General features: G+C 45.3%; 1 protein-coding gene and 1 long non-coding RNA gene across 4 annotated transcripts; both read right to left on the bottom strand.

Annotated features, from left to right (window-relative positions):
• Positions 1 to 83,027: 83,027 nt before the first annotated feature.
• On the bottom strand, positions 83,028 to 113,436 carry LOC142911119 (uncharacterized; the record flags this gene model as incomplete). Its single annotated transcript, XM_076060187.1, has 10 exons — positions 113,036 to 113,436; positions 110,719 to 110,759; positions 108,773 to 108,947; positions 105,287 to 105,503; positions 100,181 to 100,412; positions 96,279 to 96,367; positions 95,457 to 95,522; positions 89,260 to 89,719; positions 83,323 to 83,473; positions 83,028 to 83,149 (listed from the first exon to the last, which is right to left on the bottom strand). Coding segments are annotated over exons 3-10 (1,501 nt in total), but the record flags the coding sequence as incomplete, so codon positions are not given.
• Positions 113,437 to 118,094: 4,658 nt separating this feature from the next.
• LOC142911118 (uncharacterized) lies at positions 118,095 to 126,708 on the bottom strand. Of its 3 annotated transcripts, none has more exons than XR_012933323.1 (6): positions 126,485 to 126,708; positions 126,064 to 126,110; positions 124,137 to 124,276; positions 123,916 to 123,993; positions 123,438 to 123,530; positions 118,095 to 122,410 (listed from the first exon to the last, which is right to left on the bottom strand). It is a non-coding gene; the product is annotated as an uncharacterized LOC142911118 (long non-coding RNA). The 3 variants fall into 3 exon arrangements; XR_012933322.1 differs by lacking the exon at positions 118,095 to 122,410 and adding an exon at positions 122,418 to 122,759; XR_012933324.1 differs by lacking the exons at positions 118,095 to 122,410; positions 126,064 to 126,110 and adding an exon at positions 122,418 to 122,759 and having other exon boundaries at positions 126,485 to 126,707.
• Positions 126,709 to 144,179: the final 17,471 nt, after the last annotated feature.

Raw genomic sequence — 144,179 nt, 5'->3', positions numbered from 1 at the left:
TCTATAATGTAGACTGTAGTAATGGTTATTAAGTATGGTGAGTGTACTGACAGTCTATAATGTAGACAGTCTATAATGTAGACTGTAGTAATGGTTATTAAGTATGGTGAGTGTACTGACAGTCTATAATGTAGACTGTAGTAATGGTTATTAAGTATGGTGAGTCTACTGACAGTCTATAATGTAGACTGTAGTAATGGTTATTAAGTATGGTGAGTGTACTGGCAGTCTATAATGTAGACTGTAGTAATGGTTATTAACCTGAGTGAGTGTACTGACAGTCTATAATGTAGACTGTAGTAATGGTTATTAAGTATGGTGAGTGTACTGACAGTCTATAATGTAGACTGTAGTAATGGTTATTAAGTATGGTGAGTGTACTGACAGTCTATAATGTAGACTGTAGTAATGGTTATTAAGTATGGTGAGTGTACTGACAGTCTATAATGTAGACTGTAGTAATGGTTATTAAGTTTGGTGAGTGTACTGACAGTCTATAATGTAGACTGTAGTAATGGTTATTAAGTATGGTGAGTGTACTGACAGTCTATAATGTAGACTGTAGTAATGGTTATTAAGTATGGTGAGTGTACTACAGTCTATAATGTAGACTGTAGCCTGGTTATTAAGTATGGTGAGTGTACTGACAGTCTATAATGTTGACTGTAGTAATGGTTATTAAGTATGGTGAGTTTACTGACAGTCTATAATGTTGACTGTAGTAATGGTTATTAAGTATGGTGAGTGTACTGGCAGTCTATAATGTAGACTGTAGTAATGGTTATTAAGCTGAGTGAGTGTACTGACAGTCTATAATGTAGACTGTAGTAATGGTTATTAACCTGAGTGAGTGTACTGACAGTCTATAATGTATACTGTAGTAATGGTTATTAACCTGAGTGAGTCTACTGACAGTCTATAATGTAGACTGTAGTAACGGTTATTAAGTATGGTGAGTGTACTGGCAGTCAATAATGTAGACTGTAGTAATAGTTATTGAGCTGAGTGAGTGTACTGACAGTCTATAATGTAGACTGTAGTAATGGTTAATAACCTGAGTGAGTGTACTGACAGTCTATAATGTATACTGTAGTAATGGTTATTAACCTGAGTGAGTGTACTGACAGTCTATAATGTAGACTGTAGTAATGGTTATTAAGTATGGTGAGTGTACTGACAGTCTATAATGTAGACTGTAGCCTGGTTATTAAGTATGGTGAGTGTACTGACAGTCTATAATGTAGACTGTAGCCTGGTTATTAAGTATGGTGAGTGTACTGACAGTCTATAATGTTGACTGTAGTAATGGTTATTAAGCATGGTGAGTTTACTGACAGTCTATAATGTTGACTGTAGTAATGGTTATTAAGTATGGTGAGTTTACTGACAGTCTATAATGTAGACTAGTAATGGTTATTAAGTATGGTGAGTGTACTGACAGTCTAGAATGTAGACTGTAGTAATGGTTATTAAGTATGGTGAGTGTACTGACAGTCTATAATGTATACTGTAGTAATGGTTATTAAGTATGGTGAGTCTACTGACAGTCTATAATGTAGACTGTAGTAATGGTTATTAAGTATGGTGAGTGTACTGACAGTCTATAATGTAGACTGTAGCCTGGTTATTAAGTATGGTGAGTGTACTGACAGTCTATAATGTAGACTGTAGCCTGGTTATTAAGTATGGTGAGTGTACTGACAGTCTATAATGTAGACTGTAGTAATGGTTATTAAGTATGGTGAGTGTACTGACAGTCTATAATGTAGACTGTAGTAATGGTTATTAAGTATGGTGAGTGTACTGACAGTCTATAATGTAGACTGTAGTAATGGTTATTAAGTATGGTGAGTGTACTGACAGTCTATAATGTAGACTGTAGTAATGGTTATTAAGTATGTTGAGTCTACTGACAGTCTATAATGTAGACTGTAGTAATGGTTATTAAGTATGGTGAGTGTACTGGCAGTCTATAATGTAGACTGTAGTAATGGTTATTAACCTGAGTGAGTGTACTGACAGTCTATAATGTAGACTGTAGTAATGGTTATTAAGTATGGTGAGTGTACTGACAGTCTATAATGTAGACTGTAGTAATGGTTATTAAGTATGGTGAGTGTACTGACAGTCTATAATGTAGACTGTAGTAATGGTTATTAAGTATGGTGAGTGTACTGACAGTCTATAATGTAGACTGTAGTAATGGTTATTAAGTATAGTGAGTGTGCTGACAGTCTATAATGTAGACTGTAGTAATGGTTATTAAGTTTGGTGAGTGTACTGACAGTCTATAATGTTGACTGTAGTAATGGTTATTAAGTATGGTGAGTTTACTGACAGTCTATAATGTTGACTGTAGTAATGGTTATTAAGTATGGTGAGTGTACTGGCAGTCTATAATGTAGACTGTAGTAATGGTTATTAAGCTGAGTGAGTGTACTGACAGTCTATAATGTAGACTGTAGTAATGGTTATTAACCTGAGTGAGTGTACTGACAGTCTATAATGTATACTGTAGTAATGGTTATTAACCTAAGTGAGTCTACTGACAGTCTGTAATGTAGACTGTAGTAACGGTTATTAAGTATGGTGAGTGTACTGGCAGTCAATAATGTAGACTGTAGTAATAGTTATTGAGCTGAGTGAGTGTACTGACAGTCTATAATGTAGACTGTAGTAATGGTTAATAACCTGAGTGAGTGTACTGACAGTCTATAATGTATACTGTAGTAATGGTTATTAACCTGAGTGAGTGTACTGACAGTCTATAATGTAGACTGTAGTAATGGTTATTAAGTATGGTGAGTGTACTGACAGTCTATAATGTAGACTGTAGCCTGGTTATTAAGTATGGTGAGTGTACTGACAGTCTATAATGTAGACTGTAGCCTGGTTATTAAGTATGGTGAGTGTACTGACAGTCTATAATGTTGACTGTAGTAATGGTTATTAAGCATGGTGAGTTTACTGACAGTCTATAATGTTGACTGTAGTAATGGTTATTAAGTATGGTGAGTTTACTGACAGTCTATAATGTAGACTAGTAATGGTTATTAAGTATGGTGAGTGTACTGACAGTCTAGAATGTAGACTGTAGTAATGGTTATTAAGTATGGTGAGTGTACTGACAGTCTATAATGTATACTGTAGTAATGGTTATTAAGTATGGTGAGTCTACTGACAGTCTATAATGTATACTGTAGTAATGGTTATTAAGTATGGTGAGTGTACTGACAGTCTATAATGTAGACTGTAGCCTGGTTATTAAGTATGGTGAGTGTACTGACAGTCTATAATGTAGACTGTAGCCTGGTTATTAAGTATGGTGAGTGTACTGACAGTCTATAATGTAGACTGTAGTAATGGTTATTAAGTATGGTGAGTGTACTGACAGTCTATAATGTAGACTGTAGTAATGGTTATTAAGTATGGTGAGTGTACTGACAGTCTATAATGTAGACTGTAGTAATGGTTATTAAGTATGGTGAGTGTACTGACAGTCTATAATGTAGACTGTAGTAATGGTTATTAAGTATGTTGAGTCTACTGACAGTCTATAATGTAGACTGTAGTAATGGTTATTAAGTATGGTGAGTGTACTGGCAGTCTATAATGTAGACTGTAGTAATGGTTATTAACCTGAGTGAGTGTACTGACAGTCTATAATGTAGACTGTAGTAATGGTTATTAAGTATGGTGAGTGTACTGACAGTCTATAATGTAGACTGTAGTAATGGTTATTAAGTATGGTGAGTGTACTGACAGTCTATAATGTAGACTGTAGTAATGGTTATTAAGTATGGTGAGTGTACTGACAGTCTATAATGTAGACTGTAGTAATGGTTATTAAGTATAGTGAGTGTGCTGACAGTCTATAATGTAGACTGTAGTAATGGTTATTAAGTTTGGTGAGTGTACTGACAGTCTATAATGTAGACTGTAGTAATGGTTATTAAGTTTGGTGAGTGTACTGACAGTCTATAATGTAGACTGTAGTAATGGTTATTAAGTATGGTGAGTGTACTGACAGTCTATAATGTAGACTGTAGTAATGGTTATTAAGTATGGTGAGTGTACTACAGTCTATAATGTAGACTGTAGCCTGGTTATTAAGTATGGTGAGTGTACTGACAGTCTATAATGTTGACTGTAGTAATGGTTATTAAGTATGGTGAGTGTACTGGCAGTCTATAATGTAGACTGTAGTAATGGTTATTAACCTGAGTGAGTGTACTGACAGTCTATAATGTAGACTGTAGTAATGGTTATTAAGTATGGTGAGTGTACTGACAGTCTATAATGTAGAATGTAGTAATGGTTATTAAGTATGGTGAGTGTACTGACAGTCTATAATGTAGACTGTAGTAATGGTTATTAAGTATGGTGAGTGTACTGACAGTCTATAATGTAGACTGTAGTAATGGTTATTAAGTATGGTGAGTGTACTGACAGTCTATAATGTAGACTGTAGTAATGGTTATTAACCTGAGTGAGTGTACTGACAGTCTATAATGTATACTGTAGTAATGGTTATTAACCTGAGTGAGTCTACTGACAGTCTATAATGTAGACTGTAGTAATGGTTATTAAGTATGGTGAGTGTACTGACAGTCTATAATGTTGACTGTAGTAATGGTTATTAAGTATGGTGAGTGTACTGGCAGTCTATAATGTAGACTGTAGTAATGGTTATTAAGCTGAGTGAGTGTACTGACAGTCTATAATGTAGACTGTAGTAATGGTTATTAACCTGAGTGAGTGTACTGACAGTCTATAATGTATACTGTAGTAATGGTTATTAACCTGAGTGAGTCTACTGACAGTCTATAATGTAGACTGTAGTAATGGTTATTAAGTATGGTGAGTGTACTGGCAGTCTATAATGTAGACTGTAGTAATGGTTATTAAGCTGAGTGAGTGTACTGACAGTCTATAATGTAGACTGTAGTAATGGTTAATAACCTGAGTGAGTGTACTGACAGTCTATAATGTATACTGTAGTAATGGTTATTAACCTGAGTGAGTGTACTGACAGTCTATAATGTAGACTGTAGTAATGGTTATTAAGTATGGTGAGTGTACTGACAGTCTATAATGTAGACTGTAGCCTGGTTATTAAGTATGGTGAGTGTACTGACAGTCTATAATGTATACTGTAGTAATGGTTATTAAGTATGGTGAGTCTACTGACAGTCTATAATGTAGACTGTAGTAATGGTTATTAAGTATGGTGAGTGTACTGACAGTCTATAATGTAGACTGTAGCCTGGTTATTAAGTATGGTGAGTGTACTGACAGTCTATAATGTAGACTGTAGCCTGGTTATTAAGTATGGTGAGTGTACTGACAGTCTATAATGTAGACTGTAGTAATGGTTATTAAGTATGGTGAGTGTACTGACAGTCTATAATGTATACTGTAGTAATGGTTATTAAGTATGGTGAGTCTACTGACAGTCTATAATGTAGACTGTAGTAATGGTTATTAAGTATGGTGAGTGTACTGACAGTCTATAATGTAGACTGTAGCCTGGTTATTAAGTATGGTGAGTGTACTGACAGTCTATAATGTAGACTGTAGCCTGGTTATTAAGTATGGTGAGTGTACTGACAGTCTATAATGTAGACTGTAGTAATGGTTATTAAGTATGGTGAGTGTACTGACAGTCTATAATGTAGAATGTAGTAATGGTTATTAAGTATGGTGAGTGTACTGACAGTCTATAATGTAGACTGTAGTAATGGTTATTAAGTATGGTGAGTGTACTGACAGTCTATAATGTAGACTGTAGTAATGGTTATTAAGTATGGTGAGTGTACTGACAGTCTATAATGTAGACAGTCTATAATGTAGACTGTAGTAATGGTTATTAAGTATGGTGAGTGTACTGACAGTCTATAATGTAGACTGTAGTAATGGTTATTAAGTATGGTGAGTCTACTGACAGTCTATAATGTAGACTGTAGTAATGGTTATTAAGTATGGTGAGTGTACTGGCAGTCTATAATGTAGACTGTAGTAATGGTTATTAACCTGAGTGAGTGTACTGACAGTCTATAATGTAGACTGTAGTAATGGTTATTAAGTATGGTGAGTGTACTGACAGTCTATAATGTAGACTGTAGTAATGGTTATTAAGTATGGTGAGTGTACTGACAGTCTATAATGTAGACTGTAGTAATGGTTATTAAGTATGGTGAGTGTACTGACAGTCTATAATGTAGACTGTAGTAATGGTTATTAAGTATAGTGAGTGTGCTGGCAGTCTATAATGTAGACTGTAGTAATGGTTATTAAGTATGGTGAGTGTACTGACAGTCTATAATGTAGACTGTAGTAATGGTTATTAAGTTTGGTGAGTGTACTGACAGTCTATAATGTAGACTGTAGTAATGGTTATTAAGTATGGTGAGTGTACTGACAGTCTATAATGTAGACTGTAGTAATGGTTATTAAGTATGGTGAGTGTACTACAGTCTATAATGTAGACTGTAGCCTGGTTATTAAGTATGGTGAGTGTACTGACAGTCTATAATGTTGACTGTAGTAATGGTTATTAAGTATGGTGAGTGTTCTGGCAGTCTATAATGTTGACTGTAGTAATGGTTATTAAGTATGGTGAGTGTACTGGCAGTCTATAATGTAGACTGTAGTAATGGTTATTAACCTGAGTGAGTGTACTGACAGTCTATAATGTAGACTGTAGTAATGGTTATTAAGTATGGTGAGTGTACTGACAGTCTATAATGTAGACTGTAGTAATGGTTATTAAGTATGGTGAGTGTACTGACAGTCTATAATGTAGACTGTAGTAATGGTTATTAAGTATGGTGAGTGTACTGACAGTCTATAATGTAGACTGTAGTAATGGTTATTAAGTATGGTGAGTGTACTGGCAGTCTATAATGTAGACTGTAGTAATGGTTATTAACCTGAGTGAGTGTACTGACAGTCTATAATGTAGACTGTAGTAATGGTTATTAAGTATGGTGAGTGTACTGACAGTCTATAATGTAGACTGTAGTAATGGTTATTAAGTATGGTGAGTGTACTGACAGTCTATAATGTAGACTGTAGTAATGGTTATTAAGTATGGTGAGTGTACTGACAGTCTATAATGTAGACTGTAGTAATGGTTATTAAGTATGGTGAGTCTACTGACAGTCTATAATGTAGACTGTAGTAATGGTTATTAAGTATGGTGAGTGTACTGGCAGTCTATAATGTAGACTGTAGTAATGGTTATTAACCTGAGTGAGTGTACTGACAGTCTATAATGTAGACTGTAGTAATGGTTATTAAGTATGGTGAGTGTACTGACAGTCTATAATGTAGACTGTAGTAATGGTTATTAAGTATGGTGAGTGTACTGACAGTCTATAATGTAGACTGTAGTAATGGTTATTAAGTATGGTGAGTGTACTGACAGTCTATAATGTAGACTGTAGTAATGGTTATTAACCTGAGTGAGTGTACTGACAGTCTATAATGTAGACTGTAGTAATGGTTATTAAGTATGGTGAGTGTACTGACAGTCTATAATGTAGACTGTAGTAATGGTTATTAAGTATGGTGAGTGTACTGACAGTCTATAATGTAGACTGTAGTAATGGTTATTAAGTATGGTGAGTGTACTGACAGTCTATAATGTAGACTGTAGTAATGGTTATTAACCTGAGTGAGTGTACTGACAGTCTATAATGTAGACTGTAGTAATGGTTATTAAGTATGGTGAGTGTACTGACAGTCTATAATGTAGACTGTAGTAATGGTTATTAAGTATGGTGAGTTTACTGACAGTCTATAATGTTGACTGTAGTAATGGTTATTAAGTATGGTGAGTGTACTGGCAGTCTATAATGTAGACTGTAGTAATGGTTATTAAGTATGGTGAGTGTACTGACAGTCTATAATGTAGACTGTAGTAATGGTTAATAACCTGAGTGAGTGTACTGACAGTCTATAATGTATACTGTAGTAATGGTTATTAACCTGAGTGAGTGTACTGACAGTCTATAATGTAGACTGTAGCCTGGTTATTAAGTATGGTGAGTGTACTGACAGTCTATAATGTAGACTGTAGCCTGGTTATTAAGTATGGTGAGTGTACTGACAGTCTATAATGTTGACTGTAGTAATGGTTATTAAGTATGGTGAGTTTACTGACAGTCTATAATGTTGACTGTAGTAATGGTTATTAAGTATGGTGAGTTTACTGACAGTCTATAATGTAGACTAGTAATGGTTATTAAGTATGGTGAGTGTACTGGCAGTCTATAATGTAGACTGTAGTAATGGTTATTAAGTATGGTGAGTGTACTGACAGTCTATAATGTAGACTGTAGCCTGGTTATTAAGTATGGTGAGTGTACTGACAGTCTATAATGTTGACTGTAGTAATGGTTATTAAGTATGGTGAGTTTACTGACAGTCTATAATGTTGACTGTAGTAATGGTTATTAAGTATGGTGAGTTTACTGACAGTCTATAATGTAGACTAGTAATGGTTATTAAGTATGGTGAGTGTACTGGCAGTCTATAATGTAGACTGTAGTAATGGTTATTAAGTATGGTGAGTGTACTGGCAGTCTATAATGTAGACTGTAGTAATGGTTATTAAGCTGAGTGAGTGTACTGACAGTCTATAATGTAGACTGTAGTAATGGTTATTAACCTGAGTGAGTGTACTGACAGTCTATAATGTAGACTGTAGTAATGGTTATTAAGTATGGTGAGTGTACTGACAGTCTATAATGTAGACTGTAGTAATGGTTATTAAGTATGGTGAGTGTACTGACAGTCTATAATGTAGACTGTAGTAATGGTTATTAAGTATGGTGAGTGTACTGACAGTCTATAATGTAGACTGTAGTAATGGTTATTAAGTATGGTGAGTCTACTGACAGTCTATAATGTAGACTGTAGTAATGGTTATTAAGTATGGTGAGTGTACTGGCAGTCTATAATGTAGACTGTAGTAATGGTTATTAACCTGAGTGAGTGTACTGACAGTCTATAATGTAGACTGTAGTAATGGTTATTAAGTATGGTGAGTGTACTGACAGTCTATAATGTAGACTGTAGTAATGGTTATTAAGTATGGTGAGTGTACTGACAGTCTATAATGTAGACTGTAGTAATGGTTATTAAGTATGGTGAGTGTACTGACAGTCTATAATGTAGACTGTAGTAATGGTTATTAACCTGAGTGAGTGTACTGACAGTCTATAATGTAGACTGTAGTAATGGTTATTAAGTATGGTGAGTGTACTGACAGTCTATAATGTAGACTGTGGTAATGGTTATTAAGTATGGTGAGTGTACTGACAGTCTATAATGTAGACTGTAGTAATGGTTATTAAGTATGGTGAGTGTACTGACAGTCTATAATGTAGACTGTAGTAATGGTTATTAACCTGAGTGAGTGTACTGACAGTCTATAATGTAGACTGTAGTAATGGTTATTAAGTATGGTGAGTGTACTGACAGTCTATAATGTAGACTGTAGTAATGGTTATTAAGTATGGTGAGTGTACTGACAGTCTATAATGTAGACTGTAGTAATGGTTATTAAGTATGGTGAGTGTACTGACAGTCTATAATGTAGACTGTAGTAATGGTTATTAAGTATGGTGAGTGTACTGACAGTCTATAATGTAGACTGTAGTAATGGTTATTAAGTATGGTGAGTGTACTGACAGTCTATAATGTAGACTGTAGTAATGGTTATTAAGTATAGTGAGTGTGCTGACAGTCTATAATGTAGACTGTAGTAATGGTTATTAAGTTTGGTGAGTGTACTGACAGTCTATAATGTAGACTGTAGTAATGGTTATTAAGTTTGGTGAGTGTACTGACAGTCTATAATGTAGACTGTAGTAATGGTTATTAAGTATGGTGAGTGTACTACAGTCTATAATGTAGACTGTAGCCTGGTTATTAAGTATGGTGAGTGTACTGACAGTCTATAATGTTGACTGTAGTAATGGTTATTAAGTATGGTGAGTTTACTGACAGTCTATAATGTTGACTGTAGTAATGGTTATTAAGTATGGTGAGTGTACTGGCAGTCTATAATGTAGACTGTAGTAATGGTTATTAAGCTGAGTGAGTGTACTGACAGTCTATAATGTAGACTGTAGTAATGGTTAATAACCTGAGTGAGTGTACTGACAGTCTATAATGTATACTGTAGCCTGGTTATTAAGTATGGTGAGTGTACTGACAGTCTATAATGTAGACTGTAGCCTGGTTATTAAGTATGGTGAGTGTACTGACAGTCTATAATGTTGACTGTAGTAATGGTTATTAAGTATGGTGAGTTTACTGACAGTCTATAATGTTGACTGTAGTAATGGTTATTAAGTATGGTGAGTTTACTGACAGTCTATAATGTAGACTAGTAATGGTTATTAAGTATGGTGAGTGTACTGGCAGTCTATAATGTAGACTGTAGTAATGGTTATTAAGTATGGTGAGTGTACTGACAGTCTATAATGTAGACTGTAGCCTGGTTATTAAGTATGGTGAGTGTACTGACAGTCTATAATGTTGACTGTAGTAATGGTTATTAAGTATGGTGAGTGTACTGACAGTTGTTAGGGTCGCCGGCCCCCGGGACCTCCCCTGCCTGCGACCCTGTCCGCGAAGTCCCGACGCTCCCAGACTCTCCACTAGTGTGGGAGCTGCCGCCGCCGCACTCCTCCCCGGGCGGGGAAAGGTCGTCGCGCTCCTGTTCCCCCCCCTGTGCCGTCCCCCTCCGAGTCCGGGTCTCCTGCCGGTGGGGCATCCCACTCGACCTCCCTGGGACCCGCTAGCGCTTCGCCGGCACCCAAACGCGACGCTCCCCGCCCGCGCAGTCCCACGCCCCAATCACACGCGGGTAACAGGGGGGTTAAAGGTCGGAGGGTAAGCGACGTCATTCGTGCTCACTCCGACGATTGGGGGGATTGGATTAAACGGGTTTAAAGGGCTATGCGATGGGCATGCGTGCGAGATGGGTATCCGCTCGCAACGTGGGAGTCCCCAGCCGACGGTTGGTAGCGCACACACTCCACGCGGCGCCGCTCCACACACGCGGCGACCGCCGCAAACAGCAAGCTCACCCACGCTTCCACTCTCTTTCCACACCCGCGCAAAAAACCACACCAGTCTGTTATGTAACGACCACCGCGACAGTAAGCGCACCCACGCTTCCGCAAAAACCACACCAGTCCGTTATGTAACCGCCGACGATTTATTCCACCGCGCCGGCGAGCCCTTATTTAACCGAGTCAGTCGGGATCAGCGGGGCAGGACCAATCTATCTCTCGATAGTCGGCACTACACTCTACCTGTCCTCCCCTTTACCCTCTCCTGTTTTGCTCTTAAGCGAAGTCCCAACTCCCTCTCTCTCTCTTACTCACGGTTCGTCGTCACTGCCGTCTGGTCCTCGCGGCGCGTCGATACGTCCCACGGACGTTCGCGCGGCTGGACTCGGGAGTTGACGGACCTGGGGTCGACTCGAGTAGCCAGAGAGCCTTTTTCCTTCGCCCTGACCCGCTTTATTCTTTCTACATCAAAGGGGCTACCTGGTGCCGACTCGCGGGCCAATCAGCTCGCTGGGATCACCCGCCAATCGGTAGGCCCATCTGTATCCCAGCATCCCCCGGGCCGTTGCTTTCAGCGACGTCCGCATCTAAATTTACCTGCTCAGCGACCCTCCAGCCAGAGGGCGACCCTGCTTTCCCGCCGCTCGTGGCTCTGCCCTCCTACCTGCCTGCTGACCCGTGTGTGTTGTGTGTGCTGTCTACCTGCGGTGGCTCGGCAGCCCCGTCGTGACCATGTAATTACAACCAAAGTCACGGCGCCGCGGTGGGTGTTAGCGTCGGGGGAGACCGTCCAATTCCCTGGCTGCAGGAAACCGTGAAGATTATCCCTTTACGAGGGCTTCTGGGTGAAAACCTGTCGGCCAGGGTGTCTCCCCACGCGCTCTAATGGTGGGGGGGAGTGCGTGCGTGTGTGTTCCGGTGGGGGGGGGGGCAATGTCGGCCTCGCCGCTCGGAGCGGCGAGATCGCAGGTGGGCCACCCGCCGATCGGCTCCGTGGCGGCGGCATCACACATTGACCAGCGTGGTGAAGTATGGTCAGTACACATTGACCAGCGTGGTGAAGTATGGTCAGGTCACATTGACCAGCGTGGTGAAGTATGGTCAGTACACATTGACCAGCGTGGTGAAGTATGGTCAGTACACATTGACCAGCGTGGTGAAGTATGGTCAGTCCACATTGACCAGCGTGGTGAAGTATGGTCAGTCCACATTGACCAGCGTGGTGAAGTATGGTCAGTACACATTGACCAGCGTGGTGAAGTATGGTCAGTCCACATTGACCAGAGTGGTGAAGTATGGTCAGGTCACATTGACCAGCGTGGTGAAGTATGGTCAGGTCACATTGACCAGGGTGGTGAAGTATGGTCAGTACACATTGACCAGAGTGGTGAAGTATGGTCAGGTCACATTGACCAGGGTGGTGAAGTATGGTCAGTACACATTGACCAGGGTGGTGAAGTATGGTCAGTACACATTGACCAGAGTGGTGAAGTATGGTCAGGTCACATTGACCAGGGTGGTGAAGTATGGTCAGTACACATTGACCAGCGTGGTGAAGTATGGTCAGTACACATTGACCAGGGTGGTGAAGTATGGTCAGGTCACATTGACCAGCGTGGTGAATAATGGTCAGTACACATTGACCAGCGTGGTGAAGTATGGTCAGGTCACATTGACCAGCGTGGTGAAGTATGGTCAGTACACATTGACCAGCGTGGTGAAGTATGGTCAGTACACATTGACCAGCGTGGTGAAGTATGGTCAGTACACATTGACCAGAGTGGTGAAGTATGGTCAGTACACATTAACCAGGGTGGTGAAGTATGGTCAGTACACATTGACCAGGGTGGTGAAGTATGGTCAGTACACATTGACCAGGGTGGTGAAGTATGGTCAGTACACATTGACCAGGGTGGTGAAGTATGGTCAGTACACATTGACCAGCGTGGTGAAGTATGGTCAGTACACATTGACCAGAGTGGTGAAGTATGGTCAGGTCACATTGACCAGCGTGGTGAAGTATGGTCAGGTCACATTGACCAGGGTGGTGAAGTATGGTCAGTACACATTGACCAGAGTGGTGAAGTATGGTCAGGTCACATTGACCAGGGTGGTGAAGTAGGGTCAATACACATTGACCAGCGTGGTGAAGTATGGTCAGTACACATTGACCAGGGTGGTGAAGTATGGTCAGTACACATTGACCAGGGTGGTGAAGTATGGTCAGGTCACATTGACCAGGGTGGTGAAGTATGGTCAGTACACATTGACCAGAGTGGTGAAGTATGGTCAGGTCACATTGACCAGGGTGGTGAAGTATGGTCAGTACACATTGACCAGCGTGGTGAAGTATGGTCAGTACACATTGACCAGGGTGGTGAAGTATGGTCAGTACACATTGACCAGGGTGGTGAAGTATGGTCAGTACACATTGACTAGGGTGGTGAAGTATGGTCAGGTCACATTGACCAGCGTGGTGAAGTATGGTCAGTACACATTGACCAGCGTGGTGAAGTATGGTCAGTACACATTGACCAGCGTGGTGAAGTATGGTCAGGTCACATTGACCAGAGTGGTGAAGTATGGTCAGTACACATTGACCAGCGTGGTGAAGTATGGTCAGTACACATTGACCAGCGTGGTGAAGTATGGTCAGTACACATTGACCAGCGTGGTGAAGTATGGTCAGGTCACATTGACCAGCGTGGTGAAGTATGGTCAGTACACATTGACCAGCTTGGTGAAGTATGGTCAGTACACATTGACCAGCGTGGTGAAGTATGGTCAGTACACATTGACCAGCGTGGTGAAGTATGGTCAGGTCACATTGACCAGCGTGGTGAAGTATGGTCAGGTCACATTGACCAGGGTGGTGAAGTAGGGTCAATACACATTGACCAGCGTGGTGAAGTATGGTCAGTACACATTGACCAGGGTGGTGAAGTATGGTCAGTACACATTGACCAGGGTGGTGAAGTATGGTCAGGTCACATTGACCAGGGTGGTGAAGTATGGTCAGTACACATTGACCAGAGTGGTGAAGTATGGTCAGGTCACATTGACCAGGGTGGTGAAGTATGGTCAGTACACATTGACCAGCGTGGTGAAGTATGGTCAGTACACATTGACCAGGGTGGTGAAGTATGGTCAGTACACATTGACCAGGGTGGTGAAGTATGGTCAGTACACATTGACCAGGGTGGTGAAGTATGGTCAGGTCACATTGACCAGCGTGGTGAAGTATGGTCAGTACACATTGACCAGCGTGGTGAAGTATGGTCAGTACACATTGACCAGCGTGGTGAAGTATGGTCAGGTCACATTGACCAGCGTGGTGAAGTATGGTCAGTACACATTGACCAGCTTGGTGAAGTATGGTCAGTACACATTGACCAGCGTGGTGAAGTATGGTCAGTACACATTGACCAGCGTGGTGAAGTATGGTCAGGTCACATTGACCAGCGTGGTGAAGTATGGTCAGGTCACATTGACCAGGGTGGTGAAGTAGGGTCAATACACATTGACCAGCGTGGTGAAGTATGGTCAGTACACATTGACCAGGGTGGTGAAGTATGGTCAGTACACATTGACCAGGGTGGTGAAGTATGGTCAGGTCACATTGACCAGGGTGGTGAAGTATGGTCAGTACACATTGACCAGAGTGGTGAAGTATGGTCAGGTCACATTGACCAGGGTGGTGAAGTATGGTCAGTACACATTGACCAGCGTGGTGAAGTATGGTCAGTACACATTGACCAGGGTGGTGAAGTATGGTCAGTACACATTGACCAGGGTGGTGAAGTATGGTCAGTACACATTGACCAGGGTGGTGAAGTATGGTCAGGTCACATTGACCAGCGTGGTGAAGTATGGTCAGTACACATTGACCAGCGTGGTGAAGTATGGTCAGTACACATTGACCAGCGTGGTGAAATATGGTCAGGTCACATTGACCAGAGTGGTGAAGTATGGTCAGTACACATTGACCAGCGTGGTGAAGTATGGTCAGTACACATTGACCAGCGTGGTGAAGTATGGTCAGTACACATTGACCAGCGTGGTGAAGTATGGTCAGGTCACATTGACCAGCGTGGTGAAGTATGGTCAGTACACATTGACCAGCTTGGTGAAGTATGGTCAGTACACATTGACCAGCGTGGTGAAGTATGGTCAGTACACATTGACCAGCGTGGTGAAGTATGGTCAGGTCACATTGACCAGCGTGGTGAAGTATGGTCAGGTCACATTGACCAGAGTGGTGAAGTATGGTCAGTACACATTGACCAGCGTGGTGAATTATGGTCAGTACACATTGACCAGCGTGGTGAAGTATGGTCAGGTCACATTGACCAGCGTGGTGAAGTATGGTCAGTACACATTGACCAGCGTGGTGAAGTATGGTCAGTACACATTGACCAGCGTGGTGAAGTATGGTCAGTACACATTGACCAGCGTGGTGAAGTATGGTCAGTACACATTGACCAGCGTGGTGAAGTATGGTCAGTACACATTGACCAGCGTGGTGAAGTATGGTCAGTCCACATTGACCAGCGTGGTGAAGTATGGTCAGTCCACATTGACCAGCGTGGTGAAGTATGGTCAGTCCACATTAACCAGAGTGGTGAAGTATAGTCAGGTCACATTGACCAGCGTGGTGAAGTATGGTCAGTCCACATTGACCAGCGTGGTGAAGTATGGTCAGTACACATTGACCAGCGTGGTGAAGTATGGTCAGTACACATTGACCAGCGTGGTGAAGTATGGTCAGTACACATTGACCAGCGTGGTGAAGTATGGTCAGGTCACATTGACCAGCGTGGTGAAGTATGGTCAGTACACATTGACCAGCGTGGTGAAGTATGGTCAGTACACATTGACCAGAGTGGTGAAGTGTGGTCAGTACACATTGACCAGGGTGGTGAAGTATGGTCAGTACACATTGACCAGGGTGGTGAAGTATGGTCAGTACACATTGACCAGGGTGGTGAAGTATGGTCAGTACACATTGACCAGGGTGGTGAAGTATGGTCAGTACACATTGACCAGGGTGGTGAAGTATGGTCAGTCCACATTGACCAGGGTGGTGAAGTATGGTCAGGTCACATTGACCAGCGTGGTGAAGTATGGTCAGGTCACATTGACCAGGGTGGTGAAGTATGGTCAGTACACATTGACCAGAGTGGTGAAGTATGGTCAGGTCACATTGACCAGGGTGGTGAAGTATGGTCAGTACACATTGACCAGCGTGGTGAAGTATGGTCAGTACACATTGACCAGGGTGGTGAAGTATGGTCAGTACACATTGACCAGGGTGGTGAAGTATGGTCAGTACACATTGACCAGAGTGGTGAAGTATGGTCAGGTCACATTGACCAGGGTGGTGAAGTATGGTCAGTACACATTGACCAGGGTGGTGAAGTATGGTCAGTACACATTGACCAGGGTGGTGAAGTATGGTCAGTACACATTGACCAGGGTGGTGAAGTATGGTCAGTACACATTGACCAGCGTGGTGAAGTATGGTCAGTCCACATTGACCAGCGTGGTGAAGTATGGTCAGTCCACATTGACCAGAGTGGTGAAGTATGGTCAGTACACATTGACCAGCGTGGTGAAGTATGGTCAGTACACATTGACCAGCGTGGTGAAGTATGGTCAGGTCACATTGACCAGAGTGGTGAAGTATGGTCAGTACACATTGACCAGCGTGGTGAAGTATGGTCAGTACACATTGACCAGCGTGGTGAAGTATGGTCAGTACACATTGACCAGCGTGGTGAAGTATGGTCAGGTCACATTGACCAGCGTGGTGAAGTATGGTCAGTACACATTGACCAGCATGGTGAAGTATGGTCAGTACACATTGACCATCGTGGTGAAGTATGGTCAGTACACATTGACCAGCGTGGTGAAGTATGGTCAGGTCACATTGACCAGCGTGGTGAAGTATGGTCAGGTCACATTGACCAGAGTGGTGAAGTATGGTCAGTACACATTGACCAGCGTGGTGAAGTATGGTCAGTACACATTGACCAGCGTGGTGAAGTATGGTCAGTACACATTGACCAGCGTGGTGAAGTATGGTCAGGTCACATTGACCAGCGTGGTGAAGTATGGTCAGGTCACATTGACCAGAGTGGTGAAGTATGGTCAGTACACATTGACCAGCGTGGTGAAGTATGGTCAGTACACATTGACCAGCGTGGTGAATTATGGTCAGTACACATTGACCAGCGTGGTGAAGTATGGTCAGGTCACATTGACCAGCGTGGTGAAGTATGGTCAGTCCACATTGACCAGCGTGGTGAAGTATGGTCAGTACACATTGACCAGCGTGGTGAAATATGGTCAGTACACATTGACCAGCGTGGTGAAGTATGGTCAGTACACATTGACCAGCGTGGTGAAGAATGGTCAGTACACATTGACCAGCGTGGTGAAGTATGGTCAGTACACATTGACCAGCGTGGTGAAGTATGGTCAGGTCACATTGACCAGCGTGGTGAAGTATGGTCAGTACACATTGACCAGCGTGGTGAAGTATGGTCAGTACACATTGACCAGAGTGGTGAAGTGTGGTCAGTACACATTGACCAGGGTGGTGAAGTATGGTCAGTACACATTGACCAGGGTGGTGAAGTATGGTCAGTACACATTGACCAGGGTGGTGAAGTATGGTCAGTACACATTGACCAGGGTGGTGAGGTATGGTCAGTACACATTGACCAGGGTGGTGAAGTATGGTCAGTCCACATTGACCAGAGTGGTGAAGTATGGTCAGGTCACATTGACCAGCGTGGTGAAGTATGGTCAGGTCACATTGACCAGGGTGGTGAAGTATGGTCAGTACACATTGACCAGAGTGGTGAAGTATGGTCAGGTCACATTGACCAGGGTGGTGAAGTATGGTCAGTACACATTGACCAGCGTGGTGAAGTATGGTCAGTACACATTGACCAGGGTGGTGAAGTATGGTCAGTACACATTGACCAGGGTGGTGAAGTATGGTCAGTACACATTGACCAGAGTGGTGAAGTATGGTCAGGTCACATTGACCAGGGTGGTGAAGTATGGTCAGTACACATTGACCAGGGTGGTGAAGTATGGTCAGTACACATTGACCAGGGTGGTGAAGTATGGTCAGCACACATTGACCAGCGTGGTGAAGTATGGTCAGGTCACATTGACCAGAGTGGTAAAGTATGGTCAGTACACATTGACCAGCGTGGTGAAGTATGGTCAGTACACATTGACCAGCGTGGTGAAGTATGGTCAGTACACATTGACCAGCGTGGTGAAGTATGGTCAGGTCACATTGACCAGCGTGGTGAAGTATGGTCAGTACACATTGACCAGCGTGGTGAAGTATGGTCAGTACACATTGACCATCGTGGTGAAGTATGGTCAGTACACATTGACCAGCGTGGTGAAGTATGGTCAGGTCACATTGACCTGCGTGGTGAAGTATGGTCAGGTCACATTGACCAGAGTGGTGAAGTATGGTCAGTACACATTGACCAGGGTGGTGAAGTATGGTCAGTACACATTGACCAGCGTGGTGAAGTATGGTCAGTACACATTGACCAGGGTGGTGAGGTATGGTCAGTACACATTGACCAGAGTGGTGAAGTATGGTCAGGTCACATTGACCAGGGTGGTGAAGTATGGTCAGTACACATTGACCAGCGTGGTGAAGTATGGTCAGTACACATTGACCAGGGTGGTGAAGTATGGTCAGTACACATTGACCAGGGTGGTGAAGTATGGTCAGTACACATTGACCAGGGTGGTGAAGTATGGTCAGTACACATTGACCAGGGTGGTGAAGTATGGTCAGTACACATTGACCAGCGTGGTGAAGTATGGTCAGTCCACATTGACCAGAGTGGTGAAGTATGGTCAGGTCACATTGACCAGCGTGGTGAAGTATGGTCAGGTCACATTGACCAGGGTGGTGAAGTATGGTCAGTACACATTGACCAGGGTGGTGAAGTATGGTCAGTACACATTGACCAGGGTGGTGAAGTATGGTCAGTACACATTGACCAGGGTGGTGAAGTATGGTCAGTACACATTGACCAGCGTGGTGAAGTATGGTCAGTCCACATTGACCAGCGTGGTGAAGTATGGTCAGTACACATTGACCAGAGTGGTGAAGTATGGTCAGTACACATTGACCAGCGTGGTGAAGTATGGTCAGTACACATTGACCAGCGTGGTGAAGTATGGTCAGTACACATTGACCAGCGTGGTGAAGTATGGTCAGGTCACATTGATCAGCGTGGTGAAGTATGGTCAGTACACATTGACCAGCTTGGTGAAGTATGGTCAGTACACATTGACCAGCGTGGTGAAGTATGGTCAGTACACATTGACCAGCGTGGTGAAGTATGGTCAGGTCACATTGACCAGCGTGGTGAAGTATGGTCAGGTCACATTGACCAGAGTGGTGAAGTATGGTCAGTACACATTGACCAGCGTGGTGAATAATGGTCAGTACACATTGACCAGCGTGGTGAAGTATGGTCAGGTCACATTGACCAGCGTGGTGAAGTATGGTCAGTACACATTGACCAGAGTGGTGAAGTATGGTCAGGTCACATTGACCAGCGTGGTGAAGTATGGTCAGGTCACATTGACCAGGGTGGTGAAGTATGGTCAGTACACATTGACCAGAGTGGTGAAGTATGGTCAGGTCACATTGACCAGGGTGGTGAAGTATGGTCAGTACACATTGACCAGCGTGGTGAAGTATGGTCAGTACACATTGACCAGGGTGGTGAAGTATGGTCAGTACACATTGACCAGGGTGGTGAAGTATGGTCAGTACACATTGACCAGCGTGGTGAAGTATGGTCAGTCCACATTGACCAGAGTGGTGAAGTATGGTCAGGTCACATTGACCAGCGTGGTGAAGTATGGTCAGGTCACATTGACCAGGGTGGTGAAGTATGGTCAGTACACATTGACCAGGGTGGTGAAGTATGGTCAGTACACATTGACCAGGGTGGTGAAGTATGGTCAGTACACATTGACCAGGGTGGTGAAGTATGGTCAGTACACATTGACCAGCGTGGTGAAGTATGGTCAGTCCACATTGACCAGCGTGGTGAAGTATGGTCAGTACACATTGACCAGAGTGGTGAAGTATGGTCAGTACACATTGACCAGCGTGGTGAAGTATGGTCAGTACACATTGACCAGCGTGGTGAAGTATGGTCAGTACACATTGACCAGCGTGGTGAAGTATGGTCAGGTCACATTGATCAGCGTGGTGAAGTATGGTCAGTACACATTGACCAGCTTGGTGAAGTATGGTCAGTACACATTGACCAGCGTGGTGAAGTATGGTCAGTACACATTGACCAGCGTGGTGAAGTATGGTCAGGTCACATTGACCAGCGTGGTGAAGTATGGTCAGGTCACATTGACCAGAGTGGTGAAGTATGGTCAGTACACATTGACCAGCGTGGTGAATAATGGTCAGTACACATTGACCAGCGTGGTGAAGTATGGTCAGGTCACATTGACCAGCGTGGTGAAGTATGGTCAGTACACATTGACCAGAGTGGTGAAGTATGGTCAGGTCACATTGACCAGCGTGGTGAAGTATGGTCAGGTCACATTGACCAGGGTGGTGAAGTATGGTCAGTACACATTGACCAGAGTGGTGAAGTATGGTCAGGTCACATTGACCAGGGTGGTGAAGTATGGTCAGTACACATTGACCAGCGTGGTGAAGTATGGTCAGTACACATTGACCAGGGTGGTGAAGTATGGTCAGTACACATTGACCAGGGTGGTGAAGTATGGTCAGTACACATTGACCAGGGTGGTGAAGTATGGTCAGTACACATTGACCAGCGTGGTGAAGTATGGTCAGTCCACATTGACCAGCGTGGTGAAGTATGGTCAGTACACATTGACCAGCGTGGTGAAGTATGGTCAGTACACATTGACCAGAGTGGTGAAGTATGGTCAGGTCACATTGACCAGCGTGGTGAAGTATGGTCAGGTCACATTGACCAGGGTGGTGAAGTATGGTCAGTACACATTGACCAGAGTGGTGAAGTATGGTCAGGTCACATTGACCAGGGTGGTGAAGTATGGTCAGTACACATTGACCAGCGTGGTGAAGTATGGTCAGTACACATTGACCAGGGTGGTGAAGTATGGTCAGTACACATTGACCAGGGTGGTGAAGTATGGTCAGTACACATTGACCAGGGTGGTGAAGTATGGTCAGTACACATTGACCAGCGTGGTGAAGTATGGTCAGTCCACATTGACCAGCGTGGTGAAGTATGGTCAGTACACATTGACCAGAGTGGTGAAGTATGGTCAGTACACATTGACCAGCGTGGTGAAGTATGGTCAGTACACATTGACCAGCGTGGTGAAGTATGGTCAGTCCACATTGACCAGCGTGGTGAAGTATGGTCAGTACACATTGACCAGAGTGGTGAAGTATGGTCAGTACACATTGACCAGCGTGGTGAAGTATGGTCAGTACACATTGACCAGCGTGGTGAAGTATGGTCAGTACACATTGACCAGCGTGGTGAAGTATGGTCAGTACACATTGACCAGCGTGGTGAAGTATGGTCAGTACACATTGACCAGCGTGGTGAAGTATGGTCAGGTCACATTGACCAGCGTGGTGAAGTATGGTCAGTACACATTGACCAGCGTGGTGAAGTATGGTCAGTACACATTGACCATCGTGGTGAAGTATGGTCAGTACACATTGACCAGCGTGGTGAAGTATGGTCAGGTCACATTGACCTGCGTGGTGAAGTATGGTCAGGTCACATTGACCAGAGTGGTGAAGTATGGTCAGTACACATTGACCAGGGTGGTGAAGTATGGTCAGTACACATTGACCAGCGTGGTGAAGTATGGTCAGTACACATTGACCAGGGTGGTGAGGTATGGTCAGTACACATTGACCAGAGTGGTGAAGTATGGTCAGGTCACATTGACCAGGGTGGTGAAGTATGGTCAGTACACATTGACCAGCGTGGTGAAGTATGGTCAGTACACATTGACCAGGGTGGTGAAGTATGGTCAGTACACATTGACCAGGGTGGTGAAGTATGGTCAGTACACATTGACCAGGGTGGTGAAGTATGGTCAGTACACATTGACCAGGGTGGTGAAGTATGGTCAGTACACATTGACCAGCGTGGTGAAGTATGGTCAGTCCACATTGACCAGAGTGGTGAAGTATGGTCAGGTCACATTGACCAGCGTGGTGAAGTATGGTCAGGTCACATTGACCAGGGTGGTGAAGTATGGTCAGTACACATTGACCAGGGTGGTGAAGTATGGTCAGTACACATTGACCAGGGTGGTGAAGTATGGTCAGTACACATTGACCAGGGTGGTGAAGTATGGTCAGTACACATTGACCAGCGTGGTGAAGTATGGTCAGTCCACATTGACCAGCGTGGTGAAGTATGGTCAGTACACATTGACCAGAGTGGTGAAGTATGGTCAGTACACATTGACCAGCGTGGTGAAGTATGGTCAGTACACATTGACCAGCGTGGTGAAGTATGGTCAGTACACATTGACCAGCGTGGTGAAGTATGGTCAGGTCACATTGATCAGCGTGGTGAAGTATGGTCAGTACACATTGACCAGCTTGGTGAAGTATGGTCAGTACACATTGACCAGCGTGGTGAAGTATGGTCAGTACACATTGACCAGCGTGGTGAAGTATGGTCAGGTCACATTGACCAGCGTGGTGAAGTATGGTCAGGTCACATTGACCAGAGTGGTGAAGTATGGTCAGTACACATTGACCAGCGTGGTGAATAATGGTCAGTACACATTGACCAGCGTGGTGAAGTATGGTCAGGTCACATTGACCAGCGTGGTGAAGTATGGTCAGTACACATTGACCAGAGTGGTGAAGTATGGTCAGGTCACATTGACCAGCGTGGTGAAGTATGGTCAGGTCACATTGACCAGGGTGGTGAAGTATGGTCAGTACACATTGACCAGAGTGGTGAAGTATGGTCAGGTCACATTGACCAGGGTGGTGAAGTATGGTCAGTACACATTGACCAGCGTGGTGAAGTATGGTCAGTACACATTGACCAGGGTGGTGAAGTATGGTCAGTACACATTGACCAGGGTGGTGAAGTATGGTCAGTACACATTGACCAGCGTGGTGAAGTATGGTCAGTCCACATTGACCAGAGTGGTGAAGTATGGTCAGGTCACATTGACCAGCGTGGTGAAGTATGGTCAGGTCACATTGACCAGGGTGGTGAAGTATGGTCAGTACACATTGACCAGGGTGGTGAAGTATGGTCAGTACACATTGACCAGGGTGGTGAAGTATGGTCAGTACACATTGACCAGGGTGGTGAAGTATGGTCAGTACACATTGACCAGCGTGGTGAAGTATGGTCAGGTCACATTGACCTGCGTGGTGAAGTATGGTCAGGTCACATTGACCAGAGTGGTGAAGTATGGTCAGTACACATTGACCAGCGTGGTGAAGTATGGTCAGTACACATTGACCAGCGTGGTGAAGTATGGTCAGTACACATTGACCAGCGTGGTGAAGTATGGTCAGGTCACATTGACCTGCGTGGTGAAGTATGGTCAGGTCACATTGACCAGAGTGGTGAAGTATGGTCAGTACACATTGACCAGGGTGGTGAAGTATGGTCAGTACACATTGACCAGCGTGGTGAAGTATGGTCAGTACACATTGACCAGGGTGGTGAGGTATGGTCAGTACACATTGACCAGAGTGGTGAAGTATGGTCAGGTCACATTGACCAGGGTGGTGAAGTATGGTCAGTACACATTGACCAGCGTGGTGAAGTATGGTCAGTACACATTGACCAGGGTGGTGAAGTATGGTCAGTACACATTGACCAGGGTGGTGAAGTATGGTCAGTACACATTGACCAGGGTGGTGAAGTATGGTCAGTACACATTGACCAGGGTGGTGAAGTATGGTCAGTACACATTGACCAGCGTGGTGAAGTATGGTCAGTCCACATTGACCAGAGTGGTGAAGTATGGTCAGGTCACATTGACCAGCGTGGTGAAGTATGGTCAGGTCACATTGACCAGGGTGGTGAAGTATGGTCAGTACACATTGACCAGGGTGGTGAAGTATGGTCAGTACACATTGACCAGGGTGGTGAAGTATGGTCAGTACACATTGACCAGGGTGGTGAAGTATGGTCAGTACACATTGACCAGCGTGGTGAAGTATGGTCAGTCCACATTGACCAGCGTGGTGAAGTATGGTCAGTACACATTGACCAGAGTGGTGAAGTATGGTCAGTACACATTGACCAGCGTGGTGAAGTATGGTCAGTACACATTGACCAGCGTGGTGAAGTATGGTCAGTACACATTGACCAGCGTGGTGAAGTATGGTCAGGTCACATTGATCAGCGTGGTGAAGTATGGTCAGTACACATTGACCAGCTTGGTGAAGTATGGTCAGTACACATTGACCAGCGTGGTGAAGTATGGTCAGTACACATTGACCAGCGTGGTGAAGTATGGTCAGGTCACATTGACCAGCGTGGTGAAGTATGGTCAGGTCACATTGACCAGAGTGGTGAAGTATGGTCAGTACACATTGACCAGCGTGGTGAATAATGGTCAGTACACATTGACCAGCGTGGTGAAGTATGGTCAGGTCACATTGACCAGCGTGGTGAAGTATGGTCAGTACACATTGACCAGAGTGGTGAAGTATGGTCAGGTCACATTGACCAGCGTGGTGAAGTATGGTCAGGTCACATTGACCAGGGTGGTGAAGTATGGTCAGTACACATTGACCAGAGTGGTGAAGTATGGTCAGTACACATTGACCAGGGTGGTGAGGTATGGTCAGTACACATTGACCAGAGTGGTGAAGTATGGTCAGGTCACATTGACCAGGGTGGTGAAGTATGGTCAGTACACATTGACCAGCGTGGTGAAGTATGGTCAGTACACATTGACCAGGGTGGTGAAGTATGGTCAGTACACATTGACCAGGGTGGTGAAGTATGGTCAGTACACATTGACCAGGGTGGTGAAGTATGGTCAGGTCACATTGACCAGCGTGGTGAAGTATGGTCAGTACACATTGACCAGAGTGGTGAAGTATGGTCAGGTCACATTGACCAGCGTGGTGAAGTATGGTCAGGTCACATTGACCAGGGTGGTGAAGTATGGTCAGTACACATTGACCAGAGTGGTGAAGTATGGTCAGGTCACATTGACCAGGGTGGTGAAGTATGGTCAGTACACATTGACCAGCGTGGTGAAGTATGGTCAGTACACATTGACCAGGGTGGTGAAGTATGGTCAGTACACATTGACCAGGGTGGTGAAGTATGGTCAGTACACATTGACCAGCGTGGTGAAGTATGGTCAGTCCACATTGACCAGAGTGGTGAAGTATGGTCAGGTCACATTGACCAGCGTGGTGAAGTATGGTCAGGTCACATTGACCAGGGTGGTGAAGTATGGTCAGTACACATTGACCAGGGTGGTGAAGTATGGTCAGTACACATTGACCAGGGTGGTGAAGTATGGTCAGTACACATTGACCAGGGTGGTGAAGTATGGTCAGTACACATTGACCAGCGTGGTGAAGTATGGTCAGGTCACATTGACCTGCGTGGTGAAGTATGGTCAGGTCACATTGACCAGAGTGGTGAAGTATGGTCAGTACACATTGACCAGCGTGGTGAAGTATGGTCAGTACACATTGACCAGCGTGGTGAAGTATGGTCAGTACACATTGACCAGCGTGGTGAAGTATGGTCAGGTCACATTGACCTGCGTGGTGAAGTATGGTCAGGTCACATTGACCAGAGTGGTGAAGTATGGTCAGTACACATTGACCAGGGTGGTGAAGTATGGTCAGTACACATTGACCAGCGTGGTGAAGTATGGTCAGTACACATTGACCAGGGTGGTGAGGTATGGTCAGTACACATTGACCAGAGTGGTGAAGTATGGTCAGGTCACATTGACCAGGGTGGTGAAGTATGGTCAGTACACATTGACCAGCGTGGTGAAGTATGGTCAGTACACATTGACCAGGGTGGTGAAGTATGGTCAGTACACATTGACCAGGGTGGTGAAGTATGGTCAGTACACATTGACCAGGGTGGTGAAGTATGGTCAGTACACATTGACCAGCGTGGTGAAGTATGGTCAGTCCACATTGACCAGCGTGGTGAAGTATGGTCAGTACACATTGACCAGAGTGGTGAAGTATGGTCAGTACACATTGACCAGCGTGGTGAAGTATGGTCAGTACACATTGACCAGCGTGGTGAAGTATGGTCAGTACACATTGACCAGCGTGGTGAAGTATGGTCAGGTCACATTGATCAGCGTGGTGAAGTATGGTCAGTACACATTGACCAGCTTGGTGAAGTATGGTCAGTACACATTGACCAGCGTGGTGAAGTATGGTCAGGTCACATTGACCTGCGTGGTGAAGTATGGTCAGGTCACATTGACCAGAGTGGTGAAGTATGGTCAGTACACATTGACCAGCGTGGTGAAGTATGGTCAGTACACATTGACCAGCGTGGTGAAGTATGGTCAGTACACATTGACCAGCGTGGTGAAGTATGGTCAGGTCACATTGACCTGCGTGGTGAAGTATGGTCAGGTCACATTGACCAGAGTGGTGAAGTATGGTCAGTACACATTGACCAGGGTGGTGAAGTATGGTCAGTACACATTGACCAGCGTGGTGAAGTATGGTCAGTACACATTGACCAGGGTGGTGAGGTATGGTCAGTACACATTGACCAGAGTGGTGAAGTATGGTCAGGTCACATTGACCAGGGTGGTGAAGTATGGTCAGTACACATTGACCAGCGTGGTGAAGTATGGTCAGTACACATTGACCAGGGTGGTGAAGTATGGTCAGTACACATTGACCAGGGTGGTGAAGTATGGTCAGTACACATTGACCAGGGTGGTGAAGTATGGTCAGTACACATTGACCAGCGTGGTGAAGTATGGTCAGTCCACATTGACCAGCGTGGTGAAGTATGGTCAGTACACATTGACCAGGGTGGTGAAGTATGGTCAGTACACATTGACCAGGGTGGTGAAGTATGGTCAGTACACATTGACCAGGGTGGTGAAGTATGGTCAGTACACATTGACCAGGGTGGTGAAGTATGGTCAGTACACATTGACCAGCGTGGTGAAGTATGGTCAGGTCACATTGACCAGGGTGGTGAAGTATGGTCAGTACACATTGACCAGAGTGGTGAAGTATGGTCAGGTCACATTGACCAGAGTGGTGAAGTATGGTCAGTACACATTGACCAGCGTGGTGAAGTATGGTCAGTACACATTGACCAGCGTGGTGAAGTATGGTCAGTACACATTGACCAGCGTGGTGAAGTATGGTCAGTACACATTGACCAGCGTGGTGAAGTATGGTCAGTCCACATTGACCAGCCTGGTGAAGTATGGTCAGTCCACATTGACCAGCGTGGTGAAGTATGGTCAGTCCACATTAACCAGAGTGGTGAAGTATGGTCAGGTCACATTGACCAGCGTGGTGAAGTATGGTCAGTACACATTGACCAGCGTGGTGAAGTATGGTCAGTACACATTGACCAGAGTGGTGAAGTATGGTCAGTACACATTGACCAGGGTGGTGAAGTATGGTCAGTACACATTGACCAGGGTGGTGAAGTATGGTCAGTACACATTGACCAGGGTGGTGAAGTATGGTCAGTACACATTGACCAGGGTGGTGAAGTATGGTCAGTACACATTGACCAGAGTGGTGAAGTATGGTCAGGTCACATTGATCAGGGTGGTGAAGTATGGTCAGTACACATTGACCAGCATGGTGAAGTATGGTCAGTACACATTGACCAGGGTGGTGAAGTATGGTCAGTACACATTGACCAGGGTGGTGAAGTATGGTCCGGTCACATTGACCAGCGTGGTGAAGTATGGTCAGTCCACATTGACCAGCGTGGTGAAGTATGGTCAGTACACATTGACCAGGGTGGTGAAGTATGGTCAGGTCACATTGACCAGCGTGGTGAAGTATGGTCAGTACACATTGACCAGGGTGGTGAAGTATGGTCAGTACACATTGACCAGCGTGGTGAAGTATGGCCAGTACACATTGACCAGGGTGGTGAAGTATGGTCAGTACACATTGACCAGAGTGGTGAAGTATGGTCAGGTCACATTGACCAGGGTGGTGAAGTATGGTCAGTACACATTGACCAGCGTGGTGAAGTATGGTCAGTACACATTGACCAGGGTGGTGAAGTATGGTCAGTACACATTGACCAGGGTGGTGAAGTATGGTCAGTACACATTGACCAGGGTGGTGAAGTATGGTCAGTACACATTGACCAGCGTGGTGAAGTATGGTCAGTCCACATTGACCAGAGTGGTGAAGTATGGTCAGGTCACATTGACCAGCGTGGTGAAGTATGGTCAGGTCACATTGACCAGGGTGGTGAAGTATGGTCAGTACACATTGACCAGAGTGGTGAAGTATGGTCAGGTCACATTGACCAGGGTGGTGAAGTATGGTCAGGTCACATTGACCAGGGTGGTGAAGTATGGTCAGTACACATTGACCAGCGTGGTGAAGTATGGTCAGTACACATTGACCAGGGTGGTGAAGTATGGTCAGTACACATTGACCAGGGTGGTGAAGTATGGTCAGTACACATTGACCAGGGTGGTGAAGTATGGTCAGTACACATTGACCAGCGTGGTGAAGTATGGTCAGTCCACATTGACCAGCGTGGTGAAGTATGGTCAGTACACATTGACCAGAGTGGTGAAGTATGGTCAGTACACATTGACCAGCGTGGTGAAGTATGGTCAGTACACATTGACCAGCGTGGTGAAGTATGGTCAGTACACATTGACCAGCGTGGTGAAGTATGGTCAGGTCACATTGACCAGCGTGGTGAAGTATGGTCAGTACACATTGACCAGCTTGGTGAAGTATGGTCAGTACACATTGACCAGCGTGGTGAAGTATGGTCAGTACACATTGACCAGCGTGGTGAAGTATGGTCAGGTCACATTGACCAGCGTGGTGAAGTATGGTCAGGTCACATTGACCAGAGTGGTGAAGTATGGTCAGTACACATTGACCAGCGTGGTGAAGTATGGTCAGTACACATTGACCAGCGTGGTGAATAATGGTCAGTACACATTGACCAGCGTGGTGAAGTATGGTCAGGTCACATTGACCAGCGTGGTGAAGTATGGTCAGTACACATTGACCAGAGTGGTGAAGTATGGTCAGGTCACATTGACCAGCGTGGTGAAGTATGGTCACGTCACATTGACCAGGGTGGTGAAGTATGGTCAGTACACATTGACCAGAGTGGTGAAGTATGGTCAGGTCACATTGACCAGGGTGGTGAAGTATGGTCAGTACACATTGACCAGCGTGGTGAAGTATGGTCAGTACACATTGACCAGGGTGGTGAAGTATGGTCAGTACACATTGACCAGGGTGGTGAAGTATGGTCAGTACACATTGACCAGCGTGGTGAAGTATGGTCAGTCCACATTGACCAGCGTGGTGAAGTATGGTCAGTACACATTGACCAGCGTGGTGAAGTATGGTCAGTACACATTGACCAGCGTGGTGAAGTATGGTCAGTACACATTGACCAGCGTGGTGAAGTATGGTCAGGTCACATTGACCAGCGTGGTGAAGTATGGTCAGTACACATTGACCAGCTTGGTGAAGTATGGTCAGTACACATTGACCAGCGTGGTGAAGTATGGTCAGTACACATTGACCAGCGTGGTGAAGTATGGTCAGGTCACATTGACCAGCGTGGTGAAGTATGGTCAGGTCACATTGACCAGAGTGGTGAAGTATGGTCAGTACACATTGACCAGCGTGGTGAAGTATGGTCAGTACACATTGACCAGCGTGGTGAATAATGGTCAGTACACATTGACCAGCGTGGTGAAGTATGGTCAGGTCACATTGACCAGCGTGGTGAAGTATGGTCAGTACACATTGACCAGCGTGGTGAAGTATGGTCAGTACACATTGACCAGCGTGAAGTATGGTCATTACACATTGACCAGAGTGGTGAAGTATGGTCAGTACACATTGACCAGGGTGGTGAAGTATGGTCAGTACACATTGACCAGGGTGGTGAAGTATGGTCAGTACACATTGACCTTGGTGGTGAAGTATGGTCAGTACACATTGACCAGGGTGGTGAAGTATGGTCAGTACACATTGACCAGGGTGGTGAAGTATGGTCAGTACACATTGACCAGGGTGGTGAAGTATGGTCAGTACACATTGACCAGCGTGGTGAAGTATGGTCAGGTCACATTGACCAGCGTGGTGAAGTATGGTCAGGTCACATTGACCAGGGTGGTGAAGTATGGTCAGTACACATTGACCAGAGTGGTGAAGTATGGTCAGGTCACATTGACCAGGGTGGTGAAGTATGGTCAGTACACATTGACCAGCGTGGTGAAGTATGGTCAGTACACATTGACCAGGGTGGTGAAGTATGGTCAGTACACATTGACCAGGGTGGTGAAGTGTGGTCAGTACACATTGACCAGGGTGGTGAAGTGTGGTCAGTACACATTGACCAGCGTGGTGAAGTATGGTCAGTCCACATTGACCAGCGTGGTGAAGTATGGTCAGTACACATTGACCAGAGTGGTGAAGTATGGTCAGTACACATTGACCAGCGTGGTGAAGTATGGTCAGTACACATTGACCAGCGTGGTGAAGTATGGTCAGTACACATTGACCAGCGTGGTGAAGTATGGTCAGGTCACATTGACCAGCGTGGTGAAGTATGGTCAGTACACATTGACCAGCGTGGTGAAGTATGGTCAGTACACATTGACCAGCGTGGTGAAGTATGGTCAGGTCACATTGACCAGCGTGGTGAAGTATGGTCAGGTCACATTGACCAGCGTGGTGAAGTATGGTCAGTACACATTGACCACCGTGGTGAAGTATGGTCAGGTCACATTGACCAGCGTGGTGAAGTATGGTCAGTACACATTGACCAGAGTGGTGAAGTATGGTCAGGTCACATTGACCAGCGTGGTGAAGTATGGTCAGGTCACATTGACCAGGGTGGTGAAGTATGGTCAGTACACATTGACCAGAGTGGTGAAGTATGGTCAGGTCACATTGACCAGGGTGGTGAAGTATGGTCAGTACACATTGACCAGGGTGGTGAAGTATGGTCAGTACACATTGACCAGCGTGGTGAAGTATGGTCAGTACACATTGACCAGGGTGGTGAAGTATGGTCAGTACACATTGACCAGGGTGGTGAAGTATGGTCAGTACACATTGACCAGGGTGGTGAAGTATGGTCAGTACACATTGACCAGCGTGGTGAAGTATGGTCAGTCCACATTGACCAGCGTGGTGAAGTATGGTCAGTACACATTGACCAGAGTGGTGAAGTATGGTCAGTACACATTGACCAGCGTGGTGAAGTATGGTCAGTACACATTGACCAGCGTGGTGAAGTATGGTCAGTACACATTGACCAGCGTGGTGAAGTATGGTCAGGTCACATTGACCAGCTTGGTGAAGTATGGTCAGTACACATTGACCAGCGTGGTGAAGTATGGTCAGTACACATTGACCAGCGTGGTGAAGTATGGTCAGGTCACATTGACCAGCGTGCTGAAGTATGGTCAGGTCACATTGACCAGAGTGGTGAAGTATGGTCAGTACACATTGACCAGCGTGGTGAAGTATGGTCAGTACACATTGACCAGCGTGGTGAATAATGGTCAGTACACATTGACCAGCGTGGTGAAGTATGGTCAGGTCACATTGACCAGCGTGGTGAAGTATGGTCAGTACACATTGACCAGCGTGGTGAAGTATGGTCAGTACACATTGACCAGCGTGGTGAAGTATGGTCAGTACACATTGACCAGAGTGGTGAAGTATGGTCAGTACACATTGACCAGGGTGGTGATGTATGGTCAGTACACATTGACCAGGGTGGTGAAGTATGGTCAGTACACATTGACCAGGGTGGTGAAGTATGGTCAGTACACATTGACCAGGGTGGTGAAGTATGGTCAGTACACATTGACCAGCGTGGTGAAGTATGGTCAGGTCACATTGACCAGGGTGGTGAAGTATGGTCAGTACACATTGACCAGAGTGGTGAAGTATGGTCAGGTCACATTGACCAGCGTGGTGAAGTATGGTCAGTACACATTGACCAGCGTGGTGAAGTATGGTCAGGTCACATTGACCAGCGTGGTGAAGTATGGTCAGTACACATTGACCAGCGTGGTGAAGTATGGTCAGTACACATTGACCAGAGTGGTGAAGTATGGTCAGTACACATTGACCAGGGTGGTGAAGTATGGTCAGTACACATTGACCAGGGTGGTGAAGTATGGTCAGTACACATTGACCAGGGTGGTGAAGTATGGTCAGTACACATTGACCAGGGTGGTGAAGTATGGTCAGTACACATTGACCAGGGTGGTGAAGTATGGTCAGTACACATTGACCAGCGTGGTGAAGTATGGTCAGGTCACATTGACCAGGGTGGTGAAGTATGGTCAGTACACATTGACCAGAGTGGTGAAGTATGGTCAGGTCACATTGACCAGCGTGGTGAAGTATGGTCAGTACACATTGACCAGCGTGGTGAAGTATGGTCAGGTCACATTGACCAGCGTGGTGAAGTATGGTCAGTACACATTGACCAGCGTGGTGAAGTATGGTCAGTACACATTGACCAGAGTGGTGAAGTATGGTCAGTACACATTGACCAGGGTGGTGAAGTATGGTCAGTACACATTGACCAGGGTGGTGAAGTATGGTCAGTACACATTGACCAGGGTGGTGAAGTATGGTCAGTACACATTGACCAGGGTGGTGAAGTATGGTCAGTACACATTGACCAGAGTGCTGAAGTATGGTCAGGTCACATTGATCAGGGTGGTGAAGTATGGTCAGTACACATTGACCAGCATGGTGAAGTATGGTCAGTACACATTGACCAGGGTGGTGAAGTATGGTCAGTACACATTGACCAGGGTGGTGAAGTATGGTCCGGTCACATTGACCAGCGTGGTGAAGTATGGTCAGTCCACATTGACCAGCGTGGTGAAGTATGGTCAGTACACATTGACCAGGGTGGTGAAGTATGGTCAGGTCACATTGACCAGCGTGGTGAAGTATGGTCAGTACACATTGACCAGGGTGGTGAAGTATGGTCAGTACACATTGACCAGCGTGGTGAAGTATGGCCAGTACACATTGACCAGGGTGGTGAAGTATGGTCAGTACACATTGACCAGAGTGGTGAAGTATGGTCAGGTCACATTGACCAGGGTGGTGAAGTATGGTCAGTACACATTGACCAGCGTGGTGAAGTATGGTCAGTACACATTGACCAGGGTGGTGAAGTATGGTCAGTACACATTGACCAGGGTGGTGAAGTATGGTCAGTACACATTGACCAGGGTGGTGAAGTATGGTCAGTACACATTGACCAGGGTGGTGAAGTATGGTCAGTACACATTGACCAGCGTGGTGAAGTATGGTCAGTCCACATTGACCAGAGTGGTGAAGTATGGTCAGGTCACATTGACCAGCGTGGTGAAGTATGGTCAGGTCACATTGACCAGGGTGGTGAAGTATGGTCAGTACACATTGACCAGAGTGGTGAAGTATGGTCAGGTCACATTGACCAGGGTGGTGAAGTATGGTCAGTACACATTGACCAGCGTGGTGAAGTATGGTCAGTACACATTGACCAGGGTGGTGAAGTATGGTCAGTACACATTGACCAGGGTGGTGAAGTATGGTCAGTACACATTGACCAGGGTGGTGAAGTATGGTCAGTACACATTGACCAGCGTGGTGAAGTATGGTCAGTCCACATTGACCAGCGTGGTGAAGTATGGTCAGTACACATTGACCAGAGTGGTGAAGTATGGTCAGTACACATTGACCAGCGTGGTGAAGTATGGTCAGTACACATTGACCAGGGTGGTGAAGTATGGTCAGTACACATTGACCAGCGTGGTGAAGTATGGTCAGTCCACATTGACCAGCGTGGTGAAGTATGGTCAGTACACATTGACCAGAGTGGTGAAGTATGGTCAGTACACATTGACCAGCGTGGTGAAGTATGGTCAGTACACATTGACCAGCGTGGTGAAGTATGGTCAGTACACATTGACCAGCGTGGTGAAGTATGGTCAGTACACATTGACCAGCGTGGTGAAGTATGGTCAGGTCACATTGACCAGCGTGGTGAAGTATGGTCAGTACACATTGACCAGCTTGGTGAAGTATGGTCAGTACACATTGACCAGCGTGGTGAAGTATGGTCAGTACACATTGACCAGCGTGGTGAAGTATGGTCAGGTCACATTGACCAGCGTGGTGAAGTATGGTCAGGTCACATTGACCAGAGTGGTGAAGTATGGTCAGTACACATTGACCAGCGTGGTGAAGTATGGTCAGTACACATTGACCAGCGTGGTGAATAATGGTCAGTACACATTGACCAGCGTGGTGAAGTATGGTCAGGTCACATTGACCAGCGTGGTGAAGTATGGTCAGTACACATTGACCAGCGTGGTGAAGTATGGTCAGTACACATTGACCAGCGTGAAGTATGGTCATTACACATTGACCAGAGTGGTGAAGTATGGTCAGTACACATTGACCAGGGTGGTGAAGTATGGTCAGTACACATTGACCAGGGTGGTGAAGTATGGTCAGTACACATTGACCTTGGTGGTGAAGTATGGTCAGTACACATTGACCAGGGTGGTGAAGTATGGTCAGTACACATTGACCAGGGTGGTGAAGTATGGTCAGTACACATTGACCAGGGTGGTGAAGTATGGTCAGTACACATTGACCAGGGTGGTGAAGTATGGTCAGTACACATTGACCAGCGTGGTGAAGTATGGTCAGGTCACATTGACCAGCGTGGTGAAGTATGGTCAGGTCACATTGACCAGGGTGGTGAAGTATGGTCAGTACACATTGACCAGAGTGGTGAAGTATGGTCAGGTCACATTGACCAGGGTGGTGAAGTATGGTCAGTACACATTGACCAGCGTGGTGAAGTATGGTCAGTACACATTGACCAGGGTGGTGAAGTATGGTCAGTACACATTGACCAGGGTGGTGAAGTGTGGTCAGTACACATTGACCAGGGTGGTGAAGTGTGGTCAGTACACATTGACCAGCGTGGTGAAGTATGGTCAGTCCACATTGACCAGCGTGGTGAAGTATGGTCAGTACACATTGACCAGAGTGGTGAAGTATGGTCAGTACACATTGACCAGCGTGGTGAAGTATGGTCAGTACACATTGACCAGCGTGGTGAAGTATGGTCAGTACACATTGACCAGCGTGGTGAAGTATGGTCAGGTCACATTGACCAGCGTGGTGAAGTATGGTCAGTACACATTGACCAGCGTGGTGAAGTATGGTCAGTACACATTGACCAGCGTGGTGAAGTATGGTCAGGTCACATTGACCAGCGTGGTGAAGTATGGTCAGGTCACATTGACCAGCGTGGTGAAGTATGGTCAGTACACATTGACCACCGTGGTGAAGTATGGTCAGGTCACATTGACCAGCGTGGTGAAGTATGGTCAGTACACATTGACCAGAGTGGTGAAGTATGGTCAGGTCACATTGACCAGCGTGGTGAAGTATGGTCAGGTCACATTGACCAGGGTGGTGAAGTATGGTCAGTACACATTGACCAGAGTGGTGAAGTATGGTCAGGTCACATTGACCAGGGTGGTGAAGTATGGTCAGTACACATTGACCAGGGTGGTGAAGTATGGTCAGTACACATTGACCAGCGTGGTGAAGTATGGTCAGTACACATTGACCAGGGTGGTGAAGTATGGTCAGTACACATTGACCAGGGTGGTGAAGTATGGTCAGTACACATTGACCAGGGTGGTGAAGTATGGTCAGTACACATTGACCAGCGTGGTGAAGTATGGTCAGTCCACATTGACCAGCGTGGTGAAGTATGGTCAGTACACATTGACCAGAGTGGTGAAGTATGGTCAGTACACATTGACCAGCGTGGTGAAGTATGGTCAGTACACATTGACCAGCGTGGTGAAGTATGGTCAGTACACATTGACCAGCGTGGTGAAGTATGGTCAGGTCACATTGACCAGCTTGGTGAAGTATGGTCAGTACACATTGACCAGCGTGGTGAAGTATGGTCAGTACACATTGACCAGCGTGGTGAAGTATGGTCAGGTCACATTGACCAGCGTGCTGAAGTATGGTCAGGTCACATTGACCAGAGTGGTGAAGTATGGTCAGTACACATTGACCAGCGTGGTGAAGTATGGTCAGTACACATTGACCAGCGTGGTGAATAATGGTCAGTACACATTGACCAGCGTGGTGAAGTATGGTCAGGTCACATTGACCAGCGTGGTGAAGTATGGTCAGTACACATTGACCAGCGTGGTGAAGTATGGTCAGTACACATTGACCAGCGTGGTGAAGTATGGTCAGTACACATTGACCAGAGTGGTGAAGTATGGTCAGTACACATTGACCAGGGTGGTGATGTATGGTCAGTACACATTGACCAGGGTGGTGAAGTATGGTCAGTACACATTGACCAGGGTGGTGAAGTATGGTCAGTACACATTGACCAGGGTGGTGAAGTATGGTCAGTACACATTGACCAGCGTGGTGAAGTATGGTCAGGTCACATTGACCAGGGTGGTGAAGTATGGTCAGTACACATTGACCAGAGTGGTGAAGTATGGTCAGGTCACATTGACCAGCGTGGTGAAGTATGGTCAGTACACATTGACCAGCGTGGTGAAGTATGGTCAGGTCACATTGACCAGCGTGGTGAAGTATGGTCAGTACACATTGACCAGCGTGGTGAAGTATGGTCAGTACACATTGACCAGAGTGGTGAAGTATGGTCAGTACACATTGACCAGGGTGGTGAAGTATGGTCAGTACACATTGACCAGGGTGGTGAAGTATGGTCAGTACACATTGACCAGGGTGGTGAAGTATGGTCAGTACACATTGACCAGGGTGGTGAAGTATGGTCAGTACACATTGACCAGGGTGGTGAAGTATGGTCAGTACACATTGACCAGCGTGGTGAAGTATGGTCAGGTCACATTGACCAGGGTGGTGAAGTATGGTCAGTACACATTGACCAGAGTGGTGAAGTATGGTCAGGTCACATTGACCAGCGTGGTGAAGTATGGTCAGTACACATTGACCAGCGTGGTGAAGTATGGTCAGGTCACATTGACCAGCGTGGTGAAGTATGGTCAGTACACATTGACCAGCGTGGTGAAGTATGGTCAGTACACATTGACCAGAGTGGTGAAGTATGGTCAGTACACATTGACCAGGGTGGTGAAGTATGGTCAGTACACATTGACCAGGGTGGTGAAGTATGGTCAGTACACATTGACCAGGGTGGTGAAGTATGGTCAGTACACATTGACCAGGGTGGTGAAGTATGGTCAGTACACATTGACCAGAGTGCTGAAGTATGGTCAGGTCACATTGATCAGGGTGGTGAAGTATGGTCAGTACACATTGACCAGCATGGTGAAGTATGGTCAGTACACATTGACCAGGGTGGTGAAGTATGGTCAGTACACATTGACCAGGGTGGTGAAGTATGGTCCGGTCACATTGACCAGCGTGGTGAAGTATGGTCAGTCCACATTGACCAGCGTGGTGAAGTATGGTCAGTACACATTGACCAGGGTGGTGAAGTATGGTCAGGTCACATTGACCAGCGTGGTGAAGTATGGTCAGTACACATTGACCAGGGTGGTGAAGTATGGTCAGTACACATTGACCAGCGTGGTGAAGTATGGCCAGTACACATTGACCAGGGTGGTGAAGTATGGTCAGTACACATTGACCAGAGTGGTGAAGTATGGTCAGGTCACATTGACCAGGGTGGTGAAGTATGGTCAGTACACATTGACCAGCGTGGTGAAGTATGGTCAGTACACATTGACCAGGGTGGTGAAGTATGGTCAGTACACATTGACCAGGGTGGTGAAGTATGGTCAGTACACATTGACCAGGGTGGTGAAGTATGGTCAGTACACATTGACCAGGGTGGTGAAGTATGGTCAGTACACATTGACCAGCGTGGTGAAGTATGGTCAGTCCACATTGACCAGAGTGGTGAAGTATGGTCAGGTCACATTGACCAGCGTGGTGAAGTATGGTCAGGTCACATTGACCAGGGTGGTGAAGTATGGTCAGTACACATTGACCAGAGTGGTGAAGTATGGTCAGGTCACATTGACCAGGGTGGTGAAGTATGGTCAGTACACATTGACCAGCGTGGTGAAGTATGGTCAGTACACATTGACCAGGGTGGTGAAGTATGGTCAGTACACATTGACCAGGGTGGTGAAGTATGGTCAGTACACATTGACCAGGGTGGTGAAGTATGGTCAGTACACATTGACCAGCGTGGTGAAGTATGGTCAGTCCACATTGACCAGCGTGGTGAAGTATGGTCAGTACACATTGACCAGAGTGGTGAAGTATGGTCAGTACACATTGACCAGCGTGGTGAAGTATGGTCAGTACACATTGACCAGGGTGGTGAAGTATGGTCAGTACACATTGACCAGCGTGGTGAAGTATGGTCAGTCCACATTGACCAGCGTGGTGAAGTATGGTCAGTACACATTGACCAGAGTGGTGAAGTATGGTCAGTACACATTGACCAGCGTGGTGAAGTATGGTCAGTACACATTGACCAGCGTGGTGAAGTATGGTCAGTACACATTGACCAGCGTGGTGAAGTATGGTCAGTACACATTGACCAGCGTGGTGAAGTATGGTCAGGTCACATTGACCAGCGTGGTGAAGTATGGTCAGTACACATTGACCAGCTTGGTGAAGTATGGTCAGTACACATTGACCAGCGTGGTGAAGTATGGTCAGTACACATTGACCAGCGTGGTGAAGTATGGTCAGGTCACATTGACCAGCGTGGTGAAGTATGGTCAGGTCACATTGACCAGAGTGGTGAAGTATGGTCAGTACACATTGACCAGCGTGGTGAAGTATGGTCAGTACACATTGACCAGCGTGGTGAATAATGGTCAGTACACATTGACCAGCGTGGTGAAGTATGGTCAGGTCACATTGACCAGCGTGGTGAAGTATGGTCAGTACACATTGACCAGCGTGGTGAAGTATGGTCAGTACACATTGACCAGCGTGAAGTATGGTCATTACACATTGACCAGAGTGGTGAAGTATGGTCAGTACACATTGACCAGGGTGGTGAAGTATGGTCAGTACACATTGACCAGGGTGGTGAAGTATGGTCAGTACACATTGACCTTGGTGGTGAAGTATGGTCAGTACACATTGACCAGGGTGGTGAAGTATGGTCAGTACACATTGACCAGGGTGGTGAAGTATGGTCAGTACACATTGACCAGGGTGGTGAAGTATGGTCAGTACACATTGACCAGGGTGGTGAAGTATGGTCAGTACACATTGACCAGCGTGGTGAAGTATGGTCAGGTCACATTGACCAGCGTGGTGAAGTATGGTCAGGTCACATTGACCAGGGTGGTGAAGTATGGTCAGTACACATTGACCAGAGTGGTGAAGTATGGTCAGGTCACATTGACCAGGGTGGTGAAGTATGGTCAGTACACATTGACCAGCGTGGTGAAGTATGGTCAGTACACATTGACCAGGGTGGTGAAGTATGGTCAGTACACATTGACCAGGGTGGTGAAGTGTGGTCAGTACACATTGACCAGGGTGGTGAAGTGTGGTCAGTACACATTGACCAGCGTGGTGAAGTATGGTCAGTCCACATTGACCAGCGTGGTGAAGTATGGTCAGTACACATTGACCAGAGTGGTGAAGTATGGTCAGTACACATTGACCAGCGTGGTGAAGTATGGTCAGTACACATTGACCAGCGTGGTGAAGTATGGTCAGTACACATTGACCAGCGTGGTGAAGTATGGTCAGGTCACATTGACCAGCGTGGTGAAGTATGGTCAGTACACATTGACCAGCGTGGTGAAGTATGGTCAGTACACATTGACCAGCGTGGTGAAGTATGGTCAGGTCACATTGACCAGCGTGGTGAAGTATGGTCAGGTCACATTGACCAGAGTGGTGAAGTATGGTCAGTACACATTGACCAGCGTGGTGAAGTATGGTCAGTACACATTGACCAGCGTGGTGAAGTATGGTCAGTACACATTGACCAGCGTGGTGAAGTATGGTCAGTACACATTGACCACCGTGGTGAAGTATGGTCAGGTCACATTGACCAGCGTGGTGAAGTATGGTCAGTACACATTGACCAGCGTGGTGAAGTATGGTCAGGTCACATTGACCAGGGTGGTGAAGTATGGTCAGTACACATTGACCAGAGTGGTGAAGTATGGTCAGGTCACATTGACCAGGGTGGTGAAGTATGGTCAGTACACATTGACCAGCGTGGTGAAGTATGGTCAGTACACATTGACCAGCGTGGTGAAGTATGGTCAGTACACATTGACCAGGGTGGTGAAGTATGGTCAGTACACATTGACCAGGGTGGTGAAGTATGGTCAGTACACATTGACCAGGGTGGTGAAGTATGGTCAGTACACATTGACCAGCGTGGTGAAGTATGGTCAGTACACATTGACCAGAGTGGTGAAGTATGGTCAGTACACATTGACCAGAGTGGTGAAGTATGGTCAGTACACATTGACCAGCGTGGTGAAGTATGGTCAGTACACATTGACCAGCGTGGTGAAGTATGGTCAGTACACATTGACCAGCGTGGTGAAGTATGGTCAGGTCACATTGACCAGCTTGGTGAAGTATGGTCAGTACACATTGACCAGCGTGGTGAAGTATGGTCAGTACACATTGACCAGCGTGGTGAAGTATGGTCAGGTCACATTGACCAGCGTGCTGAAGTATGGTCAGGTCACATTGACCAGAGTGGTGAAGTATGGTCAGTACACATTGACCAGCGTGGTGAAGTATGGTCAGTACACATTGACCAGCGTGGTGAATAATGGTCAGTACACATTGACCAGCGTGGTGAAGTATGGTCAGGTCACATTGACCAGCGTGGTGAAGTATGGTCAGTACACATTGACCAGCGTGGTGAAGTATGGTCAGTACACATTGACCAGCGTGGTGAAGTATGGTCAGTACACATTGACCAGAGTGGTGAAGTATGGTCAGTACACATTGACCAGGGTGGTGATGTATGGTCAGTACACATTGACCAGGGTGGTGAAGTATGGTCAGTACACATTGACCAGGGTGGTGAAGTATGGTCAGTACACATTGACCAGGGTGGTGAAGTATGGTCAGTACACATTGACCAGCGTGGTGAAGTATGGTCAGGTCACATTGACCAGGGTGGTGAAGTATGGTCAGTACACATTGACCAGAGTGGTGAAGTATGGTCAGGTCACATTGACCAGAGTGGTGAAGTATGGTCAGTACACATTGACCAGCGTGGTGAAGTATGGTCAGTACACATTGACCAGCGTGGTGAAGTATGGTCAGTACACATTGACCAGCGTGGTGAAGTATGGTCAGTACACATTGACCAGCGTGGTGAAGTATGGTCAGTCCACATTGACCAGCGTGGTGAAGTATGGTCAGTCCACATTAACCAGAGTGGTGAAGTATGGTCAGGTCACATTGACCAGCGTGGTGAAGTATGGTCAGTACACATTGACCAGCGTGGTGAAGTATGGTCAGTACACATTGACCAGGGTGGTGAAGTATGGTCAGTACACATTGACCAGGGTGGTGAAGTATGGTCAGTACACATTGACCAGAGTGGTGAAGTATGGTCAGGTCACATTGATCAGGGTGGTGAAGTATGGTCAGTACACATTGACCAGCATGGTGAAGTATGGTCAGTACACATTGACCAGGGTGGTGAAGTATGGTCAGTACACATTGACCAGGGTGGTGAAGTATGGTCCGGTCACATTGACCAGCGTGGTGAAGTATGGTCAGTCCACATTGACCAGCGTGGTGAAGTATGGTCAGTACACATTGACCAGGGTGGTGAAGTATGGTCAGGTCACATTGACCAGCGTGGTGAAGTATGGTCAGTACACATTGACCAGGGTGGTGAAGTATGGTCAGTACACATTGACCAGCGTGGTGAAGTATGGCCAGTACACATTGACCAGGGTGGTGAAGTATGGTCAGTACACATTGACCAGAGTGGTGAAGTATGGTCAGGTCACATTGACCAGGGTGGTGAAGTATGGTCAGTACACATTGACCAGCGTGGTGAAGTATGGTCAGTACACATTGACCAGGGTGGTGAAGTATGGTCAGTACACATTGACCAGGGTGGTGAAGTATGGTCAGTACACATTGACCAGGGTGGTGAAGTATGGTCAGTACACATTGACCAGGGTGGTGAAGTATGGTCAGTACACATTGACCAGCGTGGTGAAGTATGGTCAGTCCACATTGACCAGAGTGGTGAAGTATGGTCAGGTCACATTGACCAGCGTGGTGAAGTATGGTCAGGTCACATTGACCAGGGTGGTGAAGTATGGTCAGTACACATTGACCAGAGTGGTGAAGTATGGTCAGGTCACATTGACCAGGGTGGTGAAGTATGGTCAGTACACATTGACCAGCGTGGTGAAGTATGGTCAGTACACATTGACCAGGGTGGTGAAGTATGATCAGTACACATTGACCAGGGTGGTGAAGTATGGTCAGTACACATTGACCAGGGTGGTGAAGTATGGTCAGTACACATTGACCAGCGTGGTGAAGTATGGTCCGTCCACATTGACCAGCGTGGTGAAGTATGGTCAGTACACATTGACCAGAGTGGTGAAGTATGGTCAGTACACATTGACCAGCGTGGTGAAGTATGGTCAGTACACATTGACCAGCGTGGTGAAGTATGGTCAGTACACATTGACCAGCGTGGTGAAGTATGGTCAGGTCACATTGACCAGCGTGGTGAAGTATGGTCAGTACACATTGACCAGCTTGGTGAAGTATGGTCAGTACACATTGACCAGCGTGGTGAAGTATGGTCAGTACACATTGACCAGCGTGGTGAAGTATGGTCAGGTCACATTGACCAGCGTGGTGAAGTATGGTCAGGTCACATTGACCAGAGTGGTGAAGTATGGTCAGTACACATTGACCAGCGTGGTGAAGTATGGTCAGTACACATTGACCAGCGTGGTGAATAATGGTCAGTACACATTGACCAGCGTGGTGAAGTATGGTCAGGTCACATTGACCAGCGTGGTGAAGTATGGTCAGTACACATTGACCAGAGTGGTGAAGTATGGTCAGGTCACATTGACCAGCGTGGTGAAGTATGGTCACGTCACATTGACCAGGGTGGTGAAGTATGGTCAGTACACATTGACCAGAGTGGTGAAGTATGGTCAGGTCACATTGACCAGGGTGGTGAAGTATGGTCAGTACACATTGACCAGCGTGGTGAAGTATGGTCAGTACACATTGACCAGGGTGGTGAAGTATGGTCAGTACACATTGACCAGGGTGGTGAAGTATGGTCAGTACACATTGACCAGCGTGGTGAAGTATGGTCAGTCCACATTGACCAGCGTGGTGAAGTATGGTCAGTACACATTGACCAGAGTGGTGAAGTATGGTCAGTACACATTGACCAGCGTGGTGAAGTATGGTCAGTACACATTGACCAGCGTGGTGAAGTATGGTCAGTACACATTGACCAGCGTGGTGAAGTATGGTCAGTACACATTGACCAGCGTGGTGAAGTATGGTCAGGTCACATTGACCAGCGTGGTGAAGTATGGTCAGTACACATTGACCAGCTTGGTGAAGTATGGTCAGTACACATTGACCAGCGTGGTGAAGTATGGTCAGTACACATTGACCAGCGTGGTGAAGTATGGTCAGGTCACATTGACCAGCGTGGTGAAGTATGGTCAGGTCACATTGACCAGAGTGGTGAAGTATGGTCAGTACACATTGACCAGCGTGGTGAAGTATGGTCAGTACACATTGACCAGCGTGGTGAATAATGGTCAGTACACATTGACCAGCGTGGTGAAGTATGGTCAGGTCACATTGACCAGCGTGGTGAAGTATGGTCAGTACACATTGACCAGCGTGGTGAAGTATGGTCAGTACACATTGACCAGCGTGAAGTATGGTCATTACACATTGACCAGAGTGGTGAAGTATGGTCAGTACACATTGACCAGGGTGGTGAAGTATGGTCAGTACACATTGACCAGGGTGGTGAAGTATGGTCAGTACACATTGACCTTGGTGGTGAAGTATGGTCAGTACACATTGACCAGGGTGGTGAAGTATGGTCAGTACACATTGACCAGGGTGGTGAAGTATGGTCAGTACACATTGACCAGGGTGGTGAAGTATGGTCAGTACACATTGACCAGGGTGGTGAAGTATGGTCAGTACACATTGACCAGCGTGGTGAAGTATGGTCAGGTCACATTGACCAACGTGGTGAAGTATGTTCAGGTCACATTGACCAGGGTGGTGAAGTATGGTCAGTACACATTGACCAGAGTGGTGAAGTATGGTCAGGTCACATTGACCAGGGTGGTGAAGTATGGTCAGTACACATTGACCAGCGTGGTGAAGTATGGTCAGTACACATTGACCAGGGTGGTGAAGTATGGTCAGTACACATTGACCAGGGTGGTGAAGTGTGGTCAGTACACATTGACCAGGGTGGTGAAGTGTGGTCAGTACACATTGACCAGCGTGGTGAAGTATGGTCAGTCCACATTGACCAGCGTGGTGAAGTATGGTCAGTACACATTGACCAGAGTGGTGAAGTATGGTCAGTACACATTGACCAGCGTGGTGAAGTATGGTCAGTACACATTGACCAGCGTGGTGAAGTATGGTCAGTACACATTGACCAGCGTGGTGAAGTATGGTCAGGTCACATTGACCAGCGTGGTGAAGTATGGTCAGTACACATTGACCAGCGTGGTGAAGTATGGTCAGTACACATTGACCAGCGTGGTGAAGTATGGTCAGGTCACATTGACCAGCGTGGTGAAGTATGGTCAGGTCACATTGACCAGCGTGGTGAAGTATGGTCAGTACACATTGACCACCGTGGTGAAGTATGGTCAGGTCACATTGACCAGCGTGGTGAAGTATGGTCAGTACACATTGACCAGAGTGGTGAAGTATGGTCAGGTCACATTGACCAGCGTGGTGAAGTATGGTCAGGTCACATTGACCAGGGTGGTGAAGTATGGTCAGTACACATTGACCAGAGTGGTGAAGTATGGTCAGGTCACATTGACCAGGGTGGTGAAGTATGGTCAGTACACATTGACCAGGGTGGTGAAGTATGGTCAGTACACATTGACCAGCGTGGTGAAGTATGGTCAGTACACATTGACCAGGGTGGTGAAGTATGGTCAGTACACATTGACCAGGGTGGTGAAGTATGGTCAGTACACATTGACCAGGGTGGTGAAGTATGGTCAGTACACATTGACCAGCGTGGTGAAGTATGGTCAGTCCACATTGACCAGCGTGGTGAAGTATGGTCAGTACACATTGACCAGAGTGGTGAAGTATGGTCAGTACACATTGACCAGCGTGGTGAAGTATGGTCAGTACACATTGACCAGCGTGGTGAAGTATGGTCAGTACACATTGACCAGCGTGGTGAAGTATGGTCAGGTCACATTGACCAGCTTGGTGAAGTATGGTCAGTACACATTGACCAGCGTGGTGAAGTATGGTCAGTACACATTGACCAGCGTGGTGAAGTATGGTCAGGTCACATTGACCAGCGTGCTGAAGTATGGTCAGGTCACATTGACCAGAGTGGTGAAGTATGGTCAGTACACATTGACCAGCGTGGTGAAGTATGGTCAGTACACATTGACCAGCGTGGTGAATAATGGTCAGTACACATTGACCAGCGTGGTGAAGTATGGTCAGGTCACATTGACCAGCGTGGTGAAGTATGGTCAGTACACATTGACCAGCGTGGTGAAGTATGGTCAGTACACATTGACCAGCGTGGTGAAGTATGGTCAGTACACATTGACCAGAGTGGTGAAGTATGGTCAGTACACATTGACCAGGGTGGTGATGTATGGTCAGTACACATTGACCAGGGTGGTGAAGTATGGTCAGTACACATTGACCAGGGTGGTGAAGTATGGTCAGTACACATTGACCAGGGTGGTGAAGTATGGTCAGTACACATTGACCAGCGTGGTGAAGTATGGTCAGGTCACATTGACCAGGGTGGTGAAGTATGGTCAGTACACATTGACCAGAGTGGTGAAGTATGGTCAGGTCACATTGACCAGGGTGGTGAAGTATGGTCAGTACACATTGACCAGCGTGGTGAAGTATGGTCAGTACACATTGACCAGGGTGGTGAAGTATGGTCAGTACACATTGACCAGGGTGGTGAAGTATGGTCAGTACACATTGACCAGGGTGGTGAAGTATGGTCAGGTCACATTGACCAGCGTGGTGAAGTATGGTCAGTACACATTGACCAGCGTGGTGAAGTATGGTCAGTACACATTGACCAGCGTGGTGAAGTATGGTCAGGTCACATTGACCAGAGTGGTGAAGTATGGTCAGTACACATTGACCAGCGTGGTGAAGTATGGTCAGTACACATTGACCAGCGTGGTGAAGTATGGTCAGTACACATTGACCAGCGTGGTGAAGTATTGTCAGGTCACATTGACCAGCGTGGTGAAGTATGGTCAGTACACATTGACCAGCTTGGTGAAGTATGGTCAGTACACATTGACCAGCGTGGTGAAGTATGGTCAGTACACATTGACCAGCGTGGTGAAGTATGGTCAGTACACATTGACCAGCGTGGTGAAGTATGGTCAGTCCACATTGACCAGCCTGGTGAAGTATGGTCAGTCCACATTGACCAGCCTGGTGAAGTATGGTCAGTCCACATTGACCAGCGTGGTGAAGTATGGTCAGTCCACATTAACCAGAGTGGTGAAGTATGGTCAGGTCACATTGACCAGCGTGGTGAAGTATGGTCAGTACACATTGACCAGCGTGGTGAAGTATGGTCAGTACACATTGACCAGAGTGGTGAAGTATGGTCAGTACACATTGACCAGGGTGGTGAAGTATGGTCAGTACACATTGACCAGGGTGGTGAAGTATGGTCAGTACACATTGACCAGGGTGGTGAAGTATGGTCAGTACACATTGACCAGGGTGGTGAAGTATGGTCAGTACACATTGACCAGAGTGGTGAAGTATGGTCAGGTCACATTGATCAGGGTGGTGAAGTATGGTCAGTACACATTGACCAGCATGGTGAAGTATGGTCAGTACACATTGACCAGGGTGGTGAAGTATGGTCAGTACACATTGACCAGGGTGGTGAAGTATGGTCCGGTCACATTGACCAGCGTGGTGAAGTATGGTCAGTCCACATTGACCAGCGTGGTGAAGTATGGTCAGTACACATTGACCAGGGTGGTGAAGTATGGTCAGGTCACATTGACCAGCGTGGTGAAGTATGGTCAGTACACATTGACCAGGGTGGTGAAGTATGGTCAGTACACATTGACCAGCGTGGTGAAGTATGGTCAGTACACATTGACCAGGGTGGTGAAGTATGGTCAGTACACATTGACCAGAGTGGTGAAGTATGGTCAGGTCACATTGACCAGGGTGGTGAAGTATGGTCAGTACACATTGACCAGCGTGGTGAAGTATGGTCAGTACACATTGACCAGGGTGGTGAAGTATGGTCAGTACACATTGACCAGGGTGGTGAAGTATGGTCAGTACACATTGACCAGGGTGGTGAAGTATAGTCAGTACACATTGACCAGGGTGGTGAAGTATGGTCAGTACACATTGACCAGCGTGGTGAAGTATGGTCAGTCCACATTGACCAGAGTGGTGAAGTATGGTCAGGTCACATTGACCAGCGTGGTGAAGTATGGTCAGGTCACATTTACCAGGGTGGTGAAGTATGGTCAGTACACATTGACCAGAGTGGTGAAGTATGGTCAGGTCACATTGACCAAGGTGGTGAAGTATGGTCAGTACACATTGACCAGCGTGGTGAAGTATGGTCAGTACACATTGACCAGGGTGGTGAAGTATGGTCAGTACACATTGACCAGGGTGGTGCAGTATGGTCAGTACACATTGACCAGGGTGGTGAAGTATGGTCAGTACACATTGACCAGCGTGGTGAAGTATGGTCAGTCCACATTGACCAGCGTGGTGAAGTATGGTCAGTACACATTGACCAGAGTGGTGAAGTATGGTCAGTACACATTGACCAGCGTGGTGAAGTATGGTCAGTACACATTGACCAGCGTGGTGAAGTATGGTCAGTACACATTGACCAGCGTGGTGAAGTATGGTCAGTACACATTGACCAGCGTGGTGAAGTATGGTCAGTACACATTGACCAGCGTGGTGAAGTATGGTCAGGTCACATTGACCAGCGTGGTGAAGTATGGTCAGTACACATTGACCAGGGTGGTGAAGTATGGTCAGTACACATTGACCAGGGTGGTGAAGTATGGTCCGGTCACATTGACCAGCGTGGTGAAGTATGGTCAGTCCACATTGACCAGCGTGGTGAAGTATGGTCAGTACACATTGACCAGGGTGGTGAAGTATGGTCAGGTCACATTGACCAGCGTGGTGAAGTATGGTCAGTACACATTGACCAGGGTGGTGAAGTATGGTCAGTACACATTGACCAGCGTGGTGAAGTATGGTCAGTACACATTGACCAGGGTGGTGAAGTATGGTCAGTACACATTGACCAGAGTGGTGAAGTATGGTCAGGTCACATTGACCAGGGTGGTGAAGTATGGTCAGTACACATTGACCAGCGTGGTGAAGTATGGTCAGTACACATTGACCAGGGTGGTGAAGTATGGTCAGTACACATTGACCAGGGTGGTGAAGTATGGTCAGTACACATTGACCAGGGTGGTGAAGTATAGTCAGTACACATTGACCAGGGTGGTGAAGTATGGTCAGTACACATTGACCAGCGTGGTGAAGTATGGTCAGTCCACATTGACCAGAGTGGTGAAGTATGGTCAGGTCACATTGACCAGCGTGGTGAAGTATGGTCAGGTCACATTTACCAGGGTGGTGAAGTATGGTCAGTACACATTGACCAGAGTGGTGAAGTATGGTCAGGTCACATTGACCAAGGTGGTGAAGTATGGTCAGTACACATTGACCAGCGTGGTGAAGTATGGTCAGTACACATTGACCAGGGTGGTGAAGTATGGTCAGTACACATTGACCAGGGTGGTGAAGTATGGTCAGTACACATTGACCAGGGTGGTGAAGTATGGTCAGTACACATTGACCAGCGTGGTGAAGTATGGTCAGTCCACATTGACCAGCGTGGTGAAGTATGGTCAGTACACATTGACCAGAGTGGTGAAGTATGGTCAGTACACATTGACCAGCGTGGTGAAGTATGGTCAGTACACATTGACCAGCGTGGTGAAGTATGGTCAGTACACATTGACCAGCGTGGTGAAGTATGGTCAGGTCACATTGACCAGCTTGGTGAAGTATGGTCAGTACACATTGACCAGCGTGGTGAAGTATGGTCAGTACACATTGACCAGCGTGGTGAAGTATGGTCAGGTCACATTGACCAGCGTGCTGAAGTATGGTCAGGTCACATTGACCAGAGTGGTGAAGTATGGTCAGTACACATTGACCAGCGTGGTGAAGTATGGTCAGTACACATTGACCAGCGTGGTGAATAATGGTCAGTACACATTGACCAGCGTGGTGAAGTATGGTCAGGTCACATTGACCAGCGTGGTGAAGTATGGTCAGTACACATTGACCAGCGTGGTGAAGTATGGTCAGTACACATTGACCAGCGTGGTGAAGTATGGTCAGTACACATTGACCAGAGTGGTGAAGTATGGTCAGTACACATTGACCAGGGTGGTGATGTATGGTCAGTACACATTGACCAGGGTGGTGAAGTATGGTCAGTACACATTGACCAGGGTGGTGAAGTATGGTCAGTACACATTGACCAGGGTGGTGAAGTATGGTCAGTACACATTGACCAGCGTGGTGAAGTATGGTCAGGTCACATTGACCAGGGTGGTGAAGTATGGTCAGTACACATTGACCAGAGTGGTGAAGTATGGTCAGGTCACATTGACCAGGGTGGTGAAGTATGGTCAGTACACATTGACCAGCGTGGTGAAGTATGGTCAGTACACATTGACCAGGGTGGTGAAGTATGGTCAGTACACATTGACCAGGGTGGTGAAGTATGGTCAGTACACATTGACCAGGGTGGTGAAGTATGGTCAGGTCACATTGACCAGCGTGGTGAAGTATGGTCAGTACACATTGACCAGCGTGGTGAAGTATGGTCAGTACACATTGACCAGCGTGGTGAAGTATGGTCAGGTCACATTGACCAGAGTGGTGAAGTATGGTCAGTACACATTGACCAGCGTGGTGAAGTATGGTCAGTACACATTGACCAGCGTGGTGAAGTATGGTCAGTACACATTGACCAGGGTGGTGAAGTATGGTCAGTACACATTGACCAGGGTGGTGAAGTATGGTCAGTACACATTGACCAGCGTGGTGAAGTATGGTCAGGTCACATTGACCAGCGTGGTGAAGTATGGTCAGTACACATTGACCAGCGTGGTGAAGTATGGTCAGTACACATTGAACAGCGTGGTGAAGTATGGTCAGGTCACATTGACCAGCGTGGTGAAGTATGGTCAGTACACATTGACCAGGGTGGTGAAGTATGGTCAGGTCACATTGACCAGCGTGGTGAAGTATGGTCAGTACACATTGACCAGAGTGGTGAAGTATGGTCAGTACACATTGACCAGGGTGGTGAAGTATGGTCAGTACACATTGACCAGGGTGGTGAAGTATGGTCAGTATACATTGACCAGGGTGGTGAAGTATGGTCAGTACACATCGACCAGGGTGGTGAAGTATGGTCAGTACACATTGACCAGCGTGGTGAAGTATGGTCAGTCCACATTGACCAGAGTGGTGAAGTATGGTCAGTTCACATTGACCAGCGTGGTGAAGTATGGTCAGGTCACATTGACCAGCGTGGTGAAGTATGGTCAGTACACATTGACCAGCGTGGTGAAGTATGGTCAGGTCACATTGACCAGCGTGGTGAAGTATGGTCAGTACACATTGACCAGAGTGGTGAAGTATGGTCAGTACACATTGACCAGCGTGGCGAAGTATGGTCAGTACACATTGACCAGCGTGGTGAAGTATGGTCAGTACACATTGACCAGAGTGGTGAAGTATGGTCAGTCCACATTGACCAGCGTGGTGAAGTATGGTCAGTACACATTGACCAGCGTGGTGAAGTATGGTCAGTACACATTGACCAGGGTGGTGAAGTATGGTCAGTACACATTGACCAGCGTGGTGAAGTATGGTCAGTACACATTGACCAGCGTGGTGAAGTATGGTCAGGTCACATTGACCAGCGTGGTGAAGTATGGTCAGTACACATTGACCAGCGTGGTGAAGTATGGTCAGTACACATTGAACAGCGTGGTGAAGTATGGTCAGTTCACATTGACCAGAGTGGTGAAGTATGGTCAGTACACATTGACCAGGGTGGTGAAGTATGGTCAGTACACATTGACCAGCGTGGTGAAGTATGGTCAGGTCACATTGACCAGCGTGGTGAAGTATGGTCAGTACACATTGACCAGCGTGGTGAAGTATGGTCAGTACACATTGACCAGAGTGGTGAAGTATAGTCAGTACACATTGACCAGCGTGGTGAAGTATGGTCAGTACACGTTGACCAGCGTGGTGAAGTATGGTCAGTACACATTGACCAGAGTGGTGAAGTATGGTCAGTACACATTGACCAGGGTGGTGAAGTATGGTCAGTACACATTGACCAGCGTGGTGAAGTATGGTCAGTCCACATTGACCAGAGTGGTGAAGTATGGTCAGGTCACATTGACCAGGGTGGTGAAGTATGGTCAGTACACATTGACCAGAGTGGTGAAGTATGGTCAGGTCACATTGACCAGGGTGGTGAAGTATGGTCAGTACACATTGACCAGCGTGGTGAAGTATGGTCAGTACACATTGACCAGGGTGGTGAAGTATGGTCAGTCTACATTGACCAGCATGGTGAAGTATGGTCAGTACACATTGACCAGAGTGGTGAAGTATGGTCAGTCCACATTGACCAGCGTGGTGAAGTATGGTCAGTCCACATTGACCAGGGTGGTGAAGTATGGTCAGTCCACATTGACCAGGGTGGTGAAGTATGGTCAGTACACATTGACTAGGGTGGTGAAGTATGGTCAGTACACATTGACCAGGGTGGTGAAGTATAGTCAGTACACATTGACCAGCGTGGTGAAGTATGGTCAGGTCACATTGACCAGCGTGGTGAAGTATGGTCAGTACACATTGACCAGCGTGGTGAAGTATGGTCAGTACACATTGAACAGCGTGGTGAAGTATGGTCAGGTCACATTGACCAGCGTGGTGAAGTATGGTCAGTACACATTGACCAGGGTGGTGAAGTATGGTCAGGTCACATTGACCAGCGTGGTGAAGTATGGTCAGTACACATTGACCAGAGTGGTGAAGTATGGTCAGTACACATTGACCAGGGTGGTGAAGTATGGTCAGTACACATTGACCAGGGTGGTGAAGTATGGTCAGTATACATTGACCAGGGTGGTGAAGTATGGTCAGTACACATCGACCAGGGTGGTGAAGTATGGTCAGTACACATTGACCAGCGTGGTGAAGTATGGTCAGTCCACATTGACCAGAGTGGTGAAGTATGGTCAGTTCACATTGACCAGCGTGGTGAAGTATGGTCAGGTCACATTGACCAGCGTGGTGAAGTATGGTCAGTACACATTGACCAGCGTGGTGAAGTATGGTCAGGTCACATTGACCAGCGTGGTGAAGTATGGTCAGTACACATTGACCAGAGTGGTGAAGTATGGTCAGTACACATTGACCAGCGTGGCGAAGTATGGTCAGTACACATTGACCAGCGTGGTGAAGTATGGTCAGTACACATTGACCAGAGTGGTGAAGTATGGTCAGTCCACATTGACCAGCGTGGTGAAGTATGGTCAGTACACATTGACCAGCGTGGTGAAGTATGGTCAGTACACATTGACCAGGGTGGTGAAGTATGGTCAGTACACATTGACCAGCGTGGTGAAGTATGGTCAGTACACATTGACCAGCGTGGTGAAGTATGGTCAGGTCACATTGACCAGCGTGGTGAAGTATGGTCAGTACACATTGACCAGCGTGGTGAAGTATGGTCAGTACACATTGAACAGCGTGGTGAAGTATGGTCAGTTCACATTGACCAGAGTGGTGAAGTATGGTCAGTACACATTGACCAGGGTGGTGAAGTATGGTCAGTACACATTGACCAGCGTGGTGAAGTATGGTCAGGTCACATTGACCAGCGTGGTGAAGTATGGTCAGTACACATTGACCAGCGTGGTGAAGTATGGTCAGTACACATTGACCAGAGTGGTGAAGTATAGTCAGTACACATTGACCAGCGTGGTGAAGTATGGTCAGTACACGTTGACCAGCGTGGTGAAGTATGGTCAGTACACATTGACCAGAGTGGTGAAGTATGGTCAGTACACATTGACCAGGGTGGTGAAGTATGGTCAGTACACATTGACCAGCGTGGTGAAGTATGGTCAGTCCACATTGACCAGAGTGGTGAAGTATGGTCAGGTCACATTGACCAGGGTGGTGAAGTATGGTCAGTACACATTGACCAGAGTGGTGAAGTATGGTCAGGTCACATTGACCAGGGTGGTGAAGTATGGTCAGTACACATTGACCAGCGTGGTGAAGTATGGTCAGTACACATTGACCAGGGTGGTGAAGTATGGTCAGTCTACATTGACCAGCATGGTGAAGTATGGTCAGTACACATTGACCAGAGTGGTGAAGTATGGTCAGTCCACATTGACCAGCGTGGTGAAGTATGGTCAGTCCACATTGACCAGGGTGGTGAAGTATGGTCAGTCCACATTGACCAGGGTGGTGAAGTATGGTCAGTACACATTGACTAGGGTGGTGAAGTATGGTCAGTGCACATTGACCAGGGTGGTGAAGTATGGTCAGTACACATTGACCAGCGTGGTGAAGTATGGTCAGTACACATTGACCAGCATGGTGAAGTATGGTCAGTACACATTGACCAGGGTGGTGAAGTATGGTCAGTACACATTGACCAGGGTGGTGAAGTATGGTCAGTACACATTGACCAGCGGGGTGAAGTATGGTCATGTCACATTGACCAGCGTGGTGAAGTATGGTCAGTACACATTGACCAGCGTGGTGAAGTATGGTCAGTACACATTGAACAGCGTGGTGAAGTATGGTCAGGTCACATTGACCAGCGTGGTGAAGTATGGTCAGTACACATTGACCAGGGTGGTGAAGTATGGTCAGTACACATTGACCAGCGTGGTGAAGTATGGTCAGTACACATTGAACAGCGTGGTGAAGTATGGTCAATTCACATTGACCAGAGTGGTGAAGTATGGTCAGTACACATTGACCAGGGTGGTGAAGTATGGTCAGTACACATTGACCAGCGTGGTGAAGTATGGTCAGGTCACATTGACCAGCGTGGTGAAGTATGGTCAGTACACATTGACCAGCGTGGTGAAGTATGGTCAGTACACATTGACCAGAGTGGTGAAGTATGGTCAGTACACATTGACCAGGGTGGTGAAGTATGGTCAGTACACATTGACCAGGGTGGTGAAGTATGGTCAGTACACATTGACCAGGGTGGTGAAGTATGGTCAGTACACATCGACCAGGGTGGTGAAGTATGGTCAGTACACATTGACCAGCGTGGTGAAGTATGGTCAGTCCACATTGACCAGAGTGGTGAAGTATGGTCAGGTCACATTGACCAGGGTGGTGAAGTATGGTCAGTACACATTGACCAGAGTGGTGAAGTATGGTCAGGTCACATTGACCAGGGTGGTGAAGTATGGTCAGTACACATTGACCAGCGTGGTGAAGTATGGTCAGTACACATTGACCAGGGTGGTGAAGTATGGTCAGTCTACATTGACCAGCATGGTGGAGTATGGTCAGTACACATTGACCAGAGTGGTGAAGTATGGTCAGTCCACATTGACCAGCGTGGTGAAGTATGGTCAGTCCACATTGACCAGGGTGGTGAAGTATGGTCAGTCCACATTGACCAGGGTGGTGAAGTATGGTCAGTACACATTGACTAGGGTGGTGAAGTATGGTCAGTACACATTGACCAGGGTGGTGAAGTATCGTCAGTACACATTGACCAGCGTGGTGAAGTATGGTCAGTACACATTGACCAGCGTGGTGAAGTATGGTCAGTACACATTGACCAGGGTGGTGAAGTATGGTCAGTACACATTGACCAGGGTGGTGAAGTATGGTCAGTACACATTGACCAGCGTGGTGAAGTATGGTCAGGTCACATTGACCAGCGTGGTGAAGTATGGTCAGTACACATTGACCAGCGTGGTGAAGTATGGTCAGTACACATTGAACAGCGTGGTGAAGTATGGTCAGGTCACATTGACCAGCGTGGTGAAGTATGGTCAGTACACATTGACCAGGGTGGTGAAGTATGGTCAGGTCACATTGACCAGGGTGGTGAAGTATGGTCAGTATACATTGACCAGGGTGGTGAAGTATGGTCAGTACACATCGACCAGGGTGGTGAAGTATGGTCAGTACACATTGACCAGCGTGGTGAAGTATGGTCAGTCCACATTGACCAGAGTGGTGAAGTATGGTCAGTTCACATTGACCAGCGTGGTGAAGTATGGTCAGGTCACATTGACCAGCGTGGTGAAGTATGGTCAGTACACATTGACCAGCGTGGTGAAGTATGGTCAGGTCACATTGACCAGCGTGGTGAAGTATGGTCAGTACACATTGACCAGCGTGGTGAAGTATGGTCAGTACACATTGACCAGAGTGGTGAAGTATGGTCAGTCCACATTGACCAGCGTGGTGAAGTATGGTCAGTACACATTGACCAGCGTGGTGAAGTATGGTCAGTACACATTGACCAGGGTGGTGAAGTATGGTCAGTACACATTGACCAGCGTGGTGAAGTATGGTCAGTACACATTGACCAGCGTGGTGAAGTATGGTCAGGTCACATTGACCAGCGTGGTGAAGTATGGTCAGTACACATTGACCAGCGTTCTGAAGTATGGTCAGTACACATTGAACAGCGTGGTGAAGTATGGTCAGTTCACATTGACCAGAGTGGTGAAGTATGGTCAGTACACATTGACCAGGGTGGTGAAGTATGGTCAGTACACATTGACCAGCGTGGTGAAGTATGGTCAGGTCACATTGACCAGCGTGGTGAAGTATGGTCAGTACACATTGACCAGCGTGGTGAAGTATGGTCAGTACACATTGACCAGAGTGGTGAAGTATAGTCAGTACACATTGACCAGCGTGGTGAAGTATGGTCAGTACACGTTGACCAGCGTGGTGAAGTATGGTCAGTACACATTGACCAGAGTGGTGAAGTATGGTCAGTACACATTGACCAGGGTGGTGAAGTATGGTCAGTACACATTGACCAGCGTGGTGAAGTATGGTCAGTCCACATTGACCAGAGTGGTGAAGTATGGTCAGGTCACATTGACCAGGGTGGTGAAGTATGGTCAGTACACATTGACCAGAGTGGTGAAGTATGGTCAGGTCACATTGACCAGGGTGGTGAAGTATGGTCAGTACACATTGACCAGCGTGGTGAAGTATGGTCAGTACACATTGACCAGGGTGGTGAAGTATGGTCAGTCTACATTGACCAGCATGGTGAAGTATGGTCAGTACACATTGACCAGAGTGGTGAAGTATGGTCAGTCCACATTGACCAGCGTGGTGAAGTATGGTCAGTCCACATTGACCAGGGTGGTGAAGTATGGTCAGTCCACATTGACCAGGGTGGTGAAGTATGGTCAGTACACATTGACTAGGGTGGTGAAGTATGGTCAGTGCACATTGACCAGGGTGGTGAAGTATGGTCAGTACACATTGACCAGCGTGGTGAAGTATGGTCAGTACACATTGACCAGCATGGTGAAGTATGGTCAGTACACATTGACCAGGGTGGTGAAGTATGGTCAGTACACATTGACCAGGGTGGTGAAGTATGGTCAGTACACATTGACCAGCGGGGTGAAGTATGGTCATGTCACATTGACCAGCGTGGTGAAGTATGGTCAGTACACATTGACCAGCGTGGTGAAGTATGGTCAGTACACATTGAACAGCGTGGTGAAGTATGGTCAGGTCACATTGACCAGCGTGGTGAAGTATGGTCAGTACACATTGACCAGGGTGGTGAAGTATGGTCAGTACACATTGACCAGCGTGGTGAAGTATGGTCAGTACACATTGAACAGCGTGGTGAAGTATGGTCAATTCACATTGACCAGAGTGGTGAAGTATGGTCAGTACACATTGACCAGGGTGGTGAAGTATGGTCAGTACACATTGACCAGCGTGGTGAAGTATGGTCAGGTCACATTGACCAGCGTGGTGAAGTATGGTCAGTACACATTGACCAGCGTGGTGAAGTATGGTCAGTACACATTGACCAGAGTGGTGAAGTATGGTCAGTACACATTGACCAGGGTGGTGAAGTATGGTCAGTACACATTGACCAGGGTGGTGAAGTATGGTCAGTACACATTGACCAGGGTGGTGAAGTATGGTCAGTACACATCGACCAGGGTGGTGAAGTATGGTCAGTACACATTGACCAGCGTGGTGAAGTATGGTCAGTCCACATTGACCAGAGTGGTGAAGTATGGTCAGGTCACATTGACCAGGGTGGTGAAGTATGGTCAGTACACATTGACCAGAGTGGTGAAGTATGGTCAGGTCACATTGACCAGGGTGGTGAAGTATGGTCAGTACACATTGACCAGCGTGGTGAAGTATGGTCAGTACACATTGACCAGGGTGGTGAAGTATGGTCAGTCTACATTGACCAGCATGGTGGAGTATGGTCAGTACACATTGACCAGAGTGGTGAAGTATGGTCAGTCCACATTGACCAGCGTGGTGAAGTATGGTCAGTCCACATTGACCAGGGTGGTGAAGTATGGTCAGTCCACATTGACCAGGGTGGTGAAGTATGGTCAGTACACATTGACTAGGGTGGTGAAGTATGGTCAGTACACATTGACCAGGGTGGTGAAGTATCGTCAGTACACATTGACCAGCGTGGTGAAGTATGGTCAGTACACATTGACCAGCGTGGTGAAGTATGGTCAGTACACATTGACCAGGGTGGTGAAGTATGGTCAGTACACATTGACCAGGGTGGTGAAGTATGGTCAGTACACATTGACCAGCGTGGTGAAGTATGGTCAGGTCACATTGACCAGCGTGGTGAAGTATGGTCAGTACACATTGACCAGCGTGGTGAAGTATGGTCAGTACACATTGAACAGCGTGGTGAAGTATGGTCAGGTCACATTGACCAGCGTGGTGAAGTATGGTCAGTACACATTGACCAGGGTGGTGAAGTATGGTCAGGTCACATTGACCAGGGTGGTGAAGTATGGTCAGTATACATTGACCAGGGTGGTGAAGTATGGTCAGTACACATCGACCAGGGTGGTGAAGTATGGTCAGTACACATTGACCAGCGTGGTGAAGTATGGTCAGTCCACATTGACCAGAGTGGTGAAGTATGGTCAGTTCACATTGACCAGCGTGGTGAAGTATGGTCAGGTCACATTGACCAGCGTGGTGAAGTATGGTCAGTACACATTGACCAGCGTGGTGAAGTATGGTCAGGTCACATTGACCAGCGTGGTGAAGTATGGTCAGTACACATTGACCAGAGTGGTGAAGTATGGTCAGTACACATTGACCAGCGTGGCGAAGTATGGTCAGTACACATTGACCAGCGTGGTGAAGTATGGTCAGTACACATTGACCAGAGTGGTGAAGTATGGTCAGTCCACATTGACCAGCGTGGTGAAGTATGGTCAGTACACATTGACCAGCGTGGTGAAGTATGGTCAGTACACATTGACCAGCGTGGTGAAGTATGGTCAGTACACATTGACCAGGGTGGTGAAGTATGGTCAGTACACATTGACCAGAGTGGTGAAGTATGGTCAGTACACATTGACCAGAGTGGTGAAGTATGGTCAGTACACATTGACCAGCGTGGTGAAGTATGGTCAGTACACATTGACCAGCGTGGTGAAGTATGGTCAGTACACATTGACCAGCCTGGTGAAGTATGGTCAGTACACATTGATCAGCGTGGTGAAGTATGGTCAGGTCACATTGACCAGAGTGGTGAAGTATGGTCAGTACACATTGACCAGAGTGGTGAAGTATGGTCAGTACACATTGACCAGAGTGGTGAAGTATGGTCAGTACACATTGACCAGGGTGGTGAAGTATGGTCAGTACACATTGACCAGAGTGGTGAAGTCCGGACTCGGACTACAATTAAATTTGATTATATTTTTATAATATTAAATAAATAATAATAAATGATAAATAATAATAAATGATAAATAAAAATAATCAAATTTGATTATTGTAAAAGCATTATAAATAAATAAAAAATCCAATAATCTAATTTTATTACTTTTAAATAAGAATAAATAAAAACCACATTTTATTATTTTTAAAATAAGATTAAATAAATAAAAAACATACGTTAAAATAATAAAATTTGATTGTTTTAAATAATAAAGAAATATACATTATAAGTTAAAATAATCAAATTGGATTATTTTTAAATAATAATGATTAAATAATAAAATAATTGGCCTATTTCGATCACTTTTACATAATAAATAAAGGCAGAAATATTTAATTAATAATTTAGCCTTTCTTTATAACCACAAATAATCACATTTGATTATTTTAAATAATAAGTAAATAAAATTTCGTTTAAAATGTAACTAATCAAATTTGATTATATTTAAATAAGAATAAATAAATAAAAATAATGAAATCTGATTATTATATGAATTAAAAAAAGAGGGATGACATTGTCATCCTCTCAGCCGACAAGGTCAATGCCACTGTCATCATGGATAAAATAGAATATAACAACAAAATTAAAGAATTACTCAATGATGGTAGCTATACAAAAATAAAAAGAGATCCCACCAACAGCCTCGTCATACAAACCAAAATCATTTCTGATTCAACCACATTAATTGATCAAACCAAACAGTTCTCGTTGAAACCTTCTGCTGCCAGGCCACCAAGATTATACGGCTTACCAAAAATACATGAAGTAGCACCCTTCGTCCCATCGTCTCTACTACAGTGAGGGAAAAAAAGTATTTGATCCCCCGCTGATTTTGTACGTTTGCCCACTGACTCAACACTGCCCATAGACTCAACACTGCACCATAGACTCAACACTGCACCACCATAGACTCAACACTGTACCATAGACTCAGCACTGCACCATAGACTCAACACCGCACCATAGACTCAACACTGCCCATAGACTCAACACTGCACCATAGACTCAACACTGCACCATAGACTCAACACTGCACCATAGACTCAACACTGCACCATAGATTCAACACTGCCCATAGACTCAACACTGCCCATAGACTCAACACTGCCCATATACTCAACACTGCACCATAGACTCAACACTGCACCATAGACTCAGCACTGCACCATAGACTCAGCACTGCACCATAGACTCAACACTACACCATAGACTCAACACTACACCATAGACTCAGCACTGCACCATAGACTCAGCACTGCACCATAGACTCAACACTGCACAATAGACTCAGCACTGTACCATAGACTCAGCACTGCACCATAGACTCAGCACTGCACCATAGACTCAACACTGCACCATAGACTCAGCACTGCACCATAGACTCAGCACTGTACCATAGACTCAACACTGCACCATAGACTCAACACTGCACCATAGACTCAACACTGCCCATAGACTCAACACTGCACCATAGACTCAACACCGCACCATAGACTTAACACTGCCCACTGACTCAACACTGCACCATAGACTCAACACTGCCCATAGACTCAGCACTGCACCATAGACTCAGCACTGCACCATAGACTCAACACTGCACCATAGACTCAACACCGCACCATAGACTCAACACTGCCCACTGACTCAACACTGCACCATAGACTCAGCACTACACCATAGACTCAACACTGCCCATAGGGGGATCCCTGCCTAGGGGTGTGAGGGGTCAAGGGGATCCCTGCCTAGGGGGTGTGAGGGGTCAAGGGGATCCCTGCCTAGGGGGTGTGAGGGGTCAAGGGGATCCCTGCCTAGGGGGTGTGAGGGGTCAAGGGGATCCCTGCCTAGGGGGTGTGAGGGGTTTTACTGGCACGAAGTTTTCGCCGAGGCTTCGCGGTCCGCCCCTCTAGGCCGCTGTAACTTTATTGACACCACGCGGTTCCTGTAACTTTATTGACACCACGTGGTGTCTGTAACTTTATTGACACCACGTGTGTCACTGTGTGTCGCTGTGTCACTGTGTACACTGTGTGTGTGTACACTGTGTCACTGTGTGTGTGTACACTGTGTGTGTACACTGTGTGTGTGTACACTGTGTGTGTGTACTGTGTGTCACTGTGTGTACACTGTGTGATGTACTGTGTGTCACTGTGTGTGGGGAGCGATAGTGTAGCGGTTAGCGCGCTGCGCTATGAACCTGGCGACCCGGGTTCGATACCCGCTCACGGCCAACACCAGTGACGATTATCTGAACCGGTCCCGGGCTTCCCCTAGGTCGACTCAGCCTAAAATGAGTACCTGGTGCGGTGTGTAAACATTGCCACTAGGGAGACAAAGGCGGTCGGGCGTGGTGCTGGCCACCCACCCCCTCGTGTACCGTTCAGGCCTTCATAGGTGCTCGCTAACAGCACTTGCCCCTACAGTCTAAGGCTATATGGGGGATCTTCAGCAGTTTCTATTGCTGTGGTTGTCCCACCTGATGACGATTGCTTGTGTTGTGATCTAAACGCCGTGATCTGTTATGTTTCTACCCACGTGGTGACTTTACCGAAATAACTCAAGAGTGTGGATTCCTGCAGTCACGACAGCTTCGAATCAAGATTACCTACAAACAACACAACTGAGATGACGAAAAAAGTATTTGATCCCCCGCTGATTTTGTACGTTTGCCCACTGACTCAACACTGCCCATAGACTCAACACTGCACCATAGACTCAACACTGCACCACCATAGACTCAACACTGTACCATAGACTCAGCACTGCACCATAGACTCAACACCGCACCATAGACTCAACACTGCCCATAGACTCAACACTGCACCATAGACTCAACACTGCACCATAGACTCAACACTGCACCATAGACTCAACACTGCACCATAGATTCAACACTGCCCATAGACTCAACACTGCCCATAGACTCAACACTGCCCATATACTCAACACTGCACCATAGACTCAACACTGCACCATAGACTCAGCACTGCACCATAGACTCAGCACTGCACCATAGACTCAACACTACACCATAGACTCAGCACTGCACCATAGACTCAGCACTGCACCATAGACTCAACACTGCACAATAGACTCAGCACTGTACCATAGACTCAGCACTGCACCATAGACTCAACACTGCACCATAGACTCAGCACTGCACCATAGACTCAGCACTGCACCATAGACTCAACACTACACCATAGACTCAGCACTGCACCATAGACTCAGCACTGCACCATAGACTCAACACTGCACCATAGACTCAGCACTGCACCATAGACTCAGCACTGCACCATAGACTCAACACTACACCATAGACTCAGCACTGCACCATAGACTCAGCACTGCACCATAGACTCAACACTGCACCATAGACTCAACACTGCACCATAGACTCAACACTGCCCATAGACTCAACACTGCACCATAGACTCAACACCGCACCATAGACTTAACACTGCCCACTGACTCAACACTGCACCATAGACTCAACACTGCCCATAGACTCAGCACTGCACCATAGACTCAGCACTGCACCATAGACTCAACACTGCACCATAGACTCAACACCGCACCATAGACTCAACACTGCCCACTGACTCAACACTGCACCATAGACTCAGCACTACACCATAGACTCAACACTGCCCATAGGGGGATCCCTGCCTAGGGGGTGTGAGGGGTCAAGGGGATCCCTGCCTAGGGGGTGTGAGGGGTCAAGGGGATCCCTGCCTAGGGGGTGTGAGGGGTCAAGGGGATCCCTGCCTAGGGGGTGTGAGGGGTCAAGGGGATCCCTGCCTAGGGGGTGTGAGGGGTCAAGGGGATCCCTGCCTAGGGGGTGTGAGGGGTCAAGGGGATCCCTGCCTAGGGGGTGTGAGGGGTCAAGGGGATCCCTGCCTAGGGGGTGTGAGGGGTCAAGGGGATCCCTGCCTAGGGGGTGTGAGGGGTCAAGGGGATCCCTGCCTAGGGGGTGTGAGGGGTCAAGGGGATCCCTGCCTAGGGGGTGTGAGGGGTCAAGGGGATCCCTGCCTAGGGGGTGTGAGGGGTCAAGGGGATCCCTGCCTAGGGGGTGTGAGGGGTCAAGGGGATCCCTGCCTAGGGGGTGTGAGGGGTTTTACTGGCACGAAGTTTTCGCCGAGGCTTCGCGGTCCGCCCCTCTAGGCCGCTGTAACTTTATTGACACCACGCGGTTCCTGTAACTTTATTGACACCACGTGGTGTCTGTAACTTTATTGACACCACGTGTGTCACTGTGTGTCGCTGTGTCACTGTGTACACTGTGTGTGTGTACACTGTGTCACTGTGTGTGTGTACACTGTGTGTGTACACTGTGTGTGTGTACACTGTGTGTGTGTACTGTGTCACTGTGTGTCACTGTGTGTACACTGTGTGATGTACTGTGTGTCACTGTGTGTGTGTCGCTGTGTGTCACTGTGTGTGGGGAGCGATAGTGTAGCGGTTAGCGCGCTGCGCTATGAACCTGGCGACCCGGGTTCGATTCCCGCTCACGGCCAACACCAGTGACGATTATCTGAACCGGTCCCGGGCTTCCCCTAGGTCGACTCAGCCTAAAATGAGTACCTGGTGCGGTGTGTAAACATTGCCACTAGGGAGACAAAGGCGGTCGGGCGTGGTGCTGGCCACCCACCCCCTCGTGTACCGTTCAGGCCTTCATAGGTGCTCGCTAACAGCACTTGCCCCTACAGTCTAAGGCTATATGGGGGATCTTTGTATCTTTGTTTTTGTCACTGTGTGTGTCGCTGTGTCACTTTGTGTACACTGTGTGTGTACACTGTGTGTGTACACTGTGTGTGTGTACACTGTGTGTGTGTACACTGTGTTTGTGTACACTGTGTGTGTGTACACTGTGTGTGTGTACACTGTGTGTGTACACTGTGTATGTGTACTGTGTGTACACTGTGTGTGTGTATACACTGTGTGTGTGTACACTGTTTGTGTCCGCATTGAACCGAACCCCCGGCAAGGCCATCCACTTAACGTTGAGAGAAAATTCACACGAAATGTCCTTTTCAACGAAGTCTTCCAGATGTAAATTGATACAAGCTTTTAATGAAGAAATAAAATCATCTAATTCAAAACACAACACAATTCAAAGATGCTTCATTTTAAAACTTCAAAACGGAGCATGGGGTACTTGCGTGAATGCGTCCTTCGTGTGCAAATGTTGTGACTTTCCTGGCCTGAAGGCCGTCAATGTGTTGGACCCTTATTGGTGCACAGCGTCTCAACAACAGCAGTGGGGTTTGCTTCAACCGATAGGTACGAACATCCAGACGTCAATCAGCAAGGAGCATTTATAGTCCTAGCTAGACAAAATCTACGTCAACACGTAAGACAAAACTACAATTCGTGTTGTAGAGAATGTACCTCCTCCTATACGTGTAACTTTTAAGTGGTATGCCTTGTAACTGATAAATGATCCGAGCGTGCTCCCTATTTCAAAGACAATGAGTTGCTCCAGAGGCAGACGCTTTGTGAAACACAAAAGTACCCTTTGACCTGTATCACAAGAACAACGGGTCTCACCCGAGTTATCTGTACAGGTTACTTTCAAACACACACACACACTTTGTCCTAACATCACTTATTCAATGTTTGACCCTCAGATAAAATGTTACATTTACGCGCACAATCAGACAAGTATTAATTCTAAATTATTGACGGGCATATTAACAACATTGAATTACTGCAGCGAAATTGACTGCATCACGTTAAATCGTATTAACAAGAAGTTATTTTACAAATACGCACCGTCTACTTAACAGTGTATGTACAACGTACTATTGTTGCGTCATTCAAAACGAGTAGGCCGTTGCATACTGGTGTCTGGGTCAAAATGTATCAAATTCTAAACATTACGCTACAAATAATAGATCACGGCGTTTCGATGGCAACACAAGCAATCGTCATCAGGTGGGACAAGCACAGCAGCAAGAAGAAGAAACTGCTGGAGTAGGCGCCTACTACTTCAGCAGTTTCTCTTGCTGTGGTTGTCCCACCTGATGACGATTGCTTGTGTTGTGATCTAAACGCCGTGATCTGTTATGTTTCTACCCACGTGGTGACTTTACCGAAATAACTCAAGAGTGTGGATTCCTGCAGTCACGACAGCTTCGAATCAAGATTACCTACAAACAACACAACTGAGATGACGCATCAATCATCGCCCCCTACTGACAGGCTCTTGTCCACATGCAGGCCGGTGCAGGGCCACCACCTTGTACCACACAGGGGCAGCTGCTACTTGGGGATGCTCTTCGAGTGTTTCAGACGAGGTACGACACGAAACTTTGAGTTGCTGAGGCGATAAAGCAAGCACCGTGTAAATGCAATTGTTATAACATAGTGAATGCTTGGGAGCTTATTGTCTCTCGCTCCTGGTTACAGATCTACCCAACCCATGGGCCCACAAAGTGTTCAACTTCACGTTCTTGTCATTAAAGGCCCGTGACAAAGGTGCATCTATTGTAGCGACATCGTCTCTGGCTTACACATCTACCGGGTCTCCACTTGACTTTGGATTGTCAAGGAGGAAGTCCACCCACACCTCCACTTCCACAAACTGCTGGGAGTTGCCTCGCTCTGCCTCAGTCAGAATTCTCCTCCTGCTTTACGTTGCCTCCATCGATGTGAAGGTCCCATTTTGGAGTTGAATCTTCATCTTCACATTTCACCTTCACTTCTTCGCTCTTCACCATCACTTCTTCACATTTCACCTTCACCTCTTCATATTTCACCTCGATACCTTTAAAAGTGTCCAAGCTGGGATTTTTTTCCAGTTCATGTTTCATGAGGGATGGGCTCATTGCGGCACTTTGACTTTCACAAGCTGATTTCAGACTCCACTCCTTGTGGATCTTCTGATGCTTCTGTGTTCTCTGGTGTACTTGAAGATTTGATGAATGTGCAAATGCCTTCCCACACACACTGCACTTAAAGGGTTTCTCTCCCGTGTGTACTCTGGTGTTTTTTAAGAGCAGATGACTGTGAAAATGCCTTCCCACACACACTGCACTTGAAGGCTTTCTCTCCCGTGTGTGTTCTCCGGTGTGATTTAAGACCAGATGACTGTGAAAATGCCTTCCCACACACACTGCATTCGAAGGGTTTCTCTCCCGTGTGTGTTCTCTGGTGTTTTTTAAGAGCAGATGACCGTGAAAATGCCTTCACACACACACTGCACTTGAAGGGTTTCTCTCCCGTGTGTGTTCTGTGGTGTTTTATAAGAGTAGATGAATCTGAAAATGTCTTCCCACACACAGTGCACCTGAAGGGTTTCTCTCCCGTGTGTGTTCTCTGGTGTGTTTTAAGAGCAGATGAATCAGAAAATGTCTTCCCACACACACTGCACCTGAAGGGTTTCTCTCCTGTATGTGTTCTCTGGTGTGTTTTAAGAGCAGATGACCGTGAAAATGCCTTCACACACACACTGCACTTGAAGGGTTTCTCTCCCGTGTGTGTTCTCTGGTGTTTTTTAAGAGTAGATAAATCTGAAAATTTCTTCCCACATACAGTGCACTTGAAGGGTTTCTCTCCCGTGTGTGTTCTCTGGTGTGCTTTAAGAGCAGATGACCATGAAAATGCCGTCCCGCACACACTGCACTTGAAGGGTTTCTCTCCCGTGTGTGTTCTCTGGTGTTTTTTAATATTAGATGATTCTGGAAATGTCTTCCCACACACACTGCAAATGAAGGGTTTCTCTCCTGTGTGTGTTCTCTGGTGTGTTTTAAGAGCAAATGAATCTGAAAATGTCTTCCCACACACAGTGCACCTGAAGGGTTTCTCTCCCGTGTGTGTTCTCTGGTGTGTTTTAAGAGCAAATGAATCTGAAAATGTCTTCCCACACACACTGCACAAGAAGGGTTTCTCTCCTGTATGTGTTCTCTGGTGTGTTTTAAGAGCAGATGACCGTGAAAATGCCTTCACACACACACTGCACTTGAAGGGTTTCTCTCCCGTGTGTGTTCTGTGGTGTTTTATAAGAGTAGATGAATCTGAAAATGTCTTCCCACACACTGCACCTGAAGGGTTTCTCTCCCGTGTGTGTTCTCTGGTGTGTTTTAAGAGCAGATGAATCAGAAAATGTCTTCCCACACACACTGCACAAGAAGGGTTTCTCTCCTGTATGTGTTCTCTGGTGTGTTTTAAGAGCAGATGACCATGAAAATGCCGTCCCACACACACTGCACTTGAAGGGTTTCTCTCCCGTGTGTGTTCTCTGGTGTTTTTTAATATTAGATTATTCTGGAAATGCCTTCCCACACACACTGCAAATGAAGGGTTTCTCTCCTGTGTGTGTTCTCTGGTGTGTTTTAAGAGCAAATGAATCTGAAAACGTCTTCACACACATACTGCACTTGAAGGGTTTCTCTCCCGTGTGTGTTCTCTGGTGTATTTTAAGAGTCGATGAATCTGAAAATGCCTTCCCACACACAGTGCACTTGAAGGGTTTCTCTCCTGTGTGTGTTCTCTGGTGGGTCTCAAGAACTGATGGCCATGCAAATGCCTTGTCACACACAGTGCACTTAAAGGGTTTCTCTCCCGTGTGTGTTCTCTGGTGTGATATAAGACCATATGACTGTGAAAATGCCTTCCCACACACACTGCACTTGAAGGGTTTCTCTCCCGTGTGTGTTTTCTGATGTTTTTTAAGAGCAGATGACCGTGAAAATGCCTTCCCACACACACTGCACTTGAAGGGTTTCTCTCCCGTGTGTGTTCTCTGGTGTGTTTTAAGAGTAGATGAATCTGAAAATGTCTTCCCACACACACTGCACCTGAAGGGTTTCTCTCCCGTGTGTGTTCTCTGGTGTGTTTTAAGAGCAGATGAATCAGAAAATGTCTTCCCACACACACTGCACAAGAAGGATTTCTCTGCCGTGTGTGTTCTCTGGTGTGTTTTAAGAGCAGATGACCGTGAAAATGCCTTCGCACACACAGTGCACTTGAAGGGTTTCTCTCCTGTGTGTGTTCTCTGGTGTATTTTAAGAGCAGATGACCGTGAAAATGCCTTCACACACACACTGCACTTGAAGGGTTTCTCTCCCGTGTGTGTTCTCTGGTGTTTTTTAAGAGTCGATGAATCTGAAAATGTCTTCCCACACACAGTGCACTTGAAGGGTTTCTCTCCTGTGCGAGTTCTCTGGTGCTGTGTCAAATTTCCAGTCCGATCCGTGCTGTATGCACGCTGGTCGCATTGTTGACTTGTCGTACCGAGCTGCTGTGCTGAGGGCCTTTGCTCCATCAGACCAGCGTCAGCTGCAGCCAGAAAATAAGAATATCCACACCATCTACACGTCAGTATCGAGCCATGGAGGAATGAATATAAACAGTCACACGTGAGTTACACGTCTATATTCATTCATGTATTCACGACTAGCTGTACTACCTGGCTTCGCCCGGGACTTGGATCCACCACGTCCGGCCGCCTTTGTCTCCCCAGTGGCGATGTTCACACCACAGCAGTTCCTCGTTTGAGGCTGACTCGACCTAGGAGAGGCCCAGAAGCGGTTCAAATAATCGTCACCGGTGGTGGCCGTGAGCGGGAATCCAACTCGGGTCGCCGGGTTCGTAGCGTAGCGCTAACCACTACACTACAATGCGTTACGCTTCCACACACACACAGACACACACATACACACACAGACGCAAACACAGACACACACAGACACACACACACAGACACACACACAGACAACGCTAACCGCTACACTACAATGAGTGACGCTTCCACATGCGAGGGTCACGTGACAGATTTGACGTCACAGCTCACTTGCCGTGTAAAAAATAAATGCATTATTGAGCTCCCCTCCCCCCCCCTTAACAAAACACAAAAGTGTATTTGTATGTTTGCACGGTGTACAGTCTGGAAAGTACCCACATGGCAAATTTCCAGTTTGTTGCATGTCGGGAAGTACGCTAAACATTTTGAACAGACACACACAATCACAACTTTGCCTTTTATATATATTTGGAGATGCAGTGAAAAACTTTCCCAAAATTCATCACGCGGTTTCAGTTTTTTTGATTTTCAGTTTGATTTATTTTGGTTATAGTCCCGTGAGCCATTCGGCTCTTGAATCGGGTGCAACCACAACAAGCAACAAAACAAAAACACGACCAAGAAAAACATCTTACAGTGACTATGTGTGACTGTGCAAACAGCACTGTCATGGCACGCAATGAGAGGGCAAATGTCAAACATTCCTGTAAGCCCTCGCATCTTCAACATTAATGTTGCCGTAGAAACGTTGTGGGGTGTTTTGCTTCATTTAAAAAAAAGATAAATTATTATCTGTTATTTTTATTTTATTTTCTATCTACGTGACTTTACCGAAAGAACCAAGAATATTAATTCCTGCAGTCACCAAAGTTTTAAGTCAAAACATTCACACACGTTGACAAAGCCTCACCTTGTGTTGTTGTGGGCAGGTCGCTTCTGATAACAAGAGCGGTATAGCAGCTCAAGCGGGCTTGGCCTGGTGAAAAAAATGAAAATGAAAACTGCGTGAATATTTACAATAAAACAAAGTTACAAAGTGGCGAGCCGGGTGAAGACAAATTAAACTTAAGTGAGATAATTAAAGTGAACGCAATCAGGCGAGGGCAGGAGGCAAGGCCCCGCGTGGCTAGGCCCCGCGTTGTAAAGTTCCAACCTGGACATCGATTCCCATGCTCGCTGCTACTCAACTGACATCCCTACGAGAGAGCGAGGCTCTACCTTGGTAAACAACAACAACCACCACCACCACAACGATGAGAATTTCTCACCTCGGATTTCAGTGCGAGCGCGCACACGGCAGCTTCCTGTTGCCTCGCGACAGCAGGAAGTAGTATGACGTCACTTCCCTCCCACGAGCGGCTCTGTAACTAAATAAATTATGTTAATGAGGCCGGCCCATATGTCGAGCGATGGGGGCGTGGGCGCTGAACCCGTCGCAATAAACTCGCGACGGCTTTAACGAACACATTATGTTAATGAGCCACCAGTCACTGGGCGTAGCTTTGCCCAAATAAGGATTGCCACTGGAACGATATCGGCAGTGACCCGAGCGGAGGTGACGTCACGCTCAAGAGCGCGGTGGACGGGGGAGGGGTGAATACCTTGGTGACATGACGTCACGAGCGAGGTAGACCTCCCCCTGGCGTTTCACGCCGATGAGGTAATGCAAAGTGGTGACGTCACAGAGTTGAAGTTTATTTAGATTCATTTTCCATTGCTCCCTTGGGTGTGTGAGCTCAGCAACAACATGGACATTATTGTGTATACACTGTGTGTGTGTACACTGTGTGTATACACAGTGTGTACCCTATATGTACACTGTGTGTGCACTCTATGTACACTGTATGTGTGTACACTGTGTGTACACTGTGTGTGTGTACACTGTGTTTGTGTATACTGTTTGTACATTGTATACACTGGGTGTGTACACTGTTTGTACACCATGTGTATACAGTGTGTACACTGTGTGTGTACACTCTGTGTACATTGTGTGTGTACACTGTGTACACTGTGTGTACATTGTGTGTACACTGTGTGTGTGTACACTGTGTATACACTGTGTGTGTACACTGTGTACACTGTGTGTATACACTTTGTGTGTACACTGTGTGTGTGTACACTGTGTGTGTGTGTACACCGTGTGTGTGTACACTGTGTATGTACACTGTGTGTGTACACCGTGTGTGTGTACAGTGTATGTGTAGTGATGGTAGCATCACTGTGTACACACGCACAAGCGTGACGTCACTATGCGGGGAAGCGTCATGTCCACGCGGGTCTACACACATGCATGACGTCATCCCGGCTGGAGGCGGGAATGACGTCAGGGCCGGTTCTGGGCTCGGGAGGCCACGAGGGTGGTGTGAGGCCGTGGCACTCTCTGTGACCCCGGCTGGACACATGACTGGACCCCAGTGGGGGCCGGGGGGGCCTAGGGGGCACCTCGGAGGGCACGTGGACAGCAGGGGGGCTTCGAGAGGGTTCTCGAAGGGAGGCGTGGCCGGGGCGGGGCCCGGGCACGCCGAGGCCCATATAAGCAGCCTCCTCACGAGGTTCGAGGCTGCCCGTATCAAGAGCGAAGATGCATCGTGTCAGGTACCGGGACTTTGGTGAACAAGGACACCACATCAAACCTGACAAGCAGGTCGTCTGGGGACAGGGAAATGCCTTTGATTGTCCCGGTACCTGACACCATCGCTATCATTGCAGATCTGGTTCATCAAGGACTGCATACTGATGTACCCCCCCTGGTGAGACACTGCTTAACCAACACATACTTCACCTGGAATGGAACTTTCTACAAACAAACTGAGGGCACCCCAATGGGCTCCCCCCTATCTCCGGTTGTAGCCAACGTATTCATGGAAAAATTTGAAACTGACGCCATCCAGACTGCCACTCTACGCCCGACCTTATGGAAGAGGTACGTTGATGACACCTTTGTCATCTGGCCACATGGCCAGCCTGCTCTAGACCAATTCCGCGACCACATCAATTCCATACACCCAGCCATCAGATTTACCATGGAGGTCGAAAAAGATGGCAAACTACCCTTTTTGGATGTCTTAATTAAAAGGAGACATGATGGTTCAATGAGCCACTCTGTCTACAGGAAAGCTACCCATACACATGCTTACTTGAAACCGGATTCCCACCACCATCCATCCCAGAAGAACTCCCTCATCAAGACTCTATACCATAGAGCCCAATGCATTTCCGACCAGGAACACATTACCAGTGAACTCAAGCACGTACACCAGGCTCTCAGGGCTAATGGTTACTCCGACTACACAATCCGCAAAGCCATCACTCCAGTCATGAAGAAGGATCCTCTTGTGGAGCCACTCAAAACCATCACCTTACCCTACATTGCAGGGGTCACTAAAAAGATCTCCAAAATCCTGAATAAACACAAGATCCAGGTCCGATTCAACACAGTACATAAAATCCGTGATTTAGTTCCATCTGTAAAAGATGCTGTTCCAGACATACAGTACCCGGGCGTTTACAAACTAAAGTGCCTCTGTGGTAGTAGCTACATTGGAGAAACCGAACGACATATCTCGGACCGCATCCGCGAACATAAAGCAGACTTGAAACACGGTAGGACGAACTCCTCTGCCGTGGCAGATCACTGTTATAATTCAGTGGGCTCACATGACATTGACTTCTCCAAGACGGAGGTTCTTTGCAAACCAACCGGCTACCATGAGAGATTCGTTCATGAGGCCATTCACATATACAAGCACAGAGACAATTTCAACCGAGAAGATGGATTCTGGCTTAGTAACCACTGGAAAGATGTTTTAAATCATTTCTGTTCTTAATTAATTGTATTTTTACGATGACCTTCAGACCGCAGCTCTTTCACCAGCATTGACTCTTAATACTTCTCACACCACGGTTAATGGTATGGTTTACAAAATGGAGTATAATAGCGCCTCGCAGCTGTCTCTCACCCCTCCTCTGTTCCGACCATGGATGAACTCGTCCGTCTGAACGGGGCCCGTAGCTATCCGTGGTGCTAAAGTTGAGGGTAAGAATCCACCCATTTTTTCGCCATATAGCATTGTGATATATAACGACTTATTGTTGGTAGCTTAGCTGATTGGAGAATATAGAGTTTATTGATAACATTAAGGTAATTTATATTTTAGTTTTTTATTGGTTCACTATATAGTACTGTGAATAGCTCGGATGTATAGGCCTTGACTTCAACATAGTCATTTCTGTGACCAGTCACTAGCTAATCACTCAGTTATTTCAATGCTAAATTCGCCTAGTTATTTCAATGCTAAATTCTCCTGTTTGATTTGTACTAAGTGCCTCGGTGAATGTGTATGCTCTGACTTTAACGTAGCTATTTCTGTGACCAGTTACAAGCTAATCACTCAGCTATTTCAATGCTAAATTCTATGCTAATTCCTTTGTCAAGGGGTGCCTCTGCGGATGTGTATGCTTTAACTTTTAACATAGCTATTTCTGTGACCAGTCACAAGCTAATCATTCAGGCATTTCAATGCTAAATTCTATGCTAATTCCTTTGTCAAGGCGCTTTGTTTCCTCTCACACAGCTTAAAGGTCGTGATCTGAACGTGGCTCTTTCACTCCAGCGCTGTCCTACCAGACAGTCTCGTCCCTTCACCTGATGAAGGCCGCTTGTGTTGTGGCCGAAACGTCGTGAGAATATTATTGTTATTTTATTTTATCAATTTATTATTTTATTCTCATTCTATGTGACTTTACCGAAAGAACCAAAGAAGAAGTATGTGTTAGCTAGAGTAGGTCGGTGGTCACCACCTTATGTGCAGTGTTATATTACTTACCGTTCTAATAAATCAGCGTTGCCTCCCAAGGAGTCGTGTGTGCACCTAATTCGAACCCACTACAAATGCAATACTACTGTAGAATTCAGTGGTAAATGCAATACTACTGTAGAATTCAGTGGTAAATGCAATACTACTGTAGAATTCAGTGGTAAATGCAATACTACTGTAGAATTCAGTGGTAAATGCAATGCAACTGTAGAATTCAGTGGTAAATGCAATAATACTGTAGAATTCAGTGGTAAATGCAATACTATTGTAGAATTAAGTGGTAAATGCAATAATACTGTAGAATTCAGTGGTAAATGCAATAAAACTGTAGAATTCAGTGGTAAATGCAATACTACTGTAGAATTCAGTGGTAAATGCAATACTACTGTAGAATTCAGTGGTAAATGCAATACTACTGTAGAATTCAGTGGTAAATGCAATACTACTGTAGAATTCAGTGGTAAATGCAATACAAATGTAGATTTCAGTGGTAAATGCAATACAACTGTAGAATTCAGTGGTAAATACAATAAAACTGTAGAATTCAGTGGTAAATACAATACTACTGTAGAATTCAGTGGTAAATACAATAAAACTGTAGAATTCAGCGGTAAATGTAATAAAACTGTAGAATTCAGTGGTAAATGTAATACTACTGTAGAATTCAGTGGTAAATACAATAAAACTGTAGAATTCAGTTGTAAATACAATACTACTGTAGAATTCAGTGGTAAATACAATAAAACTGTAGAATTCAGTGGTAAATGCAATAAAACTGTAGAATTCAGTGGTAAATGTAATACTACTGTATAATTCAGTGGTAAATGCAATACCACTGTAGAATTCAGTGGTAAATGTAATACTACTGTAGAATTCAGTGGTAAATGCAATAAAACTGTAGAATTCAGTGGTAAATGCAATACTATTGTAGATTTCAGTGGTAAATGCAATACTACTGTAGAATTCAGTGGTAAATGCAATACTATTGTAGAATTCAGTGGTAAATGCAATAAAACTGTAGAATTCAGTGGTAAATGCAATACTACTGTAGAATTCAGTGGTAAATGCAATACTGTAGAATTCAGTGGTAAATGCAATAAAACTGTAGAATTCAGTGGTAAATGTAATACTACTGTAGAATTCAGTGGTAAATGCAATACCACTGTAGAATTCAGTGGTAAATGTAATACTACTGTAGAATTCAGTGGTAAATGCAATAAAACTGTAGAATTCAGTGGTAAATGCAATACTACTGTAGAATTCAGTGGTAAATACAATACTAATGTAGAATTCAGTGGTAAATACAATACTATTGTAGAATTCAGTGGTAAATGCAATACTACTGTAGAATTCAGTGGTAAATGCAATACTGTAGAATTCAGTGGTAAATGCAATACTATAGAATTCAGTGGTAAATGCAATACTACTGTAGAATTCAGTGGTAAATGCAATAATACTGTAGACTTCAGTGGTAAATGCAATACTATTGTAGAATTCAGTGGTAAATGCAATACTATTGTAGAATTCAGTGGTAAATGCAATACTGTAGAATTCAGTGGTAAATGCAATACTACTGTAGAATTCAGTGGTAAATGCAACACTACTGTAGAATTCAGTGGTAAATGCAATACTGTAGAATTCAGTGGTAAATGCAATACTACTGTAGAATTCAGTGGTAAATGCAATACTATTGTAGAATTCAGTGGTAAATGCAATAATACTGTAGAATTCAGTGGTAAATGCAATACTACTGTAGAATTCAGTGGTAAATGCAATACTACTGTAGAATTCAGTGGTAAATACAATAATACTGTAGAATTCAGTGGTAAATGCAATACTACTGTAGAATTCAGTGGTAAATGCAATACTACTGTACAATTCAGTGGTAAATGCAATACTACTGTAGAATACAGTGGTAAATGCAATACAACTGTAGAATTCAGTGGTAAATGCAATAAAACTGTAGAATTCAGTGGTGAATATGTAATACCACTTTAGAATTCAGTGGTAAATGTAATACTACTGTAGAATTCAGTGGTAAATGCAATACAACTGTAGAATTCAATGGTAAATACAATAAAACTGTAGAATTCAGTGGTAAATGCAATACTACTGTAGAATTCAGTGGTAAATGCAATACTACTGTAGAATTCAGTGGTAAATGCAATAATACTGTATAATTCAGTGGTAAATGCAATAATACTGTATAATTCAGTGGTAAATGCAATAATACTGTAGAATTCAGTGGTAAATGCAATACTACTGTAGAATTCAGTGGTAAATGCAATAATACTGTATCATTCAGTGGTAAATGCAATAATACTGTATAATTCAGTGGTAAATGCAATAATACTGTATAATTCAGTGGTAAATGCAATAATACTGTAGAATTCAGTGGTAAATGCAATACTACTGTAGAATTCAGTGGTAAATGCAATAATACTGTATAATTCAGTGGTAAATGCAATAATACTGTATAATTCAGTGGTAAATGCAATAATACTGTATAATTCAGTGGTAAATGCAATAATACTGTAGAATTCAGTGGTAAATGCAATACTACTGTAGAATTCAGTGGTAAATGCAATAAAACTGTATAATTCAGTGGTAAATACAATACTACTGTAGAATTCAGTGGTAAATACAATAAACCTGTAGAACTGCACACGCTCTTGTGTGCCGGTTACCTAACATTTACAAACGGAAGCACAGTTAAATAAACATCCCCAATATCTGCATTACCGTATATGTTCAACAGTATGAACATGCAACTCTTTGTCGCTTAATGCAGATACTCTGCAATGGGTATACGGCACAGCGCTCGTACATGCTGGTTTCTGTATGCACCGACACACAGGGCATAAAACGAAACAGGCTGCATCAAGTGTTTATTCGTATATCAACACGAAACGCATCATTAAACCTCCAAAATGTTAAAAGGGACAAACGCTCCCAACATTTTCTATTGAACACATGAGTACAGTATAACGTAATGGACACATCTTCCATTTTCTTTGGTTCTTTCGGTAAAGTCACCACCACGTAGAATGAGAATAATAAATAATAAAATAACACGATAAAATTCTCACGACGTTTCGGCCACAACGCAAGCGGCCGTCTTCAGGTGAAAGGAACAGACCCGTCGGGACGACAGAGCTTCAATGAACGTTGTTAAGATTCGAAGCGACTTTTTAGCTGGTTGGGGGAAGTGAGGCACCTTGACAAAGGGGTTTACATATCAAACAGGAGAATTTAGCATTGATATGTAAACCCCTTTGTCAAGGTGCCTCTCTTCTCTAAACCAGCTTAAAAGACGCCTCGAATCTTAACAACGTTCGTTGAAGCTCTGTCGTCCCGACAGGTCTGTTCCTTTCACCTGAAGAAGGCCACTTGTGTTGTGGCCGAAACGTCGTGAGAATTTATTTTATTTTGTTAATTTATTATTTTATTCTCATTCTACGTGGTGGTGACTTTACCGAAAGAACCAAAGAAGATGAATCCTTGCAGTCACGAAAGCTTTAAATAGAAACATCTTCCATTCTTTCTTAGCTTTCTTCTTTTATATACGCGAGGGATTTGCCTCTCGAACGGTGGGGTTCACGTCGAAAAATATTTGACGCCTGGCACGCCCTAAGCCCCGCGGTGGGAATAGGCTATTCCTTTTTCACGTCCGTCACATTAAACTTTGGTTTTTGCACCACAGGTTTTGACTTCAGCATCGGTCCAAACGGACAGCTGTCTTCACCTGATGGTTTCCTCTGCTCGTGAATGAGACTGGGACTTCCCGGTGCAGTTCCAGTGGTATTTGAAACTGTGGGAGGCTGATGGAAAGGACTTGCGACCGCGGATTTTGGAGAACTGAGAACGGACTGAATTTGAGACGAGTTAGACGCTGATTTTACATTAAAAGGGTTTCCACTACTTGGTTTAGGACTCACCGGAGGTGGTGACTTGACAGGAAAAACGGCGTTCTTAGTCTCTGAATGACTCGACGCCACACTCACGCTAGATGGCTCGTCATCTTTGAACAAGACGCTTGGGAAACTGACTGGTCTGAATGGTTTCGGCTTCCACTGGTGAACTCGTGGTGGCTCAGTTACAATCACCTTCTTAGGCATGCCAGCACAACTGCCGGATCGGATGGCATCAAGCATGGCCAGACGTGCATCCTCGGGCCTACGCTCTGTACCTGTGGCCCCGTTACCCACAAGGATGACAGGAGGTGGTGGGGCTATGGGGACTGGAGGAGAATGCACAGGTGCAAGCCGTGGCCGCACTGTGGCTGAGTCGCCCGAGTCGGCTTCTCTCAACTGCTGAGACACCAGTTCTTCGTCTTCTGCTGCTGCCGCTGCTGCTGCAGATGGGGTCTATGGAAACCAGAAGACAGTAGAACACAGCAGTCAACGAGACACCAAGACTTGTGCTACCTGGGGTAACAACACTTCAAGTTCAGACAAATCACGCCATTGTTCGATGCCGTGCAAACGTACATCCTCAAGCTCAAAGAAAATTATGTTGAAGGACGTTTTTGTTAATGTATTAATGGGAGCAAGACAAATAGGCCCTAATATGCGTGATTCGTGTAATTTGCAACAGCTGTCAGGTTCACAAAAGTTCCATTATCCACGGCCCTATTCTTCCTATTATCCTCGATTATCCCCGACTTTCTCATTAGTCATTGCGGAATGGCTTCCTATGATCTGAGATTTTTGAAGGTAAGTGTCCCACGCGGGCACATACATCCCTATCGTACAGAAACTTTTAATTAAAAAAATCACTTTGGCCAAAGCAAATGAACGGATGGCACTTGCTTTGTTTATACACTGCATGGGAAATCAAAGACACAAAGACGAGACACACACACACGAGACACAAATATCCCCACCCTCCCCCACCCTGTACAGCTGTCACTGACTCTTGGAGCAAGTGATGTTAGCACGTGCTAATGTTTACACACCGCACCGGGTACTCATTTGAGGCCGAGTCACGTAGAAGGGAAACAATAAAATAATAAAAAACAAAACAATAAAATTCTCACGACGTGAAAACCACACCTGATGATGATTGCTTGTGTTGCAGTCGAAACGTCGTGAGAATTTTATTGTTATTATTCATTGTTTCCCTTCTACGTGGTGGTGACTTTACCGAAAGAACCACGAATGTGAATCCCTGCAGTCACGAAAGCTTTAAATCAAAATTAAATACACAGCTGTCACTTGCATTCCCACTTACTTTTCTCAGTCGTTTCCCTCCTGCGCCTGATGGAACAGCGGCAGAAATGCGAGCATCTCTCTCTGCCTCACTGTCTACAGCTGCCAGCATTGCCTGCAGATGTTCACCCGAAACCTAGAATATAACGGAACAGCGACCAGAACATTTACGGAAATGTTGTACAACGTTTCACGTTAGCAAGGTAAATGTTTAATATAATATTGTTAGCTCTTTCGGTAAAGTCACGTTGAAGGGAAACAATAAAATAATAAAAAAAATATATAAAACAATAAAAATTCTCACGACGTTTCGACCATAACACGACCGTTTGTGTTATGGTCGAAACGTCGTGAGAATTTTTATTGTTTTATATATATTTTATTATTTTATTGTTTCCCTTCAACGTGACTTTACCGAAAGAGCTAAGAATATGAATTACTGCAGTCACGAAAGCTTTAAATCAAAATGTTTAAGATAACTTTAATTATACATGTGCAATCATGGTTAACAATGCAGGTTCTACAAATACTTTTTTTTTAAATAAACGAATCACATTTAATTTAGGCTAAACACAACATTTTCCATATTTATTACAATATTTTAAATGTGACGATGTAGACGAAGCAGGCTGACCTTTCTCAATGTGCCCACGTTGTCTGTAGACTGAAGCGCTTCCATTAGGGAACCATGTGCATTGTTATCCTTCACAATTGGTGTTTGCACCACAGGTTTTAACTTCAGCATCGGTCCAAACGGACCGCTGTCTTCACCTGATGGTTTCCTCTGCCCGTGAATAAGACTGAAACTTTCCAGTGCAGTTCCAGTGGTATTTAAAACTGTGGGAGGCTGATGGAAAGGACTTGCGTCGGTGGATTTTGGAGAACTGAGAACGGACTGAATTTGAGATGAGTTAGTGGCTGATTTTACATTAAAAGGGTTTCCACTACTTGGTTTAGGACTCACCGGAGGTGGTGACTTGACAGGAAAAACGGCGTTCTTAGACTCTGAATGACTCGACGCTACACTCACGCTAGATGGTTTGTCATTTTTGAACATGACGCTTGGGAAACTGACTGGTCTGAATAGTTTTGGCTTCCATTGATGGACTCGTGGTGCCTCGGTTATAATAATCACCTTCCCCGGGTCACCTGGAGCATTTGGAATGTTGGCATTTTCTTCCGTAGAAAACTGTGGTGGTGGTGGAATCGTGAGCTCATCCTGTTCCCAATTTACCTGAATTGGTGGCAAAGCATGTACAGGTGTTGTATTTGTTGTGGTTGTGCCACTGTAAGTTTCATTCGGAGCATCAATGGCCTTGTAGGCTGTTCTCTTGGCAATGGCAGATGCCACGTAGATGCTGGAGGCCCTCCTGCCGGGACGGAAAAATGCATCTTGCTTTGAGCTCGATGGTGGTGGTGGTAGTGGTGGTGGAGATGTGGCAGTGCTGGCAAGTGGCTCGGTGGCAGAGTGTTGCTGAGATATTGCCTCCGTAGTACACTGGAGGGAATGGGACCTCTGGAATGGGCGAGCCACAATTGAGAGCCCTGATAAATGAGGAATCATTGGTGGAGGAATCACTGGTGGGGGAATTAATGGTGGAGGAATCACTGGTGGAGGACTTAATTGTGGAGGAATCACTGGTGGGGGAATCAATGGTGGAGGAATCACTGGTGGGGGAATTAATGGTGGAGGAATCACTGGTGGGGCAATTAATGGTGGAGGAATCACTGGTGGGGGAATCAATGGTGGAGGAATCACTGGTGGGGGAATTAATGGTAGAGGAATCACCGGTGACTGATGTGCTGTATGCTGTTGTGGATTGGTTGTAATGTCACCGATCTTCGCTGTTGAGTAGTATTTCAACGTTTCTTTGATTTCTTTTGTAGCATTGGTTGCAGTAGCATTTTCAGTCTTGCCGGGTTCTGTTTTATAAGCTGGTAGAAGGAATGGGACATCAGCTGTTCCAGGTTTTGGTCTTATGACTGGCTTGGAAGGAACAATTCTGTAAGTGGTCAATCCCACTTTAGGAAGGTAATCTCTGGTGATTTCATTTGTGGACCTCCACCGATCTGAAGGCTGCTTACAGACAGGAAAAACTGGAGATGTTTCAGCAGAATGATTTTGACATTCAACTTCAGGTGCACGTCGCTCTTTTGAAATTGATCGAGTCTTGTGAAAAATTCTGTTTTGCATCGAAGCCCCAGGCTCATTTGACTGGTCCATTACTGGCTGTGAAGTTTCATTTATTTCGGATACTTTTTCACTTTTAGTTAGCCTTGCTTCTGCAATAACCTTGCAAACTTTGTCTGGCTCAACTATTTCTTCTCTAGCGCTGGCAATTTCTTGACGGATTTCCACTGGCTGGATCAATACAGACTCTTCCACGTGCGTCTTGTGTTGGCGTGTTACCAGTTGTTCCGTATGCTGTTCGGATGATGCATCCTGTCGCTCCACAGGTATACTCTTTACTTGCTTGTCCACAGATTTGGCATGCACTACGGGGATTTTCTCCACGTGCGCATTTAGACAGGTTTCGTTTTTAACGGGCATTTTATCCAGGCACTTTAGACTTCCTCCACCACGCCTTCCTGCCCTGCTTAACTCACTATTGGGTTTGGTGGACGTGTCAGGGAAAGCCACGGGTAACCTTTTACGTCCGGGGTCTTGTTCACCCACGACACAACCAGACGCTTCTGCGGTGGCCCCAGTAAAAGACCCACAAAGGGCAGGTTTGGATTTACGGTCAAGTTGCTGGGCCAAGGCAGATTCCCGAACCTTGGCAAGGAAGTCGACTTTCGCTTCATTACCATTCTTTGTCTGAGTAACGGGTGGCTCGGCAGAAACCTGCGGCGCGTTTCCAGCCTCGTTTCCATCGGCTGCTTCCATTCTTTGCACATCATCGCGAGCTTTGAGAAACTGCAAAGGTTTTTCTGAAGGTCCTCTGTTGACATCTGTTGCCACATTGGCATTTGTCTCATCGTTCACGTCGACTTTATCAGTTTTATCGGAGCTGCTGTCCGCAGTGGCTTTCATCACTGTTGAATCTGGAAAGGCTGATTCTGGCTTTTTAACCGGCTCTACAGTAGAATCAACGTCAGCCTCTGTTTTATTTATTTTTACAGTTTCCACGTTGCGGGGACCACTCTTAGACCTCGAGTCATCATCTGCAAACAAGACAAAAGCATATTTTTTACATAATGTTTAAATCACAAATGCCACACCCCAATTATTCCACGTATTTTTTTTTAATGGTGATATTATCACTCATTTGCTTTTCGCTCATTGCACGCTTTATGAAACAACACTGAATTTTATCACACGTTAAGTAGTCTTCTTTGGCTCTTTCGGTAAAGTCACCATGTAGAATGAGAATAAAATAATAAAATAAAATAACACAAAAAATTCTCACGACGTTTCGGCCACAACACAAGTGGCCTTCTTCAGGTGAAAGGAACAGGTTTGTTTTGTTCCTTTCACCTGAACAGGTCTGTTCCTTTCACCTGAAGAAGGCCACTTGTGTTGTGGCCGAAACGTCGTGAGATATTTTATTGTGTTATTTTATTTTATCATTTTATTATTTTATTCTCATTCTACGTGGTGACTTTACCGAAAGACCCAAAGAAGATGAATCCTTGCAGTCACGAAAGCTTTAAATCGAAATTGTTAAGTATTGTGCTACGTTATTCTTATTTCCGCGACTAACCGTTTTGTGTGTGAAAGCGCTCACCCGTCGTCAGCCCCATTTCAAGTTCATCAATTAACTCGTCCAATTCAGCCGTTGCTGCGGCACCGGCGTCAGCCTGCGCCAGGTCTGACGGGCCTCCTTGCACCGCGTTATCAGCTACGGCCCTGCGCCGACATTAACAGACGGCACAGACCGACGTGGGGAACGTGTTCTTTTAGCGTGACAGGACGCGTGACGTGGCAGCGTTTTCAACGCATCTAAATTAAAATGAAAGGAGTGTGTCGCGTGTAAAAAAAGAGCAAATCTGCCCGAAGAGGAATGGGTTGCGACGCCTTACCCAGCTTGTTGAGATGTGACGCAGAAAGTCTTCTGCGTCTCAGACTTGGCGGTGGGTCCTTGTTCGAGCGTACGGGGCGACGACGCTTCGGGCTGTTGCCTTGTGACATCGGGATCGCCGCCCATTCCAGCACCCTCGTTCAAAGATGTTTCTGCGGCGGTAATCAACGTCCAACGACGTAGATGAACGAGGTCCGTTAAACATTGCGGATATGAACACCGTGACGTACTTCAGAACGTTGAGCAATGTTTTTTATATTCTTGGTTCTTTCGGTAAAGTCACGTTGAAGGGAAACAATAAAATAATAATATATATATAAAAAATAAAAAAATGTTTTTATAAATACACCGTTTAAAAATAAATAAATTTATGCAAACCGACACACCTGATGACGACCGTTTGTGTTATGGTCGAAACGTCGTGAGAATTGTTTTTATTGTTTTATATATATTTTATCATTTTATTGTTTCACTTCAACGTGACTTTACCAAAAGAACTAAGAATATGAATTACTGCAGTCACGAAAGCTTTAAATCTAAATTTAATGTTTTTTTATTTTTTTCAACGAGTGACGTGAATCCATTTTCTCTGACAAAATCGTTAAAGTTCGCGCAAACTATCACGCTGTGTAAGAGCACTTGGGGGGTGAAAAAAAAATCGGGTTCTTTTCATTTACATCTTCAACACCACAAAGATGTCTTATTAAAATCCACAAAACGCAAAGCGTAGAGTAATTTTTGAACGCGGACGAATGGCACTCTTTCGCCGTGCTGTTCGGCATCTCCACGAGCAAGCAATTTGCAAACCAACGGATTTTCTCCGACGTGAACGTGTCATCAGTGCGCGGGTTGCTTCGAATAAAGGCAAACAGCGGGGCAGCGTTTACACTATGAGACCTCCTTTGCCAGGAACAAGATATAGCAATAGGTTTTACCCTTTTAACTGGCACAAAAAACTGACACCTGTATTCAAGGCATCGTGTCTGCAATAACCACAACACAAGCAGTCAAAATGCAAACAAAAAAGACAACTCTGAAAATAATATTGGCACTGTCCTTGAAGTTGATTGGTCCACACCCGAGACGGCTTTCTTTAGAGCCTAGTCTCCACTGGTATTGTACGCCTTTTGGCGTCTTCTGGTCCAACACCAGTGGAGACTAGGCTCTAAGAAAAGCCGTCTCAGGTGTGGACCAATCAAATTCAAGGACAGTGCCAATATTATTATCAGAGTTGTCTTTTTGTTTGCATTTTGACTGCTTGTGTTGTGGTTATTGTAAACATGATGCCTTGAATAAAGGTGTCAGTTTTTTGTGCCCGTTAAAAGGGTAAAACCTATTTCTATAGCGAGGCAGTATTTATACTGCGAGGCCGTGGGGCTCCATGAATGAGGAGGCATAAAAGGCGTTCCCATCGTGATCTCAGGGCATCTGCTCTGGGGGTTTCGTGTGAAGTTTTTGTTCAACAAAAAGAGCTTTTGGCCAAGTGTGCTGTACAACAACCAGAATAAACACCGTGGCCAATGATGACATCTGGTCACCGTTACATTGCATTTATGGCTTTTATTTTGGTGATTTCGAAAAGTTTTTTTTTGTTTTGGCCATGTTTTTGTTTATTGTAGTACGGAGTTAGACTGATGGCCTTAATCTAAGTTGTCTTGTGGTTGTTGTTGTTGTTTGACTTGCATCCCACTGGGATTTTTGCACACAGCGTTGGTGGTGTACGGTGCTATTTCAGGAATATTTTGATGTTTTTTTCCTGGATTTTCTGTTTGCAAAGTCACACACAAAGTCACTTTAAGATGTTTTCTTGTTCATGTTTTTGTTTGTTGCGGTTGCACCCGATTCAAGAGCCGGATGGCTCACAGGGCTATACCACATAAATTAAACTATGGAACTAAATGAACTATGGAGAACAGACTTGCTGAAATGTACAAATTGTGCATGAAAAGAGTCAACTTACACGAACGGTAAGCAAAAGTACGAGTCCAACATTGGCAGAAGAAATTGCTTGTGAGTTTTTTTGACATAATAAACATCAACTTGTATGCGCATTTGAAATTGAAATTTGTGCAAGCTTTCAGAATTTACGTGTATTTTAAATCAATAATGCTTCCATCAAAAGCGCAATTGATTAGCACCTCACATTATCACGTCTGGCTACGTACGGTGCGAAATAATTGCAACATACATACATTAAATATTGTTTGGATTCAAACAGAACGTCACGTTAATGTCAATCACGTATGGCTACGTACGGTGTGAAATAATTTCAACATACATAGATTAAATATTGTTTGGATTCAAACAGAACGTCACGTTAATGTCAATCACGTCTGGCTACGTACAGTGTGAAATAATTGCAACATACATACATTAAATATTGTTTGGATTCAAACAGAACGTCACGTTAATGTCAATCACGTCTGGCTACGTACGGTGTGAAATAATTTCTACATACATACGTTAAATATTGTTTGGATTCAAACAGAACGTCACGTTAATGTCAAACATACAATGCTTGACCTGTTTGTCCATTGGAAATCCAAATTCCAGTTTTACAAAACATCATCAACAACCAAACAATAAGGTAATGGTGTCGTTTAGAACATAGGTAGCCAATGAAATAAAAAATAGAGCACTTGGTGGAGTATCCAAGAGCTTTCATTCCGAAATCTATAACGTACACTCACACTACCACTTTAAACGAGTTGAATATGTTACGTTACAAGCACCACAACTGCCCTTTAAACAAAGATTCACAGCTCAAACACAGGTTGAAAACATAACATACGTACGTGTTCAACATATGTATGAGCAGTTGTGTAAGATGATATATCTTATGAGATTCCACAAGAGATGTTTGACAGCCAGTTATATGTGCCAGCCAAATAAAAGATTTTAAAAAAATCCAATTGGTTGTCCTTGTTAAAGAGCCGCTGAGCTCAATTGGCTTTGCCAGCTGGAATAAAGTTAGTCTGAAATTGCATGGAACATATGTAAATTAACAATATGTAAATCACTAATTCGAATGTTTTTTTTTGTTGGTATTTTGGCAGGCTGTTTGCTCCACAGCCTGTCAACATTTTCGTGGAAAAATGAGGACCGGGAAGGTTAAAGGACTTTCAAAAGATCCTTCAATTAATCCACACACTTTCAAAGGAAATGGTGCCCCTGCTGCAAGGTTATGCAGTTGTTTTACCTTGTAAGCATTATTCTGCAGTATGAAAGTCAATTTTATATCTGAATTAACATGCCCTAAAAAAACTCTTAATAAATTACATATTTTATCAAAGTAGCGTAATAATTAGCCAATTGTCGGAACACGATTACAATTTTGATCACAAGATATCTAAATGAACAACCATTTAAAGAAACAGTTTATTGGATTAAAATTACTTCTGGCCTCCATACTGCTTATACAGAGCCATCTATTCCAATGAAGCCGTGCATTTTACAATATTTACCTTCTTCATTTTCATCCTTTAACGGTAAGCGCCCAGAACTTTGAGCGGAGGCTGAGAAACACAAAACAACATTTCCATACATGTGAATGCCATTCATTAGCATCAGCACATTTGACTTACCCATAACCGGTCAAGTGAATTCTTTAAGGTTCAAACAGCAGCTGGCTGTTAATATAAAACATGTTCGTCACATGCATGCACGCACACACACATACACATAAGTACTCACATACACTCACTCACAATCAAATATATACATATACACACTATGTACATGCTCACTGGACCAACTTGCTCACTGATTCGATGACTGTTGGATTGTGATGCCACCTGACTAACAAGAACACAACTGACAGCATGCAACTCCCATCACAACACATTGCACGGTACGATGCCATAGTGCGGCACATTTCTGTGTAATCTATCACAACAAGACAAGATTTCATCCATATAGTAATAGGTTTTACCCTTTTAACTGGCACAAAAAACTGACACCTTTATTCAAGGCATCATGTTTGCAATAACCACAACACAAGCAGTCAAAATGCAAACAAAAAGACAACTCTGATAATAATATCAGAGTTGTCTTTTTGTTTGTTGTGGTTATTGCAAACAAGATGCCTTGAATAAAGGTTTCAGTTTTTTGTGCCAGTTAAAAGGGTAAAACCTATTACTATATCTTGTTACTGGCAAAGGAGGTCTCATAATGTAAAATATTTCATCCCTTTTACTGGTCATCTGTGAAAATGAGCTTCACAGTTCATCAGATTTCTCCAGTCTAAATAAAGATTCTGATGGCACCCCAAAATTGCAAAATGTCTCTCTTCACAATAATAAAAAAAATAATTTCGTTTGGTCGATGAACAATTCATCCCGGCCAAATCTCTTAAACATAATTCACTATTGCTTCGCGAGGACATTAAACCCCGGAAACATTACTGGGTTAGGCACTTTAACATTCCACGACTTCAACCCTTCATTAAGCGTAACAATGATGATACATTCTGTGTTGATGTCCTCAAAAATAAGTCGCCAATTAAATATTTCACCTTGTCATCATATTACAAACGGTGCTTTGACTGACGACACACATCGTGGGGCTCATAGACTCTTTGTGTTTCTTCGGTAAAGTCACGACGTAGGTAAAATAAAATAAATAAAACAACTACATTAAATCACGACGTTTCGGGGGCAACACCAAGCTTCCGTCTTCATGGGGAAACCGTCACGGCAAAATTGCTGCATCAACTCGATACATAAATTCAGGTGGAAACCGTCACGGCAACATTGCCGCATCAACTTGATACAGAAATTCAGGTGGACACAGGTCACGGCAAAATTGCTGCATCAACTCGATACAGAAATTCAGGTGGAAATCGTCACGGCAACATTGCTGCATCAACTCGATACAGAAATTTAGGTGGAAACCGTCACGGTAAAATTGCTGCATCAACTTGATACAGAAATTCAGGTGGAAACCATCACGGTAAAATTTCTGCCTCAACTTCATACAGAAATTCAGGTGGAAATCGTCACGGTAAAATTGCTTGATACAGCTGTGACGGTTTCCACCTGAAGAAGGGAGCTTGGTGTTGCCTCCGAAACGTCGTGATTTAATTTAGTTGTTTTATCATTTATTTGTTTTTTAACTACGTCATTACTTTGCTGAAAAAAAACACAGAGTGTGGTGAATCCTTGCAGTCACGAAAGCTTCAAATCTGGAAATAGTGGGGCTCACAAGGTAAATGTGTAGCAGCAGAGGTCTTGTTGAAAGAAGACAGTTGAAGCCAAACAAAACCGCATGCACGATTGGAACGTGTTCGCTTACCGTCTCCCCTGTGTAAACATGATGTTGACAAATCGGCTAGGTGATGATACTGTGTAGGAACCTCCTGGTTACTACACCACCAGCCCACAGGAGATTATTATTGTGTCAGTCTGTCGTGCATCCAAACATGGGAGGGGTGGGGCTGGGTGGGGAGGGGAGGGTGGGGAGGGGCTGGTGGGGAGGGGCTGGGTGGGGAGGGGAGGGTGGGGAGGGGCTGGGTGGGGAGGGGCTGCGTGGGGGGTGGGGCTGGCTGGGGAGGGGCTGGTCACCCCGTGGTGCCCTTATAAAACTCAACGTTTAACCTACTCACGCTGGCTTGTGCCTGCCCTCACAGTCGGGCATATTTACGGAACACACCACGTGGTGGTGCCGCCGTTGACCCTGGCCATTGACCGAGCAACCCAACAACGTTCCTACCAGCTCCTCCCTCCGCAGGAGAATGTGTTTAAGTTTAGGTATTGTGCCTAAGCAGTTCACTGCACTAAAAGCAATGGAATTTCACTTTTTGCTCCCCGAGATGCTTGCAGGTTGTTACCAAGACGAAACGAACAGAAGCTTTTTTTAGACATACTTTTTCGCTTAAATCAAAACGTTTGCCCGATGGCACAGCTTAAATTCCCGCATTTTGAACAGGGCCAAAAAGCGCCGCTCCGTCGTAAAAAAAAAAAAAATCGGCCTTGAATCGATAGAACTATAAAGGGCACTTGATAAAAATAAAAAAAATGGAAAATGTGAGCACGTGAGAGCCCTCTCTCTCTCTCACGTGCGGAGCTGCTCCGCCTTCGACGCTCGTTCTCCACGCCGGGCTGCACAGGAGGAGTGGATCCAGGCTGCGACAACAACAACAACGCCGCCGGCCGCGCCTGTTCTGGGGCAGATCTCGGAAGCGGAGGCGGCGGCTCGGGGCCGGCAGCCTGCGTACCCCAGGCGGTGGTGCTTGGGGGGGGAGGAGGAGGAGGAGGCGCACGGGGCTTGGTGCGACGCCGCAGCGTGCCGAGCGGCGACGTGGCTCCAGCGGCCCGGGTCGAAGGCGAGGCCAACGGTGCGGGAGGGGGTGACCGGCTTCTTCCGGTCTCCTGTGCGAGGCGCGGCTGGCCTGGAGGGCTCTGAGCAGGAGACACAAGGTTTACATCGTTAGACCTCCTTTGCCAGTAGCCAAAATGTAATAATAGGGGGTTTTTCAACCTTTTTTCTGGCAACAAAACTGAAACCTTTTACATTATGAGACCTCCTTTGCCAGAAACAAGATATAGGAATAGGTTTTACCCTTTTAGTACGCCTTTTGGCGTCTTCTGGTCCAACACCAGTGGAGACTAGGCTCTAAGAAAAGCCGTCTCGCGTGTGGACCAATCAAATTCAAGGACAGTGCATATTATTATCAGAGTTGTCTCTTTTGTTTGCATTTTGACTGCTTGTGTTGTGGTTATTGCAAACATGATGCCTTGAATAAAGGTGTCAGTTTTTGTGCCAGTCAAAAGGGTAAAACCTATTCCTAAAACTGAAACCTTTTTACGAGGATTCATGTCGCTGCATTAACCACAATGCACGCCTTTTGGCGTCATCTGGTCGAGCACCAATTTGGGTCGAGGCTCAAAAGAAAGCCGTCCCTTGGCGTGGACCAATCAGTTTCAAGGACAATGCTACATATTATCATAGTATTTTTTTCGTTTGCATTTTGACTGCAAGTATTGTGGTTAATGCAGTAGACATGAATCCTTGTTAAAAGGTTTCAGTTTTGTTGCCAGAAAAAAGGGGAAAAACCCCTATTAAAACACAAAGTTGTTATGAGATATCCACCAAAGCCAAACCTATCTCCGGCACAATGCTGTACAACTATTTAATACATTTTGATTTAAAGCTTTCGTGACTGCAGTAATTCATATTCTTAGCTTTCGGTAAAGTCACGTTGAAGGGAAACAATAAAATAATAATATATACAAAACAACGTGACTTTACCGAAAGAGCTAAGAATATAACTATTTACTAATGGTGGTGTGTTATGTAACAAAGAACTTTATTGAAATCCAAAAACTAATTCGTTGAAATTTGTTTTTTTTACAGCTATTGGCCAAACATCCCTGTGCAGGACCCTCTTGAATAGGAGTCTTCAGACTCAGTGCAACTTTCCTGAACATGTAATTATTCTTACGGGTGTAACACATTGCCATGCTGGTCAGTGGGAGATTGTTGAAGTATGATTAACTTAAGTGCAATTTTAATTTTTGAATGACGTGAAATATTAGGTAAAGAGGTATATAAGAAATAATCGATTTCAAGGAGCATCTTCATGATACTCAGCTCGAGTATCATGCCAATAATGGAAACTATTTATATTCCAGACGCTACGTCATTGGTTGGCTATGCACGATGTGAAAGACGTTCAACATACTGCCAATGCATTAAACATATGCAGTATCACAATAAAACAGCATGTAAATGCCACAAAAAACTTTGAAGGAGCCTGAAAAGGCTTCATAATTTTGTTTTTGAAGTGTGGTTGCTATAACAATTTTGTTAACAAAGAGATTAAGTAACCAAAGCCTTAGGTTTATTTTATCTCCATATATGTAAAAGACAAAAAGGTGTGAGTATGTGTCTGTTCAAAATGTTTAGCGAACTTCCCGACATGCAACAAACTTTAAATTTGCCATGTGGGTACTTTACAGACTGTACACCGTGCAAACCTTATACAAATACACTTTTGTTTTAGTTTTTTGGTGGGGGGGGGGGGGGAGCTCAATAATGTATTTGTTTTTGCACGGCAAAACATAAATGCTGTGACGTCAAATCTGTCACGTGACCCGCGCATGTGGAAGCCTAACGCATTGTAGTGTAGCATAGCCTGGCACAAGCGTCGTGGTGACGTCACCGCCACTTAGTGGCGAATGGCGGTTGTTGTTGTTGTGTATGTGTGTGTATGTGTGTGTGTATGTGTCTGTGTCTATGTGGAAGCGTAAAGCATTGTTGTGTAGTGGTTAGCGCGCTGTGTATGTGTCTGTGTGTATCTGTGTATGTGTGTGTGTCTGTGTGTATGTATGTTTGTGTGTGTGACTGTGTGTCTGTGTGTGTATGTGTGTGTGTCTGTGTGTCTGTGTATGTGTGTGTGTATCTGTGTGTATGTGTGTGTATCTGTGTGTGTCTATGTGTGTGTGTGTGTAAGCCTAACGCATTGTAGTGTAGTGGTTAGCGCTACGCCGCGCTACGAACCCGGCGACCCCCAGTTCGATTCCCGCTCACTGCCACCGCCGGCGACGATTATTTCAACCGCTCCTGGGCCTCCCCTAGGTCGACTCAGCCTCAAACGAGTAACTGCCGTGTTGTGTGTGAACATCGCCACCGGGGAGACAAAGGCGGCCGGGCGTGGTGGACCCAAGTCCCGGGCGAAGCCGGCTAGTGACAGCTCAGCCCGTGACGTGTATATCCATGCTGTGACCGTACAGCTCATGCAGGCCAACGATGCCATTACCCTCTCATATCCCGACCTGCATAGCGTTGGCACAACGGTGCACAGTAAAGTTCACGCCAAAGGCCCCTCGTGACGCGGTGCTGCCCAACGGGCGTTTGCCGATGTGCTGCTCCACCCATTCAGTCGCCTGCACGTGTTCACCTACACGTGTTCACCTACACGTGTTCGCCTACACGTGTTCGCCTACACGTGTCCGCCTACACGTGTTCACCTACACGTGTTCTCCTACACGTGTTCACCTACACGTGTTCACCTACACGTGTCCGCCTACACGTGTTCACCTACACGTGTCCGCCTACACGTGTCCGCGCAGCATCAGTAGGCTCCGAACGTTACTGAGCACGACATAGGTTGCAGTATTGAGAGGGGGGATATTGTTGAAACAGCACAATAAGTTGTGTCACGCTTTCTACAGGGTTGGGTGTGGGTGGGGTTGCACGTTCCTCCAGGGATTCAAGCGCTGTTCGTTCGGCCAATGCACACGGTGAAAGCAGACAAAGATACTGCTGCGCGCTGCACTTCCATTTACTTCCTTTAGGTCACCGTCGAAAAAGTCTTGCTGGAGGGCAAATAAATAAAGAGGTTTCGATTTTAACCGAACATTAAACTAATTTTCAATGGTACAGTATCTTTTTTCCAAGTAGTGGTATCCCAAACGTTTCGCGGCTGCTTAAATTCCCTTTTCACACCATCGATATGTAAACTCCCCCTCGCCCCCTCGCCGGTCTGCACATGTTCACCCTCTCTACACCGTTCATCGTGCTAAGTCTGCCAATTAAATGCTAAATTCTATGCTAATTCCTTTGTCAAGGCGCTCTGTTTCTTCTCACACAGCTTAAAGGTCGCGGTCTGAGCTTGGCTTTTTCACTCCAGCGCTGTCCTCCAGACAGTCTCGTCCCTTCACCTGATGAAGGCCGCTTGCGTCGTGGCCGAAACGTCGTGAGAATTTTATCGTGTTATTTTAATTGATCAATTTATTATTTTATTCTCATTCTACGTGGTGGTGACTTTACCGAAAGAACCAAAGAAAATAAATGAGAGGCGTTTTTATTAACGGCTCGCAGCATTTAACAAAAGTCAGCTCACAACTCATCTATGGGATGTAGGGAAATAAAGATTCCTTTTCTGCTGGTGGACCCGTGCACGTTTTTTGTTTACAACCTTACTTTTAAGAGCAGCGCAACTGTAGCGTAAGGTTATTAATAATTTCTGGAAAAAAAAAAACAGCAAAGGGCTATCACTTAAAACGGTTCACCACAATGGATGGTACAAAAAAAACCTTGATTGAAAGCTTTCGTGACTGCAGTAATTCATATTCTTAGCTCTTTCGGTAAAGTCACGTTGAAGGGAAACAATAAAAAAATAAAATATATATAAAACAATAAAAATTCTCACGACGTTTCGACCATAACACAAACGGTCGTCATCAGGTGTGAAAAAACCGTTTGTGTTATGGTCGAAACGTCGTGAGAATTTTTATTGTTTTATATATATTTTATTATTTTATTGTTTCCCTTCAACGTGACTTTACCGAAAGAGCTAAGAATATGAATAAAGAAAACCCTCATTAAACAAACACTTAACGTCATATAAATCGACAACAAAAAGCTTTAAGAACAGGATTTGCCAGTGGTCAGCGATAACATCGACAAAAATATTACTCACCAGCTCACTTTATTTTCCGATGGGTGTGGAGGGCAAGCGGCACCTGGCCACGTGGTCCCTACCCTACAACTCAAGTGCCAAGGCCTACGTGCTATGGTGTAGCGCGCAGGGAGACGTGCCGCTAACAAGTCTCCTGCTTTTGAACTAAATACGAGAGAGTAAGTTCTAAGAGGGGCAGAGTAACGGCAAATTCAAACGTGTGCTCAAATTTGGACCTAAAACCGCACCGGTCTCAGTCTGTGGCACGTCCTGTAAATCACAAACTGGAGAAGCCACGTTGATCTTGGCATTAAGCCTGCACACGCTTCGAATTGAAATGTACATTGCACTGTATGCACACAACATTACACCTGATGATGACCGTTTGTGTTATGGTCGAAACGTCGTGAGAATTTTTATTGTTTTATATATACATTATTATTTTATTGTTTCCCTTCAACGTGACTTTACCGAAAGAGCCAAGAATATGAATTACTGCAGTCACAAAAGCTTTAAATCAAAATTATTGGTGTTTTGTTGCTGCAAATATGGCGATGGGGTTCCTCCCCTTGCACATGATAAATGTATCACGCACGGTATTCATGCCACAGCCTGCACCCCGCTTGAAAGTTTTTTGTGCTTCCCATAGAGGGGCATACTTCCCACCCCCCGGGTTGAGAACCACTGTATTAACCTTTTAAATAGTACATTGTAATAACTGTTAACATATATACGCAAAAAACATGTCGCACCAACAATTTAAATGTGTATTGAGTGACACCTACAGCAACCACGATACATCTGCATTAAAATAAACTGATACATTTGAATTTAAATATTTCAAAAGTAAATCAAGGTATGTGATAAATATAAACTTAAAATCGGCTGTAATTTAATCATTCAACAATCCAGTTGTACAGTGATCACTGAATTAACAGTACTTACCCTGAATTTGATGATTCTCAACATCAATGGAATCAGCATGAATCATACTATACAGCTAAATAAATCGCTAATGCTTCCAAAAGGGTGCACTGTCAGCTAAATTGGTCTAAAACATGTTTTACCAGTGAATAATTTCTGGAAAGTTGTTGTTTTGCAGTTTACACCTACACCTGTACAACTTATTCCACCAAGATAACTTACACAAATTCTCAAAATGGCATTAACTGATTTAGTTGATAGCTAAAATTATTTTCCAATACGATTCTAACAATAAAGTGAACCAGAAAACAAAGATAACGAACTATAGGACTACACTGCATAACACATTGATATTTTTGTGGGGACCTTATAAGCTCCCCACAAAATATCAATGCCACATTTTAAAATGTAAAAAGGGTAATTACGAGTGTTGTATTATATTTAAAAAAATGTCTTTCACGTTGAATTATAAGGTCGGCATGACGGAAAATTATCTTTTTCAACAGTTTGATGTGCAAAAAAATGCGTAACATTTTAATGACACAGTCTGCTTTAGCTTTGAAGCTATGAATCATGTTGACAGGTTTCAAGGTTTTTTTGCCAAAGGCAAGCTTTAATTTGAATCATAGCACCATAATTCAAGACAGTTCTTCAAGGGCAACTGAGTATTAAAAGGGAACGGGGTTAGCGCTAAAAAGTGATGGGCCTGTGCGACATTTACCGCTGTGAGCACAAGCATGAGGAATTATTTTCTGTTTAGCACTGCCGTTAGTATCGTTAGCGGGGCTGTAAACAGAGTTAGTACTTACGTCTCTGCTACTGTCACCATGCATTGAGCTGTTGGAACCACGCTCGGAAACATCATCATCATCACTCTGGGAAAGCCACAGCAGCAGAATGAGGACATGACACGCGGGTAAGCAAAGACAGCAAATACTCAACAATGCGCACGGGGGGAAGTTGTTAGAATAACCAAAACAGCTAGAAGTAGCTGGTTGCGTGTGTTAGTATCAACAGCAAGAACATGTCCCAACAGCGTTCAAAGCAAGCTTCTGCACGCAACGTGTTAGTATATTCAAATATAAGCGGAAATATAAAAATAAAAAGCAAATGCCTCCAGAATACATTTGAACTATAAACACACCGACTTGTTACAAATATATATTTTGTTACTGGCAAAGGAGATCTCATAATGTAAATGCTCACCCCGAGCCCTCAATACTCTGATGGTGCGCTGTTTTTGAGTTGTACGCCTTTTGGCGTCTTCTGGTCCAACACCAGTGGAGACTAGGCTCTAAGAAAAGCCGTCTCGGGTGTGGACCAATCAAATTCAAGGACAGTGCCAATATTATTATTATCAGAGTTGTCTTTTTTGTTTGCATTTTGACTGCTTGTGTTGTGGTTATTGCAAACATGATGCCTTGAATAAAGGTGGCAGTTTTTGTGCCAGTCAAAAGGGTAAAACCTATTACTATATCTTGTTACAAACATGTCTCCGTGTATCTACACATGACACTCCTCTCGACAAGAGAATAACACACCGTTTAATGAAGTCACAAGAGAACACCACGGCAAGAAAAAACACCGCTCAATTTCAAATACGCAGGGGTGCAAGTGTGTCACGTACTGACCTTCTTTATCTTTGGCCGCAAAAAGCTCCAAAGCCCTTTGTGTTTTTTCTCCGGGAGGTCTGCGTTGTCGTTCAGGCCATGGCCCAGCTCTGTAACGCAAAGAGAGCCACTCAATACATCCACAGGGTACTCTTTGGTTCTATTCGCTAAAGTCACGTAACAAGCAAAAAAAAAATTCTCACAACGTTTCGGCCACAACGCAAGCGGCCTTCATCAGGTGAAGGGACCGTGCTGTCATGAGGACAGCGTTGGAGTGAAAACAGCCAAGCCCAGGTCGCGTACTTTAAGCTGTGTGGGAGGCTGTTTTCACTCCAATGCTGTCCTCATGACAGCACGGTCCCTTCACCTGATGAAGGCCACTTGTGTTGTGGCCGAAACGTCGTGAGAATTTTTCAATTTTTATTTTGTTGTTGTTTAAACCTTTTTACAAGGATTCATGTCTACTGCATTAACCACAATACCTGTGCACCAATCAGTTTCAAGGACAATGCACCATATATTATCATAGTATGTTTTTTGTTTGCATTTTGACTGCAGGTATTGTGGTTAATGCAGTAGGCATGAATCCTTGTTAAAAAGGTTTCAGTTTTGTTGCCAGAAAAAAGGGGAAAAACCCAACTATTATTAAAGTTAAATTAATTAAGCCTTTCAGTACATGGTCTATTTTTTTATTAATTGTACGACGCTTGAAACCCAAGAAACTTCAAATTGCAAAAGGTGTACTATTTTCACGCACGTACCAAAATTATCAAGGTGTTTATTAAATGTTGATATAAACATGCATATTACACCATACTTGTGTATATATTTTTTTTAGGTACACCTCTACGGAGCGTTCACATTGTTCATTGTAACAATACTTCTCCACTAGATGGCAGGATTGTAAAAAAAAAATATTTTACACTTAAATTTCGATTTAAAGCTTTCGTGACTGCAGTGATTCATATTCTTGGCTCTTTCGGTAAAGTCACGTTGAAGGGAAACAATAAAATAATAAAAAAATATATAAAACAATAAAAATTCTCACGACGTTTTCACACCTGAAGATGACCGTTTGTGTTATGGTCGAAACGTTGTGAGAATTTTTATTGTTTTATATATATTTTATTATTTTATTGTTTCCCTTCAACGTGACTTTACCGAAAGAGCTAAGCTTATATATTTTACACTTCTTCAATTTCCCACCGGGTGGCGCTGGTGGCACACAAAATGCAGCAAAGCGCGCAGCAGAGAACGGCGCTGATTGTGCCAAGGGGTTGAAACTTGCAGCCCGTCACGGTAACCATGGAGCTGTCCAAGCACGGACATTCTAAGCCTCCCAAGCCATTATTAATGCGGCCAAGAAGTCAGTTCACCCACATGGTGGCCGCACACGGGACGTGTGAACATTCCGTGCTCGATTCCAGCAGCCAGCAAGCCCAAACATGCAGCTCATAAACTCGCACGCACGCACAAACAAATAACACGAACAATCCTCTGCATTAGTAATAGGTTTTACCCTTTTGACTGGCACAAAAACTGACACCTTTATTCAAGGCATCGTGTTTGCAATAACCACAGCACAAGCAGTCAAAATGCAAACAAAAAGACAACTCTGATAATAATATTGGCACTGTCCTTGAATTTGATTGGTCCACACGCGAGACGGCTTTTCTTTAGAGCCTAGTCTCCATTGGTGTTGGACCAGAAGACGCCAAAAGGCGTGCAACTCAAAAACAGCGCACCATCAGAGTATCGAGGGCTCGGGGTGAGCATTTACATTATGAGACCTCCTTTGCTATGCATGGGTAGCCAAAGGAACGACAGAGAAATCCAATCACGGCGGCTTTAGGTTCGAAGCCAATTCATGCGCTTTGCCTACTGACACAAATTAGCACGAGGCAGAGGCGACTAAATTTCGATTTGAAGCCTTCGTGACTGCAAGGATTCATCTTCTTTGGTTCTTTCGGTAAAGTCACCATCAATAAAATTCTCACGACGTTTCGGCCATTCTACGTGGTGTTGGTGACTTTACCGAAGGAACCAAAGAAGATGAATCCTTGCAGTCACGAAAGCTTTAAATCGAAATTTAACCTCTACGGGGAGGGATTTCACACAACCTTAAGCACCTGAAGACGGCCTCTTGCGTTGTGGCCGAAACGTCGTGAGAATTTTATCGTGTTATTTTATTATCTTATTATTCTCATTCTACGTGGTGGTGACTTTACCGAAAGAACCAGAGGCGACTAGACCGAGAGTGAGCAGACTGAGAGAGTTTGCCGGGCGGACTGATTTCAAGCAATGCTCACATCAGCATCTAACTAGAGATATTTGAGCAGATACCACGTGCACTATTTACTTTTAAAATGCTAGCAGTTATGAACACTGTCACAAAAGTAGGCACAGCAACTAGAATATACTTGTAAGAGACCTCTACGTGGATAGCAAGGCTATTTATTATAGTGGAGGGGGGGGGGGGTATCAAAACTGAAAGTCAGATGACCAGGGCATATTTCCAGGATGCTGACAAGTAAAATACCTTGAAACCCAAAAGATATACCGATGTCTGAAAACTTTAGAGGTGAAACAAATGAGTAGAATATCAAAAAATTAAAACTTCAGAAGGTGCACACGGTTTAAAGCATCACCACATGGGGGTCCGCGATTCCAAATGAACTATAATAATGATAAAAGTACGTGAAAGGAAGACAAGTGTCATTGCATTTGGAATCTCAGAAAAAAAACCATAAACAGACCATAGACTATTCTTAGCTCTTTCGGTAAAGTCACGTTGAAGGGAAACAATAAAATAATAAAATATATTTTGTTTAAAATATATTTTATTGTTTCCCTTCAACGTGACTTTACCGAAAGAGCTAAGAATATGAATTACTGCAGTCACGAAAGCTTTAAATCAAAATTTAGACAATAGACTGTACATCAGAACGATTGAAATGAGAACAGAATTATTTCCAGGTATATCAGGGTAGTGTGGAAGGCATCAAAATGAAATATAAAAAAATGTATTGCATGATGATATAAGAAACATTTTTACGCGTTATATATAGGCCTGTAATGTACAAAATATAGTCGCACATGAACACATACACACATATATACAGACGTCTAAAACAAATTGTTATCTTAAAAGTCATACCGATAAAATAAACAATTCTAGGTCAAATTTCGATTTAAAGCTTTCGTGACTGCAAGGATTCATCTTCTTTGGTTCTTTCGGTAAAGTCACCACGTAGAATGAGAATAAAATAATAAATTAATAAAACACAGTAAAATTCTTACGACGTTTCGGCCACAACACAAGTGGCCCTCTTCAGGTGAAAGGAACAGACCTGTCGTCTGACCTTTATTGTGTTATTTTATTTTATTAATTTATTATTTTATTCTCATTCTACGTGGTGACTTTACCGAAAGAACCAAAGAAGATGAATTCTAGGTCAATAACCAGGAGGTTCTATTGACAAGTCTAAAAGAAACTGCAGGGAAGGTAGGCTTTAAGCCAGCCTTATAAAGGACCGCCATGATAAAACTAATTTTTTATTCTTTGGTTCTTTCGGTAAAGTCACCACCACGTAGAATGAGAATAAAATAATAAATTGATAAAATAAAATAACAAAATAAAATTCTCACGACGTTTCGGCCACAACACAAGCGGCTCCAGCGCTGTCCTCCAGACAGTCTCGTCCCTTCACCTGATGAAGGCCGCTTGTGTTGTGGCCGAAACGTCGTGAGAATTTTATTGTGTTATTTAATTTTATTAATTTATTATTTTATTCTCATTCTACGTGGCGGTGACTTTACCAAAAGAACCAAAGAAGGATGAATCCTTGCAGTCACGAAAGCTTCAAATCGAAACGAATTTTTTGTTCTTTTCCATCAGCTCAAAAGTAACGTTAAAACAAAACCTCTGCTCCTGTCGACAGCGTACACCTCCTTGACGCCGAGCTCGGACAGCGAGCACGACGTATCGAGCAGCTCCGTCTCGCTGGCGTCCCCGAACAGCGCGGTGTGGTGGACGTTAAGCTCGCACTCGTTGCAGATGTCGGGCAGCAGCGCTTGCAGGGCCGCGCGCGGGCTCGCCAGAACCACGGTCTTCTTACGCGCTCGCGAGTAGTTCACCGTCAGCCGCACCGTTTGCTGAAAAACAAATTAAGTGATGTAATACTCTTTGCTTCTATTCGGTAAAGTCACGTAGGTAAAAAAATCACGACGTTTCGGCCACAACAACACAAGTGACCTTCATCAGGTGAAGGGACCGTGCTGTCACGAGGACAGCGTTGGAGTGAAAACAGCCAAGCCCAGGTCGCGTCCTTTAAGCTGTGTGGGAGGAAGCAACAGGCTTTGACAAAGGAATTAGTATAAACATGAGCACGATGTACGTAGGAGGTGCATGGGCCATGACCTGAGCTTGGCTGTTTTCACTCCAACGCTATCCTCATGACAGCACGGTCCCTTCACCTGATGAAGGCCGCTTGTGTTGTGGCCGAAACGTCGTGATTTTTGTTATTTTATTTTTTACCTACGTGACTTTACCCAATAGAACCAAAGAGTATGGATCCTTGCAGTCACGAAAGCTTTAAATCTAGAATTAAGAGATTTAAGTAGAGGATCGACGAATTGAATGCTGTAGTTAAAAAATCCCGTCTTTGTTTACCCTCTTAGGATCCAGCTGTCAACGTTCATTAAATTTCTCCATTTAAAAATGAAATACTGGGCTAGGCTGTGGATTAAGGGGGACTAAAACTGGGTTACACTTGGTCTGAATTACAGTCTAAAACCTCACGATGTGCTGTAGTGGAGGTTCAATGGGACAGGAAGCCCACCTCTTCACACAAATAACAATGTTATTGTATTTGTCTCTCACCCAATGGGGCCTTTGCCTTTGCAGGAAAACTCTGCACCAGTTTCGACCTTGTGAATTGCCCTTTTAAACAAATGCTGTTTCCAGCTGTTTAGAACAGCAGCACCATTAAAGCTATGGTGGATTCAGCAGCAGAAAACAGAAAAACTATACACAAACTCAAGTTTGTGGTGGAGGATCATGGGTAATGAATACATAATAAACAGACTGTAAAATTATGTTTTGTCTTTCTGTTCCCCCCCTTGTACTGTGACTCTGTACTGGGCTCATGCTCAGTCCCAACAAAAACCTTTTTGTAATGATGTTTCATCCATTCTGCCTATGGACCTTCCAGACCAATATTTTCCAGCAGTGCAGACAAAGCATGATTTCAGAAAGTAAGCTGGTTTCGAATTTCTGGGTCACATCACCAGTATATAACCTGCTTAACAAATGCTGCTGTGTAATATTCCATATATCCTGGATGACAGGATGCATGCATTTGTACCCCTGGGGAGAGCCTCTAACTAAGCAAATTCATCGTGTAACTTGTATGATTCACGATAAAGGTTTTTGGGTGAGATCGCATTATTTATAAATGTGTCGTAAAACCCTCCACCACCCGACATGGCCAAAGCAGTAAACATGTGTCACGTTCACAAAAGACAAAATATTCTAGATTTGAAGCTTTCGTGACTGCAAGGATCCATACTCTTTGGTTCTATTCGGTAAAGTCACGTAGTAGGTAAAAAAATAAAACAAAAATCACGACGTTTTGGCCACAACACAAGCGGCCTTCATCAGGTCAAGGGACCAGCCCATCTAGAGGACAGCGCTGGAGTGAAACACAGCCAAACTTAAAGGTCGTAGTCTGAGCGTGGCTGTGTTTCACTCCAGCGCTGTCCTCGAGACAGCCTGATCCCTTCACCTGATGAAGGCCGCTTGTGTTGTGGCCGAAACGTCGTGAGAATTTTATTGTTTTATTTTTTTACCTACGTGGTGACTTTACCGAATAGAACCAAAGAGTAAAAGACAATTAGTTCACTACTTTAGCCCATTTGCGCGTTGAAGAGTGAATCCACAACATAATTTACAACATTGTGAATACGACGTTTCGCTGGTGATTAGATCCAGCATCATCGGGCAATTCGCCAGAATGGTGAAGCCCTCTCTGCTTGCTCCCGGTCTTAAATAGAGCAGCAGTAGGGTGACGTCATCATTTAACTCATATCAGGCACAGCGATTAGAGGTGGATAGGGGGAGGGTATTGTAATTATATAATAGATTGGTAATTATTCAATTGTTATTAATTACTAATAGTTTCCCCTATAAGGAATTGTAGTTGCAATATAATTAATTTAACAATAAGGGTTACGACACGTTTATAAATAACGCGATCCAACCCAAAAGCCTTTATTATGAATAATATTGGTCACGAAAGCCTACGTGTTAAACTTGTAAGATGAAAATAAATGCACCAAAGGTTATCGGTCTGTATCCAGCTATATGCCTCTGTGTCTAGTATACAATAAACAACCATCACAAGATAAAATCTAAGACGTTTTGTCATTTGGTAGAATATCAACTAATGTACCATGGCCTCTGGTAAAATTGGGCTTTCACAACATTTACATACTCGCTAAACATTCTAAACTAGCCCCTGATCCTGGTGTACAATGCAAAGCCACCACCGGAGAGAAGATCAAGGCCTTGTTCACTGATCCCCAGGATTAAAGCACCTGCAGTTGCTAAGCATGCTTAAATTACATTTCAGACTAAACAATGCAGAGTAGAATTGGAAATACGTAATAGATTTGGATATCATGGAAAACACATGTCTCTAATTACCAATATGTATCCATATCTCTGTTTAAGAGCATTTCATTATTGTAATTTAATTGTACTTGTGTTGGTGTCAATAAAGTAGGAAATATGGAAACAGTTGCATAAAACTATGACAGTATAGGCTGACCTGGCTATAAATCAAAAGTAAACGCATCTACGCCTCCTTGTAAGGAACGAGACAGGAAGACTTCTCCACAACTCTGGATGTCGCCTGATGAAGCTGGTTGTAATTACTGGCAAAACGTCGTACTCAGATTGTAAATGTTGTGGCTTGGCTCCCCAACACACCGGTGTGCTGTACTAGTACACTACACTATACACTACACTACTATACACTACACTATACACTACTAGACACTACACTATACACTACTATACACTACACTACACTATACACTACTATACACTACACTATACACTACTATACACTACACTATACACTACTATACACTACACTATACACTACACACGAGTGCTGTACTAGTGACGAATCGTCCACGTTCTGTTTACGCGACAGCCCTTACTAGTTGGCTGTGTCGGGTGGTGGCGGGTTTTCACGACACAACATTTATATATTTATACGCGGTCTAACCCAAAAACCTCTATGATGGATGATATTGGTCGCGAAAGCCTGCTACGTGTTAAACTGACCAACTCCAACTCTGCCTGACCACCACAGTCCCACTCAAATAGTCACACAAAGTGGCTGCATCTTAGCCCTTCGTATTATTCATAAGACTGCCGGTCTCCTTTTACCAATTGAAATCTTACTCCAACCATTCACATATTTCCAAGAGGAAATTTGACTTCCTCATTACTACCAAGTAACGAGGCAGTCAAATTTAAAAGATTTAACAACAAAAAGCATCGTACGCTTTTCGAAGCAGACTTCAACTTTGCACAGAAGAACGGAACGGTCCAACTCTCTCTTCTCAATAAAGCCAAGTATGGCGCGTAAATACTTTGATCTAAAAGCAATCCATCCTTTTCACTGAATGCAAGTGATAAATATAATCACAGCCGGTGAAGTGACGAGAGGGAAATATTTTCCTTTAAAATTAATTAGGTTGCAATGTTTATACAAGATGCTTAAAAGTAAAAAAAAATATTTAAATAAGAATGTTTGCATAGCATATTCCACCCATGGATAAGTATTATCATCATCATCCGCATCATCATTCAGTATAAATTTTCTACTGGATGAATGCTAAGTATAGCCTGGTAAAAACATGATCTGCAGGCGAACTGAGCCAAAGCAAAATGTAGTTACTCTTTGTTTTTTTGTCGGCAAAGTCACGTATAAATAAGAAATAATAAAATAACATAATAGCGTACGACGTTTCGGTTGCAACACAAGCAGCCATCATCAGGTACAGAAGAGCTAAATTTACGAGAGAGGGGAGACACATAACCTCAGATGTATACACAGACACCCAAGTACTGGGGAACTAACACAGATACAACAGGGGACACAGAGAGAGAAGCATACCAGACAAACAGGGTTTATAAACATTTGGAAACCATATAAAGCAACACAGTCGGTCGGTCAAAACACAATCAACGCGTAGTCCGGTTGATCACGCTATTTCAAAGATTGATAAATTGCAAGTTGTAAACTGGCGGGTAACACCAACCGGTGCATCCAGTGAGGCATGATGTGATAATGGCATTTCATCATGTTTCATTAGTCAAGATACCAAAATCCAACCAAATCCAGTCTCACAAATATTTCCATTCATAAGTAGATTTGACCCGAAGGGTCAAGGTTTCCCGATGATACTCATCGCGTGACGGTGTAGTCGGCAGCATGCGTGCAAGGTTCAGAAATGAATCCGGCACACTGTCACAAAGGTCAAATCGGAGAGCCATGTATATAACACGGTAATCCACAGATGGACCCTAATACAAAACTGTACAACATCCTTTTACCTGTAACAACACGCGAGACTTTCTACAAAGTGTCAACAAGCACGACACGGCCGAGGAAATGTGTGAAAGACGCCTAATGTAGAAGCTAACCAATTGAAGGCAATGACGTCTAAAATGTACTTAAGGAGAATTTAACTAAAATTGTGTACTGACAACGTACACACATGCTGTGTTAACACACACCCATAGCCACATCTAGCTCAAAGTGTAGTTTCAAACTCTTATAATTCATCTAATAATAGTTATTTGCATGTACGCATGAACCGGGCCACTTTGCTTACACGTCCATTTTGCTAATCAGCTTTGTCACTCCGAGATCTCTACGCAGGTTTCAGCGCGTTTCGACTGTACAAAGTCTTGTCTACGACGAGGCCGCGTAAGCGAATCAACGCTTTACCTCCGGGACAACGGGCTGCATCGGCTTCTCCAGTCGGTCATCGCCGGCGGGCCGAGGTTTGAGGAGGGCCGTCCCAGCACCGAGGGCCCCCAGCGGTGTGCTGGGCCCGTACTGTAGAGGCGATGCATCGTCCCTCGATAGCAGCTCCAGGGTGTGGCCGTCAGGGCTCAACCAGTAGGAACCGCAGAGTTCAATCAGGAGGTCCATCACCGTCCTGCTGCTCACACAGCAACACGTGGGCAGCAGCAGCAGCAGCACAGACCGCAGCTCCAAGTCAACGTCAAACTGTGAGCAATGCGCAGGACATTTGTTGTTCCCGACTGAGGCCCGACTCGTAATTTAGAAACCAGAAAATTGTTCAAAAGATGCAGCGTGATATTCTTACAGTCTGGCTATGAACGCTCGCGAATGCGTTTGTGTCATGTTTACATTCGATGTGTGGAGTGTAATTTAAATTACTGTTTACGGGCCATAGCAATGAGTATGGAATGTAAGTAAAAAATTGTACACAATGCATCTTCAAAACACTCACCATCCTAACGTATTACGAGGAGGGGGATCAATCATACGTCTTGTTCACACTCATGGATTTCAAACACGGCTTAACAAGTTAAAACGTGTTGCATGGATACAAAATATATTTTTAATGTTGTATTCAAAATGACCGTAAATGTTTTCCAAGAAATAAAATGGCGTGTTTATTATATCCATAGCGATTATTTGCGCATTTAACAAATCCCCAAAAAAATAACACGCCGGCAGATGCAATCACCCAAAAGATGACCACATTACAGACAACTGGAAATAGCTCGTTATAAAATTGCTTGCAAAGAGGGCAATTTGACCTCGCGGCCATGAAGATTTATGCTTCGTGAAAATAACACATTTATTTTAATGCATTTAAAACCCGCTGTGTGAGCACAGAAACATTCCACGTGGAGCCAGTTTTACCGTGGATCATTCGCCCACCCACGCAGCACGTCCACCACTCTCATTAAACTCCACTCACCACTCTTATTAAACTCCACTCACCACTCTTATTAAACTCCACTCACCACTCTTATTAAACTCCACTCACCACTCTTATTAAACTCCACTCACCACTCTTATTAAACTCCACTCACCACTCTTATTAAACTCCACTCACCACTCTCATTAAACTCCACTCACCACTCTTATTAAACTCCACTCACCACTCTCATTAAACTCCACTCACCACTCTTATTAAACTCCACTCACCACTCTTATTAAACTCCACTCACCACTCTTATTAAACTCCACTCACCACTCTTATTAAACTCCACTCACCACTCTCATTAAACTCCACTCACCACTCTTATTAAACTCCACTCACCACTCTTATTAAACTCCACTCACCACTCTAATTAAACTCCACTCACCACTCTTATTAAACTCCACTCACCACTCTCATTAAACTCTACTCACCACTCTTATTAAACTCCACTCACCACTCTTATTAAACTCCACTCACCACTCTTATTAAACTCCACTCACCACTCTTATTAAACTCCACTCACCACTCTTATTAAACTCCACTCACCACTCTTATTAAGCTCCACTCACCACTCTTATTAAACTCCACTCACCACTCTCATTAAACTCCACTCACCACTCTTATTAAACTCCACTCACCACTCTTATTAAACTCCACTCACCACTCTTATTAAACTCCACTCACCACTCTTATTAAGCTCCACTTTTATTAAGCTCCACTCACCACTCTTATTAAACTCCACTCACCACTCTCATTAAACTCCACTCACCACTCTCATTAAACTCCACTCACCACAATATTAAACTCCACTCACCACTCTTATTAAACCCACTCACCACTCTCATTAAACTCCACTCACCACTCTCATTAAACTCCACTCACCACTCTTATTAAACTCCACTCACCACTCTCATTAAACTCCACTCACCACTCTTATTAAACTCCACTCACCACTCTCATTAAACTCCACTCACCACTCTTATTAAACTCCACTCACCACTCTCATTAAACTCCACTCACCACTCTTATTAAACTCCACTCACCACTCTTATTAAACTCCACTCACCACTCTTATTAAACTCCACTCACCACTCTTATTAAACTCCACTCACAACTCTCATTAAACTCCACTCACCACTCTTATTAAACTCCACTTACCACTCTCATTAAACTCCACTCACCACTCTTATTAAACTCCACTCACCACTCTTATTAAACTCTACTCACCACTCTCATTAAACACCACTCTTATTAAACTCCACTAACCACTCTCATTAAACTCCACTCACCACTCTTATTAAACTCCACTCACCACTCTTATTAAACTCCACTCACCACTCTTATTAAACTCCACTCACCACTCTCATTAAACTACTCACCACTCTTATTAAACTCCACTCACCACTCTCATTAAACTCCACTCACCACTCTTATTAAACTCCACTCACCACTCTCATTAAACTCCACTCAGGGACTCCCCGGCCCTACGCCCTTATAAGGGCGAGGTCAGAGGAAACCAGAGTGTAGACCCTGGGCCGGGGTCAGTGGTCAGCCCCCCCTAGGGTGATCACAGCGGAGGAGCCGAGAGCGTTGCCAGCGTCACGGCACGCTGGGAGTAGGCCGTGTCCCTAGGGCTGTAGCAGCGCATCAGGACTGTCGGGGAGCGCTGTGTTGTAATAAAGGAGTTGTCTATACGAAGGTGTGTCTACGGAACCCATTACGCCTGTGCCAAACTTGGGCGGCCATAAAATGCTTACCCATCCATCGCTTGATCCCCGCAGGAATGGAATGAGTGTGCGTGTGTGTGTAGCGGTTAGCGCTACGCTGCGCTATGAACCTGGCGACCCGGGTTCGATTCCCGCTCACGGCCAACACCGGTGACGATTATCTGAACGGGTCCCGGGCCTCCCCTAGGTCGACTCAGCCTCAAATGAGTACCTGGTGCGGTGGATAAAAACATTGCCACTGGGGAGACAAAGGCGGTCGGGCGTGGTGCTGGCCACCCACCCCCTCGTGTACCGTTCCGGCCTTCATAAGTGCTCGCTAACAGCACTTGCCCCAACTGTCTGTTAAGGCTACACGGGGGATCTTTGTGTTTGTGTGTGCTCGCTAACAGCACTTGCCCCTACAGTCTGTTACAGGCTACACGGGGGATCTTTGTCTTTGTGTGTGCTCGCTAACAGCACTTGCCCCTACAACTCTGTTACAGGCTACACGGGGGATCTTTGTCTGTGCTCGCTAACAGCACTTGCCCCTACAGTCTGTTACAGGCTACACGGGGGATCTTTGTCTTTGTGTGCTGCTCGCTAACAGCACCACTTGCCCCTACAGTCTGTTACAGGCTACACGGGGGATCTTTGTCTTTGTGTGCTGCTCACTAGCAGCACTTGCCCCTACAGTCTGTTACAGGCTACACGGGGGATCTTTGTCTGTTTATCTTTGTGTAAATAATCCAAGTGCACGACACGCACCTCCCGTCGACTCGGGCCACGTGGTGCGCCCCGCCCGGCAGGATGACGTTGAGCTCCACGTTGTCCACTGGGGGGCCGTCGCCACCGTCCGGTGGGTCTAAGTTGGGGGTCCCAGTCTGGGACTGGGACCGCGTCAGCGGTGGTACCGGCGCACGGGGCTTCATCTTCCGGGCTGCTGCGGAACGACAACAAAATAAAGAGCAGTGGGACGTTGCGCTGCTAGGCCGTTTTAAGGATTTATATTGTTACATCAACAAGGGGGGTGGGGTGTGCAGTCAGGGTTGATGCAGGTACATTCGTTAGGTCAAGGCGAAGCCACTCATTCTCCAACGTCGGTGGACTGGCGATTTGTTAGGAACAACGAATGATCGGCCACTTAAGAGATCACAAGGCAATGGGGATCAATGCGTCAACATTCAACCCTGACTTAAAACTGCAATTAATCAAGTGATAGGCGTGTGACCGCCCTTACACACATCACTTTCAGATCTCGCATGGCCACGTGCACCTATATTCACAAATTGAAAGGAAATTAATGTATTCATTTAGTGGTTAGCAGCAGTAATGTATGATCATGATGCTTTAAATAAATAAAACATTTCATAAAAACGAAGCAGATGGAACCATTATATTACAAACACAGTAGCTCCATGTGATGCTTATGTAAAACGCAATATCTACGTAAATGCAATTGCCAGTTCAACGTAACACGTTTGCTACTTTGTTGCATGCAATTTCACGTTCACTTAAAATTGGGCAGTGCTCTTTGAATACATCTTGCACTGACTGTGCAAGCCCTGTACCGCCATGAAATTACTACACAGAGAAGTTATATTAAATCACTCTTGACAACAGGATGTTGATGAGTGATTAGCACGTGATGAGTCATTCATTGATCCGTTCGTTTTTTTAAAAATCATCTATCAGTATGGTGGGGGGGGGGTGTGGTCACTCCGTCAAGTAACCAGTTAACATTATCAAGACACACCTTAGTACATGACTTAAGTGAGTTTAGGGGTGTGATCAGTACGTACGATATAATTTTTGTTTGGGTGAATAATTATCCCGAATGTTTACGATCTGACCACTTACTGCATTCTTGGCGTAATGCAGTAAGAGTGTGAGTGTGTGTATGTGTGTGTATGTGAGTGTGTATGTGTGTATGTGAGTGTGTATGTGAGTGTGTGTATGTGTGTGAGTATGTATATGAGTGTGTATGTGAGTGTGTGTGTGAGTGTGTATGTGAGTGTGTATGTGAGTGTGTATGTGAGTGTGTATGTGTGTATACAGTCTGTTAAGGTAATATGGGGGATCTTTGTCGTTGTTGTGTATATGAGTGTGTATGTGTATGTATGTGAGTGTGTATGTGTATGTGAGTGTGTGTGTATGTATATGAGTGTGTATATGAGTGTGTATGTGAGTGTGTATGTGTGTATGTATGTGAGTGTGTATGAGTGTGTATGTGAGTGAGTGTGTATGTGAGTGTGTATGTGAGTGTGTATATTAGTGTGTATATGAGTGTGTATGTGTGTATGTATGTGAGTGTGTATGTGTGTATGTATATGTGTGTATGTGAGTGTGTATATGAGTGTGTATGTGAGTGTGTATATGAGTGTGTATATGAGTGTGAATGTGAGTGTGTATGTGAGTGTGTATGTGTGTGTGTGTGTATATGAGTGTGAATGTGAGTGTGTATGTGAGTGTGTATGTGTGTGTGTATATGAGTGTGAATGTGAGTGTGTATATGAGTGTGTATATGAGTGTGTATGTGTGTGTGTATGTGAGTGTGTATGTGAGTGTGTATATGAGTGTATATGAGTGTGTATATGAGTGTGTATGAGTGTATGTGAGTGTGTATATGAGTGTGTGAGTGTGTGTGTGTTTGTACAAGGATGTTGCAACCTGCTGTGTATGGTGTACACTGAAGTTCTTCTATGTGTAAGCACCTTGGCAGGAGTTTCAAAGGGGGAGGAACAACAACAACAACCTGCTTGCACACACACGGACACACACACGGACACACACACAGACATACACACACAGACACACACACACGGACACACACACACGGACACACACACACGGACACACACACACAGACACAATACAACAATGAGTACACACGTGTCAGCCAGAGTGAGCGGACACTGCTCAGATGGATCAACGTTTTCCATCATTAGACCTCCTTTGCCAGTACCAAAATATAATAATAGTGTTTTTTCCCCTTTTTTCTGGCAACAAAACTGACACCTTTTTAACAAGGATTCATGTTACTGCATTAACCACAATACCTGCAGTCAAAATGCAAACAAAACACATACTATGATCATATATGATGCATTGTCCTTGAAACTGATTGGTCCACACCAAGAAAGCCATCCCTTGGTGTGGACCAATCAGTTTCAAGGACAATGCATCATATATTATCATAGTATGTTTTTTTTTTATTATCATAGTATGTGGTTAATGCAGTAACATGAATCCTTGTTAAAAGGTTTCAGTTTTGTTTTGCCGAATCGATTGTTAAAAAGCCACTCGCCATAACAATTACGTCATCCATTGTGATTCACAGCATCTCAATACTACATTGTTCAAGCGTTATGTAACATGCCCGTATTTGTATTCAGCAAAAGTTATTTAAACATGCGCTTGAGTGTCATAGATTTTACACGTATGTAGAAAATGCAAAGAAATGTGTCAGGCATATTATCACACGTCCTATTAAACCGCTCCCACCGTCTGTACACACACACGGTGGTGGTGGTACTTTATACTGTAAAACACAGCACTTATAATACACCTTTATAAATGACCGCAGTCGTAAATCGGCCACGTGTATTAACCACGTGGAGCTCATTAACACAGCCACGTTAGCCACGAAAAATCAGACACAGTCGTTCACTCGTAACTTAGAACTTGTAAAATCTATACACGTTACTTTTAAACTACGAATAAGAGTACTGTAATTACGGCAAAAATACATTAGAGGTGCTGTATATCAGAACAATAAATCAAACAATAACACAGCCACGTAAACCACAAACGCCAAAGGCCCCGTTCACCACCACAACTTGTGCTAAAATATTCTTGGTTCGTTCGGTAAAGTCACCACGTAGAAGGGAAACAATAAAACAATAAAAATATAAAACAATAAAATAATAAAAATATAAAACAATAAAATTATTATTCTTGGTTCTTTCGGTAAAGTCACATAGAAGGGAAACAATAAAATAATACAAATATAAAATAATACAATTCTCACGACATATCGACTGCAACACAAGCAATCATCATCAGGTGTGAAAACCACAACAAAATATTCTTGCTGTGGTTTTCACACCTGATGATGATTGCTTGTGTTGCAGTCGAAACGTCGTGAGAATTTTGTGTTATATTTTTATTATTTTATAGTTTCCCTTCTACGTGGTGACTTTACCAAAAAGAACCAAGAATAAGAATCCCTGCAGTCACGAAAGCATAAAAATCAAAATGTAACTTGTGCCAAGTTATCAGAGTTACTCATCAATCCGACTTGTTCAACGTATAGCTGCTACGGCTTCAAAGATTATCACAAACAACAATCATTAAACATAAATAAGGGAGCCCAGAACACCCCACCACCAACAACCACAACAACCACGCCATCATCAACGTATAGCTGCTACGGCTTCAAAGATTATCACCAACAACAATCATTAAACATAAATAAGGGAGCCCAGAACACCCCACCACCACCAACAACCACACCACCATCAACGTATAGCTGCTACGGCTTCAAAGATCGTCACAAACAACAATCATTAAACATAAATAAGGGAGCCCAGAACACCCCACCACCAACAACAACCACACCATCATCAACGTATAGCTGCTACGGCTTCAAAGATTGTCACAAACAACAATCATTAAACATAAATAAGGGAGCCCAGAACACCCCACCACCACCACCAACAACCACAACAACCACACCATCATCACGGACGACATAAACTTGTTTACTTCACACCACGCAACAACTTTACAAACTGTTGTTGTTGTTTACGAATGCGACCTCGCAGAACCGCAAGAGTTTGTGACGCTGTGCAAGCAAGCAGCAGCATCACCATCTATTTATAATTAATATCGTGAACAAAACAAGTACAAACTTCTCCGTCTCTCTCCACTTCCACACTTGCAACCAACCCCACTTCCTCCACGTGCTGCTGCTGCTGCTCACACAGACAGCGACAACAGCAGCAGCGTGCGACAAAAGGTAGCCATTACCACGTGCTGGTGATCACGTGCTGGTGGTGGTGGTGCTGGTCACGTGGTTGTTTGTAGTCGTGGATTTTGTCTTAACGGGGTCTCCAGACAAAACCTTGTAACTCCACAGGCTGCTGGCTGCTGCTGCTGGCTGCTTGCCGTCTCTCACTCCTCCCTGGAAGCCGGGAGGCGGGCGGGCGGGGCGGGCGGGAGCGTGAACAGAACTCGACGGCAGTGTGGCCGGGACCTCGGTTACGGTCGGTCTCAGACGGGCCCCGTCACCGCTGCGTAGTCCCGTCGTCGTGTGCGCGAAGGGGCCCACGGAGCGGATGAGCGAGAGAAGGGGAGAGAGAGAGAAGGAGAGAGAGATTATGGGAGCTGTGAGAGAGAGAGCGAAGTGGAGTTGATGAGAGCGGCAGGAGGAGGGGGAGGGGAGGGACGAGGAGGGGGCGGTGCCGTAGTGGGCGGGGTCACACTACGGCACCGCCCCCTCCTCGTCCCTAGTGTGACCCCGCCCACTACGGCACCGCCCCCTCCTCGTCCCTAGTGTGACCCCGCCTACTACAGCACCGCCCCCTCCTCGTCCCTAGTGTGACCCCGCCCACTACGGCTGAGACTTGAAGCCAACTCGGTGTGTGGGGGTGGGTGGTTACTAAAACAAACATTCAGATTTATTAGTGCAGCAAAGCGCTTCATAAACTCAAGCCGTGTTTAATTTTACCAGGGTAAGGCTCACTGGGCTCTGTTAGATCTGCTTTAATTTATTTGTCTTTCCAGAAGAGATCTGCATATCGTCGCAAATGATGGGTCAACCAAATTGGCTTATCGTGGGTAAATTTGTAAGACGCTAATGCAGGGTGGTTTAAAAAAATGTGGACCCAATTTCAAAGCGGTATATTTCACGATGGCAACAACACGTTACAATTACACAACAAGTTACAAACGTAACAGTAGGGGTCTTCCCCCTTTTTTCTGACAACAAAACTGAAACCTTTTTAACAAGGATTCATGTCTACTGCATTAACCACAATACCTGCGGTCAAAATGCAAACAAAAAACATACTATGATCATATATGATGCATTGTCATTGGTGTGGACCAATCAGTTTCAAGGACAATGCCACATATATTATCATAGTATGTTTTTGTTTGCATTTTGACTGTAGGTATTGTGGTTATGCAGTAGACATGAATCCTTGTTAAAAAGGTTTCAGTTTTGTTGCCAGAAAAAAGGGGGAAAACCCCTATTGTTACATTTTGGTACTGGCAAAGGAGGTCTAATGAAGTTACAAACGCTTTAATGAGTTATCAAGATTTACTAACCATTTTATAAATTCTCTATGTGCCCTCCACCAACATCGAGACGATAGTTGAATTCGTCCCAAACGCCTCTCAAAGCGAAGTCTTCTCTTCCACTGAAGTCACCGCTTGCCGTGATTCTGTTTTTGAGGTCATCCAGATGAGTCGCTGATGGTAGCACCAAAATCACTCTACGGGTCTTTGACGTATCACCACAAGGACAAGTCGCAGGGTGTGGCCGGTGAATGACTGAGGCTAGGGGATGTTTGTGCGCTGGCAGAAGCATCTAGCGGTTATCATTTTAAACTCTATGCCCCGCCGTTTCAAGTGGTATTGCCCGATGACGTTGGATGTAATTACCAGCGTAACGTCACAGTACTAATCAAACTGTAAATGTTGTGGATTCACTCTTCAACCACCACCGGTGTGGGGCTAAAGTAGTGAACTAATTGTCTTTTTTCAACGTGACGCTTTTTTTTGCTGATTGGCCGTGTCGGGTGGTGGAGGGTTACGACACAGTTATAAATAACACCATCTAACCCAGAAAACCTTTATTGTGGATTATTATGAAGAGTTCGTGGTTTGCAGAGATGTAGCGATTTCAAATCGGGTCAATGTATTTGAAACACCCTGCTCTAAAATCCTGACCCGAACCTTAATAACAATACGATTATATTAAAACATTATAGCAATGCATTGATAAAAATTACATATTTACAGTGGTGGTAAATATTCAACATGCAAAAATAATGTGCGGTGCTTCTAAAAGTATTACATTTGCATCTTCTGGCATAATTATGAAGACAACCTAGACTGGATCAGCCCATCATCTGTCGGGGGTAGATACAATAGGTAACACACTGTGGAGGAGAAGTCAACAGTGGTTGCCTTTATGTGTTTACTTGCCCCCGCCATAGTAACGTCGAATTTCCACCACGTGGCTCAGAGCTCTTAAACGGGAGATGAGCACCGCCTAAATGCTCACTTTGTAAAAAAAATATTTTTGAGATCAGAACGCATCAGTACAAATACAATATTACAGTAGAGTTCACATTGCAGCAGTACACAGACAAGTCACAATCATTCATTGTTATTATTTTATCCAGGCGAGATTGCAGGATTCAATCCATGCAACCTATCTTGGCCACGGATCAGTAACAAAGGGATGGGGAACCTTACGACTTCGGCTGATTGTTGATCCTTCAACAACAGCCTTGTGCCATTGTAATGTTTTTTATTTAACGTAAAGGCATTTATGTTTTTTAACTTTATATTTTGAAAAGTAATGTCCGTTTGTGTTGACCCTGCAACCACAGCCTTCCGATTAATTATTAGACGGTTGGCTATTTTATCATTCGTTATTTTACAATAATTAACTTTACTTCTGAACAATCACTTCACTGTCTCCTGTAAATCGTTCATTGAATGTTTTTGATCTTTTTATTCTGAATCTGCTCGTGTAAAATCGATGTTTTCATTTTATTAAAAAATTTGAGCGATGCATCAATGCGTTTGTTTTTGTCAATTTCCCCGTGTCTAATCGGCACCAGTGATTCTGTCAAATTCTCTTCAGAACGATGGACCCACAAATCAACTTTGGTTACAGCCTGCTTTGTCGAGTCTTAGAAGATGTGCAGTTTGTGGATTAACGCTCCACGATTAATTGGTGATGTACAGTGGGATGATGTATGAAGAAATATTTCATACTGTGGGAATTGCAGGTTAAACTTCACAGACTGTACCCAGTCTTTGGGGGGTAGGGGAGGGAAAATGTCCTTCCTTGTTATAGTAATAGGTTTTACCCTTTTAATTGGCACAAAAACTGACACCTTTATTCAAGGCATCATGTTTGCAATAACCACAACACAAGCAGTCAAAATGCAAACAAAAGCGACAACTCTGATAATAATATGCACTGTCCTTGAATTTGATTGGGTAAAACCTATTACTATATCTTGTTACTGGCAAAGGAGGTCTCATAATGTAAATCTTTCCATGTTGTTAAACTCCAACCCTCGCTGTGACCCTGTTGAAGCAACGCTGGATGGCGCCCTATTCCCATTGTAGATCCTGAACTCGCGCTGTGCAGAGTGGTCCTGATGTCTTGTGACTCCCAAAATTAATTGACCCCTAACATATTTGTCATTTGCATGTTAAATGTTGGGTTTTAAATAAAGCCTCCCATTACAATATTAAGCTTTAGAGAATTCAATTAAGAACGCGAGACATTTGGACCACCCTGTATCTGTAGCCTGGAATTCCACGTTGCTGATGGTGGCCAGTTTACATTGGTTGGCTTCTCACAAAGTGATGCTCAATATACACAATAAATATGAAAATAATGGAAGATAAAAACATCTCGCATTCTGAAGGATTCAGCTCAAAGTTCAGCTTTAAATGTGACCTGTTTTGTTGCCAGAAAAAAATGGGAAAACCTATTCTCATATAAATCAGCTAATGAACTGTCATTCCACTGAATTTGTATCTGAGATATAGACAGGGTTTTCATAATAAATTGATGGTGGATAAAACCAGCAAGTGGCAAATTCCGCAACAGGTTACTTTATAAATTTCTATAAATCTCGGAATGAAATGTGCGTGTGTGTTGCGGTTTTTCTGTTTAATTTTTGTTAAAAAAAAGTTACTTATTAACTTTGTACCCAGTGGTGTTGACAAGAATCAATGATCAAAGTTAATGACACACCCACAAATGAAAAGACGGCTGATAAGTTAAAGAGCCAAGCTCCATACTCTTTGGTTCTATTGGGTAAAGTCACGTAGGTAAAAAAATAAAATAACAAGCCAAGCTCCATTGGAAGTCGACAGTGACCAGTCATTTTATTGTCGAGATACGTTACACAAGTGCGCTACTTGGCGGGCTGCAGGCCAACAGTGGCCGTTGAAGATGAGATCAGATTGCTTCATTGATGTTTTGTTTCATCATTAGACCTCCTTTGCCAGTACCAAAATATAATAACAGGGGTTTTCCTCCTTTTTTTCTGGCAACAAAACTGAAACGTTTTTAACAAGGATTCATGTTACTGCATTAACCACACACAATACCTGCAGTCAAAATGCAAACAAAAAAACATACTCTGATAATATATATGTGGCATTGAAGCCTCGACCCAATTGGTGCTCGACCAGATGACGCCAAAAGGCTCAAAAGAAAGCCGTCCCTTGGTGTGGACCAATCAGTTTCAAGGACAATGCATCATCATATATTATCATAGTATGTTTTATTTTTGCATTGAGACTGCAGGTATTGTGGTTAATGCAGTAACATGAATCCTTGCAAAAAGGTTTCAGTTTTGTTGCCAGAAAAAAGGGGGAAAACCCCAATTATTATTATAGTTGTTTTGTTATTACTGGATTGGAGTCTCTCTCGGAGCCATGCCAGCATCACCACAGTTTAAACACTCGCACACAGATCATACATTCGAGATTTTGCCTCTACGGTGCAGTGTTCTTTAGATGGAAGCTTTCAATTTACGTGTGTACAGAATGTGAAAATTCCAGTAGCTAAATATATATTTGTGTGTGTGTGTAAAGAAGGATGACCATTGTGTGGGTGGAAGGCACCTAGCCCTGAAAGACACTGGTAACTGTCAGTCGATAAGGTATGTTACAATATACAGGAGTACTATCTGTATACTTGATGTATACTGCACGTACAAAACCCCTTTTGGCAATGTGCTGTTTGGATGAGGGCCCTCTCCACGCTGTCTGGGTCATGGACACGATTTTGCAGGATGGTAAAGGCAGGGAGTCATAGACGTGGCAGTTTTAGAAGTGCAGCACAATTTATTTTACTTCGCTGTCATCTGCTGCCCACAAAACTCGTCTTTAATAAGTGTCGTTTGTTTTTTATTAACATAAAATAGTCACGTTCCACAAGGTGCTCCAGATGTCTTGTGACCCCCCCCCCACACACTTAATTATCTTCATACGGTATATATTTTATGTAAGGTTTATTTAGAAACAGAAATTAATACGCAAATGAAACACATTTTCCGGGGTCAGTTAATTGGGGGTTATAAGACATCTGGACCGTCCTGTATAGTACACAACAGAGAGTCTGCTGTATTGTCACGTGGCTAAACTCTTAGTACTGGTCCTGATTTAAGATGGTATATACAGCATGGGGCAGTAAAGACACATTTGAGAAAAGCATACTGTATACAGTAGTGTATTGTTAAAGTTAATTAAAATAACATACAGTATATCTCCATATATATAAAAGGCAAAGTTGTGATTGTGTCAGTTTAACACGTAGCAAGCTTTCGCGACCAATATTATTCATAATAAAGGTTTTTTTTAGTTAGATCGCGTTATTTATGAATGTGTCGTAACCCTCCACCACCCGACACGGCCAATCAGCAAATAAATTAGTGAACTAATTGTCTTTTGTCAACGTGACACTTATTTTTTGCTGATTGGCCGTGTCGGGTGGTGGAGGGTTACGACACAGTTATAAATAACGCGATCTAACCCAGAAAACCTTTATTGTGGATTATTATGAAGAGTTCGTGGTTTGCAGAGATGTAGCGATTTCAAATCTGGTCGACCTATTTGAAACACACTGCTCTAAAATCCTGACCCGAACCTTAATAACAATACGATTGATTAAAACATTATAGCAATGCATTGATTAAAATTACATATTTACAGTGGCGGTAAATATTCAACATGCAAAAATAATGTGCGGTGCTTCGAAAAGTATTGTATTTGCATCTTCTGGCATAATTATGAAGACAACCTAGACTGGATCAGCCCATCATCTGTCGGGGGTAGATACAATGAGTAACACACTGTGGAGAAGTCAACAGTGGGGTTACTTGCCCCCGCCATAGTAACGTCGAATTTCCACCACGTGGCTCAGAGCTCTTAAACTGGAGATGAGCACCGTCTAAATGCTCACTTTGGAAAATTTTTATTTTCGAGATCAGAACGCATCAGTACAAATACAATATTACAGTAGAGCTCACATTACAGCAGTACACAGACAAGTTACAATCATTCATTATTATTATTTTATCCAGGCGAGATTACAGGATTTAATCCATGCAACCTATCTTGGCCACGGATCAGTAACTAAGGGATGGGGAACCTTACGATTTCGGCTGATTGTTGATCCTTCTACAACAGCCTTGTGCCATTGTGATGTTTTTTTTTAATGTAAAGGCATTTATAATGTTTTTTAACTATATATTTTTAAAAGTAATGTCCGTTTGTATTGACCCTGCAACCACATCCTTCCGATTAATTATTAGACGGTTGGCTATTTTATCATTCGTTATTTACGATAATTAACTTTACTTCTGAACAATCACTTTGCTGTCTCCTGTAAATCGTTCATTGAATGTTTTTGATCTTTTAATTCTGAATCTGTTCGTGTAAAATCGATGTTTTCATTTCATTAAAAAATTTGAGCGATGCATCAATGCGTTTGTTCTTGTCAATGTCCCCGTGTCTAATCGGCACCAGTGATTCTGTCAAATTCGCTTCAGTACGATGGACCCACAAATCAATTTTGGTTACAGCCTGCTTTGTCGAGTCTTAGAAGATGTGCAGTTTGTGGATTAACGCTCCACGATTAATTGACGATGTACAGTGGAATGATGTATGAAGAAATATTTCATACTGTAGGAATTGCAGGTTTAACTTCACAGACTGTACCCAGTCTTTGGGGGGTAGGGGAGGGCAAATGTCTTTCCTTGTTATAGTAATAGGTTTTACCCTTTTAACTGGCACAAAAACTGACACCTTTATTCAAGGCATCATGTTTGCAATAACCACAACATAAGCAGTCAAAATGCAAACAAAAGTGACAACTCTCATAAAAATATGCACTGTCCTTGAATTTGATTGGGTAAAACCTATTACTATATCTTGTTACTGACAAAGGAGGTCTCATAATGTAAATCTTTCCTTCTTGTTAAACTCCAACCCTCGCTGCGACCCTATTAAAGCAACGCTGGGTGGCACCCTATTCCCATTGTAGATCCTGAACTCGTGCTGTGCAGAGTGGTCCTGATGTCTTGTGACTCCCAAAATTAATTGACCCCGAACATATTTGCATATTAAATGTTGCGTTTTAAATAAAGCCTCCTATTACAATATTAAGCTTTAGAGGAGACATGAGACATTTGGACCACCCTGTATCTGTAGCCTGGAATTCCACGTTGCTGATGGTGGCCAGTTTACATTTTTTGGCTTCTCACAAAGTGATGCTCAATATACACAATAAGTATGAAAATAATGGAAGATAAAAACATCTCACATTCTGAAGGATTTCAGCTCAAAGTTCAGCTTTAAATGTGACCTGTTTTGTTGCCAGAAAAAAAATGGGAAAACCTATTTTCATATCAATCAGCCAATGAACTGTCATTACACTGAATTTGTATCTGAGATATAGACAGGGTTCTCATAATAAATTGATGGTGGATAAAACCAGCAAGTGGCAAATTCTGCAACAGGTTACTTTATACATTTCTATAGATCTCGGAATGAAATGTGCGTGTGTGTTGCGGTTTTTTCTGTTTAATTTTTGTTTAAAAAAATTGTTACTTATTAACTTTGTACCCAGTGGTGTTGACAAGAATCAATTATCAAAGTTAATGACACACCCACAAATGAAAAGACGGCTGATAAGTTAAAGAGCCAAGCTCCATTGGAAGTGGACAGTGACCAGTCATTTTATTGTCGAGATACGTTACACAAGTGCGTTACTTGGCGGGCTGCAGGCCAACAGTAGCCGTTCAAGATGAGATCAGATTGCTTCATTGATGTTTTGTTCATCATTAGACCTCCTTTGCCAGTACCAAAATATAATAATAGGGTTTTTCCTCTTTTTTTCTGGCAACAAAACTGGAGCCTTTTTAGCAAGGATTCATGTCTGCATTAACCACAATACCTGCAGTCAAAATGCAAACGAAAAAACATACTATGATAATAAATATGTGGCATTGAAGCCTCGACCCAATTGGTACTCGACCAGATGACGCCAAAAGGCTCAAAAGAAAGCCGTCCCTTGGTGTGGACCAATCAGTTTCAAGGACAATGCATCATCATATATTATCATAGTATGTTTTATTTTTGCATTTTGACTGCAGGTATTGTGGTTAATGCAGTAGACATAAATCCTTGTTCTATGGGAGCCTTTAACATTGAAGTCTATGGGAGCCTTTAGCATTGAAGTCTATGGGAGCCTTTAACATTGAAGTCTATGGGAGCCTTTAATATTGAGGTCTATGGGAGCCTTTAACATTGAAGTCTATGGGAGCCTTTAACAGTGAAGTCTATGGGAGCCTTTAACATTGAAGTCTATGGGTGCCTTTAACATTGAAGTCTGTGGGAGCCTTTAACATTGAAGTCTGTGGGAGCCTTTAACATTGAAGTCTATGGGAGCCTTTAACATTGAAGTCTATGGAAGCCTGTAACATTGACGTCTATGGGAACTTTTAACATTGAAGTCTATGGGAGCCTTTAATATTGAAGTCTATTTGAGCCTGTAACATTGAAGTCTGTGGGAGCCTTTAACATTGAAGTCTATGGGAGCCTTTAACATTGAAGTCTATGGGAGCCTTTAACATTGAAGTCTATGGGAGTGTTCTATGTTGAACTTCTTTCGCTCCGTACGTGGCCAGCCATGCAAACCCACTGGCGGCATTCACAAAACAGACCCAGCACCCGTACCTCTGATTAGCACGGTTGGCCACGTAGGGTGCGAAAGAAGTTCAGGGCACGTACAGCCCTCGCGACAGGGAGCTTCGAGGCGCGTCGTCAGGGCCGTCGTTTGCGACATGGCCGGATAGCTTCTGAAAAACAGCTGCACGGCTCGGTGGGCATCAGGCGGTGAAATAAACAAAAAGAGTCTCCAGCGAGCGGAGAGCGAGAGGAGAGGCGGAGAGGGACGGACGCTCAGGCGCGGCGTTCGGTCTCACCACAGGATGGTGGCGGGCGGCCACACCAACACCGAGCACTCCATGTACACCGCCTCTCCCTCTCTCGCTCTGTACATCCTGTCTGGCTCCGACAGCATCTGCGGGGCGCTGGCTGTGTGAGGCTGTCGTCGGGGGGCTGCCGCGTCCCCCCCTACGAGTCGTGGAGGGGGGGGGGTCATAGAAGGCGATTCGCACAAAGTGGGTTTTTTAAAAATATAAAAAAATCGATTTTCAGAACCCTCTCTCTCTCCCTCTCGCCTGCAAGGTTCTGCGGCTCGGAGTGGTTGTTTCTCGCGTTGGCCTCTCGTCACCGTGGCGGTCGCGTGGATTTCTCCCTCCGGGTCCTTCCGGGCGTCTCTCCCCCCGCGCCGCACTCAGAATCGACGTCGCGCGTTTCAAAGCGTTTGGGCCGCAAAACAAAAAAATGTCCGCGCCCGCTGACGACGGCGACGGCCCGGTCGCCGGTGAAAAAGCGCCACGTAGCTCGGTGGGGCCCTTACCTGCCGGTCAAACACAAAAACAAAGTTTTTCGCAGTTTTAGTTTTCCTAACGAGGGGACGCCGGCCCGGCCCCCGGGGGTCGACGTGGGGGGGGTCACGCTGGGGTCGCGGGTCGTGAGCGACAACTCCGTTGTTGTCCGCCCGGCGGTGGGAGTGAGCTCACCGCGGTGCTTCCCGTCTAGGCGGGTGGCACGTGGTGGGGTGAAGTGTGGGACACTTCAAGAGGTTTGGCTGGCGTGGCGGAGGAGTGGGGTCCAACGTGCCCTGCCTAGAGGGGAGCTCCCTACAGCGCTCTGTGCAGTGAAGGACCTCCTCCTTATCCTCCTCCCCCTCCTCCTCCTCGTCCTCCTCATCCTCCTCCTCATCCTCCCCCTCATCCTCCTCCCCCTCCTCCTCCTCCTCCCCCTCCTCCCCCTCCTCCTCATCCTCCTCCCCCTCCTCCCCCTCCTCCTCATCCTCCTCCTCCTCATCCTCCTCCCCCTCCTCCTCCTCATCCTCCTCCCCCTCCTCCTCCTCCCCTTCCTCCTCCCCCTCCTCATCCTCCTCCCTCCTCCTCCTATTCCTCCTTCCGCCAACAGGGGCACGAGCAAGTACTTGCAGTGCTGCACCTTAACAAACTGCGTACTCAACTGGGCCCTGTACATGTGTATGTGTGTGTGTGATGTCGCAACCGTGCACCTTTCCGTCGTGTGTCCGGAGGTTGCTGCTTTGCTGCATACACCTGATGTGAGCTTCTTTGGTACCGTACGTGGCCAGAGATGATAACCGCAGCTGTGGGCGAAAATACAGCAGAGTGTTAGTAGGGTCTCTGTGTGAGTAGTGTGTGGGTCTCTGTGTGAGTAGTGTGTGGGTCTCTGTGTGAGTAGTGTGTGTGTCTCTCTGTGAGTAGTGTGTGGGTCTCTGTGTGAGTAGTGTGTGGGTCTCTGTGTGAGTAGTGTGTGTGTCTCTCTGTGAGTAGTGTGTGGGTCTCTGTGTGAGTAGTCTGTGGGTCTCTGTGTGAGTAGTGTGTGGGTCTCTGTGTGAGTAGTCTGTGGGTCTCTGTGTGTGAGTAGTGTGTGGGTCTCTGAGTGAGTAGTGTGTGGGTCTCTGTGTGAGAAGTCTGTGGGTCTCTGTGTGTGAGTAGTGTGTGTAGTGTGTGTGTCACACAGATACCTACAAGTGTTTCGAGTACTCGGCCCCGCTTGAACGTCGAAGTGCTTCGTTGAAGCCATCATTTGCAAGAGCCGGAGCGCTTCTGAAAAAAAAAAGCGCCACGAAGCTCAGTGGGCATTGCCTGGTGAAGTCAAAAGAGTCGAGTTTAGTCGATGGCCTTTAGTGGGAGTAGCGTTGAGAGGGGGCATCGTCTCAAGTGTGGTAGCGGCGCTGTTTGCTACTCACGGTCAAGGGGCAGGGCGAAGGGGTTGTGACGACGGTCGCCCAGCACAACGACCAGCAAGGCCACTAAACGGGTGGTGGTGGAGAAAGTCTCCATTGGGGGGAGGTGGCAGATGGTCGGCCTGGCGGCTTCCTTCACTTGGCTAGGAGGGGTGAAGGGGAGGGAGTAGGAGGAGCAGTGGGAATGATATTTATTTAGACTGCAAGAGGAGGAATCCAAAGCGCTACGAAGCTCTTTTTGTCACAGATGTCCAGCTGTGGCACTGGGTCAGAACATGACAACAAACACAAAACAAAAACACGGCGTGAGTGCAGAGTTACAGGAAGAGTAAAACAAATCACTTTAAAAATATATATACTAATAAAACTAACCAATGTTTAATGTTGCCACGGGAAGCACACCACCATGCTACATAGCTCTTTTTTAAGAAGAGACCTTGGCCCATAAATGGTGGGCTGATATCAAGTGGACATTCAGGGCAAAATACTCTAAACGCGTGGCGTTTCGGAATGCGGAGGGGGAAAAACCGGAGGACTCTGGGAGAAAAATCCACGCGGCCGCGGGGAGCGAGAAACGTCAACCCCAAAGAAAGAGCAGGGAGTGTCAGGGTCGGTATCAAACCCCACGACCTCCTGTACACCAGGTGACAACCATGCCGGGTTAAAGACCTCCTCCTTCACAAGGGACAATTGGATGCATGCCTAAGGCTCCCTCACTGATGGACACGTTCCTCCTGTGTTGAGCAAAATGTTTAGGTTCTCATCGTTTCGCAGAGGCTGCATTTTTTGCCACCGCAGAAAACGAACGTTGGGGGAAACGCCTCCTCGCATCGGACTCTTTCTTTTTTTTTTGCTAAAGTCACGTAGGTAAAAAAAATATCTATAAAATAAATAAATGAAAAAAACAACTCAATTAAAATCACGTTTCGGAGGCAGCAGCACAAGCTTCCGTCTTGAGGTGGAAACCGTCACGGCAAAATTGCTGCATCAGGTGAAGAGAACTCTAAGACACCCGAGATTGTATACAGGTTAAGGGGGGGGGGGGGAGAGACAAGAAGGGCCGTGGGGGGGGGCTAAGTTAAGCCACCTTCTGTTATGCTGCAGGGGGTTGGGGACGGAGAGATGGCCGTGTGCAGGTTGAAGAGCGTTACACACGTGAACCAGAGGCAGAAGGCAGTAGTTAAGCTGACAAACTGGTTGCCTTGCGGAGCATACTGCTGTAAACTATAAGGCTGCTAAAGTTTAACTTGGGTTTAACTTTATTTTTTTTACCAGCGCGACTTTACCGAAAAAAAGCTAAAGACTATGAATCCTTGCACATCACGAAAGCTTCAAATCTAGCGCCTCACATCGTGTTAGTTTGGCACCGATGTTCGTGCTGATGTTTTAAACTAGATCAATAAAACAACATTGATTACAGCCCCAGCTCAGGTTATTTTCCCATCAATGAAACAGCCCCTGGAGTGAGAGCACCTTCCAGGATATAAACCAACACTGCCGCACGTCTGTCCAAGAGCTGTGTAAAAAAACAATTGAGTTGAAAAAAATGTCAAGCCGACAGGGAAAGGGGCTCCTGGCAAGTGTGACCACCAGCCAGGTCGATGTATTGGTAATGAGAATGTGCAATTGTTTTTGTCCTTGGAAACACGAACTATGAATAAAACGAGATATTCTTAGCTCTTTCGGTAAAGTCACGTTGAAGGGAAACAATAAAATAAAAATATATATATAACAATAAAATTTCTCACGACGTTTCGACCATAACACAAACGGTTGTCATCAGGTCGAAACGTCGTGAGAATTTTAATTATTTTATATATATTTTATTATTTTATTGTTTCCCTTCAACGTGACTTTACCGAAAGAGCTAAGAATATGAATTACTGCAGTCACGAAAGCTTCAAATCAAAATTTAAAACGAGATACTCACAGAGTTTACGCTTCTGAATGTGCCCTTGTTCAAGCGGTTCACTCGGCCTAAGAGGCAGACGCACGGTAAATTATTGGGCGGCACTTTGTAAGCTGCTAAGGTAGACAAAGTGAGCTTGAACACGACGCGCTCGAGTGAAGTCTTTGAGCGACGCATCACCACGTTGACACGCGTGCATCGCAAACAATTAAAGTTTAAAACACGCAGCAAAGATTCGTTACAAAAAGCCGAGCGGCAGCCTTCACGCATCCTTTGGAAGCTTGCTAACCCACAACATAACCTAGAGACCATCTTCCAGGTCTCCATGGAGACCATCGCATGACAGCGGCATCTGTAGCCGGCCAAAGTGCCGCCTCGGCCGGCTGGGCAATCTAGCCGAGACCGGTGACACTCCCGGAATAGGCCTCAACGCGGCACTCACCAGCGCAACGCTGCGTAGGTGCTGGGGAGGGGGTCTTGAGCTATATCCTCCTTCGTGGTGAGGTTACAAACAAAACAATGTCCTCGTGTGGTCGTGGTGGAGGAGGAGATTCGACGTTCCGTGCCTCGAATCACGGGCAGGCGACTCGGCGGGGCTGTTATCACGTGAGGCCTTAGCAGGGCGCTTTTATAAATCGTAGTGTGGATAGGCGAACACGCAGTGCGAGCGAGGCTCAGATTCTGTAGAATTGATAAACACTGCCCATAGACTCAGCACTGCCCATAGACTCAACACTGCCCATAGACTCAGCACTGCCCATAGACTCAGCACTGCCCATAGACTCAACACTGCCCATAGACTCAACACTGCCCATATACTCAACACTGCACCATAGACTCAACACTGCCCATAGACTCAACACTGCCCATAGACTCAGCACTGCCCATAGACTCAACACTCCCCATAGACTCAACACTGCACCATAGACTCAACACTGCACCATAGACTCAGCACTGCCCGTAGAGTCAACACTGCCCGTAGACTCAACACTGCCCGTAGACTCAACACTGCCCATATACTCAACACTGCCCATAGACTCAACACTGCCCCATAGACTCACCACTGTGATCTCTACATTGGGTCAAACTTAACATATCTTAATGTTCGACGGCTTGTGCACCAGATCTTATTTATTCACGATGTACTTACAAAAAATTCCGCAGACTACCTACTGGATCTCCTCTCTGTTTCAAAGAACAAATTTGACCTCAGGTCTTCGCTCATTTACCAGCTTCACATTCCCTATTGCCGTACAAAAACAGGAGGAAGGGCCTTTGCTATTGATGCCCCCAGGGTCTGGAATGCTATTGCCAATAAACTGCAACTTGAATCACTACCTATGAGATCTTCACTCAAAACTGCTCTAGAGGAGTTGTACACCCCTAGCTGCCACTGCTATTCAGTGGCCTAAAATATGGCTCTAGATTTTGGTGTTATAATTTATTTATGTAGTTTATTGTAAAAAATTCGGTCACAGTCCCTATGATCACTGTTACATTGCATTTATGGCTTTTATTTTGGTGATTTCGAAAAGTTTTTATTTTATTTATGGCCATGTTTTTGTTTATTGTAGTACGGAGTTAGACTGATGGCCTTAATCTTAGTTGTCTTGTGGTTGTTGTTGTTGTTTGACTTGCATCCCACTGGGATTTTTTGCACACAGCGTTGGTGTACGGTGCTATTTCAGGAATATTTTTGATGTTTTTTTTTTCCTGTATTTTCTGTTTGCACAGTCACACATAATCACTTTAAGATGTTTTCATGTTCATGTTTTTTTGTTTGTTGAGGTTGCACCCGATTCAAGAGCCGAATGGCTCACAGGGCTATACCAAATAAATTAAACTATGAACTACGACCTCCTGTAGACCAGGCGAGGTTTTAAAAATTTCCCGCGCTTTTTGTGACTCCGGGTCACGTGGCCCCGGCTGCCTCCACCCCCCCCTCGCGCCCTCGGCAGCGCCTCTCAGTCCCTGAAGGCCACCGCGAGGTTGTTTTGTTAACAAAGTAAATAATCTCCTCATCGTGTACATGTACACACGTGTGTGTGTGTATAGAGAGAGAGTGAGTCACGAGTGATAGATAATTAATAATTAAGCTGAAGTTAGCCGTCCAAGTGGGAACGTGAAGAGTTTGCGGCGTTGGTTTTGGTGACGGTTTGTTTTTGGCGGGAAAAGTGAAAACGGCTGCGCTGGGGGCTCGCGTGAGGTAAACTTTTAATTAAACACAACTCTTAAATTACTCGCCTAATGTTTATTTTATCATCGTAATATACACGGCGTTTAATATTTGCGCAGGTTGACCAGCGTGGTGAAGTATGGTCAGGTCACATTGACCAGGGTGGTGAAGTATGGTCAGTACACATTGACCAGGGTGGTGAAGTGTGGTCAGTACACATTGACCAGGGTGGTGAAGTATGGTCAGTACACATTGACCAGCGTGGTGAAGTATGGTCAGTACACATTGACCAGGGTGGTGAAGTATGGTCAGTACACATTGACCAGAGTGGTGAAGTATGGTCAGGTCACATTGACCAGGGTGGTGAAGTATGGTCAGTACACATTGACCAGGGTGGTGAAGTATGGTCAGTACACATTGACCAGGGTGGTGAAGTATGGTCAGGTCACATTGACCAGCGTGGTGAAGTATGGTCAGTCCACATTGACCAGCGTGGTGAAGTATGGTCAGTACACATTGACCAGGGTGGTGAAGTATGGTCAGGTCACATTGACCAGCGTGGTGAAGTATGGTCAGTACACATTGACCAGCGTGGTGAAGTATGGTCAGTACACATTGACCAGGGTGGTGAAGTATGGTCAGTACACATTGACCAGGGTGGTGAAGTATGGTCAGGTCACATTGACCAGCGTGGTGAAGTATGGTCAGTCCACATTGACCAGCGTGGTGAAGTATGGTCAGTACACATTGACCAGGGTGGTGAAGTATGGTCAGGTCACATTGACCAGCGTGGTGAAGTATGGTCAGTACACATTGACCAGGGTGGTGAAGTATGGTCAGTACACATTGACCAGCGTGGTGAAGTATGGTCAGTACACATTGACCAGGGTGGTGAAGTATGGTCAGTACACATTGACCAGAGTGGTGAAGTATGGTCAGGTCACATTGACCAGGGTGGTGAAGTATGGTCAGTACACATTGACCAGCGTGGTGAAGTATGGTCAGTACACATTGACCAGGGTGGTGAAGTATGGTCAGTACACATTGACCAGGGTGGTGAAGTATGGTCAGTACACATTGACCAGAGTGGTGAAGTATGGTCAGGTCACATTGACCAGGGTGGTGAAGTATGGTCAGTACACATTGACCAGCGTGGTGAAGTATGGTCAGTACACATTGACCAGGGTGGTGAAGTATGGTCAGTACACATTGACCAGGGTGGTGAAGTATGGTCAGTACACATTGACCAGGGTGGTGAAGTATGGTCAGTACACATTGACCAGCGTGGTGAAGTATGGTCAGTACACATTGACAAGCGTGGTGAAGTATGGTCAGTACACATTGACCAGTGGTGAAGTATGGTCAGTACACATTGACCAGCGTGGTGAAGTATGGTCAGTACACATTGACCAGCGTGGTGAAGTATGGTCAGGTCACATTGACCAGAGTGGTGAAGTATGGTCAGTACACATTGACCAGCGTGGTGAAGTATGGTCAGTACACATTGACCAGCGTGGTGAAGTATGGTCAGTACACATTGACCAGCGTGGTGAAGTATGGTCAGGTCACATTGACCAGCGTGGTGAAGTATGGTCAGTACACATTGACCAGCGTGGTGAAGTATGGTCAGTACACATTGACCAGCGTGGTGAAGTATGGTCAGGTCACATTGACCAGCGTGGTGAAGTATGGTCAGGTCACATTGACCAGAGTGGTGAAGTATGGTCAGTACACATTGACCAGCGTGGTGAAGTATGGTCAGTACACATTGACCAGCGTGGTGAAGTATGGTCAGGTCACATTGACCATCGTGGTGAAGTATGGTCAGTACACATTGACCAGCGTGGTGAAGTATGGTCAGTCCACATTGACCAGCGTGAAGTATGGTCAGTACACATTAACCAGAGTGGTGAAGTATGGTCAGTCCACATTAACCAGAGTGGTGAAGTATGGTCAGGTCACATTGACCAGCGTGGTGAAGTATGGTCAGGTCACATTGACCAGGGTGGTGAAGTATGGTCAGTACACATTGACCAGGGTGGTGAAGTATGGTCAGGTCACATTGACCAGGGTGGTGAAGTATGGTCAGTACACATTGACCAGGGTGGTGAAGTATGATCAGGTCACATTGACCAGGGTGATGAAGTATGGTCAGGTCACATTGACCAGAGTGGTGAAGTATGGTCAGGTCACATTGACCAGAGTGGTGAAGTATGGTCAGGTCACATTGACCAGCGTGGTGAAGTATGGTCAGTCCACATTGACCAGCGTGGTGAAGTATGGTCAGTACACATTGACCAGGGTGGTGAAGTATGGTCAGGTCACATTGACCAGCGTGGTGAAGTATGGTCAGTACACATTGACCAGGGTGGTGAAGTATGGTCAGGTCACATTGACCAGCGTGGTGAAGTATGGTCAGTACACATTGACCAGGGTGGTGAAGTATGGTCAGTACACATTGACCAGCGTGGTGAAGTATGGTCAGTACACATTGACCAGGGTGGTGAAGTATGGTCAGTACACATTGACCAGAGTGGTGAAGTATGGTCAGGTCACATTGACCAGCGTGGTGAAGTATGGTCAGTACACATTGACCAGGGTGGTGAAGTATGGTCAGTACACATTGACCAGGGTGGTGAAGTATGGTCAGTACACATTGACCAGAGTGGTGAAGTATGGTCAGGTCACATTGACCAGGGTGGTGAAGTATGGTCAGTACACATTGACCAGCGTGGTGAAGTATGGTCAGTACACATTGACCAGGGTGGTGAAGTATGATCAGGTCACATTGACCAGGGTGATGAAGTATGGTCAGGTCACATTGACCAGAGTGGTGAAGTATGGTCAGGTCACATTGACCAGAGTGGTGAAGTATGGTCAGTTCACATTGACCAGCGTGGTGAAGTATGGTCAGTCCACATTGACCAGCGTGGTGAAGTATGGTCAGTACACATTGACCAGGGTGGTGAAGTATGGTCAGGTCACATTGACCAGCGTGGTGAAGTATGGTCAGTACACATTGACCAGGGTGGTGAAGTATGGTCAGTACACATTGACCAGCGTGGTGAAGTATGGTCAGTACACATTGACCAGGGTGGTGAAGTATGGTCAGTACACATTGACCAGAGTGGTGAAGTATGGTCAGGTCACATTGACCAGGGTGGTGAAGTATGGTCAGTACACATTGACCAGCGTGGTGAAGTATGGTCAGTACACATTGACCAGGGTGGTGAAGTATGGTCAGTACACATTGACCAGGGTGGTGAAGTATGGTCAGGTCACATTGACCAGCGTGGTGAAGTATGGTCAGTCCACATTGACCAGCGTGGTGAAGTATGGTCAGTACACATTGACCAGGGTGGTGAAGTATGGTCAGGTCACATTGACCAGCGTGGTGAAGTATGGTCAGTACACATTGACCAGGGTGGTGAAGTATGGTCAGTACACATTGACCAGCGTGGTGAAGTATGGTCAGTACACATTGACCAGGGTGGTGAAGTATGGTCAGTACACATTGACCAGAGTGGTGAAGTATGGTCAGTACACATTGACCAGGGTGGTGAAGTATGGTCAGTACACATTGACCAGGGTGGTGAAGTATGGTCAGTACACATTGACCAGCGTGGTGAAGTATGGTCAGTACACATTGACCAGGGTGGTGAAGTATGGTCAGTACACATTGACCAGGGTGGTGAAGTATGGTCAGTACACATTGACCAGGGTGGTGAAGTATGGTCAGTACACATTGACCAGGGTGGTGAAGTATGGTCAGTACACATTGACCAGCGTGGTGAAGTATGGTCAGTACACATTGACAAGCGTGGTGAAGTATGGTCAGTACACATTGACCAGTGGTGAAGTATGGTCAGTACACATTGACCAGCGTGGTGAAGTATGGTCAGTACACATTGACCAGCGTGGTGAAGTATGGTCAGGTCACATTGACCAGAGTGGTGAAGTATGGTCAGTACACATTGACCAGCGTGGTGAAGTATGGTCAGTACACATTGACCAGCGTGGTGAAGTATGGTCAGTACACATTGACCAGCGTGGTGAAGTATGGTCAGGTCACATTGACCAGCGTGGTGAAGTATGGTCAGTACACATTGACCAGCGTGGTGAAGTATGGTCAGTACACATTGACCAGCGTGGTGAAGTATGGTCAGGTCACATTGACCAGCGTGGTGAAGTATGGTCAGGTCACATTGACCAGTGTGGTGAAGTATGGTCAGTACACATTGACCAGCGTGGTGAAGTATGGTCAGTACACATTGACCAGCGTGGTGAAGTATGGTCAGTACACATTGACCAGCGTGGTGAAGTATGGTCAGGTCACATTGACCATCGTGGTGAAGTATGGTCAGTACACATTGACCAGCGTGGTGAAGTATGGTCAGTCCACATTGACCAGCGTGAAGTATGGTCAGTACACATTAACCAGAGTGGTGAAGTATGGTCAGTCCACATTAACCAGAGTGGTGAAGTATGGTCAGGTCACATTGACCAGCGTGGTGAAGTATGGTCAGTCCACATTGACCAGCGTGGTGAAGTATGGTCAGTACACATTGACCAGCGTGGTGAAGTATGGTCAGTCCACATTGACCAGAGTGGTGAAGTATGGTCAGGTCACATTGACCAGCGTGGTGAAGTATGGTCAGGTCACATTGACCAGGGTGGTGAAGTATGGTCAGTACACATTGACCAGAGTGGTGAAGTATGGTCAGGTCACATTGACCAGGGTGGTGAAGTATGGTCAGTACACATTGACCAGCGTGGTGAAGTATGGTCAGTACACATTGACCAGGGTGGTGAAGTATGGTCAGTACACATTGACCAGGGTGGTGAAGTATGGTCAGTACACATTGACCAGGGTGGTGAAGTATGGTCAGTACACATTGACCAGAGTGGTGAAGTATGGTCAGTACACATTGACCAGGGTGGTAAAGTATGGTCAGTACACATTGACCAGCGTGGTGAAGTATGGTCAGTCCACATTGACCAGAGTGGTGAAGTATGGTCAGGTCACATTGACCAGCGTGGTGAAGTATGGTCAGGTGACATTGACCAGGGTGGTGAAGTATGGTCAGTACACATTGACCAGAGTGGTGAAGTATGGTCAGGTCACATTGACCAGGGTGGTGAAGTATGGTCAGTACACATTGACCAGCGTGGTGAAGTATGGTCAGTACACATTGACCAGCGTGGTGAAGTATGGTCAGTACACATTGACCAGCGTGGTGAAGTATGGTCAGGTCACATTGACCAGCGTGGTGAAGTATGGTCAGTACACATTGACCAGCGTGGTGAAGTATGGTCAGTACACATTGACCAGCGTGGTGAAGTATTGTCAGGTCACATTGACCAGCGTGGTGAAGTATGGTCAGGTCACATTGACCAGAGTGGTGAAGTATGGTCAGGTCACATTGACCAGAGTGGTGAAGTATGGTCAGTTCACATTGACCAGCGTGGTGAAGTATGGTCAGTCCACATTGACCAGCGTGGTGAAGTATGGTCAGTACACATTGACCAGGGTGGTGAAGTATGGTCAGGTCACATTGACCAGCGTGGTGAAGTATGGTCAGTACACATTGACCAGGGTGGTGAAGTATGGTCAGTACACATTGACCAGCGTGGTGAAGTATGGTCAGTACACATTGACCAGGGTGGTGAAGTATGGTCAGTACACATTGACCAGAGTGGTGAAGTATGGTCAGGTCACATTGACCAGGGTGGTGAAGTATGGTCAGTACACATTGACCAGCGTGGTGAAGTATGGTCAGTACACATTGACCAGGGTGGTGAAGTATGGTCAGTACACATTGACCAGGGTGGTGAAGTATGGTCAGGTCACATTGACCAGCGTGGTGAAGTATGGTCAGTCCACATTGACCAGCGTGGTGAAGTATGGTCAGTACACATTGACCAGGGTGGTGAAGTATGGTCAGGTCACATTGACCAGCGTGGTGAAGTATGGTCAGTACACATTGACCAGGGTGGTGAAGTATGGTCAGTACACATTGACCAGCGTGGTGAAGTATGGTCAGTACACATTGACCAGGGTGGTGAAGTATGGTCAGTACACATTGACCAGAGTGGTGAAGTATGGTCAGTACACATTGACCAGGGTGGTGAAGTATGGTCAGTACACATTGACCAGGGTGGTGAAGTATGGTCAGTACACATTGACCAGCGTGGTGAAGTATGGTCAGTACACATTGACCAGGGTGGTGAAGTATGGTCAGTACACATTGACCAGGGTGGTGAAGTATGGTCAGTACACATTGACCAGGGTGGTGAAGTATGGTCAGTACACATTGACCAGGGTGGTGAAGTATGGTCAGTACACATTGACAAGCGTGGTGAAGTATGGTCAGTACACATTGACCAGTGGTGAAGTATGGTCAGTACACATTGACCAGCGTGGTGAAGTATGGTCAGTACACATTGACCAGCGTGGTGAAGTATGGTCAGGTCACATTGACCAGAGTGGTGAAGTATGGTCAGTACACATTGACCAGCGTGGTGAAGTATGGTCAGTACACATTGACCAGCGTGGTGAAGTATGGTCAGTACACATTGACCAGCGTGGTGAAGTATGGTCAGGTCACATTGACCAGCGTGGTGAAGTATGGTCAGTACACATTGACCAGCGTGGTGAAGTATGGTCAGTACACATTGACCAGCGTGGTGAAGTATGGTCAGGTCACATTGACCAGCGTGGTGAAGTATGGTCAGGTCACATTGACCAGTGTGGTGAAGTATGGTCAGTACACATTGACCAGCGTGGTGAAGTATGGTCAGTACACATTGACCAGCGTGGTGAAGTATGGTCAGTACACATTGACCAGCGTGGTGAAGTATGGTCAGGTCACATTGACCATCGTGGTGAAGTATGGTCAGTACACATTGACCAGCGTGGTGAAGTATGGTCAGTCCACATTGACCAGCGTGAAGTATGGTCAGTACACATTAACCAGAGTGGTGAAGTATGGTCAGTCCACATTAACCAGAGTGGTGAAGTATGGTCAGGTCACATTGACCAGCGTGGTGAAGTATGGTCAGTCCACATTGACCAGCGTGGTGAAGTATGGTCAGTACACATTGACCAGCGTGGTGAAGTATGGTCAGTCCACATTGACCAGAGTGGTGAAGTATGGTCAGGTCACATTGACCAGCGTGGTGAAGTATGGTCAGGTCACATTGACCAGGGTGGTGAAGTATGGTCAGTACACATTGACCAGAGTGGTGAAGTATGGTCAGGTCACATTGACCAGGGTGGTGAAGTATGGTCAGTACACATTGACCAGCGTGGTGAAGTATGGTCAGTACACATTGACCAGGGTGGTGAAGTATGGTCAGTACACATTGACCAGGGTGGTGAAGTATGGTCAGTACACATTGACCAGGGTGGTGAAGTATGGTCAGTACACATTGACCAGGGTGGTGAAGTATGGTCAGTACACATTGACCAGGGTGGTAAAGTATGGTCAGTACACATTGACCAGCGTGGTGAAGTATGGTCAGTCCACATTGACCAGAGTGGTGAAGTATGGTCAGGTCACATTGACCAGCGTGGTGAAGTATGGTCAGGTGACATTGACCAGGGTGGTGAAGTATGGTCAGTACACATTGACCAGAGTGGTGAAGTATGGTCAGGTCACATTGACCAGGGTGGTGAAGTATGGTCAGTACACATTGACCAGCGTGGTGAAGTATGGTCAGTACACATTGACCAGCGTGGTGAAGTATGGTCAGTACACATTGACCAGCGTGGTGAAGTATGGTCAGGTCACATTGACCAGCGTGGTGAAGTATGGTCAGTACACATTGACCAGCGTGGTGAAGTATGGTCAGTACACATTGACCAGCGTGGTGAAGTATTGTCAGGTCACATTGACCAGCGTGGTGAAGTATGGTCAGGTCACATTGACCAGAGTGGTGAAGTATGGTCAGTACACATTGACCAGCGTGGTGAAGTATGGTCAGTACACGTTGACCAGCGTGGTGAAGTATGGTCAGTACACATTGACCAGCGTGGTGAAGTATGGTCAGGTCACATTGACCATCGTGGTGAAGTATGGTCAGTACACATTGACCAGGGTGGTGAAGTATGGTCAGTCCACATTGACCAGCGTGAGGTATGGTCAGTACACATTAACCAGAGTGGTGAAGTATGGTCAGTCCACATTAACCAGAGTGGTGAAGTATGGTCAGGTCACATTGACCAGCGTGGTGAAGTATGGTCAGTCCACATTGACCAGCGTGGTGAAGTATGGTCAGTACACATTGACCAGCGTGGTGAAGTATGGTCAGTCCACATTGACCAGAGTGGTGAAGTATGGTCAGGTCACATTGACCAGCGTGGTGAAGTATGGTCAGGTCACATTGACCAGGGTGGTGAAGTATGGTCAGTACACATTGACCAGAGTGGTCAAGTATGGTCAGGTCACATTGACCAGGGTGGTGAAGTATGGTCAGTACACATTGACCAGCGTGGTGAAGTATGGTCAGTACACATTGACCAGGGTGGTGAAGTATGGTCAGTACACATTGACCAGGGTGGTGAAGTATGGTCAGTACACATTGACCAGGGTGGTGAAGTATGGTCAGTACACATTGACCAAGGTGGTAAAGTATGGTCAGTACACATTGACCAGCGTGGTGAAGTATGGTCAGTCCACATTGACCAGAGTGGTGAAGTATGGTCAGGTCACATTGACCAGCGTGGTGAAGTATGGTCAGGTCACATTGACCAGGGTGGTGAAGTATGGTCAGTACACATTGACCAGAGTGGTGAAGTATGGTCAGGTCACATTGACCAGGGTGGTGAAGTATGGTCAGTACACATTGACCAGCGTGGTGAAGTATGGTCAGTACACATTGACCAGGGTGGTGAAGTATGGTCAGTACACATTGACCAGGGTGGTGAAGTATGGTCAGTACACATTGACCAGGGTGGTGAAGAATGGTCAGTACACATTGACCAGCGTGGTGAAGTATGGTCAGTCCACATTGACCAGCGTGGTGAATTATGGTCAGTACACATTGACCAGAGTGGTGAAGTATGGTCAGTACACATTGACCAGCGTGGTGAAGTATGGTCAGTACACATTGACCAGCGTGGTGAAGTATGGTCAGGTCACATTGACCAGAGTGGTGAAGTATGGTCAGTACACATTGACCAGCGTGGTGAAGTATGGTCAGTACACATTGACCAGCGTGGTGAAGTATGGTCAGTACACATTGACCAGCGTGGTGAAGTATGGTCAGGTCACATTGACCAGCGTGGTGAAGTATGGTCAGGTCACATTGACCAGAGTGGTGAAGTATGGTCAGTACACATTGACCAGCGTGGTGAAGTATGGTCAGTACACATTGACCAGCGTGGTGAATTATGGTCAGTACACATTGACCAGCGTGGTGAAGTATGGTCAGGTCACATTGACCAGCGTGGTGAAGTATGGTCAGTACACATTGACCAGCGTGGTGAAGTATGGTCAGTACACATTGACCAGCGTGGTGAAGTATGGTCAGTACACATTGACCAGCGTGGTGAAGTATGGTCAGTACACATTGACCAGCGTGGTGAAGTATGGTCAGTACACATTGACCAGGGTGGTGAAGTATGGTCAGTACTCATTGACCAGGGTGGTGAAGTATGGTCAGTACACATTGACCAGGGTGGTGAAGTATGGTCAGTACACATTGACCAAGGTGGTAAAGTATGGTCAGTACACATTGACCAGCGTGGTGAAGTATGGTCAGTCCACATTGACCAGAGTGGTGAAGTATGGTCAGGTCACATTGACCAGCGTGGTGAAGTATGGTCAGGTCACATTGACCAGGGTGGTGAAGTATGGTCAGTACACATTGACCAGCGTGGTGAAGTATGGTCAGTACACATTGACCAGGGTGGTGAAGTATGGTCAGTACACATTGACCAGGGTGGTGAAGTATGGTCAGGTCACATTGACCAGCGTGGTGAAGTATGGTCAGTACACATTGACCAGGGTGGTGAAGTATGGTCAGTACACATTGACCAGCGTGGTGAAGTATGGTCAGTACACATTGACCAGGGTGGTGAAGTATGGTCAGTACACATTGACCAGAGTGGTGAAGTATGGTCAGGTCACATTGACCAGGGTGGTGAAGTATGGTCAGTACACATTGACCAGCGTGGTGAAGTATGGTCAGTACACATTGACCAGGGTGGTGAAGTATGGTCAGTACACATTGACCAGGGTGGTGAAGTATGGTCAGGTCACATTGACCAGCGTGGTGAAGTATGGTCAGTCCACATTGACCAGCGTGGTGAAGTATGGTCAGTACACATTGACCAGGGTGGTGAAGTATGGTCAGGTCACATTGACCAGCGTGGTGAAGTATGGTCAGTACACATTGACCAGGGTGGTGAAGTATGGTCAGTACACATTGACCAGCGTGGTGAAGTATGGTCAGTACACATTGACCAGGGTGGTGAAGTATGGTCAGTACACATTGACCAGAGTGGTGAAGTATGGTCAGTACACATTGACCAGGGTGGTGAAGTATGGTCAGTACACATTGACCAGGGTGGTGAAGTATGGTCAGTACACATTGACCAGCGTGGTGAAGTATGGTCAGTACACATTGACCAGGGTGGTGAAGTATGGTCAGTACACATTGACCAGGGTGGTGAAGTATGGTCAGTACACATTGACCAGGGTGGTGAAGTATGGTCAGTACACATTGACCAGGGTGGTGAAGTATGGTCAGTACACATTGACAAGCGTGGTGAAGTATGGTCAGTACACATTGACCAGTGGTGAAGTATGGTCAGTACACATTGACCAGCGTGGTGAAGTATGGTCAGTACACATTGACCAGCGTGGTGAAGTATGGTCAGGTCACATTGACCAGAGTGGTGAAGTATGGTCAGTACACATTGACCAGCGTGGTGAAGTATGGTCAGTACACATTGACCAGCGTGGTGAAGTATGGTCAGTACACATTGACCAGCGTGGTGAAGTATGGTCAGGTCACATTGACCAGCGTGGTGAAGTATGGTCAGTACACATTGACCAGCGTGGTGAAGTATGGTCAGTACACATTGACCAGCGTGGTGAAGTATGGTCAGGTCACATTGACCAGCGTGGTGAAGTATGGTCAGGTCACATTGACCAGTGTGGTGAAGTATGGTCAGTACACATTGACCAGCGTGGTGAAGTATGGTCAGTACACATTGACCAGCGTGGTGAAGTATGGTCAGTACACATTGACCAGCGTGGTGAAGTATGGTCAGGTCACATTGACCATCGTGGTGAAGTATGGTCAGTACACATTGACCAGCGTGGTGAAGTATGGTCAGTCCACATTGACCAGCGTGAAGTATGGTCAGTACACATTAACCAGAGTGGTGAAGTATGGTCAGTCCACATTAACCAGAGTGGTGAAGTATGGTCAGGTCACATTGACCAGCGTGGTGAAGTATGGTCAGTCCACATTGACCAGCGTGGTGAAGTATGGTCAGTACACATTGACCAGCGTGGTGAAGTATGGTCAGTCCACATTGACCAGAGTGGTGAAGTATGGTCAGGTCACATTGACCAGCGTGGTGAAGTATGGTCAGGTCACATTGACCAGGGTGGTGAAGTATGGTCAGTACACATTGACCAGAGTGGTGAAGTATGGTCAGGTCACATTGACCAGGGTGGTGAAGTATGGTCAGTACACATTGACCAGCGTGGTGAAGTATGGTCAGTACACATTGACCAGGGTGGTGAAGTATGGTCAGTACACATTGACCAGGGTGGTGAAGTATGGTCAGTACACATTGACCAGGGTGGTGAAGTATGGTCAGTACACATTGACCAGGGTGGTGAAGTATGGTCAGTACACATTGACCAGGGTGGTAAAGTATGGTCAGTACACATTGACCAGCGTGGTGAAGTATGGTCAGTCCACATTGACCAGAGTGGTGAAGTATGGTCAGGTCACATTGACCAGCGTGGTGAAGTATGGTCAGGTGACATTGACCAGGGTGGTGAAGTATGGTCAGTACACATTGACCAGAGTGGTGAAGTATGGTCAGGTCACATTGACCAGGGTGGTGAAGTATGGTCAGTACACATTGACCAGCGTGGTGAAGTATGGTCAGTACACATTGACCAGCGTGGTGAAGTATGGTCAGTACACATTGACCAGCGTGGTGAAGTATGGTCAGGTCACATTGACCAGCGTGGTGAAGTATGGTCAGTACACATTGACCAGCGTGGTGAAGTATGGTCAGTACACATTGACCAGCGTGGTGAAGTATTGTCAGGTCACATTGACCAGCGTGGTGAAGTATGGTCAGGTCACATTGACCAGAGTGGTGAAGTATGGTCAGTACACATTGACCAGCGTGGTGAAGTATGGTCAGTACACATTGACCAGCGTGGTGAAGTATGGTCAGTACACATTGACCAGCGTGGTGAAGTATGGTCAGGTCACATTGACCATCGTGGTGAAGTATGGTCAGTACACATTGACCAGGGTGGTGAAGTATGGTCAGTCCACATTGACCAGCGTGAGGTATGGTCAGTACACATTAACCAGAGTGGTGAAGTATGGTCAGTCCACATTAACCAGAGTGGTGAAGTATGGTCAGGTCACATTGACCAGCGTGGTGAAGTATGGTCAGTCCACATTGACCAGCGTGGTGAAGTATGGTCAGTACACATTGACCAGCGTGGTGAAGTATGGTCAGTCCACATTGACCAGAGTGGTGAAGTATGGTCAGGTCACATTGACCAGCGTGGTGAAGTATGGTCAGGTCACATTGACCAGGGTGGTGAAGTATGGTCAGTACACATTGACCAGAGTGGTCAAGTATGGTCAGGTCACATTGACCAGGGTGGTGAAGTATGGTCAGTACACATTGACCAGCGTGGTGAAGTATGGTCAGTACACATTGACCAGGGTGGTGAAGTATGGTCAGTACACATTGACCAGGGTGGTGAAGTATGGTCAGTACACATTGACCAGGGTGGTGAAGTATGGTCAGTACACATTGACCAAGGTGGTAAAGTATGGTCAGTACACATTGACCAGCGTGGTGAAGTATGGTCAGTCCACATTGACCAGAGTGGTGAAGTATGGTCAGGTCACATTGACCAGCGTGGTGAAGTATGGTCAGGTCACATTGACCAGGGTGGTGAAGTATGGTCAGTACACATTGACCAGAGTGGTGAAGTATGGTCAGGTCACATTGACCAGGGTGGTGAAGTATGGTCAGTACACATTGACCAGCGTGGTGAAGTATGGTCAGTACACATTGACCAGGGTGGTGAAGTATGGTCAGTACACATTGACCAGGGTGGTGAAGTATGGTCAGTACACATTGACCAGGGTGGTGAAGAATGGTCAGTACACATTGACCAGCGTGGTGAAGTATGGTCAGTCCACATTGACCAGCGTGGTGAATTATGGTCAGTACACATTGACCAGAGTGGTGAAGTATGGTCAGTACACATTGACCAGCGTGGTGAAGTATGGTCAGTACACATTGACCAGCGTGGTGAAGTATGGTCAGGTCACATTGACCAGAGTGGTGAAGTATGGTCAGTACACATTGACCAGCGTGGTGAAGTATGGTCAGTACACATTGACCAGCGTGGTGAAGTATGGTCAGTACACATTGACCAGCGTGGTGAAGTATGGTCAGGTCACATTGACCAGCGTGGTGAAGTATGGTCAGGTCACATTGACCAGAGTGGTGAAGTATGGTCAGTACACATTGACCAGCGTGGTGAAGTATGGTCAGTACACATTGACCAGCGTGGTGAATTATGGTCAGTACACATTGACCAGCGTGGTGAAGTATGGTCAGGTCACATTGACCAGCGTGGTGAAGTATGGTCAGTACACATTGACCAGCGTGGTGAAGTATGGTCAGTACACATTGACCAGCGTGGTGAAGTATGGTCAGTACACATTGACCAGCGTGGTGAAGTATGGTCAGTACACATTGACCAGCGTGGTGAAGTATGGTCAGTACACATTGACCAGGGTGGTGAAGTATGGTCAGTACTCATTGACCAGGGTGGTGAAGTATGGTCAGTACACATTGACCAGGGTGGTGAAGTATGGTCAGTACACATTGACCAAGGTGGTAAAGTATGGTCAGTACACATTGACCAGCGTGGTGAAGTATGGTCAGTCCACATTGACCAGAGTGGTGAAGTATGGTCAGGTCACATTGACCAGCGTGGTGAAGTATGGTCAGGTCACATTGACCAGGGTGGTGAAGTATGGTCAGTACACATTGACCAGCGTGGTGAAGTATGGTCAGTACACATTGACCAGGGTGGTGAAGTATGGTCAGTACACATTGACCAGGGTGGTGAAGTATGGTCAGTACACATTGACCAGGGTGGTGAAGAATGGTCAGTACACATTGACCAGCGTGGTGAAGTATGGTCAGTCCACATTGACCAGCGTGGTGAATTATGGTCAGTACACATTGACCAGAGTGGTGAAGTATGGTCAGTACACATTGACCAGCGTGGTGAAGTATGGTCAGTACACATTGACCAGCGTGGTGAAGTATGGTCAGGTCACATTGACCAGAGTGGTGAAGTATGGTCAGTACACATTGACCAGCGTGGTGAAGTATGGTCAGTACACATTGACCAGCGTGGTGAAGTATGGTCAGTACACATTGACCAGCGTGGTGAAGTATGGTCAGGTCACATTGACCAGCGTGGTGAAGTATGGTCAGGTCACATTGACCAGAGTGGTGAAGTATGGTCAGTACACATTGACCAGCGTGGTGAAGTATGGTCAGTACACATTGACCAGCGTGGTGAATTATGGTCAGTACACATTGACCAGCGTGGTGAAGTATGGTCAGGTCACATTGACCAGCGTGGTGAAGTATGGTCAGTACACATTGACCAGCGTGGTGAAGTATGGTCAGTACACATTGACCAGCGTGGTGAAGTATGGTCAGTACACATTGACCAGCGTGGTGAAGTATGGTCAGGTCACATTGACCAGAGTGGTGAAGTATGGTCAGTACACATTGACCAGCGTGGTGAAGTATGGTCAGTACACATTGACCAGCGTGGTGAAGTATGGTCAGTACACATTGACCAGCGTGGTGAAGTATGGTCAGGTCACATTGACCAGCGTGGTGAAGTATGGTCAGTACACATTGACCAGCGTGGTGAAGTATGGTCAGTACACATTGACCAGCGTGGTGAAGTATGGTCAGGTCACATTGACCAGCGTGGTGAAGTATGGTCAGGTCACATTGACCAGTGTGGTGAAGTATGGTCAGTACACATTGACCAGCGTGGTGAAGTATGGTCAGTACACATTGACCAGCGTGGTGAAGTATGGTCAGTACACATTGACCAGCGTGGTGAAGTATGGTCAGGTCACATTGACCATCGTGGTGAAGTATGGTCAGTACACATTGACCAGCGTGGTGAAGTATGGTCAGTCCACATTGACCAGCGTGAAGTATGGTCAGTACACATTAACCAGAGTGGTGAAGTATGGTCAGTCCACATTAACCAGAGTGGTGAAGTATGGTCAGGTCACATTGACCAGCGTGGTGAAGTATGGTCAGTCCACATTGACCAGCGTGGTGAAGTATGGTCAGTACACATTGACCAGCGTGGTGAAGTATGGTCAGTCCACATTGACCAGAGTGGTGAAGTATGGTCAGGTCACATTGACCAGCGTGGTGAAGTATGGTCAGGTCACATTGACCAGGGTGGTGAAGTATGGTCAGTACACATTGACCAGAGTGGTGAAGTATGGTCAGGTCACATTGACCAGGGTGGTGAAGTATGGTCAGTACACATTGACCAGCGTGGTGAAGTATGGTCAGTACACATTGACCAGGGTGGTGAAGTATGGTCAGTACACATTGACCAGGGTGGTGAAGTATGGTCAGTACACATTGACCAGGGTGGTGAAGTATGGTCAGTAC

The sequence above is a fragment of the Petromyzon marinus genome, unplaced genomic scaffold (assembly GCF_048934315.1).
Source record: "Petromyzon marinus isolate PM22_M1 ecotype Great Lakes invasive population unplaced genomic scaffold, UKy_Petmar_22M1.pri1.0 PM_G_Scaffold_169, whole genome shotgun sequence".
In the NCBI taxonomy this organism is placed as follows: domain Eukaryota; kingdom Metazoa; phylum Chordata; class Hyperoartia; order Petromyzontiformes; family Petromyzontidae; genus Petromyzon; species Petromyzon marinus.
This window is presented reverse-complemented; position numbering and strand designations above follow the sequence as displayed.